Genomic DNA, 139013 nt, shown 5'->3' with positions numbered 1-139013 from the left:
TCTGAAATGCAAGCCTTGTTGATCTCACATTGCAAGGTGATCATCTCCATAAACAATACATTTGAAGAGATTGATTTCCAAGCACTAAGCTTTATGGTTGCAACATAAAACTTCTTCAAAAACACACAAAATGCTGCTACATACCTCCAGTTTTCAGAAGTTGGAGGTCCAACTTTATCCACAAAATAACTCTTGAACGCCTCATCCTCTTCGCTCATTCGGTTAAATGTCAACTCATACTTCAATGCAGCTTCAAACATAAGATATGTGCTATTCCATCTTGTAATAACTTCTAACAGGACATTGGTATTTGCCTTGCATTGTTCCAGAATTGCAAACTCTCTAAACTTGTCAAGTCTTTGTGATGAACTCCTCACATATTTGGCACAATTCCAAATGGCAGCAACCCCACTCTCTAACTCCTTCAAACCATCCTTCACACAAGTTGATAATATGACAAACACATCTTAAATGTAGATACTCTCCATTAAACATTAAGGTTTGATAACTAGTAAGCCTCCTCTTCATATATTGGACAGCCACATCATTTGCGCTAGCATTGTCTACTGTAATGGTAAACACTTTGTTGATCTCCTATTGTCTCAAACATTGCTCAAGTGTTCTCCCAATGTCCTCACCTTTGTGACTAGTAATATTTTAAAAGTTGATGATCCTTTTGTGTAGCACCCAATCGTGGTCCAAAAAATGCACAGTCACCCCTTAAGCTAACTCAACAACATAGCCTTCTCCATGTTGAACCTTTCTAGCACGCCCTTAGCAACTTGCTTCCTGTCCAAGACTGTCCATTGTGGTTCTAACTCATTGCATAAAGTCCTAAATCACTCCTTCTCTACAAACTGAAATGGAAGCTCATCCTTGATAATCATCTCAATACACCTATCATCACACCTTTTCTTGTTCCACCTTCGGTATCCAGTGCCTCCACTCACATTATATCGATTCAGCCTCGCTTGAGTGGGATCACTTTCCTTTGTTTTTTGATAACAAGGGTGCTTCTCACATTTCTTGCTATGATACAACATGGAGCTAGTCTCGTTCTTCTCTGCGAGGCACAACACTGTTTCTTGACAATAGTTGCAGGTGCAATATTTAAGATCAATTTCACCATTTGGAAGTCTGCACCTTGTAAAGTACTTCCACATAAGGCTTTTGTTTGAGGGCTCTTTTCTCTTTCGAAATCGGCTGCCTTCATGAGTCTCTTCATTTGCACTAGATGAAAATGATGGTGCAGTTCGTGGCATATGTGGCAAAGGTGGCAGAGGTGCAGCATATAAACTAGCAGTGGTATTTGCACTTGTACTGGATGTAACTGAAGGTGTTGAACTTGAATAGCCCATAGTACCATCTTGTGACATGAAAGAATCCATAGTCTACAATGTAACAAGAATAAAACATCAATTATAAAGTTCACAAAACAGAAACTGATTTTACAAAGCAACAATGAAAAGTTGAAAACTAAAAAGAGTATTAGAACATCCTAGCTAGCTAGAGTACACAACACATATATTGAAATATACATGTACATTAATAAACAAATAGCTTGATATCAAGCAAACTAGTCTAGTTGCATGAACGACTGTATAAGTTGGTTTCCCACTTGTATAAGTTGATGAACCAGCATATGTTTTAGTTTCCCACTTGTATAAGTAAGATATAATTATAACTTAGTTCAGTTAGTTTTGATGTCATTACAGTAGCCAGCTAAGTGAGTTATTTGTTGGAAAATGGTTGGAAAAAACCATTTAAAACCAAATTTTAATTGATTAATTAAATTAAGTTAAACTTATAATTAATCAAAGATGAACATAGATTTGAATTCTCCATAATGAGGGCTATAAGATCATATGTTTGTTTGTGTAATTTAGTTTGTGGGTGAATAAGAAATTGTCACTCAAAGATGGCTACTTAGAATGAGGGAAATGTATTTGTCCGACATTGGAAAAGAGAAGTGTTTAAAAGACTTTATATAGAATCCATTGTGTATGGATTGTAAAGTGTGTAAGCCCCCTTATACCCTCTCGCGCACGCGCATAGGTGGGGTGCAAATCCTAGGTCACAAGGGAAGCCCGTGCGACCTGCGGACACGAATGCAACACCGAATTGAGGGTCGGAACGCAGATTCTTTTTGCATTTCTGAAAATTCGGTTTTAACTTTTCAAATTCTCTTGACTGTTCAAATTCTTCTTTTGTAACAACTGAGTTATTGTGTTATGGAGAATTATAACATAATTGAAATCAATGTTTGTAACATATGTAACTCATATATGTTATGATATTTTGATTTCTATAACAGCCATCTTATTAATTGCTGATTGCAAATCCTCACAATATAAATAGCCATCATCCTTTCATTGTAAAAATCATTCCATTCGAAACACAATCATCTCCCACTCTCAAAATTCTTAGTTTTTCTCTGGTGATAGAAAGAGGTACCTATCAAGTTCGTTGAGGGTTCTAGTTAGTAGTGCAACTTCCTAGAATAGTTTAGTCATTATATACTAGGAGACAAGCGCCAAGCATCCTTGTACCGGTAGAGGAGGCGTAAACGTCTTAAGGACAGTGTGGTATCACACATGTCTCGACTAGTTCTTCCATCACCAATCGTTCGGTATTTTGGTTGAATTTCTTTTCGTGTTCGTCATTTCTGATTTATAATTATTTATAATTCGGCTTATTAAATTATATATGCAATATATCACTGTTTTTATAACAATCTTAAGACGTTTACTTTGATATTGCTTATATAATTTGTATTCGATATTTATCTACAATTTTTCAAATAGACTTACACCTTGTGTGTGTGTGTTTAGTTTCTAAAATGACTAACGGAGAAAATTCTGGAAATGGTAAGGGACCTTTGGTGCCAATTGTGCCTACTGCTCCCGTTGTACCTGTCTCAGTATCCCATGGGGAAAAACCTGAGAAGTTCAACGGTTTGCATTTCAAGAGGTGGCAACAAAAGATGATGTTTTATCTGACCACTCTGAATCTGGCAAGATTATTGACGGAGAATGCTCCTGAGTTCAAGGAAGATGACCATGGCGATCAAGCAAAGATTGCTGCTGTGAATGCATGGAATAATTCTGACTACTTATATAGGAATTATATCATGAATGGTCTAGCCTACTCATTGTACAATGTGTACATTAGCATGGGAACGGCAAAGGAGCTATGGGAATCCTTGGAGAAAAAATATAAAACCGAGGATGTCGGCGCCAAGAAGTTTATCGTGGGCCGCTTCCTTGAATATAAAATGGTGGATTCCAAAACTGTGATGAGTCAATTCTCTGAGATTCAGCTAATCCTACATGAGATTCACGCTGAAGGAATGCAACTAGGTGAAAGTTTTCAAGTGGCATGTGCTATTGAAAAGTTACCACCTGCTTGGAAGGACTTCAAGAATTATTTGAAGCACAAGCGAAATGAAATGACCATAGAGGATCTAGAGGTTAGACTTCGCATTGAGGAAGACAACCGAGGATCCGAAAAGAAAGCATGGATCAATGATGTCTCTGCCAAGACAAACATGATGGAACATGGTCAAGGTTCAAAAAACAAGAAAGGCAAGTATCATGGGTCCAAGCTGGGGCCGAAAGCAGGCATCTCCAAGAAGCCAAGGTTTGAAGGCAAGTGCTACAACTGTGACAAGACTGGTCACAAGTCTGTCGATTGCAACAAACCAAAGAGGAACAAAAAGAGGGAGGCAAACCTGATTCAAGCCGTCACTCAGGAGGTTGCTGACCTGAACCTCTGTTGTATGATATCAGAGGATAGCATGGAAAAAGTCATTGATTATGATTGGGGACTAAATGACTTAGAGCTTTGGTATGACCAAGCCAAGTTTTTGGATTGATCTGTAGAACATAACTGAAATTATCGAATAAATTGATGTATGTTCTTAAAGTTTTTTTATGAGTATAAAACTCAGTATTGACAAATGTGTTTTGTCTGAAATTGATATATAGCCATGAGTGGTGGATTGTTTAAAATGACAATTGTGAGCCATGGGTGTTTTTCACCTATATGGATGAGTCTTCCTAATTTATGGTAGTGAAGACTATAATATATGTCAATTAACATGCACAAGTGTGAACTTGTGTAGAGACAAAATTGACTAGATCATCTTCTAAAGTGTTGAAAGAAACAATGAACCTCTTGATCTGATTCATGCAGATGTGAGTGATTTAAAATCAACGTTATCTAGAGGGAATAATAAATACTTTATTACCTTCATAGATGATAGCACGAAATATTGCTATGTGTATTTGCTAAAATGCAAAAGTGAAGCCATAGAGAAGTTCATTCTCTATAAAAATGAGGTTGAGAACCAACTCAACAAGAAAATTAAGGCACTAAGAAGTGACCGAGGGGGTGAGTATGAATCGCCATTTGCTGAGATTTGTGCTCAGAATGGAATTATACATCAAATGAATGCTCCATACTCACCACAATCCAATGGTGTAGCAGAACGCAAAAATCATACTCTAAAGGATATGACGAATGCTATGCTACTCAGTTCTAGGATGCCACCCAACATGTGGGGAGACGCGATTCTCACGGCAAATTACCTTTTAAATAAGGTGCCCAAAAGAAAGAAGAGAAAACTCCATATGAGTTATGGAAAGAGAGAAAACCATCCTACAAATACTTAAAAGTTCGGGGATGTTTGGCAAAAGTAGAAATTCATAAACCTAAAAATGTGAAGAATGAGCCTAAAACGGTTGATTGCATCTTTATTGGATATGCACATAACAGTTCGGCTTATCGATTCCAAGTCCACGATTCGAATATTCCTGAAATCCATAAGGATACAATAATGAAATCGAGAAATGCATCTTTCTTTGAAAATGTATTTCCACGGAAGTCTAGAGAGGAATTTAATTCTTCTAAACGGGCACGTGAAGACAACCGAGCTGAAACTGATGATGCTCAGTATCAAGTATCTGAGTTGGGGTCCGAATCTGAGTTTGAGGTTGAACCTAGACGAAGTAAAAGGGCAAGGACCGCAAAGTCCTATGGACCTGACTTCCTGTCATATATGGTTGAAGGTGATCCCCGTACCTTCAAAGAGACAGTTAGCTCTACTGATGGTCCTCTGTGGAAAGAAGCAATCAAAAGTGAGGTTGACTCCATCATGCAAAATCACACTTGGGAATTAGTGGATTTGCCACCTGGGTGTAAGCTTTTGACTTCCAAGTGGATTTTCAAAAAGAAATTAAAAGCTGATGGGTCAATAGACAAGTACAAGGCTAAATAGTCGTTGGATTAATATAGATATAATTTTCAAAAAGAAATTAAAAGCTGATGGGTCAATAAAAATAAATGATAAAGAAAAAAATATTTTTTTATAATAATCTAGATAGTCGTTGGATTAATATAGATATAATTGTCTTCTTACTCAAAGATGACATTTTATTACTATTTTAATTACTGATATGACAAGATTATGTGGTATGTCATATAACATTGTGGCGCCCAATCTAACGTCATATTGTGGCACTAAAACATTTTTCTAAAAAATATGTGTGGCGGCAATTTATTGTTGTTTATCTAAGTATTAAAATTAAGACGTGGAGTTAACTAGAATTAGTATATACCAAAGGAAAATGTTTTAGCGCCACAATATGGCGCCAGATTCGGCGCCACAATTGTATCTGTCATGCCACATAATATTGTCATGTCGGTAATTAAAATAGTCATAAAATGTTATTTTTAAATAAAAATACAATATTATCCATGACACAAGAATTAAAATGGCGCCCTAGCTTCTATTTTTTATTGTTTCATCGTCAATTACATGCCTAATTAGGGTTTAATACTAAGGTCAGCACCCATATCTTTTGGAAAGATCAACTTCAAACTGAAGCAAGCTATGAGGGTCTGAAACTTGGCCGTGAAGCTTTTCATATCCAACAATCAAATGAACCAAGCTGTTCGCATCACCTTTTGGAGTGGCTTCAACAATGAGCCTGAAGCTCTTGTAGTGCTGAAGGAGAGGTCCATCAATGCTTTGAAGGTCACAGAATTCTTATCGTCGTCCACGGCTTCAATTAAGTCTGTTCCTACTGTAGTTTTCCCATCTGTACGTGCAAATTAAATTTCATAAAATTAAGACCAATAATTACAATATGTAATAGGACTGGCATTCGGCCCAAACGGTTCGGTTTACAGTTTTTCAACATGTGAAACTAAAAATTGAACCGACCGGTTAGGTTCAGTCTTTTTCATTTTTTTTTTTCAGTTTTTTTAATTTATGTAAAACAATTTTACCAGTAATTCACTTAAGCACGGGGTAGTACTAATTTCCCAGCTTCACCTCCAACTCAATAACGTTAATACGTAATAGAATATCACAAAGTATAGTAATTAAGAGAATATTTAAATGCTAATAAAGTATATAACCTTACATCAAGATATACATACTTATCAATAACTCAGTATATGCATGAAATAAACAAATCAGTAAATTTGAACGTAAATGTGCAATAAAGTAAATGTACTTTAAATTAAAAATAATTAGACAATATTAGTTAGTAGTCAAAGGATTAGTAGTTATTTCTCTCATAATAAGGAAAGTGTCTGTCCAAAGTAGCAATTGTCCTTCAAATAATAGTGTCAAAGTCCGTCAACTTTCCGTATCGATAACTCAATCAATAAACGTCCAAATTAGGCAAGTGAGGAGTCTATGTTTAAGGATTGTTCGTAAGGAATTCAATAGGATAAGTCATACAGTAGAGTTCAAAGTCATTGAGTCCAAAAGGTTCAAACACAGTAGCGGTGCCGAAACCAATCATTAAGTTATCATCTTAGATGTCTACGTATTCTACTTGTAACAAACATTTCATCATTTTTTCTAAAACTATCCAGATTAAAAGTAGAGGTCATAAACTTTAATTTGATATAAATTTTGTGGAAAATGGTTAAGAAATAGGTGAGATATGAGTTTTTAAAGTCGTGAGTGCTACAAGAGAATTTCAGTGAGTTTAGTAACTCCAACTTTGATTAGCCATAACTTCTCCATTTCAAAACATTTTTTAGTGATATAAAAGCCTAAATTGAAGAATTGTTCATGCAAAATTTAATGCTATTGTAACCGTGTACAAACTTAGATGTTATAAAATACGAAAATATAACTCTTACCAAACCATGGTCTTTTCTATTTTATCTTTAGCTATGCACTTTGATAAATCTTAAAAGACAAATGATTATAAGGATGCAAGATGCACTTACCTTGAAGTTTCATGGGTGAAAGGAATGTTTTGATGTGGATCCAAAGTTGGATTACTTTAGTAAAGAAGGAACTTGTTTAAGAGAAAAAGAGTGAAGACTAGAATTTTAGTTGAGGAACATTGGCTGGTTGAGTTTTCTATTAACTAAAGAAACTTTCGACTTGCATGATTTCTAATTTTGAAGTGTGAAAAAAGCTTGAGGCAACTCACAAATATAATTATGCCAAGAAGGAACACAAAAATTTAATTCTGAACTACCCTTCTTGACTTAAGAGACCAACCAATAATATTGAGTTATGGTCTATCTAGTTAGGGTGGTTATTCACAAAGAAAAGAAAAACAAATAGTGTGATGGGATAAAATATAAAATTCAGCTAGATTCAAAACGTATTGGCATAAGGATTATATATATATACATGTATGGATATAACAAACACATTTATATGTGTTATTCTAAAAAGTAAAAGAATTTCATATATTATTTTCATACGATTTTCAATATATTTGCACTATTTAACACTAATATAATGCATAAAAGATAATACTATAAGTATTAGTCTTAAACTCGATTACAAAGTATCGAGTATACGCAAGAAAGATGAGCTAACGTACTCAAATCGTGGTCTAATATTTACAAAAAGAAATTTCTCTATCTTTGAAAGTATGAACCTTAGTATCATTGGTTTCTAAAGAGAAATATTAGAAAAAAATTGAATTAATTCTCAGTTAATATAACCTTAGAGTACTAAGTAGTAAATACTAAATTTCGGAGTATTACAGTCTACCCACCTTAAAAGAAAATTCGTCCTCGAATTTTACGTACCTTGTTCTATTTGTTATATGAACAAATGCGGGTGTTTCTTTCTCATTTCTGATTCTAATTCCCAAGAAGCCTCATTTTCATCATGTCGATTCCATTGTATCTTCACCATTGGATTTTCCTTAGTACGGAGCTTTCTTACTTCCTTGCCTAATATGCGAACATGTACTTCGTCATATGTGACATTTTCCACTAGTTCTATGGTACTATAGTCTATGACATGAGAATTGTCTGGCTTGTATTCTCGTAACATAAATACATGGAAAATGTTATGCACGTTGGATAAATATTGTGGTAGATCTAGTCGATAGGCTAAATCACCAAATTTTTCTATAATTTGGAAATGTCCAATAAACCACGGTGAGAACTTGGCAATCTTTTTTTTCCAAAACGGACAACGCCTCCATGGGTGAGACTTTCAACAAGACACGATCTCCGACATGAAACTCTACATTCCTCCTATCTCGATCGGCATAGGTCTTTTGTCGACTCTGTGCAGCTTTCAAGCGCTCCTTAATTGAAGCAACGACTTCTGCAAAATGCTTAACTACATCAGGTCTGAGATGAACGGCTTCGCGTACTTCAGCCCAACATATTGGGGTACGGCATGGTCTCCCATAGAGAGCTTCAAAAGGCGCCATCCTTATGCTTGAGTGATAACTTTTGTTGTAAGCAAACTCGATCAAATATAGGTGATCCTCCGAGCTCCCTCCAAAATCCAAAATGTAAGACCTAAGCATATCAACCATCACTTGATTGACTCTTTCAGTTTGTCCATAAGTTTGAGGATGAAGTGCAGTGCTCATGTCTAACTTCGTCTCCATTGCACTTTGTAATCTAACCCAAAATCTTGAGCTGAATCGGGTATCACGATCTGACACTATCGATACAGGAACTCTGTGCAAACGTACTACTTCTCTTAGGTATAGCTTACTTAAGACATCGATGGAATCTGTTACCTTTATTGGTAAGAAATGGCAGATTTTGTAAGGCGATCAACAATGACCCAAATTGCATCGTTGCCTCTTTGCTTCCTTGGCAATCCAGTAACGAAGTCCATCATGATGTGCTCCCACTTCCATTCTGGAATTTTGAGAGGTTGTAATAATCCTCCATTTCGCACGTGCTCTGCCTTCACATGTTGGCATGTAAGACACCTAAAGACATAGTTAGCAATGTCTCTCTTCATGTTGTTCCACTAATAGTTTTTCCGTAGATCTTTATACATCTTTATTCCTCCTGGGTGGATTGTGAATTTTGAACGATGTGCTTCTTGCATTATATCCTGCTTTAATGATGCAACATTTGGCATGCAAAGCCTCCCTGTAAAATGCATCCCTTCTTCTGTATGTGTACTCTAGTCTTCAAGGTGCTTCTCTTTCATTCCCCGAACGTATTCCACTAGCCCTTCATCTTCCCGTTGTGCTTGAATGACTTCGCTTATTATTGAGGTTGCACCACTAAGTTTCCAATAAACATCTCATTGATGTTCGTTGAAGGAGTAAGATTGTACTCAATTAGAGTTCTTAACATGCTCCAATCCTCTCTTATAATTGTAGCTATGTGACTTCGAGGTTTTCGGCTTAAAGTGACAGCCACTGCATTTGCTTTACCGGGATGGTATTGCAATGTGAAGCCATAGTCCTTGATAAGCTCCATCCATCTTCTTTGTCGCATGTTTAAATCCTCTGGGAGAAAATATACTTTAAACTTTTGTAGTCAGAGAATAGATCAAACCGCTCCCCATACAAATAATGTCTCCAAACCTTCAAAGCAAAAACCCCAGGTGCAAACTCAAGATTATGGGTTTGATAGTTCTTCTCATGAACCTTCAATTGTTGAGATGCATAAGCTACCACCTTCCCATTTTCCATGAGAACAGAACCAAGCTCTTGATGTGATGCGTCGCTATATATGACAAAATGAATCCCACTTCTTGGAATGGTAAGGATTGGTGTTGTCGTCAGCCTTTCCTTTAGCTTCTGAAATGCTTGTTCACAGTTGGCATCCCAAATATAGTTCACATTCTTTCGAGTCAACCTTGTCAATGGAAGAACAATTTTTGAAAAGCCTTCAATGAACCTCTGATAATACCCAGTAAAGCCAAGAAAACTGATGATTGCTCGATTACTCGACATCAATATTTAACCCTGTAAGCATCGTTAGTAGTATAAAGCAAGAGGGTATCGTTCACAAACCGGGGATCCAGCCAGGGCTTAGGATCACAATACTTACACGAATTCATAAAGGTTTTAAGGTTTGATATAGATTTTGGATTGAGTCATAAAAACAGTAAATAAAACCTAAACTAATATGTACATGTGATCAACCAACCAACACATTATCAATCACCAAAACATCTCATACAAAGGAAATCGAACCAAGCTCTATGTCTTTCTTCTAGCATCATGCCGAGACCATATATTGAACAACTAAGGTTGGATCATGCAATCTAAGTTCCAAATCAGTAACCTATATGCATAGACACTTAACACATTCAAGTCTTGCCACTCGGCTTCATTGAAATCTAACATGTTCATCTTACCACATAATCCCAAAGCCATGCATATCGAATTCATTAAGTATGTCACCTACTTAACCCCCAATCATGCAATTTCGAAAATCATATAGAAAAGAATAAACATGTTCATAGCATAAGTCTTTAATCCAACAACCTAAATATCATGCTACAATCGTACACATAACACTTAGAAATCAAAATTGATCAAGAACAAGGTTCGGCAGAAACCAAAAACAGAAATTCACAAAACCAAAACAATTTTCGAATCCTCTATATAAATTGAATCAAGTAGCTATTTCATAGACAAAATTGAAACAAGATTACTCTACACAAATCGCAAGCTTCATCCAAGAACAAGAATAAAACCAAAACCGAATTTAAACAAGAGTGAATCATGGTTACACTTTATAAATCAAGCAATCCACAAGTGTAGCCGAGACTTCTATGGATGAAACATTCCTCGCAGGCGTGTTTGAAGGCTATTGATTGGTGGGGAATGATAGGAATCAGTTTTAGGATTTCTTGGAATGGTGAAGGATGAATTCGGCAGAGCTATGGCTTGTGTTTGTGTGTAGGGCTGATGATGATCTGAATGGAGAGGCCGAGCCTCTATATATAGAGGTTTAGGAAGCCTTCTTGCCGTGCCATAAGGAAGTAGAATCCAATTGGGAAGCTGAAATCCTCTTTGTTATGGATTTGATTTATGTACTCCATATCCAACTTGATGTAGGAAACCAAGTCCAATAGGGAGATCACTTAAGGGCTGCACGACAACAATCTTGGTCCAACTAGGAGTAGCTAGGCCGGCCTCCTCTTCTCCTTCTTCAACTCGAATATGATTTCCTTGTTCAACTAGGAATGCATCTCGGCATCTCTACTTCCTTTCCAAATATGATTTGTCTTTCCTGAAAAGAATACGACGATTAAGGAATAGGAAAGAATGAAAATAGGAAAGTAGAGTCCTAGTCGAGTAAGGAATCCTAGCTCAATAAGGATTTCTAACACTTAGCACAATTTCATCATCAAATCATCTAAATTCGGCATAGCTCTACTTAGACATAGAAATGACAAATATGAACCTAAAACAACTAAATAAGAAGTAACAAAGCATAAAAATAGGGCATATATACATTAAGAACGTCACACTTTGTGCTCCTATCAACAACCCCACACTTAGACTTTGCTAGTCCCTTAGCAAACACTAAAAAGGGAAATCAAAACATAAAACGAAAACAAAGCAATTAAAACTAACGATACAACATTCTAATGCCTTCAACATTTTGTCTCAGAGATCTTCAAACTCATAGCATCAAGAATAACACTCAATCGAAATAGATAAGATGAATTCAATGGTTAATAAACACGAGATTTCGTTTAACAAGTAAGACATGGCAGAAACAAAGGTGAAATTAAGCTCGACATGTTCAAAACAAGTTCAAATTCAACTCACAAAGGATATACACTCCAAATCTTTTCTCTCAAGAACATGGCATATGCTTAAAAGCTTTTCACACACAAGAGTTATAAACCTAGTGAAAATCGAAAACCTCACGAAAGATACCAATCATATGCACAAATGAACCCAAACCATATGCTTACTCATGAAACAAACTCCACAACTCAAGAGCTACTCATTTTAAGAATCATGCGGATCTTTAGAAAATGGATAGTTAGGCTCGGCATTGATATATTTTTCAGGGTAAAGGAATCACAAAGGTCATCCTCAAGACTTAGCAGAGCAAAACATCCACCTTATGTCGCCATACTCCATAAAACAAGGGCCAAATCTCATCATGTTGGACCCATTCTTCACTTTAAACATTGTGAAAACGAACAAAGGCTAAAGTATAACATTATTGAGCCTTCAACAAATACATCACAACTCCAAATTCACAAAAACAACATGTATGCCGAGATCATCATTCAATCATTTTTCAATTTTTTTCTTTTCTTAGCCGTGCATCATGAATCTTTTCTTTTCTTTCTCTCACGGCATCAATACATTTTTTTTCCTCTTTTTCATACTCTTTTCACGGCATAACATACATACAATAGCATAACCCCACACTTGAATCAAATCATCACTCCATATTACATCAAGAATCGGCTCTGCCAAGCCTCAAAGACAAGGTAGAGATATAACTATACTAAGCAAGGATATAACATGTTGGTAATGAAAGAAAAGGCTTAACGTAGGCTCAAATGGGTTAACACTAAGGTGTCCCAAGCAGGGCTCAAATAGGGAATACGGCTTTTTGGATTAAGGTGGTGGAAATCCTAAAAAGATCCAACAATACTTTTCAAAATCAGAATATATTATGACATAAAGCTTCGAAAGTTTCACAAAGTAAGTTCTAGCATTCTCTAGTTCATTGCAATTCTATGGCATATGAATTGATCAAAAATAGATATAATGAGGTTATAAAGCCAAGAAACGATAGAATAAACTCTCCAAAGAAAGGCACAAGTATATGGCTCGAAACTCACATAGGTTCCATGAATCAAACAAGTAAAGAACATGCTCATTCTGTACCTAAGTTTCAAAATCCTCATCTACTACATGTTCGTACAAAATCTACACATCAATTAACCATCAAATAAAAATAAGTTCATTTCAACATCGTGATCATCTATCAACCACAAATTCAAAGATCAACTCATCCTAGACAGTCAAAGGCATACCTAGGACTCAAAACAAAAACAACTTAATCGAAAAACAACTCAAAATCGAAAAACAAACTCAAAAATTCAAACTAAAAATCGGAAATCAAAATCAAAACAACAAAATTGAAACACATAGGCATCAAACAATAGAATTCAACGAATGATGTATACCCCACCCCACACTTAAAACTTACATTGCCCTCAATGTACAATATGATAAGCAATGAAATTAAAAAGAGATAAGGGATAAGAAAATGCAAACACTCGTTGATGGCTCCTTCATTGACTTAAGTTTAGAGTCTATAGCCTAGACTTCTTCATTTGCATCCACTAAAAGAATACGACATGGTCATCCTCTTCATCAGAAGATATGATCATGATGTCGCCATTATCCCCCTCATCTTCACTCGAGTCCGAATCCCTACTCTTATAGCTCGAATCAACTTCTTCCTTCAAACTCGGATCTTCTTCTTCCTCTTCCTCATTGACACGGCTGTAAGACTCCCCCTCTTCAATTGTAAGTTCTTTGCTCACTTCCTTAGAGCTAGCACGAATCTCCTCTACAAGTTCCTTTAACTCCCTATGCGATTTTGCCAATTCCAAAATCGATTGTTGCATTTCATTGATCATCTTGTCTCAGTGGTGCTCTGTTCTTGTGGGTGTAGTCTTAACTCTAGCCGATCTACCTTTCCTCTTCATGCCAACTAGAGGCTTCAAATGGTCTCTAGTGTTCCCATACTCCCTAGCTTTCCTTCCATCTAACTCCATACCTTTGAACCGAGAAGTACCACTCACCCTAGAGCATGACGTCGAAACCAAACTATCCCTTCTTTCTCCAAGTACTCCAATATGCATGATCCTATCTCCTACCTCAAGGTTCATGAAGCCTCTTGGTGAAAACGAATCAATGTACTCTTGATAATCCCTTAGCAGACCTTGGTAGAAAGTACTAGTCAACGCATGTTGGTTCATGTCATGGTCTAACGATGCTACTACTTCTTGAAATCTCTTTAAGTACATGTGGTAGGGCTCAGCATCTTCTTGTCTGCATGCTTGAATCATCTCTCTCATCCTTGCTCTTCTTGCCTTGAGCAAGAACTCCTTGAGGAATGTTTCTTTTAGCTCATCCCATGATCGGATGGAATTCTCTGGAATAGAGTGCAACCATTCTCTTGCTTTATCAACTAGAGTGACGGGAAACACCTCAAGATACAATAACTCCAAGTCTCCACGTTCCATGGACTGAATAACCTGTTGCACCTTCGACTCAAAAAGAAATATATGGACATCAGCCTTCTCAATCTTAAACCCTCTAAAGATCGGCATGGTCTTCAAAATTTTGTATGTGACCTCCATACGAGTATGATTATGCCTAGGAGTCGGCAACACAATGCACCTAGGATGAAACGCAGGGCTGTCCCTCTCTGGAAACATGTTGTCTTCACGAAACGCAAACACCTCCATTGAACACTTGAAAATCTTCTTATGAATTGAGTGAACCGAATGTGGTAGTCTTCCTCTCCTTCTTATGAACTTGTGAATTTTCAGAAACAGGATAAACAATTATGTTGAACCGTGCTCTCTATATATAGAGCAATCTCAATCATTTTCCATGAGGTAGAAAGAAACCTACAAGGACATAGAAACCTTCTCCCATTCCTACTTGGTATCCAAGTCCGAATGGGACTTCTCCATTGATAACACACGGCATGGCTTCTCCTACTTCAACTATGATTTCTTTTCACAGCAACTTCCCTTTCCTAACTCACCTAGGAATCCATCTCTCCCTCTACTTTGGAAATCCCAATCCGGATGGAAATCTCCTTCTTGATGACACACGCACGTTTTCCTTGTTCGACTAGGAGTGTCATGGCCACTCCTCTCCTAATCCAACTAGGAATTGATCTTGTCATCACTTTAATCTACTCCATGGATCCACTAAGAATCGGTGGTAGCTTCAACCTATTGGGAAATGTACACAAGCAAGGACATTAGTTAAAACTAATCCACATGAGTTAGAAAACTTACCTTATCATGCACGGCATGATCAATTTGGGACAAGGACACGGCATCCTTGTCATTGGAAGGCACGGCCTTCTTTGATGGTGGTGGCATGAGAGTGTCGAACTCTCTCACTTCTTCTTCGCATAAAAGAATACAAAAATCATACAAGAAATATACAAGGTTTCGTTCAAAAAAGTTTTTACAAAAGTCTTTCAATCGATTTCATGCTTCTACATTCTTAAGTTGTCATTTAAACGATTGAATGATCGATTGATTCTAAGTTGTAAACCAAGGTGGACGTGCGGCCTAAGTATGGATGCCTAGACACAAGTTTGAATCGTTGTTTCAGAAGGCCAGATAGCTAATTCAGAGATAGTGAACATGGTAGGACTCATTTGTTGAACTACGGAGGGCAAGCCCTCTATCGACTCCATCACCGAGATGTATGTCAGTCATTAGTTCTCTGAGATCCAATTTTGGTCCCATGCACCAGGGTAATGAAATAGCGTGCCCCTTACTCAGCTAGAAACAAACTTGAGTGTTAGACAAATCTCCAAGTGTTAATAAAAGCCGCCCTCAACCTCATGCAAAAACTCGGAAGAAAACATGAGGGGTTAAGGCTAATATTAACAAAAGGGACTTTACCTATTCCGTTCGATTTACAACCTACAACAATCATTCACTCAATCATCCAAACAACATCCTAAGATAAAATTATTATATGTTACAAGAAAATAAGATAATAATATACAAATGTACAATATACACAATGAATTCGTAGTAAAAGTTAGGGATCCATCTCTAATGGATCCCCGGCAACGGCGCCATTTGATGATTGCTCGATTACTCGACATTAATATTTAACCCTGTAAGCATCGTTAGTAGTATAAAGCAAGAGGGTATCGTTCACAAACCGGGGATCCAGCCAGGGCTTAGGATCACAATACTTACACGAATTCATAAAGGTTTTAAGGTTTGATATAGATTTTGGATTGAGTCATAAAAACAGTAAATAAAACCTAAACTAATATGTACATGTGATCAACCAACCAACACATAAACAATCACCAAAACATCTCATACAAAGGAAATCGAACCAAGCTCTATGTCTTTCTTCTAGCATCATGCCGAGACCATATATTGAACAACTAAGGTTGGATCATGCAATCTAAGTTCCAAATCAGTAACCTATATGCATAGACACTTAACACATTCAAGTCTTGCCACTCGGCTTCATTGAAATCTAACATGTTCATCTTACCACATAATCCCAAAGCCATGCATATCGAATTCATTAAGTATGTCACCTACTTAACCCCCAATCATGCAATTTCGAAAATCATATAGAAAAGAATAAACATGTTCATAGCATAAGTCTTTAATCCAACAACCTAAATATCATGCTACAATCGTACACATAACACTTAGAAATCAAAATTGATCAAGAACAAGGTTCGGCAGAAACCAAAAACAGAAATTCACAAAACCAAAACAATTTTCGAATCCTCTATATAAATTGAATCAAGTAGCTATTTCATAGACAAAATTGAAACAAGATTACTCTACACAAATCGCAAGCTTCATCCAAGAACAAGAATAAAACCAAAACCGAATTTAAACAAGAGTGAATCATGGTTACACTTTATAAATCAAGCAATCCACAAGTGTAGCCGAGACTTCTATGGATGAAACATTCCTCGCAGGCGTGTTTGAAGGCTATTGATTGGTGGGGAATGATAGGAATCAGTTTTAGGATTTCTTGGAATGGTGAAGGATGAATTCGGCAGAGCTATGGCTTGTGTTTGTGTGTAGGGCTGATGATGATCTGAATGGAGAGGCCGAGCCTCTATATATAGAGGTTTAGGAAGCCTTCTTGCCGTGCCATAAGGAAGTAGAATCCAATTGGGAAGCTGAAATCCTCTTTGTTATGGATTTGATTTATGTACTCCATATCCAACTTGATGTAGGAAACCAAGTCCAATAGGGAGATCACTTAAGGGCTGCACGACAACAATCTTGGTCCAACTAGGAGTAGCTAGGCCGGCCTCCTCTTCTCCTTCTTCAACTCGAATATGATTTCCTTGTTCAACTAGGAATGCATCTCGGCATCTCTACTTCCTTTCCAAATATGATTTGTCTTTCCTGAAAAGAATACGACGATTAAGGAATAGGAAAGAATGAAAATAGGAAAGTAGAGTCCTAGTCGAGTAAGGAATCCTAGCTCAATAAGGATTTCTAACACTTAGCACAATTTCATCATCAAATCATCTAAATTCGGCATAGCTCTACTTAGACATAGAAATGACAAATATGAACCTAAAACAACTAAATAAGAAGTAACAAAGCATAAAAATAGGGCATATATACATTAAGAACGTCACACTTTGTGCTCCTATCAAAAACTTCGTACTTCGGTTAGAGTGGTAGGAGCTTTCTATTCCAACACAGCTTCGATCTTTGCAAGGTCCATTGCTATTCCATTTTGAGAGACAACATGGCCCAAGAATTTCACTTGGTGTTGCCAAAAATCGCACTTCTCAAATTTTGCATATAGTTTGTGTTCTCTCAACACTTGAAAGGTAGTCTCTAAGTATTGTGTGTGTCTGCTTTATTTTTGGAATAAATCAAAATGTCATTGATGAAGACGATAATAAACTTATCCAAAAATGAACTAAAAACTCGATTCATCAAGTCCATGAGTATGGCTGGTGCATTGGTAAACCCAAAGGGCATTACTAACCACTCATATTGTCCATACCATAATTGATCAAATAAATCATCAATTCGCGGAAATGTGATCCATCTTTCTTCTTCACGAACAACACAGGTGCTCCCCAGCTAGAAGAACTACGCCGAATAAATCCAAGATCGAGCAACCCATTGATTTGCTTTTGTAGCTCATTTAATTCCTTCAGTGCCATTCTATAGGGTGTCATAAAAATTGGACTAGCTTCGGGTATTAGGTCAATGTTGAATTCAATTTCTCGGCTTAGTGGTAAATGAGTGATTTTTAGGAAAACATCTTTATAAGAGTTCACCACATGCATTTGGTCTATTGAAGGTTCAGAATTCTTCGATTCAACATTGGCAAGAAATTTAGGAGGAGTTGAATTTCTTGGAAAGCCACAATGGATTTTTCAAATAGGTTGGTCAGGTATGGAAAAAGTGATAGTTTTCCCATAACAATCTATAAGGGAATGATATTTGCTTAACCAATCAAATCCTACAATTATGTCACAACGCCTCAAATTTAAAACTATAAGGTCCTATCAGAAATTCTGTATCTAAACCTGTATAGGACATGATTTGCAAACTTTGGTTAAGATGTCAGATTTTTCTAACAGTATCGAGACCATTAGAAGCTCATCTTGTTCAGTTGGCGTTAAGCCTAATATTGCGACAAATGCAACAGATTTAAATGAATCAGATGCACCAGTATTAAATAATATATGAGCATGAGTATTATATTCTACTAGCATACCTTCCATGTATAGATTAATTCATTGATTAACATACATAGTCACTATGTAGTGCTTATCATCTAGGTTGATACCAGGTTTATTTAGGGAAATATAAACATACATATTATAGGCCGTTACCTAGCATTGACATGTAGTTCCAAATACTCATTACCGAATTGAAAATCACTTCGTAGTGCGTCTACGAATCGATGATCTATAGTGTCAAATTATCATTGTTAGTTAGACAAATCAGCTCTAACTTCTTATCACGAAAGACATCAATTCGAATCAAGCACAAAACTTCAATATGCAACAAATTATAAATGAGAACTTATATTCAACTCTTCTATCTTTGACAAACACATGCGTATACAACATAAATACATAACCCTCCCCGTTCTTGGTCTCTTAAGTCAAGAAGAGTAGTTGAGAGTTGAATTTTTGTGTTCCTTCTTGGCCTATTTATATTTGTGAGCTGCCTCAAGTTTTCTTCACACTTCAAAATCAGAAATCATGCAAGTCTAAAGTTCCCTTAGTTGATAGAAAACTCAACCAGTCAATGTTCCTCAAGCTAAAATTCTAGCATTCACTCTTTCTCTCTTAAACAAGTTCATTCTTTACTATAGTAATCCAACTTTGGATCCACATCAAAACTTTCTTTTCACCCCTAAAACTTCAAGGTAAGTAGATCTTACATCCTTATAATCTTTTGTCTTTTAAGATTTATCAAAGTGCACAGTTAAGGATAAAATGGAAAATACCATGTTTTGGTAAGAGCTATATTTTCGTATTTTATAACATCTGAATTTGTCCAAGGTAATAATAGCATTAAATGCCTCATGAAAAATGCTTTAATTCAGGATTTTGAATCACTCAAAAATGTTTAGAAATTGAGAAGTTATGACTAATCAAAGTTAGAGTTAATAAACTCACTAAAATCTCTTGTAGCACTCACAACTTTAAAAACTCATATCTCACTCATTTCTTAACTATTTTCCACAAACTTTATATCAAATTAAAGTTTAAGACCTCTACTTTTAATCTGGAAAGTTTAAGAAGAAATGATGAAATTTTTGTTACAAGTAGAATACGTAGACATATAAGATAATAACTTGATGATCGGTTTTTGCACTGCTACTGTGTTTGAACTTTTTGGACTCAATAACTTTGAACTGGACTACATGACTTATCATATTGGATTCTTTACAAATAAATCTTTGAACATAGACTCCTCACTTGCCTAATTTGGACGTTTATTGATTGAAGTTTCGATACAGAAAGTTGACGGAATTGAACAATATTATTTAAAGGACAATTGCTACTTTTGACAAAGATTTTCCTTATTATGGGAGAAATGACTACTAACTAATATTGTCTATTTATTTTTAATTTAAAGTACATGTACTTTATTGCACATTTATTTTCAAGTTTATTAACTTGTTTATTTCATGCATATATTGAGTTATTGATAAGTACTTATATTTTGGTGTAAGATTATATATTTTAGTAATGAGTAGATACTTGGGGAATGAGATGAATCTACTAAATAAAATGATGATTTTTCTTCTATTACTATTTCAGCACAGCTTATGCGAGACTCATGTATCTTCGCTAAAATTCAGTATTTCTAAATCCGATGTATTGTAAAATAACTTTGATTTTGTTCCCTAATAAAAGTATTATTCAAACATATATTTATGTCAGTTTTATTGAGGAAATTTTATTGGTTTTAAGGTCACACCTCTAATTCGGGAACCATATTTCCATATAATAGTTGGATTTGGGGGCATGACAATTCAAGACTAGTCTTTGATCATATTGCATTGATTGACATCAGCAACTAATTAAAGTATCATATGAAGAATCTGATCTAAGATCTTTAACCAGTATATACAGTAATCCATATTAACTAATATCACTACTACACATAACATCATCAATGGCGTTTGAAAAACGCCATGGAAACCTTTTAACGGCGTTTGAAAACGCCATCGTCAGGCGCTATAGAAACCGACACCGTCCTTTCACAAAAATTTCACGGCGTTTGGAAAACGCCATAGAATATTTTTAAATGGCGTTTGGCAAACGCCATTGAATCTTTTTTAATGGCGTTTCTAAACACTATAAAATTAATGACGCTTGTCAAACACCTTGAAAAGAAGATTCAATTTAAAAAAAATTATATAATTGATTTTGTAATTATATGCAGAAAATCAAAAATCTCATTGGCAAGAAATTATACGAATCACAATGACAAAATGTCAGTACTATGTACCCAATTGACAATATATCCATCAAAGTAATCTTCTTAACTCTAGAAATTTACAAATATGTAACCTAAATGAAAGAAAAGAAAATAGCTAAGACATCATTGCTTAAGACAATATATCCATGGAGTTGAGCAACAGATGTCTTGAAATTTGGTGGAGATTAGCACCCTCCTATATATACCAAACAGAGAAATATCATATTATAAACAACTTAATTTCATAAACATGTTTTACTAGAGTAATGAAACAATTGTCTAAAAGGTTACCCACCAAGTGCCCAGTTTTCTGGTTTTTTCAATGCTAAGGTTAGTAGCAATTTGTAGCTGCCAAATTGGCAGAATGTTACCTACAAGTTCTACCCTGTAAACAATATATTCAACAAAATAAACCAAGTATAGTTAAATTTACTACTGTAATAAATTTAACTAGTATATAGTAGTAGCTAGTATCTATATTTCCCGCAGCTTTGTGAACGGTCTGTACTAAGCAAAGATGACACAATCTGTACAAAGCAAAGTAAGAACCATGTAAATATATCACATCTAAATATCAGAAATACAAAGGTAGACAATATCATGTTGAAACGTATGCACTAATTGACTATGTCAAATGACTGTTAGACAAGGTTCCTCCGTATATGTTGGTTTCCAATATCATATTGTTGCCGCAGTTATTGAAGAAGAAAATATAAACTCATCTAGAACCTCAGATGATTAAACTAAGTATTCAACATAAGCAACTTCATCCTTAGAATTTGAAATTAGCCAAATATGAAGAGAACAATCATACCTTAAACACAAAATGTTTCTTCTTTACAGATAAAAAAATCACAAAACCCATATTAAATTGACACTTATGCTATCTTAAAATGCCAGAATCTCATTCCAGCATCCAGAATTAATTCATTCACACAAAAGATCCAAACTTTGGCATATGATATATATATATATATATATATATATATATATATATACGGAGCTTTTCAGGTGCGGAGGTCCGTACCTTAAGCTAAGGTACGGATTTTCATTTTTTTATCAACTTTTTGATCGAGTTTTCACATCTCCACCATCCAATATCTAGGTTATAATGTATAGATCATCTCCACAAAATTTCAGCCGATTTCATGATCGTTAAGGTATCAAACTAATCCAAACCAATGGACGTATTGAATTTGCTGAACCTGAACCGTTCATATTTTGAGTAGAAAATCGAAGTTATGAGTAACTTAACGGTGATGGAATCGGGTGAAATTTTGTGGAGATGATCTATACGTTATAGCCTAGATATTGGACGGTGGAGATGTGAAAACTCAATCGAAAAGTTAGTCAAAAATGAAAATCCGTACCTTAGGCTAAGATAAGGGCCTCCTTACTTGAAAAGCCCCGTATATCGGAGCTTTTCAGGTGCGGAGGTCCGTACCTTAAGCTAAGGTACGGATTTTCATTTTTTATCAACTTTTTGATCGCGTTTTCACATCTCCACCGTCCAATATCTAGGTTATAATGTATAGATCATCTCCACAAAATTTCAGCCGATTTCATGATTGTTAAGGTATCAAACTAATCGAAACCAATGGACGTATTGAATTTGCCGAACCTGAACCGTTCATATTTTGAGTAGAAAATCGAAGTTATGAGTAACTTAACGGTGATGGAATCGGGTGAAATTTTGTGGAGATGATCTATACGTTATAGCATAGATATTGGACGGTGGAGATGTGAAAACTCGATCGAAAAGTTAGTCAAAAATGAAAATCCGTACCTTAAGCTAAGATAAGGGCCTCCTTACTTGAAAAGCCCCGTATATATATATATATATACAAAGTTACAAACACATGGAATCAACATGAGCGTTATCATATCAAATATATCTTAAAGTAGAAACAAGTGCTAGTTCTTAGTTGAGAAGACCAAATATAAAATGAAGAAAAGAAACTACTTAAGAAAGGTACCATAATCTGAGATATATTGGTTGCTTTAGTAGAGCTTGCCAATTGGATTCATCTGACTTGCCAACATTACATAAGTTGAAACAGATATACAACACATAAAGAGTGATATGTTCAGCAAAATTTAAATCCTCAAATTGAAACTTCACATTAAGGGCATAGCTCTGACTTTTGTACAAATTCTAGAATCAAAGTGGGTTCGAATTAAGAGTCATACCCTACCTTAATTTCTTATGAGCCCAACTTTTGCATCTATATCCCAAAATAATACAAACGTCGAAAACTGAATTCAAATTCATTACCCAGAAATCTCAAACCAAAAACCCTAAATCCGGAAACAAGCAAAGTCTGAAAACCGAATTCAAATCCATTGATTCATTAAGAGGCTTACAACCATAGAACAGATCTAGACCTCATGAATTACCAAGAGAAATGACACAAGAAGGAACAAGTCATATACCCAGGCAAAGATGATGGAGACGGAGACTAGTAGATCCCGCCGCAACAATAAGCTGCACCGCCCAACATGGCTCAGCTTGGGATAGTGATGGAATTTGGTTGGGAGGAATTGGGGATCGAATTAGGGTTTTGGAGGCTCCCGACGCCACTGGCGTGCTCGACTCTCTCCCGGCATCCATGGTTGACGAGACTTGGATTCTCAACGAGAAAGATAAGGGATTAGGTTCGGCCGCCAATATGAGATCAGGGTGCTTCCGAGATGAGGGTCAGGGCTAAGAGTTGTGGCTGGAGTTAGCTGAGATATATATATATATATATATATATATATATATATATATACATATATATTTGGGGTGAAGAGTTTTCTAAGAGTAAGAGAGTATCGGTAATGGGTTTGAATGGAAACATAATCGCAAAGTGGAATAAAAGTTATTAATTCAATACGTTGCGACGTTTTTAAACGCCATGAACACATACCTATTACATGACGTTTGTCAAACGCCATCAAATAACATTACCACGGTGTTTTACAAATACCATTACAATTTGAGTAATTTGACAGCGTTTGAAAACGCTAGGAACATAACTTTAGAATAAAGACTCCAAAATTCAATGGTGTTTTTGAAAAAAAAAATGTCATCAAATCAACTTTCAATGGCGTTTTTTTAAAAAACGCCATCCCTCAAATGCCATTAAAGGCAATATGTGTAGTAGTGTATGATTCATGTTTTTGTTGATCAGAAGGTATCCGACCTAAAACTTGAATAAAATTTAAAGTAAAGAACAAAAGAAATAAAAAGGATATAAAGTAGATAACTTTCTTATTTCTTTTTCTCTCAGAAGTCAGAATTGTGTTTCAACCGTTCAACATATAAAAGACTGCTTAACAATGAAAACAAGACTATCTATACCAAATCAAAGGTTTTTCTCACTTGATCAATTAAAAATAAGCAAGACAATGTAACTAAAGCTACCTTGAGTCCCTAATCAATTGTCGATTGGCATATCGGGTTTGATTTTGCGAATAACCCCAACACCAACATCCTACACATCATAATCTATTAATCTTTCTTTACAAATCCATTAACACAACAGAATGACCACATGAAATTAATGGGTTCCAAACAATTGGAAGAATCATGGTGAAATAGAAAGATAAATTTTAAGGTGAGATGAATAACAAGGGGTTTGGGGTGACTGGGTGAGGCGTCGGCTTGTCGGCGGCAAAGAGTGAGAGTGGAGAGACTCCAAAGATTGAATTGGGTGGCAAAGAGACATCCGGTGTCGGGTAGTAGATAGCAACGACGTTGGGGAGTAGAACGTGTCGGCATCGTCAGGTAATAGATCTCAGAGGTGGCAGGGAGTAGAGCTCAGCAGCGTTGGTGAGTAGAGCTCAGCATCGAGGTCGGTTTCGGGGAGATAGGGACTGAGAGAATGAGATTATGAAAGTGGGAGGTGACTGCGACTAGCCAGTGTAGGGTTTTTTAGGTTATATATTTTGTACTACACAAAACGACGTCGTATCTCTTTATTTTCAGTTTGTTTGGTCGGTTTAGGGGCTCAACTGAAAACGAACCGAATCAATTTTGTTCTCTCGTTTTTTTTTTGTTCGGTTTTTTTTCAATTTCAGTCCGGTTTTTTTTCAGCTAGATTCTCGATTTTTCGGTTCGGAAATGCCACCCCTAGTACGTAATCAACGTACACAGCTAGTGCGTACATACCCTTACACTCTTACATTATTAGAAGAAGGAATTTTTCTTCATTCAGAAATTCCTCTAATTGAGAAACACTAAATCAAGTAAATAAACTAAACTGAAATTTTGTTGACGTTCGAAGGAAAGGCATGGAGCAAAGGAAAGAAAAGAGCAGAGATAGAGCAGCAATATATCCGAGCTTATTTTTCTAAGTAGATCGAGTTCTGCATGCAGCATGTCTTGCTATTTAAAAACCAATACTGATGAAGGAACACGTTTACAAATTGTGTAGATTTGATATTGATACGCATCTATCTCTGCAGGTCTATAACATTTTCTCTCCTCCATTTTCTCATGTATGATATGAGAATCCATTATTGAATTCTGGCGTTATCTAATGGTAGGTTAATGCATGCTCCACTTGTCCACTATGGCTTTTATCGCCACTATCTGCGTCTCTATTGGTGGTAGGGTTAGGATAGGCGTAAAAAATGTATTAAAAAAACATTCAAATATACTCAACAAAATTATTGTATCACATACAGCTCCGATCCGGAAATAATATGTATTAGAGGGGCGGAACTACGTTGCTCTATGAAGGGGTCCGACCCCTCAACATCTTACCAAATATTAATTACATGTGTTATCTTACTATAGAATAGAAGGGAATTCATGCAATTGACCATATAGGACCCCCCAAGAAATTTATACTGCACCTATAAATGAACAAAACTCAAGTATTAGACAACTATTACCAATAATATACCTGCCAAAATTACAAGAGGATTGATAATTATAAGAATATACCATAACTAATAATATACTTACCATATTTGGTATATTTTTAAAGTTAATTTTCAGTTTGATTGCTACAAATTACTATATTTAAAGTCAAACCCCCCTACATTCTAAATTCTAGTTCCGCCAACCGTAGTATTATGAAACTACTTGGGAGAAACCAAGTAGCGAACTTTCTCGTTCATGAAATAATGTCCCATTTTCATTGTGCACTCTGCGTGGCTTTAGTAAAAATACTAAAAACAATAGGTGATTAGGTGATGGCGTACGTATATATTATACTTAATTGGTTACATTTTCTTTTTCATTGAACAACCAAACTTTCTCTTTTCTATAACTCTGTTTTTTTATTTTGCATTGAAAATGTCAAGAGGTCAAAAATATAAACAGTTCTTAGGGTATGTTTGGTGCAGCTGGGTTTCAGAGAAAAACTGTTTTTTTTAATAAGCTGCTGAAAAACAAAGTGGCTAAGTGTTTGACAAACTGACTTTTTTAGTGCTGTCAGTGGAAAAAACAATGACAATGTGTTTGGTAAACTCAAAACTGACTTATGTTTTTTTATCTATAAATGACTAATTTGGTCATAAACTAAGTTTTAACTTTATTTGAATGGTAATACCTATTAATTTTAATTTTTATCTTTATTATGCTTATATACAATTATCACATAAATATAATTCATTACTAATTATTATGGTGAATTCATAATTTTAAATTATCTTTTTGCAAATAACCATTGAGTTTCATTGACGTCATTACTATAAAATGATACATTAACCAACATTGTGGGCACTCATCAAGTTCTAAGTGATGCTATTTCTTATTCTTTCTATTTCTTGTACACCACCATGAGCATGATGTTATTCTTGTGCATCATCATCCATCTCTATGTCACGTGCCATGTCATCAGGTCTTTCTCCAATACAGACAAAATGTCTATCACGATTTCCATATCTATGTATATAATTATGAAACGTCATAGTTGCAATAACAATATTCACTTGCTTTGGAAATAAATAACCTTGCATATTCCTTAAAACCTTATATTTCTTTTTCTAAACTCCAAATGTACGTTCTATAACGCCTCTAAGAGAATAATGTGCTTGGTTAAATACCTCTTTCTCATTTCTTGGCTCTTGCCTGCGGTATTGTTGAAAATGTTGTTTTGGACCTTTATAAGGTCCCAAAAATCCATTCATTTTTGGTATCCCGAATCTACCACATAATATTTTCATGTTAAAACAACAAAATATTATATGTAAGAAAACACCATTAGAAAATAATATATTTTTAATCAAAGTAAAATAATTTAATAAATTATACCTGGTGGAGGCATTGAAAAATTTATATTGGAATTTCGAATAACTGATAGGAACACCCTTATATCATGAACGGATCCTTCCCAAAGATAGTGCTTACCAGATTCACCTAGACGATCTGTCGATCAAACTTTATTTCTTATGTAGTCCTCAGTGGTTGCAAAGTGCCTATGGAAACAAATATAGATACAATCAATGAGTAAATTTTTTCCGAAGTATAAATATTCAACGAGTGAAACATAGTACATATGCATTCAATAGAGCTTCACTTTTTAGATCATAGCCCATTTCCCCTATCAGTAGCTAGATCTATATCTTGGTTAAGTTGATAAATTTTATCCTCAACATGAACAAACTACAAATATTCTCAGAGACAAAAACAGTAAAAGAACAATGGAGTACATGTATTGAATAATTTGCAGGATAATAGAAAACATAATGAAGATGAGATCCTATAGTATACATATATATATATCTACTCGATCAACTTTGTTTTTAACTCTTTATATTGAAACTCAAACTTATTTTTTCTCTTGGTTGTTCAGTCTCCTTAAAGAGATTAATGTTAATTTATCTATTCATGATCTGTATGAATACCCTATGGAGATTGATAAGCTCAACACTTAATTAAAATAGGTCAATCTTAAAAAACCCACACCCAAATTGACAAAGATCTAATTCATGATTAACGATTTCAACTTTTTCAAAATCAAACCCAAGTTAGAACAGAACGACCGAACCCATATATCACAAAACTGAACTCAATTACCTTTATGAATTAGCAAAGAAGAAGGAATGCGACACAACCAAAAACTGGCAGTTCGTGTAGCCGGAAGAAAGAAATTTGCAACTTCGAGTTTGGTTTAGATTTGCTCGAAGAACTTCTCCATAGAATCTGTATCAAGCTCTTCCTCCAATAACTTCCATCTACACCAACTTTTGCGTTTGTGTTCAATTGTGTGGAGAGAACGGCATAAGAAACAAAGTAGGGTTTATGACTCATTTGTGTAATTCATCCCAAAGAGTGAGGACAATGGCTGATATTTAAAATTTTCATTTAATTATAGTTCTCCTGCTACAGTGCAGAAGCGGTTTGCAGCTTCCAAAAAGAGGGGGGACCTTACTTCTGCTTTTACGAAAAAAAAAGTTGGGACTTTTCTTAGGAAGCTGGGTGGAGATAGAATTACCAAACAGTTTTCTCTCCATTACTTTTAAGCAGGAGAGAAGTCTGATATGTACGTACAATAATCATATGCATTAAGAATCATCCTAGCTACTATGTACCTGCAATGCAACATATACAGCTTTTTGCAATACAATATATATCACTGCCTTTTATCCCGTGCATTATTCAATATTAACTTCCTATTACCCATTAATATAGGGATGAAACTAATATCAATCATCTTGTTATTTATTTTTCTCAACTACAATCTCATATATTTCTCCTTTTATTTTAATTCTATGTTTGTTTTACCATAGTATTCTTCCAACATATTTGTTCCACGGACTAATTTATTTATAACAAAAAAAGGTTTTCAGACTTTTGAAAAATTAGTGAAACTGTTGACACTAAAAGAAATAAGAGCCTTTAATTATAATAGTGGAGATGGAGATTTAAGATCGACTTTTCTTCCTTATCCGCGCGGTGGTCATAATCATCTTTTGAGATAACAAATTTAATGTGCCGTAGTCAAAATTCAATGAGACGAAAAAATGTCTAGCAACGTCAATTTGTTATTTCATCTTCTAGAAATTAATCAAAGTCCATCGCAATTGATTAATATATACGTATAGTCTAAATCTAACCTTCATCCTTGCTTGAACTAACGAATATAAATTGATCAATCCTAACATGCTTCACCATCAATTTGATGCCACCAAATGGATCAAAGAAAGCAGTACTTGATCACAGAAATCATCCTTCTCTGTTTGGTAAACAAGACCATAGCATCGTCACAGTCCGACAAGAAGCACTTTGTGCTAGTTCATGGTTCATGCCATGGAGCTTGGTCATGGTACAAGATCGTAAACCTAATGAGGTCATCTGGTCACAATGTCACTGCTATAGACCTAGCTGCTTCTGGTATTGACCCACAGCAAGCTAATGATCTGCACTCGATTTCCGACTACTTCAAGCCCTTGACGGACTTCATGGAAGCTCTTCCCCGAAATGAACGGGTCATCCTTGTTGGTCATAGTTCTGGAGGATTGGCAATTTCTCAAGCCATGGAGCTGTTTCCGAGTAAGATCTCTCTAGCTGTGTTCGTTGCTGCTTTGATGCCTGGTCCGAACCTCAACATTTCCACTCTTCAACAAGAGGTAATTAGTTACTTCACTATCACGTACTCCAGCCAATTCATTTGTTCTTTTCAGGTGTGTGACACATGTATGAGACTGTGAGACTCTAAAATATAAACTGACATGACCTTATTATCATATACAAACCTTGAGGGACAGTGATCACACTATTAATATGCATGCCACATCATTTACTTTCGATCAATTTAAGTAAGTCTTCTAATTGATATTTGTACTATGTTTTTCTTGATTGCGATTATAAAGTCATTTCGGCGAGCAGATTCTCAATTAGACAACCGATATACATATGATCAAGGCCCAAACAACCCTCCAACAACGTTCATCTTCGGCCCCCTGTTTTCGGCAACTAGCGTCTACCAACGTTCATCTAAGGAGGTAATTAAGTGAAATACTACGATGTTACCATCTTGAAGCTATATATGAAATTTCGACCGTTTAAGTAATTAACAAGCGATCGTCTTATAATTTTTGCAGGATTTAGAATTGGCCACCATGTTAATGAGGCCACTACCTTTGTTTAGTGAAGAAGACATGTCTAAGGAACTAAAGCTATCCAAGGAGAAATACGCGTCAGTCAATCGGGTTTCCATAATAGCCGACGAAGATTTACTTGGAAAGAAAGATTTTCAACTGTGGGTGATTATGAGAAATCGGCCAAATCGTGTGGTAGAAATCAAAGGATCAGATCACATGGTCATGATGTCAAAACCATTGGAGCTTTGGGTGCTACTACAACAACTTGCTATAAATTATTCCTAATTTATTAGTTATATATTATTGTAAAATAAATGGGTATTTCGTTTTACAAGTGAACAAGTTTTTAGAATAAACCCACCTATCATTTAATTCTAATTTTCTCTAAAATAATACTAATTAAGCTTATAAATTGTCTTTATTTTAACAAGAATTACATATTGTCACTATTTTAATCTAATTAGTCAATTATAGTATTTAATTCTCTTTTTAAAGTACCTAATTGTATATTTCTTTTGATTTTTCTTTAACTCATAATTATTACTAAAATTATAGAAATTTTGTTTACAATTTTAATTCAAATTAAGGTAGATAATGAATGCAATACTTATGTTTTGGTAATTTAAATTATTAATTTTAAAGGTAAATTTTTATGTTGAAATTTGAAAATTAGTAAGTTGTTATTTGCAAACACTAAATTTTTTGTATTTATTCATCTCTTTATAACTTAACATAAAGATAGAAGTTAAAATTTTTAACCTAGTTAATAGATACGAAAAAACCTAGTTAATATGTATTTCTTTTAATTTCAACCTAAGGGTTAGAAGCGTTTGTTTAGAAAGTTTACTTCAAGAAAATATAATGATTTAGGGAGATTTTATAAATTTTATACCGCACCTCTTATCGAGGAAAACGCGTATATAAGGAATTTGATTATACCTCTTTATTAGATTTGTAGTGTATATACATACCTATGTTTTCCCTTGAAAAAAAATTATATATATATATATATATATACACTTATGCTTCTCATCCTAAAAAATAATATTATACCTCTTGTCGTGGATTAATATTATAATATATCTAACATGAAGAAAAGAAAATGATATTCAAGAAATGGATAAAAATTTCACAATAAGAATTTCTCATATAACCATCGTTACACTAGCTTCTATTGCTTAAACAAGAACTGTGTAAAACTTTACAAAATTGAATAAATTGATGGAAGAATAACAACAAGTGCTACAACAAACTTGCAAAAATGAATATGTCAGTGATGAGTATATATATATATATTGAAGTTAGTCATATGAATTAAAAAATGAAAATAGTTATAAACGAAATTCATTAATTCCACATTCAAATGAATGTAAAACCTAAGATTAAAGAAATAATCTAATCTAACTTTTTAAATATCAAAAAGGCATATCAGACATTTATAAAAAGAAGAAAAATTAATAATAACAGATTTTGGGTATAGAATGAAAGAAAAATTATGTGTGGATGTATCTTAAAAAGGAGCCTTCAATATTGGGCATATGTCTAATTTTCTCTAAAATAAAAGCTATTGAAATTTTGGGTTCTAATGTGAGTGCAACAACGTAGCACAATTGCAGAAAATTGTTTAATTTGCATATTTAGTTTCTTAAACTTTCTTAAAGTAGCTAGCATCTGGTATCCACACCTTTTGTTCCCCGCTTCAAAGAAAAAACTAGTTTACGTCGTTTCTTAAGAACTAAAGATGAAATTTTTACCGGAAATGATGCAGCGGAGCTAAATGTTAGAATTCACTAACGACAGTCTTAAATCCACAAGACTAGAGTTTATTGAATCCATGAGAAGTTCTGGAATCCACCAGGATAATTGAGAAAACTCAAATGTTTATTGATATAAAAGATGTCCTCATAGAAAGAAAGATGATGCTTATATAGGCATTAATAATCTAAACAAAATCAAAGTCATAATCTAACATTGAAACCTAAAGAATCCAAATTAAAAAAGAAACAGATAAACCTAAATAAAATAGTTCTAAAAGGAAAATATAACTAGCCTAAAAATACTAAATCTCGAATCGGAACAATAAAACGTTTTTATTTGGCTTAAATTTGACGGGACTCGCATTATGCGTCTCAAACGGACATTTTAGCCAAAATCTGCTCAAATCTGATTCACAAATTAATATCTGCAATTTCGTACAAGTAACCCGAAAAGTCCAAATTATCATATTCTTAAATATTCTAGCAGCTAATTGTCTTAGAATGCGCGAATTACCTATCTTCAAATCATTCTTCTTAATTGTTCGCTACTTCTTTACCTTTATATTTTTCTTATTTAATTTACTCCCTCATTGTCCTGACTCCCTCTTTGTCTTGTATCAGTCTCCTCCACTTCGAAAGAACTCGACCTCGAGTTCCTTTAAATAAAGAGCAAGAACATGTAGATAACAAACCCCATAATAAATTAGACAATTAAACCTGTGGCTTGTAGACACGCTCTTCAGAAAACTTTGATGGCACTACCATGAAGCCAACTTCAAAGACGTGTTTGTCAAATGCTTCTTGAACATATTCTTCTTGCATCCCAAAATTACAATGTTGTATAACCTCTTATAAATAATTAAACTGAGGCTGCAAATTTTCTTCAAAAATAATAACCATGTTAACAAATGCAATTTCTTCTTTTACCTCATTATGGATAAATTCTGGTTGAGCTTCTTCCGTTATAATCCACTAACGACATCATTGAATCCTCAAGACTAGAGTTTTTTGAATTCAGGAGAAGTTCTGGAATCCACCAAGATAATTGAGAAAACTCAAAAGTTTATTGATATAAAAGATGTTCATACAAAGAGACATGATGCTTATATATGCATCAATAACCTAAACAAAATCAACGTTATAATCTAACATTGAAACTTAAAGAAACCAAATTATAAAGGAAATAAATGAACCTAAATAAAAGAGTTTAAAAGGAAAATATAACTAGCCTAAAATACGAAATCTCAAATCGGAACAGAAAAAACGTTTTTATTTGGCTTAAATCTGACGGGGCTTACTAAAGTAAGTCTTGTAGATCTCGTCGTTCCCATTCTAGAAAAGTATTATGCATCTCAAATGGACATTCTGGCCAAAATCTGCTCAAATCTGATTTACAAATTAAAATATGCAATTTCGTATGAGCAACCAAAAAATTCTAAATAATCATCTTCTTAAATATTTCAGTAGCTAATTGTCTTAGAACGCGCAAATTACCTATCTTTAAATCATTTTTATTAATTATTCGCCAATTCCTTGCCTTTATATTTTTATGATTTAATTTACCCCCTCCTTGTCGTGTTTAGTATACCACTTGATGCATTGAAACTAATTCGTTAGAATCCACCAACGACAGCCTTGAATCCACAAGATTAGGGTTTCTTGAATCCACGAGAAGTTCTAAAATCCACGAGGATAATTGAGAAAATTCAAAGGTTTATTGATATAAAAGATGTCCTCATACAAAGAAAAATGATGCTTATATAGGCATCAATAACCTAAACAAAATCAAAGTCATAATCTAACATTGAAACCTAAACAATTCAAATTAAAAAAGGAAACAAATAAACCTAAATAAAAGAGTTCTAAAAAGAAAATATAACTAGCCTAAAATACTAAATCTCGAATTGGAACAATAAAACGTCTTTATTTGGCTTCAATCTGACGGGAGTCACTAAAGTGAGTCTTGTAGATCTCCTCGTTCTCATTCCAGAAAATGTATTTTGCGTCTCGAACGAATATTCTGAAGAAAATCTGCTCAAATCAAGGAATAAAAATATCGGTGATTACGAAAATATCGAGGGTCTAAAAAATGGAAATTTTGAGAAAATATCGATCTTGAAAAATAATTGAGGAAATTTATGGAAATTTGAATTAAAACATGAAAATTTTGAATGGAATTTTGAGAGATGTTTCTTTGATCAATTATTTACTATATTTCATAAGAAAATATCGTATAACTATTAATCTATAATGAGTTATAATAATTTGAGATGAAACAGTCGTCGAGAATTCTGAAAAATTGACACTTTAAAGTTTAAATATCTAATTGTTTTATGACTGAGAACCCAACGAAAAAAGCTATGTCATCACACCTTATATACATATGAATATGATACATTGAGCATGAAATTGCATGGGTGATTTATAACAACATATAGGATCTATGAGATATAAAATTTTAAATTCTTAGGACTTTGTACAAAATTTTAATTATTAGAACCTTATACCACACATAGAATATGGATTAAATATTAATTTATAGTTATAGTGAGTTATATTATAAGTTAACATCATACGGTATATACTTTACCATTGAGAATTAACAATAATTTAATTTATTTATTTAATCCATGACCCAATAAGACATGAAAAATAGGATAATGCTCATGAAAGGTGTAACTAAGAATGTAGTGAAATTGAATTTCATTATATAGAAAATTATATTAAAAGGTAAAAAAAAATTATTGGAAATATCGGAAAATATCGGTAGTGAAATTGAATTTAATTATATTAAAATGTACACAAAATTAATTTATTGGAAATATCGAAAATATCGGATGAAATTAATTTGGTATGGCAAAGATATATCCTTACCCGAAAAAAAAACAAAATTATCGCCGAAATATCGACAATAATTTTGATTTTTTAGTATTTCGCTCAAATACGATTCATAAATTAAAATGTGCAATTTCGTACGAGTAACCTGAAAAGTCAAAATAATCATCTTCTTAAACATTATAACAGCTAGTTAACTTAGAACGCGCGAATTAACTATCTTCAAATAATTGTTCGCCGCTTCTTTACCTTTATATTTTTCTAATTTAATTTATCATCTCCTTATTCTTATCCTTATCATGGAATGCAACTTTTTCTATTTTAATTAGAGATTTGTTTTTTACGTGAATTCTTCTAGATAAATAGTCCTACCCGACCGTCCTTATCATGGAATGCAACCAGTTTCTGATGACTTTTTCTATTTTAATTAGAGATTTATTTTTTACGTGAATTCTTCTAGATAAATAGTCCTACCCGACCGTCGACACAGAATACTTTCTCCGGACTACAGGTCAAACCTGTGCTTTTGTCCAATATCAATAATTCAGAAGCTTCCAAGATTCAATTACAGAAATGAACCTCCACGGCTCCACGGTTATCGTAATCGTTGGCTCCTCTTCACTGCTTTCACTGGTCAACTTACGCTATAACATTTCTTGCTATGAACTTAATCACATACATATGCATGATCGAAGAGATATTACGTACTCTATACCCCACTATATTTTTCCCTTATCTTATCAACCTAATCGAACTCGCCAACTAGCAAGTTCTAATTTCTTCGTGGAAATCAATTTGCCTAACAATAATATTAATTGCTTGCAAAGTTAATTATTAATTAAGCAGCTAATTATCTGTGCATGATGTGGCTAAGCAGACCCAAAAGGAATTGAGCAAGTATGTAAGTGTCAATGCATATTGCAAACCAGAAGCTGCTGGCCGGCCGGAACTAGAAGTCGATCTGAACCAAGGTAAATTGGTAATCAAAACCGAAATCCAGACCAATTTACACAGATATGGAATGTTTACCTTTGCTTATATCCCATTTTCTCTATCAACCACAAGAAAATAAAAGAAAAGGCAGTAGACTCTTAATTAACTTCTTTAATATTGTACGTATATAATATATATAATTATTATAATGCTTAATGAAATAATTAACCAATAAACAAACTTCATGAATAATTGGCTCTGGATATTCAGACCAAAGAATGAATTGGGTGTCTTCAGATTGTTCACCGAGCATCAATTGTGCAAGGAGAGCTAATAACATCTTAACATCAGACCAACAAATCGGTTCTGGCACAAAGGAACTGATGAGCAAAATTGCAAAACTGAGTAGAATTCAACCGATTTCGAACTAGAAGGTTTACATAGGAAATAAGCGGGACTGTACATAAACTCATGAGCTCTAGCTAATCTGCTCTCTATACAAAGAATTTTAAGGAAGAAAGCCAACAAAAGGAAGATGAGTGCTGGTATAAGCTGAAGTAGTCGAAAGATTTGGAGGGAAGCTCTGCTGAAGAACCACCTCTACTGCTTCTGCTACGACGATGACGAACTCTATGGCCAGCTTTACGAGCTCCACACACATTTCCAACCTCTGAAGCACCATAGCTACCTAAAGCTGCAAATACACTTTTCACTTTTACGATATATTCTTCTTCGCTCTCTGTTTTCCACATCCCTTGGGAACGAACGTGTATTTATACATCCATATAAACAAGTATAATAATTCAACAGGTCAAGATTAGTCGATATACGTTTACCTTAAACGCGTAGTTATCGAGTGATTACACGTATTATGAGTCTGTCAAACAACTACGTGACGTACGTAGATCGGAATTAATGAAAAAAAGAAGGTAGAAGATTTGATTGAAGATCGGATCGAGATTAATCTGGCTTTTGGAGGGTTGAGGGGGCATTTGCCTCTGCTCGAGCTCTCTCTTTCTGTATCTCTATTATGTTTTATTGTTTCAAGTTTGATTATATATAGCAAATTAAAGTGAACCCACAAGGAAATATCCCCGTTATTAAGGCAAAGAGATTAGGGTTTTGAAGCACATATGGCATTCTTGTGATCTTATCCAATACAGTATCAAACAGCGTTTGAGACGGATGAAAATGACTTGCGCTAGCTAGGTTATGGGCTTATGGCCAATTATGTTACTTTATGAAATTTAAAAATGATATGGGGTCCTATCATGAACGAAAATAATGGTGGATGTAGGTCCGCCCAGTCCGATCAAATCGTTTTTTCTCACAAGAGCATCAAGCAGGTTCCATGAAATATAAGAGCATCATTGACCAAAAAAAAGAAAAGAAATATAAGAGCATCCAACAACCCAAAGCATCTTCGAAGATTATTTTTTAATAATTATTATTGTAACAACTAATTGAAAGTAGCATATTTAATCCTATAGTCATTAAACAAGAAAAGGGTTGATTGATCGACCGTGTATTTCTAAGTGTTGATTTGGATAACCATGCAGTACGATTGCTTATATACATATGCTTTCTCTCGTTGTACGGCGTACACTACGCATTATTGAATGGGGCAGACTGGTAGAGTGTATGATTGATCGACCGTGTATTTCTAACGGTTGATATTTTGAGAATTATTATCAAGTTGAATTGATAAGATTTTCTATTAAAACAAAAACACTAATCAAGATTTCAAGTTCAAACTGTTTGAGGATGAATTACTTATATATTATTGAATGATATGGGGGCCTATATATAGGCATTTACAACACCACAATCCCGTAGGATCCGGAGTCCTAATCTACTACGGAGATGCTAATCTATCTCCTAACAGGAAACCTATTAGGCTAAGACACACACAAGGGTAGAATAGTAATTCTCCCGGAACACTCCCCCTTGTGTCGCATGCCTAGGTTGCATGGCGCACAACGTTGCCTCGGTAAAAACCTTGTCAAGCAAAACAAAAACCTCTTGGGTAAAACAAAAGCTTGATCGTAGGGAAAAAGAGCACAACGCACCAACTACTTAAGGATCTTAACATGTGATGTAGACTCCCCCTGAAGTCTACCAAACTCTAGTGTTCCGATAAACGACGCATGCCAATGCTCTTCACATGTTTCACAAAAGTAGATTTAGGCAAAGACTTGGTGAACAAATCCGCAACATTGGATTCTGAACTCACTTGATTGATCTGAACATTCAAGAACTTCTGTTGTTGAACATTGTAGAAGAACTTAGGCGAAATATGCTTGGTGTTGTCTCCCTTGATGAAACCTAACTTCGTCTGCTCTATGCAAACAGCATTATCTTCATAAATGCACGTAGGTTGATCAGTTGTAGAGACTAATCCACAAGAATCACGAATATGGCGAACAAGTGATCGTAGCCAAACACATTCTTTCACTGCTTCATGGAGAGCGATTATCTCCGCGTGATTCGAAGAAGTAGCAACAAGAGATTGCTTTGTGGATCTCCAAGATATCGCCGTATTCCCAATGGTAAACACATAACCGGTTTGAGAACGAGCCTTGTGAGGGTCAGAGAGGTACCCTGCGTCGGCATAACCAACTAACAAGTTGTTTGGAGTCTTTGCATCGGGGGAAAGAGCTGCACGGGACCGGTGGCTGCTCTCGGCACCGCGCACGGTCTCCACGCCATGGCGGCCGGCGGCGTCGCTGCGGCGTACGGCGGCAAGGCCGGGGTCGGCGACGGCGGTGGTGTGGGGAGATACCGTGGCGGTGTTCTCTCTGCAATAGGGGTAGAACAATCCCATGTCAAGGGAACCTTTCAAGTATCGAAACAAATGCTTGATTCCATTCCAATGACGTAGCGTAGGTGCGGAGCTAAATCTAGCCAATAAGTTCACTGCGAAAGATATGTCCGGTCTAGTGCATTGAGCAAGATACAATAGTGCCCCAATCGCACTAAGGTATGGAACTTCAAGACCAAGAACGTCTTCATCATCCTCTTTAGGACGGAAGGGATCCTTCTTGATATCTAGACTTCGGACGACCATGGGAGTAGACAATGGACTGCATAGATCCATATTTAAACGTCGAAGCATCTTCTGCGTGTAATTTGACTGATGCACTAAGATGCCGTCGGCCCTATGCACAAGCTCAAGGCCGAGACAGAATTTCGTCCTCCCTAGGTCTTTCATCTCAAATTCCGACTTCAGATAAGACACGGTCTCTTCAATCTCATCAAGAGTACCGATTATGTTCATGTCATCAACGTAGACCGCAACGATGACGAATCCGGAATTTGTCTTTCGTATGAACACGCATGGGCATAGTTCATCATTCTTGTAACCCCTTCTCACCAAGTATTGATGCAACCGATTGTACCACATTCTTCCGGATTGCTTTAACCCGTACAACGAACGACGTAATCTGACTGCATGAGCACTCCGTGGTCTGGAGGCACTTGATGGAGGTAAAGGTAGTCCCTCAGGAGCTTTCATGTATATCTCTGCGTCAAGATCCCCATAGAGATAAGCTGTGACCACATCCATAAGCTGCATGTTTAGTCTTTCGGACACTACCAGACTAATAAGGTAGCGGAAGGTAATGATGTCCATAACAGGAGAATAAGTCTCTTCATAGTCAATACCAGGTCGTTGTGAGAATCCTTGTGCCACGAGTCTTGCCTTATAACGCACGATCTCGTTCATCTCATTACGCTTACGAACGAAGACCCATTTATGTCCAACAGGTTTGACATCTCTTGGAGTCAATTCAACCTTTCCGAAGACTTCTCGCTTCGCTAATGAGTCAAGTTCTGCCTGGATTGCTTCCTTCCACTTCGGCCAATCTGCTCTGCGTTCGCATTCAGCTATAGAGCGAGGTTCAACGTCGTCTTCAGATATGATCTCAAGTGCGACGGAATAAGCGAAAACGTCATCAATGCATGTGGTGGCTCGGTTTCGGACCGACTGCTCACTTGTGTAGTTCACTGAGATTTCGTTGTTCTCTGGCATCAAACAAGGTTCCATAGCGTCCCACGGAAACACTTGAGTTGATTCATAGACATAGCTGTAATCAGAGACAACTTCATATGATGGTGATTCATCGTTGATGACGCGCTGTGCCTTAGTCATTCGCTTCTTTCTAGGTTTTGAATCCCTAGAGTTTATCGGTCTTCCCCTTTTTCTTTGAGGAGCCGAGGCCGAAGCTGCTCCATGCTGGGCCATCTCAGCATCGTCGCCATAAGGGGCGCCGGCAACACCACGGCGTACGGTGGTGCCGCCGTCGGCCTCCGTCCCATTGTCAGGGGCGGTGCCAACGTTGCTAGGTCCAGGAGCTTGTCTTCCACGCCCGTATTTCGGGACATCCAACCGTGCCGGTATGTTCGCAGCGGGTATGTTTGATCTCGTCACTTTAGCAATATCTACAAAGCCGTCAGGCACCGAATCCGCGACTTTCTGGAGGTCGATAATGCGTTGCACTTCTAACTCACTTTGAGCAGTGCGGGGATCATAATGAGACATAGTGGGGACACACCACGTCAATTCCTGACGTTCATTTGGAATGATAACATTCCCATCTCCCCCTAACGACGGGAAGCATGTCTCATCAAAGTGACAATCTGCAAATCTTGCAGTAAAGAGATCTCCGGTGGTTGGTTCTAAGTAGCGGACAATCGTTGGGGAATTATAGCCAACATAGATACCTAATCGTCTCTGAGGACCCATTTTAGTACGCAGCGGAGGCGTAATAGGCACATAAACGGCGCAACCAAAGATGCGTAAGTGTGAAATATTGGGTTCGTAACCAGTTACCATCTGGTACGCACTAAACGCTTGGTTAGCCGCGGGTCGGAAACGAATAAGTGTCGCTGCATGCAACACTGCATATCCCCACGCAGAGACCGGCAGGTTAGTACCCATAACCATTGCCCGAGCAACAAGCTGAATACGCTTGATGGTAGCCTCTGCTAGACCGTTCTGTGAATGAACATGAGGAACGGGATGTTCAACTTCGATCCCAATAGACATGCAGTAATCATCAAAAGTTTTGGAGGTGAATTCTCCAGCATTATCCAAACGAATGGATTTGATAGTATAATCGGGGTGGTGAGCCCGAAGTTTGATGATCTCAGCTAATAACTTAGCAAATGCAGCATTCCTTGTGGATAGCAATGCGACGTGTGACCAACGCGTCGATGCATCAACCAATACCATAAAATATCGAAAAGGTCCGCATTCTGGTTTAATAGGTCCACAAATGTCACCTTGGATACGTTGTAAGAATGGAATGTTCTCGGTTGAAGCCTTAGCAAAAGAAGGACTTCCTTGAAATTTAGCAAGAGAACAAGCTTTGCAAAACGAGCGATGGGCATCAGAAATTGCCATGGAGGCATGTGAAAGCACGGGAGGCATCACAAGCTCCTGTGAAGGAGGGGATGCCGCCACCGACGGCATGAAAGCCGTGGAGCTGCCGAGTGAGGCATGCTCGGCCTCACCATGCGGTGCATGGGTCGGCACGGCCTCACCGTGCGGAGCACGGGTGAGGTGATCCTCCAATCGCTTCCGGGACTTGAAAAATGGATGACCATGTGAATTCTTAAGAATTCTAATCATCATATCACGTCCAGGGTGCCCGAGACGGGCATGCCAAAGCATATAAGAGTCCGAATCACAAAAGTTGCGTTCAACCGCATATGATTCAAAGATCCGAATGGAAGTAAGATACAAACCATTCCCAAGACTCTTCATCTTCTCTAAGATGTGGCGATGGCCTGCTTTCTCAGAGGTAACGCAAAGATATTCCTCTCCATTCTCAACATAAGTATCGAGGTGAAAACCATTGGCACGTATGTCCTTAAAACTTAGCAAGGTGCGGGGAGACTTCGGCGCATAAAGAGCGTCTACGACGTTAAGAGTCGTACCATTAGGCAACATGAAAGAAGCAGTGCCTCTTCCTTGAATGATGGATTTCGAGCCAATCATTGTAGTCATCGAAGAAGTCGAAAACACTAGATCCGTGAACAACTGCCTGTGCCGTAGGACAGTGTGGGTGGTTCCGCAATCAGCTAGACATTCGATTTCACCGCGGGACATCTACAAAATGACAATTAAGAGAGTCAGCGACACGGGAACAATTCTATACAATACGCCGTAGGATATTGTAAGAATGGGAATCGGAACGAAGGTCGATCCCATCGAATGTATCACATGGCAATAGTACTACATTCTTCAACTAAAGAGTTGGAAATCATGGTATTGAAGCAGTGAAATACCAAACAGTAAACTAGGGTGGTATAAACCATCCAAAAATGGTGTGGGAACACACACAAAGAGTACCGGTGAGTGCATATAACGGACTTGGAGAAAACCGGAAAAACAAACCGGAAAACCATGTCAAAAGAACTCTAAACCGGGTGAATTTTGGACAAGGAAAACGTGGCAGCAGGGGCTGCTGCAATATGCCGGAGGCATCACGAGAAAACGACGAAAAATCATCGAAAAACTCGGTGGAAAACCGGCGGCACCTATTGCCGGAAAAACCGGCCGGCGGCTGTCGAAACTGGCCGGTATGGAGGCCGGGACTTCAGGTCCGACAGGGGACGTCGGCATGAACCGAGTGGTGGTGCCGAAAACGCCGGGAAATGGCCGGAAGACGGCGAATACGCCGGCAAAACGTGCCGGAAACGCCGGAATAGTAACCGGGGCCGGCCAAGGCAAAACGACGTCGTTTTCGACGTTCCGAGGTTCGTTTTCCGAATTTTAAGTTCCAAATTCACAATGTAGTGCTATTGGGGTCCCATGTAACCCAAAAGCGTCCAATTTAAAAACCACGTGAGTTGCACACGTTGATCATCATGCTAAGTGTCGGATAAATAAAATTCTCAAAGAGATCGTCTTGTAAGCAAGAAGTGAGAAATTTTATTGAATGCCAATCTTTAATACATCACACATAAACTTCTAATTCCAAAATCAAAAGACTATTACAAAGTCAATGAAAATAACAATGGCGGTTGGCCATAACGATACTTGAATCATAAAGCTAAAGAAGCTAAAACGACTAATCAAAGTCGGGAGTATCCATGGTAGCAACCGGAGGCCTAGCTTTAGAAGCAAGGGGCTCGGGTTTCATGGAGATATGGTGAGTCTCGATCTCATGGTCCTCATCCACATGGTTCGATTCGGGTTGTAGAAACTTCTTGTAGGCGGAGTAAGCCTTGATCATCTCTTTGCTAGCGCGACAATCGCGATTAAAGTGCTTAAAGGAGCCACATTTGAAGCATGGAGACTTGCCATTACCGGAAGTGGAGGCATTAGGAGGTGCACGGCCTCCTTGGAGTGTGGGACGGGGACGGCCTCCCCCTGAGGGTCCATGTATTGGACCGAGGCCGAGATCGGCCTTGTTGCCTCCTACCACGAGAGTTGTTATTTTGGTGCTGATATGGAGCGTTCCTTGATTGATTCTTTTGCTTAGGAGCTTTCCCATAGTTAGCCTGTGGCGTAGAAATTCTTTTAGTGCCAACAGGTCTATTGTTGTTGTTGAGGAGAATCTCAGAATGTCTCTCATTCTTAGCTAAGAGTGCCATTAAGTCGGCAAAAGACCGGATATTCCCTTCCTCTACATGAGTGCGGTACGTATGAGCTTGAACTTCATAGTTGATTGGAAACGTGTCCAATGTCTTATTGAGAAGATCTAGGTCGGTCTTAATGACACCAACGGTGCCAAGATCGGATTGCAAGCATAGCATATCCTGATTGAACTCATCCACTCTTTTATAGTCCAATAGACGGATGTTATCCCATCTAATGGTCAATTCAGGAAGAAGCTTATCATGAACGTTGTTGTACCGCAAGCGTAGTTTGTCCCATAATTCTTTAGGATCTTTTACGTTCAAGTATTGCCTCTTGAGAGTTGCATGGATGTGACGTCTCATAAAGATGAGAGTCTGAGTCTTAGCCATAGGTGGGAAATCAGCAGGAGGGTCGGCAAACATGCCTTCAATCCCTCGGCTCTCAAACGCGAGTTCCATGTCGGAAACCCAGCGGTGGTATTCCTTCCCTTCTAGATCAAGAAGGCCAAATTCCGGTCGAGATGGCGATGACATCTACAAAACGAATACGGAATCGATTAGATTCAAGTATAATAGGAATTAGAAGGGGTGACGTATATGGTCACATGAAAAATCGATGCAAGCGGCGATACTCATGATCGCACCCAAAACAGCGGTGCACTCAGGCGACCACACGAAAATCGATTAACTTCCCTTTCAAAACAATCGTGACTCCCCCAGGACCGTCACACAGAAAACATCGACCAAGAGGGGAAACCCATCCCTCTATAGTCTCATCGGCGTTATAAGAAAGGCCGGAATTAAGACAAGAAGAAGGCTAATAGCGCCCGATATAATATATCTATACGTTCAAAAGCGGGAACGTTTATAAAAATTTACCTTGGGAGGTTTGTAGTATACGGGAGTAGCTTCTCTTGAGCGAAGTCCTTGCTTGTGACTTTCACGTCTCTTGCGTGAATATGCGGGAGGAGCAATTTTGAATGCTTTGAGGCGAGCAGCGAGCAGCGAGCGGCGAATGCGGCGAATGCGGCGAACGGCGAGCGGCGAGCGGCGAACGGCGAGCGGCGAATGCGGCGAGCGGCGAGCGGCGAATGCGGAGGAAGCTTTGCGGGGCTACGGGGCTGCAGGGCTGCGGGGCTGCAGGGCTGCAGGGCTGCGGGGCTGCGGGGCTGCGAGGGCAGGGGCTGCGAGGGCAGGAGGTTGCGGCGGCAGCAGGGGGTTGCGGCGACAGCAGGCAGGGGCTGCGGCGGCGGCAGGAAGCTTGCGGCGGCGGAGGAAAGGAAGAAAAATTTCGGAAGGCTCTAAAAGATTCAGGGTTTTTAGGGCTTCGTGCTGATAACGTGTTTGAGGATGAATTACTTATATATTATTGAATGATATGGGGGCCTATATATAGGCATTTACAACACCACAATCCCGTAGGATTCGGAGTCCTAATCTACTACGGAGATGCTAATCTATCTCCTAACAGGAAACCTATTAGGCTAAGACACACACAAGGGTAGAATAGTAATTCTCCCGGAACACAAACAACGTTTTTTTACTTTTTTAAGTTTTAGTACTAAAAATCTCTCATACATCCATTAGCAAATAAATTTTTTTGTCAGAGTTTCTTAGAATTCAAGTAATAGAATGCATGTTGAAAATAGGTTTCAAGACCTGATATTAAGAAAAAAAACATACTTCACTAGATATGATTAACATGGTCAGATAAAGATTAAGAGATCTCAATTTGGAAAGTGGCTACATAAATTTGGAAAGACTTACACATGTCTTCGGGGTCGGTTTTGGTTTATAAGATAACGTCTTTATTTTTCATACTTCCTCAATCTTTCACTAGCTATTTGTTACTCTTGCTTGCTGGGGAACATTCTACCTCCCTCTTATATCCTCCTTTTTGTTCATATAGTGCTCGTTTTCCATTACAGTATCAAACAGGGTTTGAGACATAGATGAAAATGATGTGCATTAGACTATGGACAATTATGTTGCTTTTTGAAATTTAGAAATGATATGGGTCCGGCCATGAACAAATATAATTGCATGGTGGATGTAACTTCAATCCAATTTTTTCCTAGAGGATCAGGATTCATATAGTAAGGGAATCTGATATTGAACAGCCCAAAACATCATTAATAACGATTTATTACAACTCGTTGAAGTTAAGTAGCAAATATAGTCATTATAGAAAAGGGTTCGTCGAATCCATCGTATTTTTTAAGTAGCTATTATTCAATTTTTATATTGTTTTTTCATTAGAAAAGGAAAAATTGTACTGATTGAGCTACCTCTAGGGCCCCAATAATAGAGGAATCAAGTACCAAAGACATGCATACTAGCTTGCTTGAGTTGAGTCGTCCCATATTTGCAATCGCATCCGCCAAAAACAATTGCTCGGCAGACATGCATGCATGGAAAAGTTTGAATTCCTTAAATCTTCCAAAGAGGTCCTTAAAGTCTCTGATAATTGACTTGATTGTCCAAAGTGGGAGGGAATCACTTTTGGAGCAAATGATAAATGAGAGTAGAATAATCATCTTCAATTTAAAAATTAATTTTAGTTTATCACAATAAAGTTTACACTCAAAATCAGTTCACCACTTAAGTTTTTATTTTAATAAGTTCACTCTCTATATTTTCAAATGACATCAAAGAAGAAGAAAAATTCATATTTTATATGGATTATATCGATAATTATGCTACAAGACCTAATTTTAAAGCTTCAATGTTATTGTAAAATTATTAGGAATTTTGTTTTGGTTTTGCATATATGATTTGAAGTTTTCTGTTGATAGCTTTTTTATCGGATTTTAATCAAGAAAATATGAATTTCGTCATTCTTTGATGTTATTTGAAAATATAGGGGGTGAACTAATTAATATAAAAATTTAAGAGGGTGAATTGATTTTTAGTATAAAGTTTAGAGGGGTAAACTAAAATTAATTCTCAATTTAAAGGGTTTGGCTGTTTAAGTCTTCAACAACTAACAACCCATCCTTGAGGGTTACAGATCTTCTTGGTAGTTTGAAGGAATTCAAAGTATCCCCATTTTATAGAGAGGCAAATTTCTTGGCTCACGCAATTGTTAATGTGGAACTTTCTATCCTCTCCCCTACTAGATGGACTGGCGTTCCTCAAGCCAGTTTGGCCTTGCTCATTGAGAGCAAATTAAGCTTTTTGCAACTGGAACAAAAGAGTAATGCTGTTATGTAGGGGTGGGCACGGGACGGGATGGGACGGGACGGATCTCATCCCACGTCCCGTCCCACTCTTTTGAATCGGGATGAGATCGAGACGGGACGAGGGTTTTTAAGAATGCATCACACTCGGGATTAATCCCGGTTAGGATGGGACGGGATCGGGACGGGACGGGACAAATCCCACATTCCTATAAAGTTAAATAAAAACCTATATTTTTACTTTTTCATTAACAAAATATCATTTAATAATGAAATTTTAACAAAAAAAATACATATTATGTTCAAAATATTATAATTTACCATTATTATTTGAATTGATATAATTTTAGAATTATTAATAACATAAATTAGTTTCATTTTGATACAAATATATAAGAATTTTTAAGTTTTCATTAAAGGTGGGACGGGACGGGACGAAGTGGGATAGAAATTATTCGTCCCACGTCCCATCCCACTATTATGAAACGGGACGGGACGAACGTTTTTAGACCTCCGTCCCGTCCCGTCCCTACGAATTTCGGGACGGGATCGGGATTTCCATTTTTTATGCCCACTCCTACTGTTATGGAGATAGACTTTGTGCACCGGATCACAGATCTGAAGAGGACTGACTTGAAGGACCTCATTTAAAACCGTAAAAGTTTTCATAGTGGACGATGTTGGGGCATATTGTTTTGGGCCTACACACCGCTTTTTTTTTTTCAAATTACCCGAACCCGAAGTCCAGAATCTCGAACGTGTAGCCGTTGCAATTTGAATTTGCTGTCATAGCTCCCCGACCCCCTCCTCCACTTTCCACATTGACTAAAACACCCCCGCAATTCAAATCCCAAAACCGCGACTCTCTCTCCATTTCAAATCCAGATCAAATCTCAGCCGTCCCTTTTCCACCCTTCCCCAGTTTCAAAACCCCCAAAACTCAAATCTTCGCAGTTTTTGTGACAACTCAGAAATGCTCAGACCTCAAAACCAAGCTAGACGAAGAAGAAGAACACCACAACCACCACCAACCCACCCAGAAATTCAAGTATAGCACTCCGCCCGCTTCGCGTTTTGTTTCTCAATTCGGCTTTCAGGTTTGTGATTCCGTCTCAAAATTCCAAACCTCTATCTCAATCCTCTTCTTCTTCCTCAAACCCTAATTTCTTATTCAGATTTTGTGGAAATCAGGATGATGAGGGATTTCAAGTTCCTGCGATCGAATTCGGGGAGAAAAGAGGAGGCGGAGAACGTGCCGGTGAACCCTAAGGACTTAACCGCAACGGGCCGGACCAGCTCGGAGTCGTCGGCGCGAGCTCCCTTTAACCCGATCCAAGATCCGGATCAGAATCCCAAGCCGGAGCAGGAGTCGGCGATTCGGAGTAAGGTTGTTGAGAAGACGCCGACTAAAGCTGCTTCCAAGGCCAGGGTTTCCGATCTCCGGACACCGGAGAGGCACGGCGCGGCGGTTTCGGCACGGAAGCGGTTCGGGTGGGCCCAGAGGACCGATTCGGATGAGGATGCGGTGAGTGGCTCTGCTCAAGTGAGTAGAGGAGGTGGAAATGTGAGTTGGACTCCGAGGATAGGGAGGACGATTGGGAAGGGCGGTTCGGAGAGTAATTCGACGCATACTACGCCGACGAAGAGCGTTTCGAAGCCTCCGACGACTGGGATTCGGAGTAAGGTGGATGGAAGTGTTGGCAGTAGAGGTGGGAATGTTGCTGCATTGTACAAAGGGATTCCCATTTCGAGTGGTCCTTGTGCTACGGTGGTGAACTCGGTCCAAGTGCCTCACTTTGACCTCAAGGAGGACTCGTCGTTTTGGATGGAGCACAATGTACAGGTGAGGGGGGAATGACATTTTTGGGTCTGATGGATTGAAGAGGTTTATGTTGTGTGATTTGATGATCAAGTCAAGCTGATGTGTGGATTTTGTTTAGGTACTTATACGTGTGCGTCCTCTGAATAGTATGGAGCGAAGTACACATGGTTACAACAGGTGTTTGAGGCAGGAAAATGCTCAGACAATTACTTGGATTGGGCAACCAGAATCTCGATTCACATTTGATCATGTAGCATGTGAAACAGTTGATCAGGTGCCGGTTGAGAAAAGTTTGTAATGTGATTTCAAATTTTATTTCCTTTGAAATTTTAGGTTTGGTTTGAATTTTTTAGAGTTCTGCAGGATATGCTTTTCAGGAGGGCTGGTCTACCCATGGTAGAAAATTGCTTGTCGGGGTATAACAGCTGTATGTTTGCCTATGGTCAGGTAATATGATTAGGTGGTGTTAACACCAAGTACTGTTTTCAATTTATAGCTTTGAGATTCGGTGAACACCAGGTAATACCTTTATTTTTCGTTTTAATAATGTGATGCAACTTGGTTTTTAAATTTTTAATAAACGAAAGTACTTATAGATACTCCTTTCGGACAATGCAAGCTTTCGTAGATTATCAGAAACAAACACGGCTAAAAAGTGCTTTTTACTTCTTGAATTTCATATGTTGTGGCACTAGATGGAAGCGTAGCTTTATTCGAACCTACCTTGTACAATATTTCAAATCCAGTTTCTCTTTAGAGTACGTCCTTCTAGTGTTAATTTTTTTTTGAGTCTACTATACTACTTATATTAATCATATAGAATAAATGTTCTAACTGATACGACTTAATGCAGGTGTGTATGCAATATCATTTCTCTTGACCGTCAAAACTCAATGAATTTCTCACTGTTTGAGCTTATTGTCATTCTAGTAGCTTTTGTGTCTCCCAATTATTTATACAGTTGCCTCTGATCATGCAGACAGGAAGTGGGAAGACATATACAATGCTTGGGGAGATTGACGATTTAGAAGACAAGCCCAGTCCGCATCGTGGAATGACACCGCGCATCTTTGAGTTCTTATTTGCAAGGATTCAAGTGGTAATCTTTTATCCTTTTTCTAGTTAAATGATAAGGTTGTGCAAGAATGTATACATTTTCACTATAACCTTCTGCATGTACTGCATATATTCAGGAAGAGGAAACTCGGAAGGATGAGAAACTAAAATACAACTGCAAGTGCTCTTTCCTAGAAATTTACAACGAACAAATTACTGATCTACTTGATCCCTCTTCTTCCAATTTGCTTGTAAGTTGATTCTTCTCACAAGTGCCATGAGCTTTGGTTATTTTCTAGGTTTTCTTATTATGTTATTGTTTGTTTTGTTTTAAGCTGCGGGAGGATGTGACAAAGGGTGTTTACGTTGAAAATCTCTCTGAATTTGAAGTTCATACCGTTAGTGATATTTTGAGGCTACTAATCCAGGTTCACACCATTAATCATATTCTTGCCAAGTGTGTGACATGAATCTCTCTATTCTGCGGCATGCATGCCTATCTGAACTAAGTGTAATTTATTGTATGTAGGGTTCTTCAAATCGAAAAGTTGCTGCGACAAACATGAACAGAGAAAGTAGTCGCTCACACAGTGTTTTTACTTGTGTAATTGAGAGCACATGGGAAAAGGATTCAACGACTAACTTCCGCTTTGCTAGATTAAATCTTGTTGATTTGGCTGGTTCAGAAAGGTATGGAATCAATCCCGTCCATGAGTATAACTTCATCATAAATTGTAGAGCTCATCTGTATAACATTAACCCCTTTGTTAATCCGGTTGGGAGGCTGTTTCTGTATGACATTAACCATCTGCCCTTTTACTCGTTGTAGGCAGAAGACTTCTGGTGCTGAGGGTGAGCGGTTGAAGGAAGCAGCTAACATTAATAAATCACTATCCACACTTGGGTATTTTAATATTATTCTTTAAATTACTTTGTTTTCATACAATATTCATGCGTTCTTCTTTAAAGTATGATAATATGTCTTTTGTAGTCATGTCATCATGGTTCTAGTGGATGTGGCACATGGGAAGATAAAACATATACCTTACAGAGACTCTAGGCTAACCTTTCTTTTACAGGTAAAGTGTAATTTAATTTATTCTGCCTTAATTAGTTTTACTTTCTGAGACTTGATTGTAGTTTTGGTACCACATTACTGCAGGATTCACTCGGTGGTAATTCAAAAACAATGATCATTTCAAATGTCAGCCCTTCTGTCGGGTTTGTTTTTCATTGACAATCATTTGGTCAACTGCTTAGATCTCATTTTGAAATTTACACTTAGACGCAGAACTTGAATGGACCTTTTTATCAATTTGACTTATTATCTGTTTGGCTACAGATCTGCAGCTGAAACGATGAACACGCTTAAATTTGCTCAGCGAGCAAAACTTATTCAAAACAATGTAAGCACACAAAAAGCAGTATTAATAAGATGATTGATCTATGGATCATTAATTTACTGAATCAATCTATTTTTTGTTTCAATGAGCAGGCTGTGGTGAATGAAGATTCTACAGGAGATTGCATTGCTCTACAACACCAAATACGACTTCTGAAGGTGGATCTCGTTGTCTATATTACAAATGTATTCATGTATAAAATAATTTATAGTTCATATAAATGGATAATTTCTGGAACAGGAGGAACTCTACATTCTTAAGCATCACCATGTCTCCCGGTCGTTGTCATTTGGTTCCATTGATAGTCAAGTACAGAAATTTGATTCTATAGGAAACATTTGTGACATGGACCTACAATCTGGGGATGATTTTCATGAGAATGAAGCGAAAGGAATTGTGAGATTATCCACCAAACAGGTCTGCTTATTTTTGCTTGAATAAATTTGTGTAGTTTATAATAGCAATGTGAAGAATGTTCTGTTATTGATTAGGAAAGTTCAGTAAGCATATGTCTGTGTCTATGTTTGTTTCTTTTTAGCATTAAACTAAATTTATCTGCTCATTTTAATGACTTAAAAGTCTTGCACTCTGTAGGAATGTTATTTTGGCATTCTCAAACAAAAATGAAAAATCAATTTTGTTCCTGGTAATACAATCTTAACTTATGGCTGATAATCATGGTGAATCAGTTAAAGTCTCTGGAAAAAACACTTGCTGGTGCTCTTCGCCGGGAGAAAATGGCAGAAACCACAATCAAGCAACTTGAAGCTGAAAAAGAGCACTTGAACCTTTTGGTATATTGGGTGCCCTTTATCATTTTTTTCTTAATTGTAATTATTTTTTTGAGTTTTTCCTGTAAACAATGGTATAATGGGCCTTGCTTCTTAGGTTTGTCAAAGAGAGGAAGACACCAGATCCACTAAAATGATGCTTAGGTTTCGGGAGGACAAAATTAAAAAGATGGAGGCACTACTTAGTGGTTCTATCCCCCCCAAGGCTTATTTACTCAATGAGAACAGAGCGCTCTGTGAAGAGATTCAGCTACTTCAGGCTAAACTTGATAAGAATCCTGAAGTCACTCGGTTTGCATATGAGAATATAAGGCTTCTGAACCAACTTAGAAGGTAGTTTCTAATAAACTCAATCAATTTAAGACCAGTTTTGTTTATTAATACCCATCCCTTAATAATAGGCCTGTGGCATTCATAGGTTAGAAGAATATTATGAAGAAGGAGAAAGAGACCTACTGTTGGATGAATTATCAAAACTGCGAGATCAGGTACTTAGACAAAGTATCTTTGGTTCACTTTGTGAGATTATATTTTGGTACAATATAATTGAATAATGATACTTTTCTCTTACAGCTGCTTCAATTTCTTGATGGACCCTCAAAGCAGCAGAGCAATCCAAATATTAGTACGGAACCTCAGGTCGGTACTTCAGTTGGAGTTTTTGGCTCTTTATATTTCATGTTTCAGTATTTCCAGAATACACGGTGATGAATGGAGAAGGAAGATGGATAATATACCTCAAACTTTACAGGAGTCAAATACTGGCCCAATATTTGTTTATGTTTTGTCTGGAAAAAATTTTGTTGCCTAATTATTTATCTTTCATTGAAACAGGAAGCCATGTGCACGGACAAAGAAAATGATCCCCTCAGTCTGAAGGTTGAAGTTAGTCCCATCTTACTCTTCTACACAACATTTGAATAGCCCATTTATTTATTTATTTTCTCATATCCACATGTATGATTTCCATTTGTTTCAGTTAAAAGACACATGTGAAGAGCTAGAAGAATGCAGGCGCAGCTTAAATGCTTGTTTGGAAGATAATGCAAAACTCAGTAGGTTAGAAAATTATCTCATCCTGGTTTTTACAATTTTGGCTGTATTTGGATCACTTGGTTTATTGCTGTTTTCTTATGTAATTTTCTTCCTTCCAAAATATTGCAGAGAAATTGATGATCTGCACATAATGTTGAACACTCTTAGATCTACACCCATTGATCAAGATGGTGATGCGGGTACAAAGGTATATTCGCTTTTAAAATGATTTACCACTTGGTTGGTTTCCTTGACAGTTTGTGCCATGTAATAAGAAAGTGGGAGACAAGATAAAGAGAGAAAATAAATTAATGAAATGAATCCTCTGGGCCTAATTGTATGTTCGTTATGTGTCCAAAAGATTTTGACAACCTCGTTTATTATGCCTTGTGTATGTCTTGCATTAGTCACATACTTTAATTCCTGTGTCCTATGTTAATATTACTTTGACCTACTAAAATATATCCTTTGATCTCAGGTGCACAATGCTATTCACATAAAGGAGATAGAAAGGGTACATGCAGAAGAAGTTTTGAGTTTGCAGCTTGAATTGGACATAGTAAATATCATTTTAAAAGAAGAGAGGACTTCTCAAGATGAAAGAGTATTTTTCTTAAATAGAGATCTTCAGCTAGCAATTGAAGAACTCTCGAGAAAAAACAAAGAACATGATGATGCAAACGTTGAACTGCAGGAGGCTAACTGCATCATTGCAGCTCTTGAGAGTCAGCAAATCATGTCAAACAATGGGATGGAGGATTTGAGGAATAGTAACAGTCGTTATATACAGCTTTTGAGTAAACAGGAGCTTGAACTAAGGGCTCTACGGGAGCAACTTACATCTAAGGAGTTTAAAGACTTATCACCTTTGAGCTGTTCAAACATTCACGACTTTCCGTTACAGGAAAAATTGAAGCGAATGCAAGAATCCCTTGAAGTGGCTAAAAGAATGAATATGTTGTACCAAAGTGATCGTGCATTTCAAGTGTCTAATGAGGAAGAAGTGGAGGAAGTCCGCAGGCAGGCTGAGGCTGAAACTGCTGAGGTGATTGTGTGTATGCAGGAAGAACTTAGCATTCTTCAACAGCAGGTCCAAGATAGCCACTTAAAAGAACTGGAGGTGAACAAAAATGTACAGCTTCTGGAGAATGAACTGAGAATGGTGCAAGCGAAACTGCACAACTTGAATCTAGACAATGAAAGGTTAAGTAAAGAGATTGAGGAGAAAAATGGAGAACTAAGAACATTATCAGAAGAATGGTCATTATTGTCCAGTGATATTGAAGTAGTTCTTTCTGGTGGACATGAGGTGCTTGTTGATGCTTCTGATGAGCTTGACCTAATATCCGACTCATGTTCAGAGAAAAGAATTCGGATTTCTGAACAAGTTGGCAGGGTTGTAGGGATTGCCTTGGAAAAGGAAACTTTGATCGATGAACTGAGAAATTGTTTAGAGGATGCAAATAATAAGAGAAGTGATGTTGAGTGCATGCTGAAGTCTTTGAAAGGAGCGACACTTGCTATCACTGAAGCACACCAGCAGGAGTGTAGTGAAAAAGAAACAGAAATGCTCCTTTTGACATCTCAGTTGAAAACAGAGACATCTACTGTGGAGAAGCTGGAAAATAGAGTGAAGTTGCTTGAAGATCAGATTAATAAAACTTCGGTCTGTGCAACAGTTGCCTTTGTTGTTGTGAATAACTTAGCAGAGATGAATCATAATAATCTTGATGCATTAGAGTGTAATCGTATACGGCTTAAAGAATCAGATGAGTCGATCTCAAAGAAGGTTTCCCTTCTCTGTGATCAGGCCACTGTAATAGCAGAAGCTGAGAATAGAATCCAGTCTCAAACTGAGGAGCTTGCTGAGTGCAAGAGAACTTGTGATAATCTAAGGAAGGAGCTTTTTGAGGAGCAGGAACGTGCTTGCAGCATGGAACATAAACTTGAAGATATTGAAGAAGAAAACATTTTGAAGACAAAAGAGAAATTGGCTGAGCTCAAAACTGGTGTAACCACGCTCAGGTCATGTATGAACCCACATCCGGAGCATCACACAGTCAGTATAAAGAATTCAGAAGTACTTATGAATGCTGAAGGAGACAGCGGAGGACAAGTAAGTTAAATTATTGCTTTCTGATGTCGTGATGTCCACTTATATTTAGGTTGTAGTTTGTAATTGCTATACCTCGTCTGTTGCAGAGAGCTACATGTACTGTGCAAGACAACAATGGAAGTAAACAGTTTGTCAAAGACCCGAGTGCTAATATTTCTGACATTTCTCTTCATGCGGAGAGGAGTATTTGCTACAAACCATGCACAACTCATGAATATATGAAGCCTTCCAAGGATGTGTGTGGTAGAGATGTTACCATTATACTTCTGAGAAAGGAAATAGAAGATGCCCTTGATAGCTTAAAACAGGTGCAGGCTGAGCTGGACAATTTGCGTGAAGAGAACAAAATGATGTGCAAGTCTGAGAAACAGTGTCGGGATAGCATGAAAGTTATTGGCTTGCAGGTTCTTAATCTGCAGTCAACCTTAAACGAAGTAGAAATGCAATCCACTGTGAAGTTGGAAGCTCTCAATCATAGACTACAGGCATTCGAACAAATTGTGCGGGTATCTGGCTCTCATTGGTGTCAAACAAAAGAAGTATGTTTTCAGTTCTTTGTCATGGGTTACATTCTACCCTACCTATGAAAGTTCTTACATTCTACTTAATGAAAGTAGTTTCCTTTTCCTATAGTCTGTGTCTATCAAATGAACAATAACTTCATCCTTCTTAGATGGTAATAGTATTGTAAGATACTACGGTTGATCCTAACCTTTCTCTTATTCATCTTTCCTGGCATAGCTGTAGATATATGAATTTTCTGTTTCTTACTTACTGGTATATTTTGGCATGACACAACTTGTTTTCTCCTCACAGTTGATTGAATTAGTAGATGACGCAAAGTTGATTGCGGCCCAGAAATCTGCTGAAGTTTTTTGCATTCTTGCCAAGTTTGAAGAGGCTCAGCATACTATGAAGGAAGCAGATGTAATGATCAATCAACTGAAGGTATCTAATGAAAAGATGAAGCTTGAAATAGAGAGGCTGAAAAATGTGGAAGCCTCATTGAATAGTGATAGGGATGCATTACTGGATGATGTCCGAAGTTTGCAATCAATCAACGATCTGAGCAGTGGGAAATTGGCACAAGTTGAGGAGTTGCTTGCTTCAGAGTTAATCAAAATGAGAGTTTTAATTGAAGAGTTGGAGAATATGCTTGCAGGAATCCAGGCTGCTTACAAGGAAAACTTCATGCTTGTATCCTCTGATCTCTGCAGCATGAAGTCCTTGCTTGCAGATTCCTCAAAGTTTGTTCATTCATTGCTTGAGGACGTCTGGTCTGACATAATTGTGAAGGATTGTACTGTGTCAGTGCTACACCTCTGTTACATGGGAACTTTTCTGGAAACAGTGACTAGGCTGAATGTGGAGAATGGTCTGCTTCAACGTGGGCTGTGTGAATCTAATATTTTTGTAGCTGATCTGAGGCGACACAATAATAGGTCAAAAATAGAGCTTGAGATGTTCCAGACTCTGAAGGGAAAATTACTGGCTGACATTAAGACCAGTTTTGACCAGGGAAAATTACTGGCTGACATTAAGACCAGTTTTGACCGCATCTCTAGTAAAGAAGAGGAAGCTGGGAAGCTTAATATGAAGGTGACCACTTTTGGGAAACATCTATCAGAACTACAGATTCAAGAGGAGTTGATGCTGCAAAGGTCCAATGATCTGGGATTCCAGCTTAATATTTTACTGAAGGATTTAGACCTAAGTAACTCACATTTTGGCACATCGCTTCTAGAGCAAGAGAAATTGCTCAAAGATAAAGAGGAGGTACTTGAATCTCAAGCTGAGAATCTAATGATGGAGTGGTGTGCTAAGGACATTGAGTCACTTGTCTTGGCATCGGAATTAGAAGAGATGTCCATTCGCAAAGCTGACATGGAGAGAGAGAACATAGTTAGTTCTGTGATGCTGGAAGATTTTAAGAAAGAAGTGATTCTTTTGAATGTTGATTCAATTTTAAAAGAACATTACTTATTGGATGAAGAGGTTGAGGTTGCTTTTTTTCAAAAGAAAGTAGAAAAGGAGAGGGAGGACCTGCTGTTACAGCTGGACCAAAGCAATTTAATTATTGCACGTCTAGATAAGGCAAACAAGGCTCTTGAACAGGACATTCAGTTGTTGAATGATGTTGGTCGTTCGAATGATACTTTGAAAGCCGAACTTGGTGAAGTTAAGAAAACAGAGGTGAGGTTGTTGAACCAGGTTCACGTACTTGAAGCTGAATATCAAAAGCTAAAAGGAGATTTGAACGTCAAGGAAAGGAGTTTAGAAGTATTATCCAGTCAGACTTCTGCCCTTGATAAAAAGAACCAAAGCTTGCAAGATGATATTCACACGTTACACACCTCATCACATGGACTTCAAGATGCATTAAAGAAGAAAGATGCTGAGCTGAGCAGAATGAACTGTTTGAAGATGGCAAATGACACGCTGAAAGTTGAGATTAGGAAGTCTGAGAGAGAGATTGATACACTAAAGCAAGAAAATGTTCTCTTCCGAGAACAACTTAGATCTCTCAAGAATAGTAGGGAGGAAGTCCTGACCATATGGAGTGCGACAGTTCAGAGTTGTGTAGATTCTATGAAAACAGCTGATTCGCTTGGTGAAAGATTGCACAATATTATAAAGGAAGATGGCGCCATGATTTTGGAAAAAATGTCTGATGAAATATATGATACTGTAGACAGAGTCATAGAGCAGTTTGATTGCTGGGAGTGCCATACTGAGGAGCTGGTGTCAGAAAATCTGTCTCTTCAGGCTGAGTTACAGAGGAAGGATGAAGTTCTTAAAGGTTTGTTATTCGATCTCAGCTTGTTGCAGGAATCTGCATCTAAAAATAAAGATCATCAAGATGAAATTAAGGACGTAGTAGCTTCTTTGGAAGCTTTAGAGGATGAGCTTTCTGTAAAATCGTGTGAGCTTGATGAGGCCAATTCTAATATCCAAATGCTTGAAACTCAATTGCAGGAGAAGACAGACTTAATCTCTCGTCTTGAGTTATGTCTATTACAAGAGCATGAGTCTGTGAATATCCTGTCCAGTGAAACTGTGGAGTTAAGAGCTCGTATTGAAGGTCTCTTAGATGCACATAGGTCTGTTGAGAAGGAATTGACAAAGAAGAAGAAGATAATTGAGAGCTTAAAATTGGAAGTCCTAGAAATGAGTAATACTCTTGGGCATATGAATGATTCCAATGAATCCCTGAGGAGCAATCTGAATGAACTTGCTAGTGAGAGGGATCTTCTCCAAATCGAGATGCTAAATTTGAAAGAGAACCTGGAAACAGAACAGGCACGTGCAGATGAATTTGAAGTGATTGCAAATGAAACTCAACAGGTGTGTGCTTTAACGAGCATTTACTTTTACTTACATTTACCACATCTCCTGATTCTATTATGCTGCACTGATTTCAGATAGCCGAGATAAGAAAGACCTACATTGACGACAAAGAGGCAGAGGTAAAGCTCTTGGAGCAGTCTATAGAGGAGCTCGAGCATACTGTCAACGTGCTAGAAAATAAGGTAAATTCCAAGTGCTTTTAAGTGTTATGAATCTTGTTCTAGTTCTCTAAATTATTTATCCTCACATGTATGATGTGTTCCATTTTATTTAGGTTGATATTGTCAAGGAGGAGGCTGAACGACAACGGTTGCATGGAGAAGAGCTTGAATCTGAACTTCATGCTGTAAAACATCAGATGCTGAATGTTGAAAATGCTAATGCTGACATGAGCAGGTTTGTGGATGATCCTCCCATCAATGTACTGATAGACCACTGCTTTAACAAAGGAAAATTAAAATGTTTTTAATTTTACAATATAGACATTTAGACGAGAAGGAGAATAGCATTCAAGAAGTCCAACGGAACGTACAAGTTCTCAAGAGGGATATAGCTGAGAAGGATGCAGAGGTAAAACTCTTTTTCTTATACTATACTAGAATACTCTATTTATGGTGCGAGTCTCCAATGTCGAATTAAACTTTCATGAAATGACATACCCAATTGTATCATGTAATTTAAGTGTTGAAATTTCACTGCTGTTTTTATTCGACAGATTGCCAAAAATAAAGAGCATATCTCTGAGTTAAATTTGCACGCAGAAGCACAGGCTTGTGAATACAAGCACAAGGTATAGTAAAAGATTGCCTTTGTATATTGTTGCAACAATATTTCCTGGCAGTCTGGCTTATATCCAATTACGTACCTCTAAAATCTTGAAATCTTGAAACAGTTCAAGGCATTGGAATTGATGGCTGAAAAAGTCAGACCTGAAGGCCAGTCCACTCATGCCCCAAATTCTGCACCAAACAAGACAGAGAAATTTGCCACAAAGCCTAGAGGCTCTGGTTCCCCATTTAAATGTATTGGATTGGGCTTGGGACAGCAAATAAAATCTGAGAAGGATGAGGAACTTATGTCTGCAAGGACCCACATTGAAGAGCTGGAATCCTTAGCATTATGTCGACAGAAAGAGGTAGGTATACATTGTTCTATGTGGTGGGACATCTGCTACTCTATAAGCACTAGTATATGGCTTAGTGTTACATAATTTTATTATTTCTCCCCTTTTTGGTGCTATGCAGATATTTAGTTTAAATGCCAGATTAGCTTCTACTGAAAGCATGACACATGACGTGATTCGAGATTTACTGGGAGTCAAGATGGATATGACCACTTACGCGGTACATCATATACACCAAACTTTTGTCCTAAACAATAATGCTATTATTGCTTTGGGCAAGGAAATCAGCATGCAATGAATTGTGAAAGGCCTTTACCACAAATGATATTTGTTGGAAACAGAGAAAATAATCTTTTATTGCCATAACTTATTTTTCCGTTTATAAAGTATGCTTATCTCACTGTTTCGCTTTTTTTTGTTATGCTAGTCACTATTGGATAATCAACAAGTGCAGAAGATCACAGAGAAAGCTCGGCTTCATAGTTTTGAATCTAAGGAAATGGTATTCGCTTTTGAAAAATATGAAATTTCATAGGACACTTTTCTTATCTTTTTGGCTGTTGATACATAAACTTATCTATTATTCAGGAGCAGGAGGTAGTTAAGCTGAAAAAACAGCTCAGTGAATTCATTGAGGAACGAAGAGGGTGAGCATGCTTCAAAACTAGCAGTCAAAGTCTATATTTATCTATTATTAACTTTACTATACTACTACTTCCTTTTTTTTCGCCCATATGTCCTAAGTTTTTGTGAGTTTGCATTCCAGATGGCTTGAAGAAATTGAACGAAAGCAGGCTGAAACCATAACAGTTCAAATTGCTTTGGAAAAACTTCGGCTGCGAGATCAATCACACAAAACTGAAAATGAGGTTCTCAAGGTATAGTTTGTTTTGCGGAAATAATATACCTTAATAATGTGCGGATATTATTTCTTTTGATCTCTTAGCTTACTACATTTAATCTTTGTAGATGGATAACGCAAAGCATAAAAAGAAGGTCATGGAACTTGAAGCAGAAGTAGATAAACTGTCTGGGCAGCAAAACATCCAACAACGAATCCATCATCATGCAAAAATCAAGGCAAATTACTACCAATAGAAAATTTTATGCCAATTTAGTCTTTCCGAAAGCACATCATTAAAATATAATTTAATAATTATAATTCCTTTTCTAGTCCATCTAAATAAGCTACATGCTTGTATCTATACAGGATGAAAATCATATGCTAAAAATTCTCAATGAAGAACTTAGCACTAAGCTTCGACGGACAGAGGTTCATCTATCACGTTGCAAGGAAGAGCTTGCTCGCTATCGTGCTTCTGTTGGGAGAAACCCCTATGTTGATTTTGATGAGGAGCAACGATTGAGTAACAAAGTGAAGGTCTGCAATGCATTGTAACTGTATACTGTTTGTGTAACAGATGAACGGAATAAAGTGCAAGTTCCACCCTTTTATTACAATGCCTGACAATATAATTTATCTGCTACAGGAAATTGAGGAAGAGAAGTTGCAGTTAGCACAAAAGTTTTTAGGCCTATGCACTAGTGTTCTGAAGGTATGGTAACGATTATTAACAAGATAATTCACACTCAACAACCAGTGGCTCATGAAGGCTCCAGTTGAAACCAAGAATGATTTATATTCCTTTTGAAATAACTTGCAGGCTGCTGGAATAACAAAACCAATACCCCATATAAATCTTTCCATCGCTGAAGAGGCGCTTGAGCAACTCAAGTCCAAAGTTACTTCATTGGATAGAGAATTGCAGGATCTGAAGGTTAAGGTATGTAAATTGGAATATTTTTGATATTTTTTATCTTGCAGAGTGGAGGTACATAGCTCTGATATGAACACTGTCTTTCCAATTCTTTTTGTTACAGAATAAGATAACCAGTGAAAGACTGCGACTGTCAGAGTTCATGCCCCATGCTTCTCCAGAAAGCTCAAAACCAGACGAGCATTGCCATACTCCAAGAAGAATGTCCCAAGCTCCATATTTTTCTGCTCTAGATCGATGACTATACTCAATGTAAAGAATCATATATCTTGTTAGTTTTCTGCTAACAATTATAAGAAATAACACAATTAAAAGATCTTATTGGGTAAATAAATTCTGCCCAAGCTTCATTACCTGTATATACCTGTTTTGCTGCTGTGTAAATATTAACTCCGAGCATAAGTTAATGTATGTGATTTTCAATGTTGAGTATATTGTTTTAACCGCATGTTCTATGAATTATACTGTTGTATTTTTCTTTTTTATATTTTGTGTTTTACGCTTTCATGCAAGTTGTAACCAAATTTGTAACTGGTAGAGGAAAGCGGACACAGAAGTGTGCCAAAGATAGCATTAAGGTTTTATTATTTCTAACTTCCAAGTCTCAAGACTCGAGTGTCTAGCAATGTTGAAAAGGAAACACTTGGGAGTTCGTTCTTTTTTCTTTTAATTAAAGACGACAACTCTTCATTGAAGAAAAACAAGATTATTGTAAGGAATTAGTTCGGCTGCTATAAAAAGAAAGACTCCTCTTGTTCTAGAGAACAAGCATAAGCTGCCTGTGTATACGCAACTGATTTTTTACCCAATCTATTGATATGCTTCATGTTCCTTGTTGTGCAAGCTTTGCTCCCAGCTTCTATGCAAGAAGCAAACATGGCTGTTCTGGAACTGAATGCTACAGTTTTACTGTAAAAATCAGCCTTACCTTCATTACACAATAATAGTAGTATTCAGGAAGTTAGTAAAATCCCAATGATATTTCCCTAAAGACATTAAGTACCCTTGGAAACATTGCTGAATTACACCTTTCGTTTACACACACTGTCTAATTCCTTTCCACCCTTATGTGTTGTTTTGTCTTTCACCCCTCGGGGTTTTCTGTCTGATTCTCAAGTGTACCAAACCGCCGTAACTCTTTTTCAGGACTTCAACAAAGTACACAGAATCAGACCCAACAAAACAACACACACAAGTTGTAGTCAAAACTCAAAACTCAAAAGCCACCCCTCTTCCTAGTTTCATATTCCTCACAATCCAACTCAATCTTTTTTCAGGGTCTCGTGTAATTTCCAATTGAAGATGAGCTCTGCAACTCTCAGCTCCACTTTTCTCCAAACTGGGTGCCAATGGAAGGTCCAAGTCCTGCATTCTCATTTTTTTTCATGTGAATTGGGAACTTGGGTTTTATGGGTTTGGGGGTTATTCATCATAAAGTTTTGAAATTTATTGTTAAAGTTTTGTGCTTTCAGGGTGGAGTGAAGAGTTTAGAGGGTAGTAAACGAAATGCAGGGAAGGTGTTTGTGAAATGTTCTGTGAGTTCGAAGGCCCAGAAAGCAGAAAAGGAAGTTCGCCTTGGTGTTCTTGGTGCCAGTGGTTACACTGGTTCTGAGGTAAGTCCCCAACTTGGTGTGTTTATATTGGGATAGAGTGGTGAAGTTTTTCCAAGAGAAAAAAGATTGTCTTTGTTCAATGGCCTGCATTGGTCTCTAAGGCTAGAACTGTTATGAGGCTTATGTAATTGATGTTGTTATAAAAAGAAACATGATTTGGGGAAGTGGGAACATGTCGTAAACTACAATATATGCCCAACCTGAATTGCTGTGGTAAAAGAGTGTTCTTATGGATTGAATGCTTTTCTGTACTCCGAAGTTTCGGAGTTTACCTCAAAGCAAAGGATATATGAAAGTTGATTGTGATGATTTCGTTTGCATTTTAAAATAGTTAAAAGTTCTCATTGCCTTGGAATAAACTGAGATGACTTTTTTTTTTCTGATGGAAGATTGTTCGGTTGCTGGCAAATCATCCTCACTTTGGCATTACCTTAATGACTGCTGATAGAAAAGCAGGACAGTCAATTGGATCAGTGTTTCCTCATCTGATTTCTCAAGTAAGAATTCATGTGATTAATGTATTTCCTTTTAGGTTCCATGCTGGAGTATACGCTAAATTATATTGATCAATTGAGGTTGTTCCTGAGTAGTAAATGTCTCTTTCTGTTTCTGTACCCTAGAAACTGGTATCATTGGCGATTTGAATGTAATTTGTTTCATCATGTTTCATATACTTTGAAATTATAACGCTCTACTACTTTCTCAATGTTTCCAGGATCTGCCAAAGATGGTTGCTATCAAGGATGCCGATTTTTCTGATGTGGATGCAGTATTTTGTTGTTTGCCACATGGAACCACACAGGTTGTTTTTCTTTCCTTGGTATCACTTGGTTATTTTCTTCTTTACTGAATCACTTCCTCACCTGTGGAAATGTTTATGCTTGATGTTATTTCTACAGGAGATTATCAAAGGCCTTCCAAAGAGTTTAAAGATTGTTGATCTCTCTGCTGTATGCTTTTAGTAACACTACCTACTTTTATAATAGATTATATGTAATTCGAAGGTTTTATCATTATAAAATATATGTGATGGTTCAGGACTTTCGTTTACAAGATATATCTGAGTATGAAGAATGGTATGGTCAGGCACATAGAGCGCCAGAATTGCAGGTATCAATACTTTATGAATCTACCAAGTCCATTTAGCATCACTTTGGAATAAATTGCTTCCAATACATTCTTAGTTTGTGTAAAATGTATCCTACAAATTTACTTGGATATGGTCATTTTCTTATCTTTAAAAAAAATTCTCTGTTCATGTTTTTTACTCAAGTTTTTTCCTGGAACCAGAAAGAAGCTGTGTATGGTTTGACAGAGATTTTAAGGGAGGAGATTAAAAGTGCGCGTCTAGTGGCGAACCCTGGTTGTTATCCGACTTCTATACAGCTTCCCCTTGTTCCACTGTTTAAGGTGTGCTATTCGTAAGCTCTCTGATATATATGATGAATACCTAAGTTAGCCGGGCGGCAAGGAGTATGAGTTAATTGTAAGTTTCTTATAGTCATTGTTTGTTCTTGAATTTGGCTTCGTGAGTCACTGCAATCATGAAAATGCCATTTTTGAGTCAATGACCTGATGCTGGATTTTTTAAATTTTCCATGGCCCTGACGCATGCTTTATATCTCAACTTAGTTTAATTTCCCATATTAGTCAATCACAACATTTTGGTTTTCTTAATGGAATTTTTTTCTCAGGCTAATCTCATTCTATCTAAAAATATTATTATCGACGCAAAATCTGGTGTTAGTGGAGCAGGTAGGATGGACTAACAGTTTCGTACATTTACATGGCAAAATCTAAAATATATATTGTCTGTCCTGCTTTTGTATAGTAACACTTGCAACCTGGTTAATTGTGCAGGACGTGGTGCAAAGGAAGCAAATTTGTACACTGAAATAGCTGAAGGCCTATATTCTTATGGCATTACCCGTCATCGCCATGGTAACTTTTTTATTTTGATGGAATTTGGATTTTCTACGTCTTGATAGCTATTTGAGCTAACTTGATAATTATGTTCCAGAATTTTAGTAATACTACTGTCTTTGACTAAAAAAAAAATTCAAAAGTACTCACATGCTTGTAACGATTTCCCTAAAGGAACTGCTTTCTTGTGTATCACATTATAATTCAGATACTCTTAAAAATGTGGTAAAATGGAGAAGACACGTAATGAAGTTCTTTTATGCACTAATTTTGTGGACGCTTATAAACCTTATATTGTTTAACGAACAGGTGTTTAGGAACTTTAGTTTGGAATTGATAATGGCCTTTTGTTTGTCCCTTAGGTGACATATCTAGAAATAGAGATCATTTATTTGTTTTGCTCAATTATAAAAAACAGTGACCTGGAATTTATATTTCAAATTCAGTGCCGGAAATTGAACAAGGGCTGTCAGGTGCTGCCAATTCAAAAGTAACCGTTAGTTTTACTCCACATCTAATGCCAATGGTACTTACTGCACCCAGATGCATTCATAGATTGTTTATTTTTCCAATTTTAGTTTTGCTTATAAAGCGCAAAATTAAATTACCTTTTCTTTTAGAGCCGTGGTATGCAATCAACTATTTATGTGGAAATGGCTCCAGGAGTAGAAATTAAGGACTTGCGGCAACAGCTGAGGTTATCATATGAGGTACACTAGTTTCATTATGTTCAGATTGTTTGGTAAGTCTCCAGCTCATGTAATAAGTGGGAAGTAAGTGCGCACTACAGACCTGCACCTATCATGAGTAGTTTAATTTAATAAAGATACGTTTTTTAAAATCTATGCCTTGGAATGAAGCAGCTTTTTTATTTTTTTCATCAAGTCCCCATTGAATATCTCAGGCAACAATAACCTGAATCAGTCAACAATTTTAAGAATTGAAGGAGCTATACCATAGTTGCTCAACTCTCTGCCAGAATTTTGTGTTACTTGGTTATTAGGAGGAACGGGTAAATTAAGTTTTTGGTTGTCACTAAAGTGCTCCTGTATAAACACAAGTATTTAAAAGAAGTTGAATTGTGGAATATTAATTTGTTGATTACTGGATCATGTGAAGGTGATAAATCTCCAGTGGCTCAATCTCCTTGGGAAATGCAGCAGTGACCATAGGAAACATATATTCATGTGTGCATATATAGCCGCATATATATTATCTGGTCCAATGACTGATGTCTTTGATGATGAGAGTAATAATTACGGTTCTACTTTTTCTACTGTTGCAGGATGAAGAATTTGTAGTTTTGTTGGAGGAAGGTGTTGTTCCTCGCACACATAATACCAGAGGATCTAATTATTGTTTCATCAATGTCTTTCCTGATCGAATCCCCGGAAGAGCAATTATTATTTCAGTTGTATGTTTGTGTTCCCCATCCTTGCCTTTTTTAGAATTGCTCATCTCTTCTATGAAAAAACGTAATAATAAAAAAAGGATGAACTTCAGTTGTACACGACTTTCTTTTTTATTGAAAGAAGGGTCAAGAGTCAAGACATTATAAAGTTTATGCATCCATGCAATTGTGCACTGGTGTTTTTGTCTAAGCTTTAAATTGTTGGTGCAGATTGATAATCTTGTCAAGGGAGCTTCAGGTCAGGCTCTACAGAATCTTAATGTGATGATGGGATTCCCAGAAAGCACGGGGCTTCTATATCAGCCATTGTTTCCTTAACATAATCATCACACTTAGTAAGCAGGTTTCTAAACTGAAACTTTTTTTGGTCAATAAACTGAAACTTTCTTTTTGCTTATGTAAACCTAGTTTTCTCCTATATGATTTTCAGATCTGGGACAGCCGGGCTTGTGTCTTATCATTATTATTTGTTTCTGAATGTCGGGTTAATATTTTTCATTGATTGTAATAGTGCTACCGTTATCTAAGCATCTGGGCATTGAAGAAGTGAATTTTCTGATTATCGCGGCAATTAAGGTGGTTAGCAGCTATTTACAGGAGTTGCTTGCCTAATCGTAAAAGTTCAACAACACAAGTTTAGAACCATCCTTTCCCTGTTCCAATTGGAAATTTTGTGTCCCTCTTAGTTTCCATACTGATGATTTGATGGTATGTACTAAATTTTTACAGCACCTAGGATTTGTGATGATGACGATGTCAACTTTCTGGGGGGTGAATATTGTGCTTTAGAAAGTACACTGTTATTGGTGAAGTATTCAATTTTACTAGTTGTGTTTAGATTGGGTGATCTGGATATGGAACTTCAATGCATCCTGAGACTACTTTACCTTTCATGAAAGAGTGCAATTCTTTGTCTAGAACAATGCATAAAAAAACACATCTACTGAACGAGAGTATGGGAAAATCCTTTTTGTTGTCTTGGGATGACGTAAACAATACTAGATCACATAAACAACAGCTTGTATGGGGAGATACCTGAATGTTTGGGTGCAAAGATTGTAAGAGACTGCATTTTCATTATTGGTAACCACAAGAAACTGATCTCTCTTCCAAAATAACAATGGAACAAGGCCTTCAAAAGGTCCTTGAATTGCTTGGTCCGTAAATCCTTATCAGCAATAAAGCCTTCCATTCTCCATACTTCTCAAATGTTAGCAATTTTCATTCAGATTATGTATACTGCGGTGATTTTCTTGCTATAGGCCTGTAGCCAGTAATTTGATTCTTAGTTGAATTTGATCTTCAAAAGTCTGTAGAATAAGTATAAGTTCAAACAACAATTTTTCATCACTGTGAATACCTAGTCATTTTAGGCCTCGGTCGTAACAAGTTTAATGGACATATTTAGTAAGTTGAGGCTCCCAGAAATACATGCACAATCAGTCCCTTAATGCAAAATTGAGATTACACCTCAGAGATATCAACAATTGCAAACCTATATGATTTCGATCGATCCCTGTTATTTCTGCTGAAATTGCAACAAATTTCGGTAAGAACGGATTCTCATCATCGATCATACGTCTTCACTTGCAGGTTACTAAGTTATATACATTGTTAGAGGTGAGCTACGTAGTGTGCTCTAATAGTAATTACAACCCGAATTTTACAACCCTTAGAGGTGTATCGTTATTATATTGTACTCTTGTTGAACATGCAAAACGGATGATAGTTTCAGCTACAAGTTAGGAAAGTTATTGTTGTTCCAATTTCGTCAAAAAAAAAACGTTTCCTTAATTTTTGTCTGTGTTAAATATCTGACCAAGTCACCAAACACGATACTCACTAATTTTGTTCTTTGATTTCCTTACACCACCTATTTTGAGCTAAAACATTTGAGGACTAAGCGCATTCTTCGCACAAATGAGGGAATTAATCCATCAACTTGTATGAATCTATGCTGATAATTCTACCATTATAATTCACAATAACCATTTCATTACTCTATAAATATGAACAATCTCGTATCCTTTTATCATAGCATCAAGTCATCAACCAAAAATGGAATTCACCAAGCTCGTCCTTCTAGCCATCTTCTCCTTCGCCTTATTCTCAATACACACTTCTCCGGCCAAAGCACAAGATCCACTGGCTGATGGCTTCGTCCAAGAACACAACAAGTTCCGTGCAATGGACGGCGTTCCTCCGGTGACATGGAACGAAACCGTCGCAGATTATGCAAGAAACTATGCCAGCTCAAAAAGTGATACTTGTGAAATGGTGCATTCCCAAAACCCACCTTATGGTGAATGCATAGCATGGGGAAGCTTCGACATGATGCCTGAACAGGCGGTGCAGTTGTGGGCGGACGAGAAGAAGGACTACAACTACGACACCAATACATGTGCTCCCGGCAAGGTTTGCGGCCATTATACTCAGGTGGTTTGGGCAACATCCACCCAAATCGGTTGCGCCAAGGTTCGTTGCGGTAATAGTGATGGCACTTTTATCAACTGCAACTATTATCCTCCTGGTAACTATGTGGGCGATAAACCTTACTAGAGATTTCACCTGGAATTAATATAGGAATACCAATTTTCTGAGGAGTTTGGAAAGGGAGGACGCAATTCCCTCCTTCCATAATAATTAATCAATGTCGATTGATTCTGGAGAAAGGTTCGATCAATCTTATGATGATGTCTTGTTAGTTATCATCAATATTTGTTCCCTATACAGTGTATACCAATCGATCAATTCATTATTTACTTTCTTTAGGGCTCCATGAGCTAAAATAAGGTATGTACAAGTTTGTTCTTGCATACTAAACATCGAATTTGATTATCTTAAATTCTTGATTGACTAACAAGAGCTAGGAACATGCATGTATTCCACTACCAGCTAGAACAATTCAACTGGTGAGGCTCAAAATGAGTATCGAGATCACACGGTTATTTCAAAGACTTCTTTTTAGAGTTAGAGACTACTAATCCATGTCGAGATCTTCGAACTATATATATAATCATAAGTTTACTACAAACTATTAAATTTTTGACGCACCAGTTAAAAAGTCTATTTGGTTTGAGCATTTCTACTCATAGCTCCATGAAATAAATCAAATAATGCATCGATCGTAGTGTAGACGTGTGGTATCGTATTCGTATCTCAAGAAAACACCACTAAAAGGCGTGCATACGTTTTTAGTGTGGCGCGTCAACACCAGATTCCAGCTCCATCCTTTATAAAAGGGTTAAACCCTCTCTCAAAAACCAGACCTGTCCGTCTGCCCTGAGAGAGTCTCTGAAAACTCGAAACTCTTATCCAACAATCGAATCATTGTTCGAACCCAAATTCTGATTTAGTTTTTCTTCTGAGTTTCGTGGGAAAGGTCTCGACTTTGGAGGCAAATGACGACTCTTTATCCTTGTCACTTGCTCTCTACTTCGACCCACCTCCAGGTCTCTGCCAAATTGGCCCTTTACAATAAACCTCCCCATTCCATTCATGGGTCGTCCAAGGTCAGCTTCCAACTTGTTTGATTTCATTTCTTCTTTTGAGGGTAGTTATGGTTTTGTTACTGTATTTGAGTTCATGTGTGAAACTTGCATTTGGTTGGTTAATGCGGGTAAATAATTCGATGAATATTTGAATGAGAATGGTGTGGGAGTTTAGAGTTTCTCATGGAATACCAACCTGGGTTTCACTTTCTTGAATGTAGTAGCATTGTCTCTGTTTGTTGGACTCAAGAAAAAGGAAAAACACATAATGTTGGTATTTATTAAGGCTTGATTTATTCTAATGGTGCATCTCAACATAGTATCTTGGTTGAGGCTGGCAAAGCTGATCTAAGTGCAATGGATAAAATGGGAAATGAATATTCTTCAAGTTTAGTTAGTATGACCATTTCAAAGTGGTTATAGCGTGCTTTTGTTGGTGTTGAACTACTTTCAACGCAATTATATTCTGATTTAAAGGATTATCAGGTTTTAGGTCTGCTAAGGGAATAAATTTAGAACTTTCCATCATATAATTTCTGAATTCTCAATTCCTGAGACGATTCACCAGCTCTGCCAACAGGGTCAAAGCTAGTTGTAATGTTGCTTTTGTTGAATGGAGCTGAGGTTGGATTATGATTTAGTTGCTTTCTCTTAATACAAGTTTCTTTGTGTTGTAGAAGGGTTTGGCGCAGTTTAGTCAAGTGCATTCCTTTTGTCCAAGTGTTAAGCCTTCTTATTTGCTTCAGAATTCCCGGTACAGTATCTCCTGTGCTATGAATATGACTGCTGGACAGTCTGATGACCATGGACAGCTAAAATTTGATCAGCTGATTGCTAAATCAAGAAAGTTGTGGGAGAGTTCTCCGCAGCCAGTCAAAATATTCCCTTGGAAAAGAGCAGGGTTCAACTTTATTCAACTCATTGTTGACCTTGTACTAGCGGTTGTAAAGTACTTATGTGTACCTCTGCTAGCAGTTTCCTCCCTCAGTGAGATGTCCTACTGCGCACAGGAAAGGAAGTTGTTTTTTGTTCCTGTACCTGTCATCATTGGAATGGCTGTTGCTGAAGCTCTAAAAGTGGCAGCCTTAAATGTTTCTCCACGTCTGAAGGTAAGGTTGTTTCGCTTTATTACTAGAATGTTATAATTTGGTTAAACCATTTGTTATTGGTCGGATGGGATCCCCTATTATGGAAGATAGATATCACCAAAGTTAGGGTAAGTTATTTAGTTATCTGGTTCTCCTCTATTAATAAATATTCGTAAGAATGTCAATTCAATTGACTGGTCATGACAGCTTTTGTTGGTTCATCTCTTGTCTTGTTATGTCCTTTCTTTTGCTTGTTTGCCAAAATGTATAGTTTGTATATGCTTCTGCATTTCCCTTCTGCAAGAGTAAAGCACTACAATCAGTGCATGTCTCATGAGTTTTTCTCACCCAATTTCATTCTATTCGAACAACTTTTATATGGGGAAAGCTTGTTCCATGTGTAGCTTATCTGTCTTTATCCAATTGTCAGGATGCAGAAGTTCCCTGGCATCTGTTTGTCATGACAATTTTCTTCACGCTGCTCAAATTGCCTGGCCCATATTACCCATTCTGGGGTCGAATAATAATCCCACACATTGCCAATGGCGGTTTGTTATGGTCACTGTGGTTGGCATTTTTGTGGTACAAAAGACCTCGAAAGGGATCGACAGCAGCATCAACACATCAGTCTGAAAGTGGCAGTCAATCTGAACCAAATGAGCTCTAAAATGCTTCATGCAAAATCACACTAGGTAATTTTCAATTTTGCTATTTACATTGTTCTGCTTTCCCTAGTCTGAAGGTTTTCAAACCCTTCTGATCATGTTAAACTTAAATCCTTTAGGGTTCTATCTCAACCACTGATTTTATTTATACATGATTATAATATCCTTGTGTTTCTGTTGTTCAGTTGATATGATTTAGCCATATATGTTACCCCAGTTCATTGTTTTACTCATCCTTTTCTTTTTTGGCAGGTAGTTTCTCCCTTTTGATATGATTTAGGTGTAATGTTGTCCAATGAATTTTTACCATTGATCAAGAGCTGCTCGAAGGCAGCGTCTATTATTTTTAGATCACTGTGTCAAGAATCAAGACTAGAAGTGTTATTACATCATGCATAGATTGTTGTAGCCCTGACTCATCCAGAATACGAGTCTGCTTCCCCTTGGCCTTGAAGCTCTGCCCCATAGGGTACTAGAGAGATGAGCCGAGGAATTCGGATTCATTCACATTCCCATTTTGATATTTAGCCCCTTTGTTCCCTTTTCTTTTCATTAGGGTGCACTCTGTAAACGTAAATGAGATTGTAGTTCTTAGAATATTTGTATTGTTGGATATACATATCGTAATAATAGTAGCGGGAATCTTCATCTTTGTTAATGAATTGCAGCATCATCTAATTAAATTGGAGAGACTAGAGAGTAAAGAGAGATTCCGGGTTTTGTTTTTTGATCATTCGATACATACTAGAAACGTCTCTTGGCGATAGGTAGAGGATCTGAGACCAAAGGGATCGATATGTATTTCAGATAGGAAGAATAACATAGATAGTATCTGACCTTTTCCTTTATATGCATTTTAATATCTCAAGTTTCATAAATATCAAAATGGTGTCTCAAGTTTAGATTTTTATACAGCTTTGGTATCTGAAACAGTTAACTCCATTAACACTGTTAAATATTTTCTTGACGGAGCGTAATGGGCTCATATTTTGAGTTTGATTATTTTGACATTTTGCAGTTAAAATCTACCCTTAGCACTCGAAGGTAAACAATTTTATCTGAAATTATTGAAGTAATTTATACTAGATTAGACTATATTGCAGACTGGAAATTAACTTATAAAGAATTACAAGAAGAAAAAGAAAATTTAAAAAAAAAACTAAAAAGGTTTAGAGCATAGCTTGATAGAAATATTTGAGATTACTGGAATATTATTTTTCAAATCCAGATAGATATCTCCTCTGTCCAAAAAGAAATAAGAATTTTACTTGACTCTTCAAGAGGATCAAAAACCTCTTGATTTTCTGAGCTTCGGTTAGATCTGCCCTAGTTGGTAGTAGAGCCTATTTTGCTTAAAAACAGGTGAAAAACATACTTATGCTACAAAGTTGGTCCCTTTCAGCCAATAAAATAGAATCCAAACTTAAGAGTTATTAATCTTTTTGTACCAAAAAGGGAAGTGATAAGTGACAAGTGTGCTTTCATTCGAGACATATTCAAGAAAGCCAATACTCCATTGAATACATGTGCAGTGTATTAAATACTATATTCGATGAACATATTCATCTCTAGAAAGAGATTGGAGTAGCAGAACTTGATCCATCAAGACCAAATTTGATTGAAATCCTAGATCACATATCTAGAGAGAAAAAGCACAAACAAAGCCAAAGTTTCAAATTAACTCGAGAGGTTTAGCCTTCGAACAGATCAACTCAAGGAGATTAATTCTCGATTAGCTAAGCTTGAAATCAAGCTAGATTACCTCAAAAAGAAACAATATCTTTCAGATATTGAAAAGAAGTTAAGCTAAAACCGAAAATCTCGCTGATAATATTCATCAGCAAGCTGCTGATTTAAAATATATATAGGAAAGCCTGAAGAAGCTTTTATAAACTCTAGTTTCCCGAATATGATGAACCAAAGAGTAGATCTAAAAGTGAGAAAGGAAGATGGTAAAGCTTTAAGTTTTCACCTTCCTACAGAAAAACTCAGCGAAAACGTTGAAGTCATAATTCACCAACAGAATTACAGCATAGCCTACCTCCAAGAGATAGGAAGTAATCATGAAGAACAATTTCACTACTCATTTGAGAGACGCAACTCATTGCTTGAAACTGAGATTGAAGATAAATGGAATCTCGATGAAGAATGAGATGATGAAACTTGCTATAGATTTTAGAATATATTACAAGTTAATGAGTTCGAATGTAGCACCGAATACCAGATTTTTAAATAACCTTGGTGTTACTACATCCATACTCACAAATCCCAAAATAATTCTCAACAAAAACATGTCACAAAAATAGCATGAAGTAATATTCCCAAGGGAATGGAGACTTTCACCTCAAGAAAGACAAGTTCATAGTTCAAATGCTTCTGTTTATGAAGATATGGGAGGAAAAATTAGCCTTCAATTCCATCATAGGTACTCCATTGCTGGATATGATGAGGCTAGTACCTCTGAATTAAGAGCTACAACCTTCCACGAAAACGTTTTTGAGGAAGAAGATTCTAAAAGACCTATAAAAATGTTTTAAAAAGAGGAATTAAAAGATCTTGTGTTGAAGACAAATGAGGATGCTCATGGATACTATGAGTCAACCTTGACAGTAATTGTCTAGAAATGGTATTAATTCCTATAAGCAAAGCTCGATGTGGATAAGCTGGGCAAATAGACTTGCTTAATCCAATAGTCCTTTGGACTTTACCATGCCAATTTATGCTCAGTTTGTGGAGACAAAACATGGCATAGTGAGTAAGCAGAAGAAAGAGCTAGAGCAAATATTCAGAAATTGAGTAGTTGTAATATGAGATATTTTGAGGAATATACGAATGAATTTCAGAATTACTGATGCACATTTGGAGACATAGAAAATGATGATCTCATCAAGAAAACTTCCAGAACCATGGAACGATGCAGCAGTCAAATATGTTGAAGACAAATCCCCTTCCTCAGTTTATGGTTGGTGGAATAGCAGAAAGAGTTAAGGATCTCTTAAGAAAGTAATGCACAAAAAACCTAAAGTCAAGAACTGCTAAGAAACAACTTAGAGGAGTTGAGAATATGTGTCCTAAAATTATGGATATTCCAACTCAGTGGAGTTGCCATATCTCTAAAGACATGAAGCATAAGAGCAAGTTCTCAAGCAATTTCGAGAGCAAATAACGTGGATGAAAGTTCACTTCTAAGAAGTATAGATTTAGGAAGAAATCATCCAAACCAAAATCTTCTGAAGAGAAGAAAGAAAAAAACATCTCCTAAAAAGAGATTTTTCGAGAAGAAAAAACCAAGACAAGATAATTCTTCCAGAGATACTAAAAAGACATGCAGGTGCTAGCTCTACAAAGCTGAAAGTCATTATGCCAACAAATGTCCTAAGAAAGATAAGAGGACTTCTAAGGCATTAATAGTTGAATATGATGAAGCTATAGAATATGCAAACCTAAACGGGTTTGAAATCACCTATTATAATGAAGAGAACGAATCATATATTCTCTTGAATACCCATCAGATAGCGAGACGGAAAATACTTTAGAAGATTCTTCTGAAAAAGAGAAAGATGTAGGATATCGTCCTATAATTCTGTTACAAGTCCAAAATTGTAAACAAGAGGAAAAGAAAGAGCAAACTGATATTATCAGTGTTTTCCGCCCGAAGCCACGAGCTTTCACATGTGACTATTGCAAGTGTAAGGATGATAGTACGGTGCCTATGAATTGCGAAAAGCAAGAGAAACATATTATAAATAATGCTTCATCGCAGAATTGAGAAGAAACAAATGAAAAAAATGAAAATGATGCTCATATCTTTGTTGATCAAGAATATGAAATGTTCTATAAGCAAGAGAAAGAACAAACCTTCAAGCAGAGTTTTGGGAATGATATTGAAAAAAATGAAGTTAGTAACTTCATTAAGTAATTCAATATCAACAGAAGTTCGAGAGTCTTCCTCACAGAATGATGATGAAAGGATAATTAATCATTTTATAGAGATTACTAGTGATTCACCAAAACCATTAAAACAAGCCCAGACGAGTGGATACAACAACTATATAATTGTAGGACTGAAATTTCCCAATTACAAGAAATATCATCTACATGCATTTGTAGATAGTGGATCAACATACGGCCTAACAAAAAAAATGTTATTCCTGAAAAATACTGTGAAAGTTTTGAGAAAGCAGTCACAAGAGTTGGAATGGGAAACAACGAGATATTAATAAATATCTTCGCTAAAAATGTTAAAATTTCCTTCGGAGGAGGAACTTTTATCGTTAAGCGATTTTGGCAGTGTCAAGCTCAAGAAGCTGATATGTTGATAAGAAATTATTTTCTCATTTAACAAACAGTAACTCAAACTCAAGACATACTTGGTTTTGAAAAATATAACAAGTTAAACTGGGAATCCAGACACATGCGGTAAGAATTACCGAAGAAGGATTCACAAAACAGTATCAAAGATCGCAAGCGAAGAGTGGTGATCACAAGCCAAGTTATGAACTGGAAATTCAGCCGGTGCTACTATTGAAAGATCAGCTAAAGGAGCACCAAGAAATAGTAATAGTCGAAACGAGTTCAGAAGACTCGGAAGACTTAGAATTAGAGGAAGATCCTCAAGCTTCTGATAATGAAAGTTCAAGCTCTGATGGAGAAGAGGATTTCATAATGGAACATAACCTTAATGTGTATGCCAACGAGGTTGAACAAAAGAAGGTTTCTACCCTTGCAGAGATTGAGAATTTACTGAAGCCTGTAATCAGTGAAGATGATCAACTGTATTGGGAAAGAGATCCAGTATATTGTGAGCTAAAGATACATGATGCAAACGCTATTTTCCATGTAAAAGCAATTCCTCATTAAAGAGAGCAAGATAGAAAAAATGGAGATCCAGATTCAAAAACTTCTTAAAAAGAAATTAATTAGGTTGTCTAATATACAGTCATCATCATGCTCCAGCTTTCTTTGTAAGAAACCATGCAAACAAGTAAGAGAAAAATGTAGAATAGTGATAGATTATAGAGATGTTAACAAGAAGACCATCAATGATGGTTATTAGATAGCTCAGGTGAGAGTTCTCATCAACAGACTTAAGGGAGCAAGGATTTTCTCCAAATTTGATGCAAAATCAGGATTCTTGCAAGTCAAAATGCATCCTGATTCCATAGCCTTAACTGCTTTTGAAACTCCTCAAGGACACTATGAATAGCTAGTCATATCATTTAGATTAAAACAAGCTCATTTCATTTTTCAACAAAAGATGGATACTATATTCAAGCCTTATGCAGATTTATGCATGGTTTATATAGATGGCATTCTAATTTTTTCAAAGACTATGACTATGAATGAACATTTAAAGTACCTCGAGCAGATTTACAAGCTCATAGTTTAAAAGGGAATCATCCTTGGACAAAAAAATTCATTTTATCAAATTTTGAATAGATTTTCATGGCATACATGTTAAAGATGGAGAAATTCATCTCCTAAATGATATTGTCAAGAAGATTAGTCAGTTTCCAAACAACATCCCATATGCTAAGTCTTTACAGAGATTCTTGGGAGTTGTTAATTTTGCGAGAGATTTTATTCCTCAAGTTAGTGGTCTCACTGCACTTCTTTTTCCCAAAACAAGCTCAAAAAAGTGGTCTTTCACGACAGACGATAGCAATATTGTCACAGAGCTAACGAAGAATCTTCCACCTTTGCAATTACTAGAAGAAGGATATGATAATTTTGCAAACCAATGCAAGTGATTACTATTGGGCAGGAGTTGTCTTAGTTGTTGCCCCAGATACAAGTCATGAGAAGATTTGTAAGATCATGTCGGGAAAGTTTTATTCAGTTGAATTAGACTATTCTACTGGAGACAATGAAGTCATTGCTCTAACAAAATTCATTAAGGATGTCGAGGCATTCTTTGGAAACATGTTTCTGGTCATAATAGATAATAAAAAAGTTAAAAAAAATTAAGAATTATAAACTAACTGATGCAGCTAATAGAGGAAGAGTCCTTAAATGACAGATGTTTTTATCTCAATATGAATATGATGTTGAAATGGTTGCAGGAGACAAAAACTAGTTGCCAGATGCCCTGACCAGAGAAATGACAATGTTTCAAAGAGAATGACGTAATCCTAGGAGTAGAAGACCAGACCCTGAAGAGAAGTTTGAACCATAAGAGAAGACTTTATGGGAAAATACAAGAGCAGACCTGGTTATCAGTATATAGTGTCATATAGTATTGCTGAATTAAGAAGACTAGCTGGAAAACAGAAGCCCAAACCGAAGAGGGATTGGGACAGGCACTCGGATGACAAATCCACATTGAAGGAAGAATATCAGTCGGCAACTTCTGAAGAGGAGAAGAAACTCTTAAATGAGTTCTTGCTGCATCCTAGTAATACAACCACAACTTATCAATACCAAGGTAAATGATTGACTAGCATGTCTCAAACAGCAGACGGTAAAGGCATATCAAGTCTGTTTATGGCTGATGCCTTGCCAAAAGACAGAAGAGTCCCTTTTAAGGCAAGCAAGCTTCCTGAAGTTACATGAACGAAGAGGATTTTACACCAACATTTGAAGATATTCGATAGACCAGTTTTCCGAACTGAAAGGTTATTATCCTTTTAACCAAAAATCATCATAGATAATATTTTGTATGCATTCTGTGATGAGAATGAGTGTCATATGCTTTAACCTCTTGAAGTTTTAACAAAAAAATTGTATGAATCACATAAAAAAGATAAGCAGGTTGCTACTAAAGAATTTCAAGCTCCAAAGGTAATGTTCCTTGAAAATTCTGAGAGTGCCAAACTTCCTATCTTAGCATTAAGAGAAGATGAATTGTATAAATTTCATAATATCTTAGGATATTCTAGGAAGATAAATGCTTTTCAAGAAACCCTATCAGTAATTCATGACTCATATTATGGGAGGTATCTAGTTGATGTTCAAGCAGAATATCCTCAGCAGCACAAACTGTGGCTTGTGGAAAATAGTTTTGTTCACAACCTCTGGACAAAATCAAATAAAGATTTGGAGGGATTTCTCGAGATAATTTATGAAGCTATAAAGCATATCAGACATGACAGATGCATTCTGAGATTAAAATTCGTGTCTACACAAATAAACTACATTTCTCCATACCATTTTGTCAAGTTATCCAGAGTTCAGCAAAGAGGTCTTTTGTCACAAAGAATAGTGGTAAGCCTAATCAAAGCATCCCGTGGATAAAGACCATGACTATTGCCAACATGAGGAAGATAGTTCCAAGAGACCGAAGTTCAAGTCTTCTAGCGAATGGAGACAAAATAATGGTCGCCTGTTATAATCATTTTCCACCAAAGAATAGCGACTACTTTACATCCTTAGGGAGAAAAGAAGTGGATTGCACTTTGGCCACTACCACCTAGCTAGAAAATATAGAAAATGAATAAAAGCATAAAATTCACATCTATGATTCAAATCTTGAATCCGAAATAGAGGATTATGGCTCAAATGCCTCTTACGATTTTGATGATGAGGCACATCTTAACATTATCAACCAGATTGAATGTTATGTGGTTATCGATGCATTAAGCCAAAATACTTTTCTTTTCTGATTGAAGCGTGAATGGTTGCTAACACTAAAAACCATTTAACTTTGCTTTTGCAAAATTAAAGTAGCTTTTGGGGATTCCTCATGTTTGCACTTCCTTTATATCAGTTTTAATTCTTAGTTGGAGTATGATGCCTATATAATGCGCTAAACATTCTCAAAGAAGGCACAATAAAAAAAATTAGAAGAACTTATATCTCAAGTTCTCACCACCTTTCAAAAAGAAGGAGCCAGTCTACTAGTGTTCTAGTATAGTGTGAGTGTATGAGTAAATGTATAATATAGTTTGAGTTTAAGTGAGTGTGCTTATTTGGTGTGAAGTATCTTGTTGTTGTAATCATTTGGTGTGGTGCGATGTGCTTTTTCTACAAGTAAATTTGTATTTATTTTAAGTCATGTGTAAAATTGTTTACCCAAGAGTTGAGGTTTTGGGTTTTAGTCTGTATATATGTTGAAATAAATAAATTCTGTTGTGAGCCCATTATACCATCTATATAAAAAGAAAAGCTAGTAAATTTATTTTTTAGGACATGACTAAGGTAATCTAAGTTTTTTCTATTAGTTTTCACCACATTCTTGGTTAAAGACAACAGTGATCCCGCCAAGGTTAAGTAAGCGTAGCTAGGAGGTCGTTAGGTGAAATTTTTGGCATATTGAATGCTAGTTCTTAATAGAAGGGAGCTTGATAAGTTGTAGAGATACCTAGAGCTACAAAAAAATAGAACTATTGGTAACGGAGTTGTTAGCTTTAGACACCATTCTATTATTAAAGTAGAAATATGAGACACTAATCTGAATTTTTTCAAAGGTTAGACACCAAAGTGCATATTTCTAAAAAGGTGGGACACTATTTTCATCATTTTTCCTTTCAAATAAGGTGGAAGGGAAACGGGACACTGTCCATGATTTTTCAGCAAGTACATTTTTTCCACGACGACATATGATGACCTCATACAAATTTACCGACATATTAAAAACATCTCTAGCATAATTGCTAATTTGAAAATTTCTAACGATTTGTTAAAATTTTATGGAAGTCCAACATAATTGCTAAAAAGGATTGCTAAATATGTTAATTGACTCATTCATTGCTAAGAAATAGCTAAATATTTGCTCCTTACGTCTCAAACTACAATTTGATAAAACATAACATTTAGCAACTTAATATTGCTAGAGTAATATTTAGCAACTTACTAGCTTAATATTGTTAGGGTAAGATTGTCAAACCGATCACTAAATAAATAGAGTAATTAAATAGATATTAGTCATGCTACTGTTATAGATGTTATTAAATTTTTTTGTTTGAGAGATGAACATGTCCACAATCAACCGATCTACCAGAATCCATAGCCATTGAAAGTATCATCTAGTATCTATTGTTTTTTTTAAGCATGTCACAATAATTACATATCTGCACAGGGAAAAATTGGTTTGACATTTTGTTGTTTTCGTATTTTTTTATTTAGTTTGGGGATGATGAGGACATGATTGTGCAAGAGCTAGTTTTTGGTAGCATATTCGGTACTATAGCGCGTCTAGCCGCGCCTGTGCGTCAGCTTGACCTCCCACTGCCAACGGTGCGTCAACAATTTCTCTGTTTACCGGTATGTTTGTAATTCTTCCTTCTGTTGTCGGTTCCTTTCCTCCTCTCAGACCACGGCTGGTTGCGTTACCGATTCTGGCTAGAGTGGCAACAACGCGCTAAAGGGTGAACCTTGAAACATATAAGACTAAGATGTGCCCATTTCTACAGCTCATAGATCATTGTTTTGCTAAAGGTGTTTGCCGCTATGCTCACTCCGAGGAGGAGCTGCGATAGCCGGTTTAGGATATGGGGGATGTGGCATGTGAGGGATTTGACTATGGAAGCAAAATTGATCCTGAGCTAGTAATCTGTAGAAAAACTAATGGAAAGAAATAGAAGTGTAGTATGGATGTATCTAATAAGCGTAATATCCATTAGAGTCGGTAATGCTCGACCACCATAAACAACTATACACTCATAGAGGTGGCTAGTGTTTAATGTGTAATGTACTAAGTTTCCTTGTGTAATTTTTTACATTTATTTGGTGTGTAATTAACTAAGTTTCCCATTATCCAGGTGCTAGGCATTGAGGTCAAAAAAAGAAAAATATATATGTATAGCTACAAAATCTCTCCGTAATCACCATTTTTACCACAATTCAAATATTTCATTGGATTATAATGTTCCTCCTTGTCCATAGGGTAACCATTCTTGTGACCACAAATTTTGCATACTTCATTTAGAACACATGTTGCTCAAGGTGCGCAATAATCACCTCATATTCGTCATCATCCCAATCTAATGAGTAGTCTTCGAAATCATCATGATTGTCTGTAGTGGTTAACTTCTTCTGCATCACATTCTTGTCTAGCACATCAATCGTTGGTTTATGTCTCCAGCATGATACCATGATTAAGTCAATCAAGTACTCTTCACTAACCCATCCCAAGAGGAAAAATCATCCAAATCTGAATCATTTAAAATTTAATCCAAGTTTGACCATAAAACTACTTCAGGTTTAAAAACCCGAAAAAAAAATTAACTAGTAACCTACAATGCACGCGGGCCCGAATAATTTCAAAAGATCAAATCTGGTTCAGTTGGGTGATTAATGAACGTGTATGAAATCCCACGGATTGATTGGGTTGGAGTCATCATGAACGTGATTTTATAATTCATCAAGTGGTACTCTCTTGGGCAAAAGTAGTTCTTTTTTATAAAACGTTTAAAGTCCTTATTAGACATGATGTATTCACCATCTCTGCAATAATTCTTTTGCGATTAATATTGTCTTGAGTTTACTACCAAAGTCTTACTAGACTGAGCACGCCAAATAACTCAATTCCATGATTTGGTTCAACCTTGTTAAAAGATACAAGCTAGATAGAGGTCATGTGCTTTATTGTGATGTTTTTATGATTGAAATGTGATATGACACATATATCAAAGTTTTTGACACAGAATGAACTCGTACAAAATGAATAATTGCCAAAAAGTCAAAATAAGAATAAGTACAAAAAAATCAGCACATCTTCCTCTTTATCGTGAGGAATTATAAAAATTGGTATTTTATATTATTCTTTTTTGAAACATTATGAGTTATTTTGTCCTAAATCTAACTCTCTCTACAATGTGTGCATACAACATAAACTAATAACAAACTTGCAAAAGAAAATTGAAATCTCCTTTGCTTGTACAATATCAGTCATGCTTCAATTATTCCATAGCAGGAGCTTGCTCTTTTTTCTTTGGTATCTTGCAAGCAATTACCCATCAATTTCATACACGTTCATTTTTTTAGGTATAACAAATGATATGATTGCGTAGCATCTAACTGTTGGGATCATTTGACAAAGCCACAAACAAAATTGTGCACAATTCATTAACCAAAAACTTTGGGTTTTTCTATGTGTTGCTCCCACATCCCATCTTTATACTTCATTCTCCTATTTACTTCTTCTTCCCTTCCTTCTTCAGAGCACCCTTCTCCTTAGCATTGACGACCTGCTTTTTCACCAATCTTATTTTCCTCTCTTTACTTATCCCAGGTTTTCTTTTGTATTGCCCTCTCCCTACATCACAAAGTGTCTTACATCCCTCATTCTTCTCAAAGTGATCATTGAATTCTTCTGCTGTGTAAAACTTTTCCAAGCAAAAACAGGTGAACTTTGGTTCCTCTTTCTCCTAAGAAAGTCTTTTTTTTCTTACCTATTGTAGTTAGCTCTCTCTCTCTCTCTCTCTCTCTCTCTCACTCTCTCTCTCTCTCTCTCTAATTAGAGAGCAATTTCAGTAGTCTCTTCTTCATACACGTTCATTAAATATGAGTAGAACATAAGCTTATATATATATATAAACACATAATTTTCGAATTAGAGTTTCATACAAATAGGAAAAAAATATTATTGATATGAGCACACTTATTTTCTTAGCAAATATTTTTATAAGTCTGCAGCAGTTAGAATGTTCCAATGTCTCACCCCAATGACGACTAGCATACATTTTCATTGAAAAACCAATCTAGCATGTTGGATCATTCAGCTCATTCATCATGAATTCCCTTTCATTCATAAGCTCATGAACCCCTTGTTTCAAATAATAAACTACGTAGCAAATAAAAAAAGATAAGCCGAGCAATTCTGATTCATTCATATTCCTGTTTTGATATTTAATCCATTATTTTCTGGTTTTTTTTCATTAGAGTACAGTGCACTTTAAACGAAAACGTGAAGAACCACTTTTCACGAATTTGTGCCCAAGAGAGCACCATGCCACTTGAAGCAATAGAAAGTCACGTTCATAACACCCATAATCCAACTAGTGGACATCTATTGGTCCATTAAACTTGTGGATGAACAAAAATTTACATAGGTAGACACACGTAATAACTCAATTAGAGTTTCATACAAAGGTTAAGAAAAAGAAAAGAAAGATTATTATATGAGAACACACTTATTATCTTAACAAGTGTTCTTCCAAATCGGTGGTGGTTAAAATGTCTCAATGTCTTTTTTCAATGAATAATAACATACTTCGTCTATCAAAACACAATCCACCATACTTTGGATCATTAAGCTCATCCATCATGTTGCCTCCATACATTAGCTTATAAATGGAGAGCCTCGCTAAATGTATATTAATTTAACGAAACCAAAAATAGAACTAAGTTTAATGTGCATACCTTTCAAAACTTTACCCGTGTTAGGTTCCCTAATTGATGCTTTGATCAAATGACATTTGAGAACCTCCACACCTTTGGATAAATCCATGGTCTAAATGATCAACCTGAGTAAATTATAACAAAGGATAATATCATAATATTATAATTAGATCACTTTTTTTTCTTAAACACATTAATGTACCCTTTTAACCTTGTTAAAACAAAGCTTGAACCACTCCCACTTCTAAAGCAGGCATCTTATCCCCAACTCTTAAGGTCTGAAATCTCTATTATAGCAAAATAACAATTAATAATTTGAACCAATTATATGTATCAACAAAACTTGAAACAATTGTATGTATAAAAAAACTTGAACTAATTTTAGATATTTCAAATGCTAAGTATATATTGGGAGATATAGAGCATGTATTTGTATCTTTTCATTGGCGATCCAACCACATATATCGACTTCACTATTATAATTACATTTAAGATCCATCAGAGTAGATAAAAAATATGTATTGGCAGCTATGCAAAGGGTATCAAAAGCACCCTTATTCAATTCATTAGCTTTGACTTTCTCCGTCGCTTTTTGGACATGTTTCACCATCGCCTTGCATCTTTTCATATCTCCACTTAATGTTGAGAACATCTCTTCAAGTGAAATGACAAGTTTATACAGCAGAAGTAATCGGTTCGTATAAGGCCATGTCATCTCCCATGGATGATAACTATATTGAGCCTATCCGCATATAGCTACAATCTTGCTTTCATGTATAATTGGATGTGATTTAAGTTAGCAGAGGTCGAGATGCAGAAGATTACGTGGCCCAAGAGTGTAGAGACTATCAAAATCTGAACACTGGGTTTGATGGTAAATACAGTCTCGGTTGTTATGGGATTATTTGTATCAAAGCATTCTTTTTGAATGAAGGCTAAAAGAATATATATTTTGACCTCAAGTCGCCAGATGTGTTGGTGATGAGAAAAATGGTTGTCCTTCTACTTGCCTTTAACGGTATGACATTGAAGGAATTGCTCAATTTCTTTTATTAACGACTTGTTGTTCCTTCTTATATCCTATGTTTTCATACTTCTTCATCGTCGATGTCCGTCCTCAAGCAGATTCCTGCAAAACCCTAAAGTTTTGTCTCATTGACATGATTTGATGCTATTGAAAAATAATTCAATTTATTTTTCATATCAAGGTGTCATTAAATTGTAATTACATGTTGGAAAGGAAATATAAAATATGTGATTTGACTAAAAATTGATTCCTTCTTAAAACTCGAAATGAAATTATTTACCAAGAATTGGTATTCTATTTTCATCCCCATTGACAAAGACACATTACATAAATTTTCTTTTTAGATTGTATACTTTTTTTTATAAGTTGATGTGTTTAATTGTTAAATTGGTTTTAATGAAAACTTTGAATAAATATTCCATTTTTTTACTCACCAAACACACACAAAAAAAGGTCAAATTTTAGATTTTTTCAATATCTTTAAAACACCCGTTCACTCGCATGGAAATACAAAAACTTATCCCATTACAAATTAGTTTAGAAAAGAATTTCCTTTCCATGTCTTGGTATTCATATCAACCAAACGACACATAATACGAAACTATTTGTGTGCATTTCTTATAGAGAGGTTTTAAATACACACCCTATATCTCTTAATACACATCTCGTTATTATTATTATTTTTTACAGAAATTTGATTTAAGTATGTTAAATGACTATAATAGACATATTATTATAGGAAAAGAAAAAGAAAAATTGATTGACTATTAAGATAATTACATTAATCATTCAGTTAAGGTATGAGTTCTATCTTCTCATATTAGTTATTTTTTAGTACTTGATGAAGTAACTTTAAGCCATTAGGATATACATTTTTGCTTAGCTAGTTCATTGTTTTGCGATTTGGTATTCTCTGTTAGATAGGATTGAGAACTTAATATGGATCATTGAATTACGATAGAAGGCAGTGATCATGTAATCATGCCCTGCTTTATTCTATATGAGCAAGATGAATCTAGAAGAAAATGTGAAGAATTTGAAAAAAAAAAATAAGTTCATACACGATGAATGTTTTTTAGCAGAAAACGTGAAAGATTTGAAAAAAAAAATATAAGTTAAATTATAATTATACTAGATAATAAATAATAAGATATTTCATGATACATTGATAAATGATAATTTTGATACTTTTGGGCGTGTTTAGACAATAATTGACATGAAAATTTGAATTGGTAGTACATTAAGAAATGAGTGTGTATTAAAACTACTCTTTCTTGTAAGAAACTAAAAAAGATTAAAAAACGAAACGGCAGCGTTTTAATGTCCTCACTTCGACAACCTTTTCACCTGCGTAGTAGAATTCCACAACAGCGCGGAGAACCCAAAACGGTGTCGTATTTTAATTTCTTTGCGCCCTATGTAATCTTCCCTCGAGTCTTTTCCTCCCTTCCTTCTCTTTCTTCTCTCTCTCCTCTCAGAGCTCTCTCAGTTTCTCTCTCTTCGAATTCGCCGGCGAGAGAGACGATGACGGAAGAGAAAGATCATCAGCCGGAGACCCCCGCCGGCGACAGTGCGAAGCGGAAGCTGGAAGACCCTGCCGCCATGAGTATCCTACTCGCGAAGCAGAAAGCTCAGGAAATCGCCGCTCGCCTCGTCACCAATGCCGAGTCGAAGCGCCCCCGAGTCGACGACGAGTCGTTCCAGCCCAACCCCGTCTACACTCCTCCGGCCTACCCTGGTTGGTGCTCTTTCACTCCTCCCAATTTCGTTTTCGTTTTTAGGATTTTGATTTCTTGTTTTTACTGTTGCGTTTAAGCTCTGAAGTGAAATTGAAGAGTGGAGGTAGAGAAAATTAGGGTTGACCGTACCTCAAGATTTATGGAGATTTTAGGTCTTCAGAAACAATGCAGCTTAGAAATTTTGAAGCTTTTGATTTTGGGGTTTTAGGCTGTAGTGTTAAAAACTAGGATTTGAATTTAGGGCTCATAAATCTTAAGCCAGCTTCGTGACAACTTGAGATTTTTTTGAAAGAAAAAAGCTTGAGCGTTGAATATGTATTGGTTGGTTATTTACAGTTGCCATTAGTGCAAATAACAACATTCAATAGTGGAATGAAGTATGCGGGCAATTAATAGGGACATGTGCTAAGTATATCGCCGAAGAGGGGATTAGTGTGGTTCTGTGGCTCGATTTTAAGTATGAAATTTTTTGAGTGCTTGACTGCAAGCTCGTTAGGGGTGAACAAAACCCAGTGTGCTTGATTATCTTCAGTAGTATACGTTCAAGTACTTTTACTTCTTTTTTTAATGTAATAGCTAAAATAATGTATCTGATGATTTCTTATAATGCTTTTATGTTTAGATCCTGTCTCAGATGCATTTAGTTACTTGTGTAAATAATTATCTCACTTTTATAAGATTGAACTGCATGGATCCATTTTATAGTCTTTGGTTTCCAAACTAACACGTTAGTTCAGTGTTCACTGCTCAAACAGGCTACGCTTATGGTTCAGGCTCCAGCAAGAAAATAGATATTCCAAATGGAAAGGTATTGCTGCAGCTCCTTCAGACTTATTTCGTGGTTTAATATCCATGTTTCTTTCTGAAATCCAAAACTGTTTCCTGTATTGCCATCTTACAGGTTGGTGTAATTATTGGAAAACAAGGAGAAACAATTAGACAACTACAATTACAGTCAGGGGCAAAAATCCAAATAACCAGGGATTCAGAAGCTAATCCTAATTCTCTAACGAGGGATGTGGAGTTGACTGGTACATCTGAACAGATTAGTAGGGCAGAACAACTTATTAATGATGTAATAGCAGAGGTAAACACGTCATTAAGTTTCTTGATATTTATGCTAAAAAAATGCATTCTTTCGAAGTATGGGTCCTGATGTTTATGTTTCACAGGCAGATGCAGGGGGCTCTGTTCCATCTACAAATCAAGGTTATAACTCAATGCCATCTGGAGGGGAACAGTTTGTCATGAAAGTTCCCAACAATAAGGTAGGAACTTTTCATTCTCCCATTTTCTTATCTTATACTATGTTGAGGCTGATGCTAATGGATAAAGTTGGCGTTCATGATTCAAATAGGTTGCTTTGATAATTGGCAAGGGTGGGGAGACTATTAGGAATATGCAAACCAAGTCAGGAGCTCGTATTCAGGTTGGTTAATTTTTATTGTTTGGGCATTCAAAGACACTATTAGCCTATTAGGACTAGTATGTGTGTGATATTATGAACTGCAGCTTATCTGTTCTTGTATATGCATTGGTTATTAGTCACACATTAATTAAGTACTCTGCCGACCTTATGAAATTATTTCAACAACACTCGGGTCATATTTGCAATGGTGCTACTTTTGATATAACAGGTTTAATAGCTTGCAAAAAATAAATAATAATTCACATGATATACGTTTGCCATCTATTGTTCTGAACAGAGGATTGGAGATATTCTTCCCAATCTATGTAACTGGGACCCAGTTGTTTGGTTAAGTGCCCAATTTACTTTGTTCTGCAACTATGGAAGTCTCAAATCAGGTTCTTTGGAAGCGTACACGTTATTTTGTCTTTCGATGACAATCAAACAAAATCATACTGCCTTACCAATAGAGGACCTTGACTTTGCTGTATAAAAAATTTGTTGCACCAACAATAAATGGACCATTCCTCTTCCATGCATTTTTATAACATGTTCTCAGTTTTTATTTCAATTTTATTTAATGTTTTAACATTATTTTCAGATTGTACCTTTGCACCTTCCTCCTGGTGATATGTCAACTGAGAGATCAGTATATATAAATGGAGGGCAAGAGCAAATTGAGGCAGCCAAAGAATTGGTGAACGAAGTAATCAGTGGGGTGAGTCATCATGGTTACCAATTTTGACCCAACCTTAGTTCCTTTTCTGTTCCTGTTAGCTCAGTAATGATCTTACGGAGATCGTGAAATAAATGGAATCCTTTATGCTTAAAAAAAAATACCTTTGAATCACATAGACAATCTATTGAACGTATTATTGAGATCACAACTCAGCTTTCATCTGGGTTTCTTTTATATTCCATAGTCTGAAACAGTTTGATAGTTGTACTCAAACAGGCAATTGCTGGTACCTTTATTTGCATTCTTCTGGATTAGGAAAAAAGGGGGGTCTTTAGTTTCTTTTTAAGAACTAATTCGAGGGAGAAATGTGCAGTTTTTTTTTTGTTATAACCATTTGTCATTTGGGAATATCCTAAAACAATACTTTCAGGGTCCCTCACCTTCTATGCACCAAGTATTTTATTAAACTTTTCTCGAGGTTCAGTTTGAGGCTTTGAGCTGAAAATATGGTAATTTTCCTTTTAAATGCAAATTAAGTGGTCTATGCAGGAGAAGAATGTACTTTAATTCATTATGGTTTTCAGGAAAACTACTTTGAAATTATCCTTGCAATTAGTATTGTTATGAAATCTTAGAAGATAAAATAAAAGCTGTTTGAAAGGAACTTTGAATTGGTATTTGGCGGCTCATTTTATTCATTCTGTTGAGTTTTAACATTTCCTCTACTTCTAATATGCTTTGATTTGTATTTTTGTATCCCTTATCATTTCTGGATGGTTGCTTACATCTTTGAACACCTTTTTCATCCCTTCCTGCAGAAGCGTTTATTAAATGCATCTGGAACCAATAGCTATATGCAGCAACCATCCTATCCCCCTTCGAGTAATTGGGCCCCACCTGGGCAACCTCCAGTTCAGCAACAGCAGCCTCATTATGGGTACACACAACCCGGAGGATATGGTACACCTCCGGCACCTGCCTCATACTATGGTAACTATCCGGCCCAGGGAGGTGGTTGGGATCAGTCAAACCAGGTTTCCCAAGCACCTCAGGATAGCAGTGGATACAATTATTATGGACAACAACCACCTATGGGGTCAGCTCCCCCAAATCCTGGCTACTACAATCAGGCATCTCAGGGTTATGCTCAGCAGACACCTCAGGGTTACGCTCAGCAGCCGCCCAGTTATGATCAGGGTTACGCCCAGCAGCCCCCTAGTTATGATCAGAGTTACGCGCAGCAGCCCCCTAGTTATGATCAGGGTTACGGTCAGCCGCCGCCGAACTATGGACAAAACATCTCTAGTCAGGTTCCAGAATCTGATCAGCAACAATATGCAGCTTCTGGATATGGGCCACCTGCAGTGTCTTCAAGCCTAGATGGCGGCTCTTCCGCACAAATGACTCAGCCATCTTCTGCATATGCACCTCCTTATGGCCAGCCAACGGATAACCCACAGTCTGGGTATTGGTCTCATCCGAGCAGCACAGGCCAACCACACGCCCAAGCAGGATATTACCAACCAAGTTATGAAGGGCAGCAGCCAGCCGAAGATGCTTCTGCAGCATCTCAGCCATCATCATATGGACAAGGTGGGTATGCTCAGCCAGACCCTTCTGCCAATGGGGAGTCACAGCATCAGCCAGATCAGCAGTCGCAGCCACCTACCAATGGATATGCAGACCAGTCGGCAGCTTCTGAAGCTGAAAGGACTGGTGACAGGAATGTAGAAGGAGATGGATCAGCCCCTCCGACAGAACCTGTTGGTTCTCAAAACTGAAGTCGTCTGAACAAGGATGTCATCTTCTACTTTTGCCCTGTTTTTATTTATTATTATTATTCTTTTGTTGGAATGAATTCTCATTTGCACTCACATTCCTATCATCTGTGTGATTGCATAGCATCATATTCTAGCCTTGAAATATAAGTAGAATATCTTGTGAGACACCCTTGTTGATCTATGTTCATATATGATGATAAGGCATCAACAGTTGAACCATGGACTGAGTTCTCTAGTTTGGTTTCGATTAGTTTTTTCTTATTCTTTTTCCGTAGGTCCATGAAATATTGTAATCGATTGGCCGTGGATGAGATGTGTTTTTGACTTTTGTTCTCCTACATGTTGACAGATAAATTTTGCTTGAATACAATGGCAGATAACTGGTATAGTTGTGTGATGTATTTTGAAACTAACATATGTTTTGGTACACCGTGTGGCGTGTGCTATGCTTGTTGGACATTATAACCTAGTCCCAAAGAAATTACAGAGATTTCAGTAGGCATGTGCCATCTTCGGATTTGGTCAATCTGTACAAGCAAAATTCTCAGAAGTTGAAGGGGAGAATTATGGCTGAATTATCGCTCTCTACGATACTGAGCATTATGCATGAGCCTCTACACTATCTACATACTCTCTTAAAAATAGGTTCAAGGATTTACAACGTACTCTTCTTTATATGTTACTTATCGATCGGCCCTTCAATTTTGCGACCATGAGCCTCTTTCTTCTCTTGTTCAATTTTCTTGTAATTCAATATCATTTTTTATTGCTCAATGTATTTCATTGAAACTTGAAAGACCATTTGGACAATGGTGAGAAGGTTGGTTTAGGGGATGCATTTTTCAGTGAATTCCATTTCTTGTTATTCTATACCTTTCTTCCATCCCTCGGACTCTTCGAGACTTTTTTTGTTTTTTTTTTTATAGAACTCTTCGAGACTTTGGAGTCAATTTTGGGGATGCATTTCCGAAATCTCGAGACCACTAAAATGTTAGGTTGGATAACAGAAACTCTTGGGTTGAAGTTGCATCAGTGCAAATGAACACGAGGTTAAAGTAGGATGCAGGTAGTCCGGGTATATATTCATAATCTGAAACTTGTTTTATATATTTCCTACTACCTATTCCCTATCAATTGTTACTATCCTCAATCAATTGCATAATCTGAAAGTTTAGTTTCTGTTATCTAATTGATAAACTTTTATAGAGAATCCCACCCAAGTTCCGAAGGCACCTGTTAAATGAACTTTCTGAAACGGCAACTTTGGAGTTGAAGGGTTCTTCAAAATGTTCATGGACTGTTCAAGTGAGTCAAATGGAAAGGGATATATATTTACAAGACGGATGGCAGGAATTTGTAACGGATAACTCCTTGGGCGAATTTGAGTTTTTAGTATTTAGGTATGAAAGAGCCATGCATTTCACTATAGAGGTCTTTGACAAGACGCAATGCATGCGAAACAAGTTTCTGGAAAAATCCACCAGGGCTGACGCTAAACGAGGTCGGGGCAGACCCAGAAATTGCAATCATGCAGGTACATGATCAAAATGTTGCCAAATTCACATTACTCTACTGGAAAATACCTCATATCATTACTTATGTTTCTGTTTTGTTTGTATAGTTGCTGGTGAAAACATTCCAAGTTCCCAGTCCACTGAACTGAAAGAGTTTAATGAAGAGGAAGTAGAGGAGGAAGCAGCCACATCGCCCAATTCTGAGTTCCCTTCTTTTACAAGTTTCATGGGGAAACGCTGTTATAATGTGGTAAGCAAGCCAATTTTAAACTTTATAGAAACCATCAACATTTTATACTTAGTTTTGACATTATTATTAATTTATTCATGTTATAAAATCTCGACACAGTTACACCTCCCTGCCTTTTATTACCATGAACTCGAGCTACAGATCCATGTATTCTATACTACTTAGCCTTAATCAATTCTTGCTCTGATGGTTATTGCTTAAAAATATGGGCTTCGAAACATTGCAGGCAGTTCCAGCAGACTTCTGTAGGAAGCATCTTCCTCAGGGAAACTACTACATTGTGCTGATAAATTCGAAGGGAAACAAATGGAATGTGAAAGTCGTCTGTTCTAATACTACAGTTAAACTTTCTAGTGGATGGGCGAAGTTTAGACGTGCTAATCATATCAAGTGCGGAGATACTTGCACATTTGAGCTTGTGGCAAGAAAGACCTTGAAGGTTCACATTACTCGGAAGTGATCAGTATGTTATTCACCATTTTCGAGTTGTTACGACATAGTATTTAAGTGGCTTGCATAACTGTTGGACTGGTTTGTGTGTATATGCTGCTGTGTTTAATTAAGTCGTGTTTTTTTCAAGTACTTTAGATTTGAGTATTTAAATCAAGTGTTTAACAACGATCCCTGGTCTACCTAAAAGCCAAGAAATTGATCATATAGACAATGTTTTCTTTTGCAATATTAATCTCAAATTCTCAGTATGTTATTTATATGGGTGTCGTACGTTATTTTCGAAGAAAATATGTCATAAGTTACATGGACTACCTATAACTGATGCCTTCTGGGTTTTTATATGTATCTGATTGTCTGGTGGCATTAAATCTGAAAGTTCAAACAGAACAAGCTGATTATGATACTTACAGTAACACCACAGTTCGACTATGACTACTCAGTAAAGCACTTTAGTTTTTTACCTGGGCAATTGTTGTGATCATATAGTATTTTCCACTGTGTAATAGAAAATGTTTTTATGGGTTTTCTTTGAGACTACAAGATTAAGCTGAAAAAAAATACTCGCACTGTGGGTGCTACCTGTGTTTACAATTCATCTGAACATCTGTTAACAACCAAGATTTATATATCTCCAAATTTGCATTCTGATCATTGATGTGTGTACTTAATAAAACATCTACTTTCATTTTTGCTCTCAAGAGCTATGGACTCAGCTTTATGAGTGTATTTAGGGTAAAGTCACGTCTTTCTACGTTTGGAGCTAGGTTTCCTGATATCAAAAGGAGATGGAGGTGGATAGATGGAGGGTTATGCATAACCATCTAGAATGTGGAGAAGGACATAAAAACAAAAGTGGAGAAGGACTAGGAATCCAAATATTAAAAGGATAACCACAACGTTACTTCTCCCTTCCTCATCAGAAATGGAATTGGCATAATGCCTCTCCTATAAATAGTTAAATACCAAGGCCTTATTACCTCATAACGCAACAAAATTTATTTATCGATCTCACAATGACGAACCAAAGCGAAGGAACAAACAAGAAGGACTTCAGCACGGCTATTCTGAACCGCAAGAAGGCTCCAAATCGCCTCATTGTCGATGAAGCTAATATGGATGACAACTCCGTTATCCAACTCCACCCGGAGACCATGGAGAAGCTCCAGCTCTTTCGCGGCGACACAGTCTTGATCAAAGGAAAAAAGAGGAGAGACACGATCTGTATTGCCCTTGCTGATGATACCTGTGAAGGTCCAATGATCAGAATGAACAAGGTTGTGAGGAACAATCTTAGGGTTAGGCTCGGTGATGTTGTTTCCATTCACCAATGCGCTGATGTCAAGTATGGAAGCCGTGTCCACGTTCTTCCTATAGATGACACCATTGAAGGGATGACCGGAAATCTATTTGATGTCTACTTGAAGCCTTATTTTCTAGAGTCCTACCGCCCGTTGAGGAGAGGTGATCTTTTCCTAGTCAGAGGAGGAATGAGAAGCGTTGAGTTCAAGGTTATTGAGACTGAACCTGCTGAGTACTGTGTGGTTGCTCCGGACACCGAAATTTTCTGCGAGGGAGAACCTGTTCGAAGGGAGGATGAGGAGAGATTAGATGAAGTTGGATACGATGATGTTGGTGGTGTTAGGAAACAGATGGCTCAGATTCGTGAATTGGTGGAGCTGCCTCTGAGACATCCTCAGCTATTCAAATCGATTGGTGTCAAGCCACCAAAGGGTATTCTTTTATATGGTCCTCCTGGAACCGGCAAGACTCTAATTGCAAGAGCTGTTGCTAATGAAACCGGAGCGTTCTTTTTCTGCATCAATGGACCAGAAATCATGTCCAAGATGGCTGGAGAGAGTGAGAGCAACCTTAGGAAAGCTTTTGAGGAAGCAGAGAAGAATGCGCCATCAATCATATTCATTGATGAGATCGATTCCATTGCTCCCAAGAGAGAGAAGACAAATGGAGAAGTCGAGAGGAGGATTGTTTCGCAGCTCTTGACTCTTATGGATGGACTAAAGTCCCGAGCTCATGTCATTGTTATGGGCGCTACCAATCGTCCAAACAGTATTGACCCGGCTCTTAGAAGGTTTGGAAGATTTGATAGGGAAATAGATATTGGTGTTCCAGATGAAGTAGGGCGTCTTGAGGTTCTCCGCATTCATAGCAAGAACATGAAGCTTGCTGAAGATGTCGATTTAGAACGAGTTGCAAAGGATACTCATGGGTACGTTGGTGCTGATCTAGCTGCCTTAGCTACTGAAGCTGCACTTCAATGCATCCGAGAGAAGATGGATGTGATTGACTTGGAAGATGAGACAATCGATGCAGAGGTACTTAACTCAATGGCAGTAACAAACGAACACTTCCAAACTGCCCTTGGAACAAGCAACCCATCTGCTCTTCGTGAAACAGTTGTTGAAGTTCCCAATGTTACTTGGGATGCAATCGGAGGTCTGGAAAATGTTAAGAGAGAACTTCAAGAGACTGTCCAATATCCTGTTGAGCACCCTGAGAAGTTTGAGAAATTTGGCATGTCACCCTCGAAGGGAGTTCTCTTCTATGGTCCTCCTGGATGCGGTAAAACTCTTCTGGCCAAGGCTATAGCTAATGAGTGTCAGGCTAACTTCATCAGCATCAAGGGACCTGAGTTGCTCACCATGTGGTTTGGAGAGAGTGAGGCCAATGTAAGAGAAATTTTCGACAAGGCTCGTGCATCTGCTCCATGTGTTCTCTTCTTTGATGAGCTCGATTCCATTGCTACTAAAAGAGGTAGTAGTGTAGGTGATTCTGGAGGTGCTGATAGGGTTTTGAACCAACTCCTTACAGAAATGGATGGCGTGAATGCCAAGAAAACTGTGTTCATTATTGGCGCAACCAACAGACCTGACATCATAGACCCTGCACTTCTTCGTCCAGGACGTCTAGATCAGCTCCTTTACATCCCTCTGCCTGATGAGGAATCTCGCCATCAAATATTCAAGGCTTGCTTGAGAAAATCTCCAGTATCCAAGTACGTGGACCTCAAAGCTCTTGCCCGGCACACACAAGGTTTCAGTGGTGCTGACATCACAGAAATATGCCAGCGTGCTTGCAAATATGCCATCAGAGACAATATTGAGAAAGATATCGAGAGGGAGAGGATGAGAAGTGAGAATCCTGATGTTATGGAAGACGATGAGGATGAAGTAGCTGAGATAACTGCTGCTCATTTTGAGGAATCAATGAAGTATGCTCGTAGGAGTGTTAGTGATGCTGATATCCGGAAGTACCAGGCATTTGCAACTACATTGCACCAGGCAAGAGGGTTTGGAAATGACTTCAGGTTCCCCAGTGGTTCAGGGGCTGCTGTTGGATCTGATCCTTTTGCAACTACTGATGCTGGTGAAGCTGAAGACCTTTATGATTAGTGTCTTCTTTTCCTTTGTTGTTTGTCTTTTAAATTTTCATTCTTTCTTTTCAAATATCAATAAATTTCAGACATATAGACATGTTAGAACTTAATTTTAGTAATAGAAAACCTGATAATTCTTACTCCTTGATGACTTCGATTTCTTACATGCATTTTCGTTTCTAATATTTAGTTGTTCTGCAAAACCTCCAATGCAATCTGAAAATTTGGTTTAAGCATGCTTCATCCTCCTGGAACTTCTCAACATTTGATCATGACAGATGAATTCTTTAGTTTTTAATTATTAATGGATAAAACCTTCATTGCTCGAGGTTGGCAACCCATGCTGTATGGTCCAGACTCTTATATGTGAAGTAAATTCATTACACAAATAAATGGCATGGGTGTATATTTTATTTGAAACATCAGTAGATGAACAATAAAATAGCTTACAGTTCAGTTGCATGCTTCTAAAATGGTTTACACAACTATGTTGGATGGTCCATAGAAGAACTAGGCCCTCATATAAATCTGGTATGTATAGTAAATGTATCACATGGACTATGATCTTTTTTTCAAAGTTCTCACGTTTTCTGGTTACTCAAACAAGCAGGTACTTTGAGTGTGTGTGATCCACTGATCATACATATAAAGAAAAAGGTGAGTGTACATGCATTATGGTAAGTTGTCATTTTTCCCAGAAAGGAAACTCTCACACTAAACTTGGATGAAAAGGGTAGTCTAATTTCATCTCTCTGCCCACACACCAATCCCTCTAATATGAACATTTTCAAAGATGCTTTTAAAGTTGATCGAGATAGGTCATTCTTTATATATATATATATATATATATATATATATATATATATATATATATATACATGCCGCTTCAGGTGCGGACGTCCGCACCGTGCGGATTCGCCGATTCCGGCGACGGCAGGCCGCAACGGCACGGCGGACCAGCAAAGACGCACTACCCACCTCCCGGCGATCCCGTCTATGCCGGCCGGAGCTCCATCGGTGGCCCACGGCGGCCGGAATCTGCAAAAATCAAGTTTTTGGGCAGATTCCGGCCGCTGTGGGTCGCCGATTGAGCTCCGACCGACAGACGGGACCGCCGGGAGGTGGGGAGTGCGGCTGTCGTGGTCCGCCCTGCCGTTGTAGCCTGCCTTCGCCGGAATCGGCAAATCCGTACCTTACGGTAAGGTACGGAGGTCCGCACCTGAAAATTCTCCTATATATATTATATAATTTGTTTTTACTTGCTGTGAATTCTCTTCAAATAGGCATCCTTTTTTATTTGAAAACTTTTAGTTTTAGTTGATCTGCATATCTTATTGAGTTTATGGCAATGTTAGCTGTAGTGAAGTTTGATCATATACATGTGCACCCTGCATAAGATAACTCTTTGTCCATGTATCCATATGTGGACTATTACACAGCTACTGCTTGCATATAGCCATGAACCATAATAGTAAGGTTAAGCTGTATGTAATATCAATTAAATGTATTAGGTGCCAGTGGAACCAGTTCAGTAAATGTCCTTCCCTTCTTTTCTTTTCATCATTGAAAGGCACTCAGTGAATTTGACATGCATGTGTAAATGTGAAAACAAGGGATCAGTTTCAAAATCAAATATCAGGAGTGAAAACTCAATATCACACTCTCAAGTTTCAAGCTTCCACTTTGAATCTCCTATCTCAGGTGCTTCTGAGGTAAATGTATTCGATCTAGTTGCATTCTCCATGAGATTGTGTTTCTTGTAATGATTCTTTGTATTGTAGTCGTTCAATGCCTCATAGTATGAAAACCTCATAAATTTGGTATGGAAAAGTCATTCAGATCAGCAGTACGTGCACAAGAACTATGCTTAACTGGTGGAATACAAATGATTTAACTTCATTGTAGCCTTCTTTTCCGTTAATTATCATGAACTTTTGATGCTTAGATGTACTAAAAGTTTTTCAGAAGTTTCGAGTAAATAATTGGTGATTTTCTCTGATGAGCTGGGAATCAAAATTTCGCTTGTTCTGACCGTACTTGTACCTCAGTGTTCTTTGCTGGTGATTAGTTTCCCTCTGTACTGTGAACAGTACTTCTACTTTGTTATTCCTCTGGTCAGATAACTTCTGCACACCAATTAAGCTTGATTCTTGTGCAGAAGTTATCAGCATGGTTGTGGCATTGTTCATGAATTACTTTCTTCTAACATGGAATAAGAAATCCATAAAGCCTAATCAGTCTACCCTCTAAGTCAAGAAGCAATTAAAAAACAGAAAACCATGTGAAATTGAAGAACAAGAAAAACAATATAGAGGAGCTGAATCCTAATGAATTCCCATTCACTTGCCAATATATAGTACTTTCTTGTTCAGAAACTGATTGACATATTGATACAGGTGAAAGATGGTGAGAAAGAATTGTGTCAAGAAAATAAGGCCTTCCTTCTTCAAGGTTATTCTTCATGGTCACTCCACTGAACATCTAGTAAGCATGTTCAATTAAATATTTTCCTGCATTGTCTTGGAATGGATTCTGTTGTCACTTTGCAACCTTTTCGTGAAATTTTTTTGTGTGTCTGCCTAATGTTTTGAGCTCATTTATATTATTTGCAAGATCCTCATACTTTAGTTCTGGTTTCCTGTATGTCCTTGAAGAGGATTCCATCCCAGTTTTTGAAGCATCTCAGAAAGGACCTATCAAGCAAAGCAACTTTGAGCTTGAATATGCGTTCAAAATGGTCATGGAATGTGAAAGTTGCTAAAACAAAGAAAGATGTGTATTTCAAGGATGGGTGGCAGGATTTTCTGAACGATAACTCAGTGGATGAAGGTGACTTCCTAGTGTTCACCTATGAGGGAAACATGCATTTCAGCATAGCATGGTTCGACAGCAGTTGTTGTGAGAGGGACAAGTTTCCTAATGGAACATCCGAAAAATCCACAATTGCTAAGAGGCCTTATGGCAGACAACGCAAATATAACTCAGGTATACGATTAGAGTTTGCTATATATATATACGTACTGGAACTCAAGATCTGTCTGATCTGCTAATGTTCATTTTGCATGTGAAGCTGCAGATAGCAGAGCTAAGAAATCTGTTATATCTTTTACATCCGAGTTTCCATTTTACATAAAAGCTATTAACAAGACTTACTGTGTGGTAAGCAACATTTTACTTCCCATTCACTCTCATTCAATATATAAACTTGTGTATGATTATGTGAACTTCCTGCTGTGCTTTAATGTTTGCTGTTGTTTAAACATTTGAGCTTCTCGCTCTTTCCCTTACATTTCATTGATTGGTTGTCACTCTTGCAGTACTCAATTCCTACAGCCTTCTATAGAGAGCATCTTTCTGCAGGCAACTATACATTTGCTTTCGTCAAGATCTCAGGGGGAAACAAATGGTATAAAGTGAAGCTTGTCCCTTCTTATCAAACAGCCTTCATGTCTGAAGGGTGGGCTGTATTCGCGCGTGATAACCACATCATGGTTGGAGATGTTTGTGCTTTCGAGCTTCTGAAAGAGAACAAACTGGTGGTTCGCGTTCTTCAGAAATGATCTTGTTCAAGCTATTAGCAGCATTTGATCAAGTGATCAGACTTCATTGCTTCTGGACTCATTAGACATATGCTAGTATTATAGTTCCCAGTATTATTGTCATGTTGAACTGCTGTGCATCTATTTAGATTTTTGTTGTATATCTGAGACCCTGTTGCAGGAACTTATGTCGCACTGAATATTTCTTCTCAAGTCAGTTGACTGCAGGGTGTTGTGACTTCTTTGGTTCACCCTCTTTGATTTAGGAGAATAAGTTAATTGCCCTTCACAAATTTCCAGTATATGGCGTTTACAAATTGCACCCTTCTGTTTAAGAAGTTGAGTTTTTCACCCTACCCTCAGAGCTACTACTTTAATGTTGAGATGGTATGGATTATATAGTCATTACACTAAGTATAGAAAGGGTCAGCCAATTATACATTTTCAGCAACAGTAGGTACCACTTGTTACATTACTTGTGAGTTGTGACAAGTACATAAGCAATACATAAATGCCACTAGTAATTAGTGGCAGATCAAAGCATTACAAATGAACAAAAGTAGATCGCTGAAAAAAAGATGAGAAAAGAAAACAGAAACACAAGCCAGGAGGACAGACTCTAAAAACAGGAAAGAAATATTTCCAACCAGAACCCTCCGCTGCCACGGAAGGTTAAAAGCCCTTAGTCCAACCCTATAGCTGCAGCCTTGTGACTGAAAATAATATCAAATTGCATACACTATTTCCCCACTGCTGTCGATGTCAAGGTCGTCAGGATCTGTATCAAGATCCTCCTCCATGTTGTCAATGTCCAGGCTGCCAGCAAGATACTGGTTGAGATTGTTGGTCCCAGCAGCCGGTATTGTAGCCTCAGCAATTATCTGCATGATCTCATCTATGCTTTGCATGGGTTGATCAGGTTCTTCAAACTGGCTGTTCATGGTGTTTTCAACCATGAGATCTGCTGGAAGATTCATTAGAAACCACTCGTGGTTCCTAATTTCAGGAATTGTTATCCTCTGAGGCAGACAACAACATTCAACCAGATTCAAAATTAGAAAATTGCACTGCCCTTCAAACCTATCCAGATTTCAAAGAGCAAGATGATGAAAGCATAAAATAGATATGCATATTATTCTTTTGCATTATTTTAAAACGAGGTAGTTGCATGCAAGAGACACAAAGAGAGGATGACAAGAATAAGTAAACACATGACTTATCTGGAAAGGAAAATAAGTATAATTGCATTTCCATATCTAATTGTTACAAAATCTCAAGAACAAGCAAGCACAACGTAGATTTAACTGGAATTTGAGACTAAAGTATAAGTGCAGGCACATAACTCATATAAAAAGAATGTCACCAACCTTCTCTGGATCCGCCACAAAAATTCTTGAGATCAGATGACGGCACTCTGGAGATATATGAACATAATCGGGAATTGAGTACTGAACACTCGTTATACGCTGCAAAGAAATCCAGTTATCTTAGTCAATCACAGAAGATCTGCCCAGGCTCGATAGTAACAAGGTGCAAGGGCGAAACTACTTGTAAGGTGGAGAATATTACATGTATTGTCTTGCGGAAGTTCTTAGGCTCCCCAGGATCCTCAAATGGGTATGCACCCACCAACATGACATATAAGGTCACCCCACATGACCAGACATCTGCAATCTAAATGGCATATCAAGCACAGAGAAATATCAGCCCAATGTATTCATTCTCTCTTAAATGTTATCAAATAATTATGTCAATGCACCGGTACAAGAAGAATATCCTTTATTCATGACTATATAAATTACATGCAGCAGACTTGTGTTCTGACGCCAATACATTCCATGTCTATGGATTTTAGTTGATGTTTATAGCTTCATATATATTGCTTGAATACAATGATTAACATACATAGAAGCGTGTGTTTATAAAACAATGGAAAACTAATAAATCATTTAAACCCAAATGTTTTACCTTGCCATCATATTCTTTCTTAAGTAACACTTCTGGAGCAATATATGCAGGGGTTCCAACAGTTGATTTTGGTTGCGAATGTAGCACTGAAGACTGAAAAGACACAAAGATTAATTAGATGGATATAAGTATAAACATTACAAACAAAGAAAGTTGAAAAACAGATATAAAATGAAGGGACCCAAGAAAATTTCAGAAAGGAACAGATACTTCAGAATTGTGAAGTATCCACAAGTTAAGGAAATTACAGAACAGGCATATAAGCACTCAAATAGTCATGCTTTTATATGCATGAACAGATTTCTGTTTTGAATTAATTCACCAGAGATCTATCATAATTTATGTAAAAATGAGAGAGGGAGAGAGAGAGAGAGAGAGAGAGAGAGAGAGAGAGAGAGTACCTTTGAATAGCCAAAGTCACATATTTTTAAACGAGGAGCAGGACTTCCATCTAACAATGTGTTCTCCAACTTCAGGTCTCGATGGCACACTTGCTTCATAACGAACATAAAAACATTTCCACTTTGATTTCTAGTATTAACCATGTACTACAGAATTTGAATAAATATGAATGACTTAGTTGCATACCATCGCGTGACAGTAGCTGACTCCTGATATGAGTTGTTGAAAGAAGAAGCGTGCCTGCAACAGAAGTGCTAAATGGCATTACAAATTGGTTTGAGGCACTTTAGAAACAAGATACAAGTTTTGGACAAGTACCTCATCCTCACTGAACCGCCCTGCGTTGCATATCCGCTCAAACAGCTCTCCTCCAGATGCATATTCCATCACAATAGCAAGATGAGTTGGTGTCAATATCACCTACAGTCGAGTACACATTATTGAACTCTGGGAGGACAATGTGTAATCTGATATTAGGATTTAACGAACCTCTTTGAATCGAACAATGTTAGGATGCCTCAATGACCTGTGGTTTATAATTTCTCTCTGTACATTTTCATCAATCTGTTAGAGAAAAAATAATTAGGGTGAAGCAATGCTGAAAGGACACTATCTGAAGCTACTAAGCACAAGAGTGGGACATTACCCTGACAGTAAAATAAAATTTTTAAACTCATCCAGCTTTAGTGAAGACCATCTTGGCTGATCAAATGTCATGTTCAGTAGTATTAAGTTATATCAACACTTCAAAAAAAAAATTCGAGGGACTTACAACCGGATTCAAATTGGTAAAATCCGACCGAGAAAAACTTTTCTATGTTTGATTTCCGATGAGTACAAAAAAACAAAGTCAGACTCTTTAAGAAATTTGAATGATCTGTTCACAATTCTCTAACTATCATCAGGCCAGACCACAGTCAGTTGATAGTGGTGAAACACAAACTAAACCACTAAATGTTGGGTCTTGGTTTTTTCTTAGTTTAGTATTTCAATTTAACAACTATTGCCAAATTTACATAGGATTTTACTTGTTTTAGCCCTAGCTTTTTTTTCTATTCTGAGCACTTTCAATTGCCTGCAGATTTCTTTTAGTGTGATTTACTTATCCTGCTATTTAATTCTATTTCTCCTTGTTTGAACAACCTCCTGTTTCTATTCATTTCAAAGAAAAACTATGCATGATTATAAAAAACAAAATGGCAAACTCCTATACAGTTTAATCTTAAGAATGAAATTTCTTTTATTCTTTTATCCACCATAATTTCACATATTTCCAAATGGTTGATGTTCCATCACCGAATTCATTGCTGAGTTCAGCTTTTTCACCAAAGCATCCCACAAGCACTAACAATGTCCACTAATACAAAACCTCCCTAATACGAATGGTAATAACTAAAAGGAACTCAGAACATAATAACAGAATTTTCTATCCTAAGAAACCACGCTTAACAAGCAAACAGGATCAAGTTCAACATATTCAACAGAAGTCGCAATATTGAACCAAAAGCTTCATATGAACAACAATGGAAAATCTAACTTCCACAGAAGAACTAGCTCAACCTAAGTCTACATTCAAGTTTCTAATATAAACAACTGCTTGTATTTAGAAACTTAGGTTGGTAAATGATCATGAAAAGAAACAATGCCCCCTCATATGAACAACAAAACCAACTTCACTCCAAATCACAAAAAGCAGCACAATGCTATTAAAACAACAAAACCAGCAATTACAACACAAAAGCCTTATTTCCTTAAACAGACATAAACTAAACCAAACCAAAACACACACACACACACACCCCCCCCCCCCCCATTTCAGGCAAAGAACAAGATAGAAAGAAACTAACCTTCTCACCTCTCTCTATGTACTTGACAGCAACAAGCTCCTCAGTCTGCTTGTCCCTCATGAGCCGGGCCACCCCAAAATTACCCGACCCGATATCTTTAACAAGCTCGTACCGATCACTGTCGTGCATAATCGGCATATCCATACCCGGCCCAACTGTCAGCATAGAACGATCCATCTCCAAACTCTATAACTCTATATATAAACACAACAAAAGATCTCAACTATACACAACAACCCAGAAACCCAATTCACTCCCTCCACAAAGCTGCGAGCTTTCCTTTCTCTATTACATTATAGACACCGCTGCTGATGATGACGATGGCCAAGAGAATTGATCAGGCCGGCGGTGACGTGGCGGGAAGTGGACCACTGGATTGATGGGAAAAGGGTGGTTTTGGTTTTGGGTGGGTGGTAGAAGATAGAGACTGAGATGTGTGACGACCCCGTGAAGCTTCCACCCACCTCAAAAATGGTGGGTTTTCTCTTCTTTGATCAAAGATGCAAGCTTTTTGAGTTTTTGCTTTGAAATAATTCTGGGTTTTTTTCTTTCTTTGTTTTTTTTTTTTGGTGATTTGGTTTCAGGGGACTAGTTGCAGAGGGCTTAGGTTAAAGCTCGTGAACTCAACCATCTTAAAGCTTCTCTCTTCCTCTGTTGAGTACTACTTCTAGTTGTGTTCTGTTTCTCTCTCTGAGTTATATTTTGGGGGGTGATAGTTGTCAGGTTGTGATATTTATATTATCCAGTTTGCGACAGATCAATATTGTGTCTCAAATTCAGTGAACTCAGAAATGGGGGCGGGAATTACATGTGTGCCCATGTTGTGTTTGGCTAATGACGAGGTTGTCCGCGTGGGGATAAGCCGATAAGCCTTTGTGTCTGTTTTGGGTTTTGTCTGTTTCCTTTGGATAATGATGGTGGCTTGGGTATGGAGTTTGTTGCAGGAATTGGAAAGAAACAAATCTGAAAGAGAAGGTTCGGGTGTGGTCTGTATATTAAGCACCTTGGAAAAATTGGAGCAGTGGGAAGTGTAGTCTGGTTTGGCCGGTATAAATGGTTAGATTTATTTGGCTAATGTATGTCGGGACTTATAACAAAATGAGTATGATTATTATTAGTTGGACGAATTATGTACCGTCCGCTTCACTTACGAGTTAACATGTTTCCAATATATAACAATATTTTTCATAAATCAGAGTTTAATTTATAATATTTTATCAAAATAGAACAAATCTTGTAACGTCCGCGTCACTTATAAAATATTATATTTTTATTAGATCGACAACAATGAAGATTTAGTGATTTGATTCACCTCTGCCCACTTCATTTCTTTGATGGCACTAGATCAAGAGAAATTCTTTGGTGCGCTGAACGTACCACGTGTTCTGTATTCCTCGAATAATAATGTGACACGTGTTACTCTTCCCCACCTCTTACATTGTCTGTTTCTTCCTCTCTGCTTTTCTTCTTCCTTGTTTCCAGATTAACAACTACTCTCCAATACAGCTGCCTACCAAAATCCCTATGCAATTATGCATCACCAGTTTGATCTTCCTTCTCTCTTCTTCCATGGAGTTTTCTAATCCAACTACAATATAACCCCAATTTCACATCCAATACTTGACCAAAAAAACCCAACAAGAGCAAGATAATCTGATCAAAGTAAAAAGACAGTTCAATCCAGGTGAAGCACAATTTGAGGGTGAAATGACTGGGTCGCACTGAATCCATAGGTCAGTGACCCAAGTCCAACAATGATGATGAAAATTTTATGATTCAATAAGAAAAGAAGTTCGTCTTGATTAAAACCTGAGAGCAAGGTGGGTTTTGGGTCAAGTTAATTTTGACATTCTTTGTAATTTATGTTCCGATGAGGATGATGTTGAATTTGTTGATTCCTTCAGTCACATAGTGAATTATTGGAGAAAAAGAGAGAGAGAAGCTCTCGTTGATCTGAAAAAAAAAAAGAGGAAGAAGAAAGGATTGAAAAATTTCTCAGAAGAAAGGCAGAAACTGCCGAAGTTAAGGTGAGGAAACAATAATACGTGTCGTCATTTTATTCGCGGAATACAGGCCACGTGGTACGTTCAGCGCACCGAAGAATTTCTCCTAGATCAAACACCAAAGTTTGTGATAGACTGACAGTGGTAAAAGTAATCACATAGATAGTATGCTAGCTAGGTGTCACGGACCTAGCCATTCGGCTGCCACACTTGGTCCATGCGGCGCTCCATCCCCATGGAGCCAGCCTTATCCAACGCGGCAATACACTGGTTTCGCCCTGCCTTGGGCTCATCAGGGGATCGGCTCCAGACCCCTACCTGTGTGTAGGGCGGCCAACTCGCCTCTTTGACGTTAAGTCCTCGACTAGCAACAAGCTCTCCGAATTTAACCGGGTCGGCATGCTTGAACCCCTCGGAAGGAGCAGCCATATATCTCCCACACATTGAATCTTGGAGCAAATCCCATATATGCATGAAGTTCTTTCAACCAGTAGCCCACGTTCGACACTCCCAAAATAGGGACGTGACATCCTCCCCCACCAAACTTGGTGTACGTCCTCGTACACAGCATCCTCCCTTGCGGCCCGCGCAACCCTTATGCGCCCGCGATGCCTAGAGCGACGAAAAGGAGTTCCCAAAGATCTTCCACCCAACAATGACTTCGCGCCGGATCTCTCTTGTCCTGGACATTGCCACGGATCTTCTCGTCCGGTCCTCCCCCTGGAGGCGACCCTGCCTACTCGACTCCCCCGCGGAGTCCCCCGTATCTTGGGGACACGGCGACACGTATGAGCGCTTGGCGAACACAACGACAGCGATGTTGAGGTGGCTCTGATACCACTTGTCACGGACCTAGCCATTCGGCTGCCACACTTGGTCCATGCGGCGCTCCATCCCCATGGAGCCAGCCTTATCCAACGCGGCAATACACTGGTTTCGCCCTGCCTTGGGCTCATCAGGGGATCGGCTCCAGACCCCTACCTGTGTGTAGGGCGGCCAACTCGCCTCTTTGACGTTAAGTCCTCGACTAGCAACAAGCTCTCCGAATTTAACCGGGTCGGCATGCTTGAACCCCTCGGAAGGAGCAGCCATATATCTCCCACACATTGAATCTTGGAGCAAATCCCATATATGCATGAAGTTCTTTCAACCAGTAGCCCACGTTCGACACTCCCAAAATAGGGACGTGACATAGGGATCACTTCTTTCTTTTTTTTATACTAAATGATTAAATTATAAATAAATGTCTCTAAGACAACATGTCTCAAAGAGGTCAAAATTAGCAGCTAAGGCTATATTACGAGGTAAATCAACATCTCCCTTCACCCCAACATCATGACAGTGAACAATAATTGTCACGCCATTAGCAATAAAATTAGCTTCTCGAAAAATATGAGTGAAAGAGATACGCTGATAGTCATATATTTATGTGACTTTTATCGTGTTAATTATTCCTTTTACTTATCTATTTTGTAATGTTTTTTTATATTTTAATTAACTTTATTTTTTTAGGTATTTTGAAGTGGAATAAAGAAGAAGAGAGAAGAAAGAGAGAGAAATCCAATTCCTAACTCGAATATTTTGACAAGAAGAGAAAAATATGAAATTCCGGTAATTTTTTGAGCACCACCCATGCATTTTCGGGCTAATTTTATGGAGGAGCAAGGAATGAGCAACACACCATTTTTCCACAACCAACCAAGAGAAAGAGAGGGAGAGGGAAAGAAAAAATAGAGAGAAGAAGAGAAAAGAAATAGGAGAAGACGGACAGGGAGAGCCGAAGCGAAGTCACCTTCAATCTCCTCAAGCTATAACCCACATCTCCTCAAGGTGCTAAAATCTCATTAAGCCTCCACAAGAAAAAGGAAGTTCGGTCTCTTCTCCTTTAATTCATATCTCAAGTATTCTTTGATACTTTTATTCAAGATTATGTGTAACTAAATTCCTTAATAATTAAGTGCAAATCAAAGCTCTAGATATGTCTTCGATTTCAAACTCCAATTGATTTATATAATTTTAGATGAGAATTTCTTCACTGATTGTTCATTGATAATTCTATTGCATGTCTCGTTTGGTCGATATTTTGATGCATGTTTTAGGGTTTTATTATATTGAATATGTATATGACCGACATATCGTTGCATATTCTGTGAGAGATAACAAGTTCTTTGCATGTACTTGTGTGAAGTGATTCCTTAGTAATCTAAGGCTACTGATATTGACCTTAGATTCTTTGTTGTTACTCAAACGTTCTTAGAACTTCATGATTTTAATTATTTTAGTCTAGAGACCGACATTTCATAGATCAATTAATTGAGAATATAGTTAAGTCGATACCGACATTTCGCTTAACATGACAAGTAAGAGAACGTAATACGGTTAATGACCTAACGACATTGGCTTAACTGTGAGAGCATTCATCTATAATTATTGACATTATCTTAGGGTGATTGAAGCATATCTAGTGGTGGAGAGAAATTCCTACCTATTGTTTTTCTCATATTTACATTTATATTTACTTTTTAATATTCTGTTTTTAGCCATACTTCTGTCCTATTTATTTTGGTTCACTAATCAAACCAATTCTGAATACTCTAAATATTTGTGTGGTAGTCTGTCACTGTGTCGAATTAGTGTCTATTTAATTTCGTAATTTTTGGTTGAGTCTAGATTAGCTAATTAATTAGGTTTTCGCTCCTAAGTCGAGTCTGCCAGATTTCTGGTTTACGCGTCTGTTTGTGTTTTTAAGTCTTAGTCATCAATCCTCTGCGGGTAATGATTCATATTTGTCATTTACTACATTGATATAATTGATTTGATAATAGAATATCTTTTGTATGTGCTTTTGCGCCTATCATACGCTCAAAAGATCTTCAAGTTCCTAGTGATATAGTTGATGACAAGAGAATAATCTCCTCCAACACATTTGTAAATGAAGGGTTAAGCTAGATATTGACATGCAAAAATACCAAGGAGATGATGACCAATTGCAACTGCCGCCAATCACCTGACGTAGCCGTGTACAGCTACTAAATACCATACACAACAAGACCACATTTGCTCAAAATGGACAGATCAACTCTCGCTGCCGACAGCAAGCAATGAAGCTCGAAGATAATCGAGCCACCGTCACATTCTCGAAATAAATATCTAATTCGAAATGAAGTAATACTTCTCTCTACCAAATGTAATGATAGTTATGATACATATCGTCAAATCTCAAATTTGTCGTATGCAATTTAGTTTGAGGCTTAAACTACAAATGTTATTCTCAATTCAACTCCACAAAACTACAAAGTCCACTCCTCCTAATCAAAATAGTAATTGCCGACCTCAATTGACTAGTAAGAAATTCAGTGAGCTCGTTTTTCACTATTTATTTGATGTATCACAAGTGAGAAAGATGTTTTTTTTTTTTTGCAATTTAGTGACCGATGTGAACAATGTTTAATTTACATGAGGCATGAATTTTTAATGTGCGGTTTACCTCTATATGAGTTATGAAAGGTCATGTAATGCATTCTTACTTATTACAAATGAATGTTGTATAAGTAGCGGAGCAAGTATTTCTCGAGGCTAAGAAATAAAATCATTTTTTTGATACTTAAGAAAATATATAAAAATAGACCTCTATATAAGAAATAAAATCATGTTAATTTTAAAAATAGACCGTTTCATTAGACAATTGAACTAAGAATTTTGTTCGAATGTCAGAAAAAATTCAAGCTATGTTGTGTTTTGTTCTTGCGAGTGTTCATTATAATTTCTTGTACTTTCATTTTTAAAATTTCTAATGATTGTGTCTTATCAACATGTTGCGTGATAAAAGAGATTCATTAAAATTCTGAAATAGTTTTTCAAGATTTGGATTTTTTTCATGATGCGTGTAGCCTCTATTGAACTCAAGGACTAAAATTTTGGCGAGAACGGAAATATCAATAATCTGAAATTAAAAATTTCGATGGAAATTTCTGAAAAAATTTCGATTTAAAAAATTAAGTAAATTGATAGAAATTTATATAAAAACATGAAAATTTTGAATGAAACTTTGAAAAATATTTATTTGATCAATCATCTACTATATGTCATAAGAAATTATTATATAAATATTATTTTATAGTGAGTTATAGTAATTTGAGGTAAAATAATCGTCGAGCATTATTAAAAATCTACTTTAATATATATATATATATATTTACCCAAAAGGAGGCTAGGTCATCATGCCTTATTTACATATGATACATTAAACATGAAATTACATAAGTGGTTTAGGACCACATAAAAGATATATGAGGTATAAAATTTTCATTATTTTTATCATGTCATTGAGTAAAACCCTGAGTATATTGTGAAGAATAGTCATTAAATGATATTGTCTCTTTATAATTTTGCATATACTGACTTATATGTCAACCATATGGGTCGTGGGTGATTGACTGTGGGTTGTGGTACTAGTAGTTCCCGTTCGAATCAAGCATTTCTCGACTTTGACCATAACCATAGCTTTGTGAAGATTGTGCATCAAATTGTGTCCATATGTTTTCACTTGATTGCATCTCATTAGAGAATAAATATGGCGGATAATGCATGTTGAATTCCCCACATAAGATTCCCCACATAAGAGTAAGGTCCATCATTGCTTCCTCCTATACCAAAATGGTTCGATTCCCCTCGACAACTAGTTTAGTTTTATTTCAATTTTAGGTTAATGTTGAGACATGAAATGCAATATATAATAAAAAGAACCATATATAACAATAAGTTGATGTAGTAGAGTTGACTATAACTTTGTGTTTACAAAAGGATGGATCTGAGGTTCGATTCTCCTAACCAGTAATTTTTTATTTTACTTGAAGTTAGTCTGACACGTGACAATATTATGAAAATATCGGAAAATTTCGAAATTTCTCGATATTTCCCATCAGAAAATTTCCATCAAAAAATAATTTGTATGTAACAAATATATCCATATGCCGAAAAATAGAAATTTTCACATAAATATCGAAATAATTATAGATATTTTAGTTCTTGATTGAACTTATCTAAGTTATCTTATCGAGCTTGGCGTATAATGTAACGTGCACTCGGGTTTTTGTTTTTAATAATACAGTCATATTTTCCCTCTGAAGAAAATCCACTAAGGGTAAAAGTGGAAGGTCGTCACTAATCTCCCTAGTAAAAGTCTGATTTCCAGGTAATTGAAAAACCCAAAACCCTCCTCTCATCCCAAAATACAAACAATCCAGAAATGCTTCTCACCATAGCTCCCGACCTCTCCCTCTCCCTCTCCCTCTCTACTCTCACCCACTCCTCCTCCTCCTCCCCGAACCCCAACTCTTTCCTCTCCCTCCCTCCCCGCCTCCACTTCCCCTCCCGACCCATCACCTCCGCCCTCCTCCCCCGCGCCATCCCCGCTCTCCATCAAGATTCCGATCTCACCAACGTCGCCCAGACCGACGCTTTCGACTTCGCCTCCACCGACCTCAAGCACCTCGCCTCCCCCAAGCTCGAAATCCGTGAGCTCGACGAGCTCCCCGAGCAGTGGCGCCGCTCCAAGCTCGCCTGGCTCTGTAAGGAGCTCCCGTCGCACAAGTCCGGCACCCTTATCCGAATCCTCAACGCCCAGAAGAAATGGATGAGGCAGGAAGACGCCACGTATGTCGCTGCGCACTGTATGCGGATTCGCGAGAACGACGCCGGGTTTCGGGTGAGTGATCAAGTTCAGTTATAAATTGGCTTATTTGAATTACGGCTAGTCGGAGTTAGTTAGTTAGTTAGTTATGGAATTTGTGTGCAGGTGTATAAATGGATGATGCAGCACAATTGGTACAAATTCGACTTCGCTCTTGCTACCAAGCTGGCGGATTACATGGGGAAAGAGAGGAAATTTGCCAAATGTAGGGAGATTTTCGATGATATAATCAAGCAGGGGCGTGTGCCGAGTGAGTCTACATTTCATATATTGATTGTTGCGTATCTTAGTGCTAGTGAGGAAGGGTGTTTGGAAGAAGCGTGCAGTGTGTACAATCGGATGATTCAGCTCGGAGGGTACGGGCCGCGGCTTAGCTTGCACAATTCGCTGTTTAAGGCTATTGTGAGCAAACCGGGGAGCTCTGCCAGGGCGTACATCAAGCAGGCTGAGTTTATATTTCATAATTTGGTTACGACTGGACTTGAGATTCATGAGGATATTTACAGTGGCTTGATTTGGTTGCATAGTTATCAGGATGTTGTTGATATGGAGAGGATGGCGTCGTTGAGGAAGGAGATGCAAGAAGCAGGGATTGAAGAGGGGAAAGAGGTGCTTGTGTCTATATTGAGAGCGTGCTCGAAGCTAGGGGATGTGGAGGAAGCAGAGAACACTTGGCTTAGGCTTCTCGGTCTTGATGCAAGTCTTCCTTCACAAGCATTTATTTACAAAATGGAAGTGTATGCAAAGGCTGGAGAACCCAAGAAATCACTGGCGATATTCAGGGAGATGGAACAGCACTTGGGTTCAGCTAATGTGGCGGCATATCATAAAGTCATAGAGATTGTCTGCAAAGCTAAAGAAGTTGAAATTGCAGAATCCCTCATGGCAGATTTCATCAATACTGGTTTGAAGCCTTCCATGCCAGCTTATATAGATATAATGAACATGTACCTCAACTTGAGCTTATATGAGAAAGTGGAATCAGCCTTCTCCCAGTGCCTTGAGATATGCAGACCCAGCCGAATGGTTTACTGTATATACTTGGATTCTTTGGTGAAAGTCCGTAATCTTGATAAAGCTGATGAGATATTTGAACACATGCAGAGTAATGACGCAATAGGTGTTAATGCACGTTCCTGCAATACAATTTTAAGTGGATACTTGTCTGCCGGAGATGATTTCAAGGCAGAGAAAATATATCGTCTGATGTGTCAGAAGAGATATGATGTTGATCCACCATTGATGGAAATAATAGACTCTATTTTGAGTTTGAGAAAGAAACAGGTTAAGAAACATATACGCATGACGCTGAGCAAAGAGCAGCGAGAGATATTAGTTGGTCTACTGCTGGGTGGTTTGCGGATTGAATCAGATGACGACAGAAAGAATCACATGATCCATTTTGAATTCAGTCAGAATTCCAGCGCACATTTTGTTTTGAGGAGACATATATATGATCAATACCATGAATGGCTCCATCCTTCATGCAAGGCCAGTGACAATACCGAGTACATACCATATAAGTTTTCTAGCATCTCACATTCGTATTTTGGTTATTATGCCGACCAGTTTTGGCCTAATGGCCGCCAAATGATTCCCAAGCTAGTCCACCGATGGCTGTCGCCTTGCGTTCTTGCTTACTGGTATATGTATGGGGGCTACAGGACTGAATTGGGAGACATATTGCTAAAGATAAAGGGAGGTGAGGAAGGTGTTCAGAAGATTGTCAGAACCTTGAAGGCAAGCTCTGTGGAGTGCAAGGTGAAGAGGAAGGGGAGAGTGTTTTGGATAGGTTTCCTGGGAAGTAATGCTGCACTTTTCTGGAAACTAACGGAACCTTACATCCTAGATGACTTGAAACATCTTCTAAAATCTGATGGGGAAAGCTCAGAGAATAGCACAGGTGAAAATGAAAACATCAACTTTGCTAGTGGGTCTGATTCTGATGAGAATGCCTCTGATAACAGTGATAATGATAGGAATTAAACTGTAGTACATCTTTTACTCATTAGTTGGTGTTCAATTCTGCCAGTACAAGGGCTTTCCTTGTCAGATATTGGAGTTGTATACACGAATTTCACAGAGAATAGATGAATCTGGTGTAATGTTGTAATACCACTTCAGCCTATAATTAATCTCTGATTGATGATCCATTTGGTCTATTATGGCTTCATCTTTTCTACAGTGAACTAGTGATTACTAGACCTGTGATTACCTTGTTGGTTGAACATATGGACTCTTAACTGAATACGCACGACTTTTAAATTTTGTTTAGATCTATGACGAAAGTTTGGGAAATGAGTTACTTGGGGATCAGGTTTTCTCTGATAACTTGGGAGCCAGGTATACGCAGATTCTTTCCTGGCTTCCTGATAACTGAGAAAGGCTCATCCACAGACCACAGTAGAGGGTAAAGAACAAGCAGACTTGCAGAGGCAATAACTGAAATTATAACGATATATTCCACCGTATCTTTTTACTTGTTGAACTTTATGCTAGTTGAAATGGGAGCTTCAATCACTTTATCCTTGAGCCAATTAGGGCAGCATGTTAATTGACCCCAAAATTGAAAAGTAAGAACACCTACGATGTTCTAGACGAATAATGCCAGCTGAACTTACATTAGAAGAGCCAATAGGTAAAATAACTACCGCAACATTCTGATTGACCACAAAATGGGAAACTAAGATCATTTATAGAAGTTCTTAACATGTAATTTCATAATTCATCAAATGACATGTATCATGTATGTGTTGTACGGTCGTATAAACCGATACGATACGAGTGGTACATAAAAAGTGGTTCATCTAGCGGGGCAGTACGTATAAATAAAACCCTGCCTCAAATTGCAATTACATGTAGTTTAGGGACATTACTGCAAGCATAGAGAACAACCCAAAACAAGACTAACCTAACCGCAAGGACAAACTCGTCATCTGACGAAAACAAGGTGAAAACTTTGATGGAAATCCACCTGGAAAACATAAAAGTTTGGTGATATACTGATGAGCCAATAAGAACCCTAGTTTATCCTCCCCCCAGTTCCACACCTACTCTTCATTTGATCCAATAATAATGAAATTGAATTCCGATAGAGAAAGTTTGATCCAAAAATAATAATACATACGAATGAATGCCCAGATTTAACATGTGTGGATTTTCTAAGTTTGGATAAGGCAAACCCTAGCTAGTTGGATTGGTGACGTTGCAGTATTCCTATTCGGAGTAAATTAGATTTTGCCTCTTTAATTGGGGCACGCTGCACTTCGCCTTGCTCTTTTGGTTTACAGTTCACCGATTTTGGGGGCCTCTGCCGTACCTTAAAAATTTAGAGCGTACGTCCAAAACACAATCTCATGGGTATAAGTGTCAAATGCAACCAAGGGTTTTCACTTCGATCAGTTCGATGGTTTTAAAGGAAGTCTTTTGGTTGGTTGGAGTTGCCTTGTAAACCTACCCAAAAGAACAACACATTTTCGACCTATTAGCTTGTGTAACAACTCTTACAAGATCTTGGCTAAGTTGTTGGCAAACCGTTTGAAGCCTATCCTCTCTTCTATGATCTCTCCTAACCAGAATGCTTTTGTTCCGGAGCGGTTAATACAAGATAACATCACACTTGCTCATGAGGGTTATCATTATCTCCGGTTGAAGAAGGGTGGGGAGAAAAATGAGTTTGGACTCAAACTTGACATGAATAAGGCTTATGATCGAGTTGAATGGAATTTTCTTGAGGCCACTCTTTTTCGATTTGGTTTTTCTCCGAGTTGGATTAATATGATCATGGCCTGTGTTAAGTCAGTATCTCTAGCTATTGTCCTCAATGGATCACCTGGTAACTTCTTTTATCCTAGCCGAGGTTTGAGACAGGGAGACCCCCTTTCTCCCTATCTTTTCTTGCTAGTTAGTGAAGTTTTATCTCTCTGAATTACTAGGGCTGTGAATGAGAAGTCTATTGTTGGGGTTCACCTATCTAAGACTTGCCCTCCTCTCTCACATCTGTTTTTCGCTGACGATTCCCTCTTTTTCATGAGAGCCACTCTCAGGAATTGTGCGGCAGTGGCTGCTGTGTTTAAAGAGTATTGTTCTGCATCGGGTCAGCTGATTAGCTTGGAAAAGTCTGGTATATACTTTTCTCCTAACACTCCTACTCAAATGCAACATTTGATGTGTTTGCTACTTGGGATCAAAGTGACTGATTGTCCTGGTAGCTATCTGGGACTACCTACGATATGAGGTAGGTCTAAAAATAGTGCCTTAGCTTTTATCAAGGAGCGTCTGAAGGGGAAAATTGAAGGCTGGAAACAGAATTTACTATCCCATGCCGGGAAGGAGGTTTTAATCAAGTCTGTGGCACAAGCTGTCCCTTCCTACCCAATGTCGTGTTTTTGCTTTCCAAAAGGGATATGTGATGATCTTAATTCTGCTTTGGGGGACTTTTGGTGGGGGAAGTCGTGCCCTGGTTTTAAAATACATTGGAAAAGTTGGCAGTTTCTTGGTCTTCCTAAAGACAAAGGTGGAATGGGCTTTCGTGACTTTCATCAGTTCAATCTCACTCTTATTGCTAAACAAGCGTGGAGGTTAACTACGGAGCCTAACTCCTTGTGGGCTAGAGTGATGAAGGGAAGATACTTCCCAAAATGCAGTTTTGCTATGGCTAAAAAAGGTTACAGGGCTTCCTGGGGGTGGTCTAGTTTGCTGGAAGCAAGAGATTTCATATTTTCTAACTCTTATTGGCAGATTGTCTCTGGAAGAAGTGTCAATATTTGGGCTGATAGTTAGATTCCTCCAGAAGCACAGGGTGATGGTCCATCAAAGATAGTGACTATGGCCCATATTCCTAATAATGTGTCTGTGTTGGTTGAAGAGTTAATAGATTGGAATTCAAGAACTTGGGATTTGAGTAGCATTTCTCATCTTATTTCTTCTGAAGTTGAGAGGGGTATTAGGAGGATACAGATTGGGAGGAGGTTTGGGTGTGACATATTTATTTGGCCAGTTACAAAGAATGGTGTATTCACTGTACGCAGTGCTTACCATCATATTCATAAGCCTCATGTGATTAGGAATACAGGGGCTGGCCAATCTCATTCTATCAACAATAAGTGCTGGAAACTCTTATGGAAATTGCCTACTTTTCCTAAAGTCAGACACTTTTTATGGAGGGCTTTATCTTCGGCTATTCCTACTTTCTTAGCATTATTCAAGAGGAAGATAAAAAATTCTCCTATGTGTCCAATGTGTGGCCTGATGGAGGAATCAATGGAACATATACTTTTTCTGTGTCCGTGGGTTGAGACTGTCTGGTTTGGTTCTTCTTTGGGCCTTAGAATTGATAAACAAGCATTCACTACTCTGGACAATTGGTTTCTACAATTCTCTTCAAGTTTCTGTATCAAAAATGATAGAGTTTGGGCACTTACAATGGCTTGCTTCCTGTGTTGGTCAATTTGGAAGGCACGGTGTAACTTCATCTATCAAGCCACACCATTGAACCCGGCAGTGATTATCAAAAAGGCCATGGACACCGCGTCAGATTTCTTTGGAACACAGTGCACTACAATATTTTCCAAGCCCGATCGCTTGCCTGCTACATGGTCTCCTCCCCAAATTGGCGTCGTTGCTGTTAACACTGATGCTTGTTGGGTGGATGACTTCAAGGGAGGATTTGGGGTGATTGCCCGAAACCATCATGGCATATTGGTGGGGGGATTGGCTGGTCCTCTGAGAACCGAATCGGCTCTAATGGCAGAAGCTCTGGCGCTGCTTGCTGGGGTCAAGATGGCAATGGATCTGAACTTGAAAGTAGTTGACTTTAGATCAGACTCTAAAATGGTGATCAGTGAGCTTCAATCCCCTCTCACTTCCCCTTGCAGGATATGGCGGATCGCTGTTATTATTGATGAGATAAGATGGCGATCTGAGTACTTCGATCATGTCAACTGGACTTGGTCTCCCCGAGAAGCTAATTGCGCTGCCCATGCAGCTGCACAGCTTGGTAATAAGATGTTGGGCTCCCACAACTGGTTGGAGACTCCCCCACCATCCCTCACTCTGGTTCTCAGAAACGATGGCTTACCTTGTCCTCATGTTGCTTGATTATTTGCTGGAGAGTTTCTTCTTCAGTACCTCTTTTTGTATCGTGTCTGTTCTTCTTCCTCTTGCCCTGTGTATTGAGATTAGAGCAGCTCGTTTTTCTTTGTTGTAGCTGGATCTCATCAGTTGATGGGTTGTTGAGCTCTGCCTGTTTTATGAAGTTTTCTCATTAACCAAAAAAAAAAAAACCTACCCAAAAGAGAAAACACAAACCACCCGAATCTGCTTTTACCCTCGGTGTTCATTCTGTTTTGGGTAAAGAAAATGCAAAAAAATGTGTACAGAGTCGAGGGAGCTTGAAAATATGGTTCATTTGGTTAATGATTCTAACAATCTCTTCAAAAGTTAGTTTTAAAATTTAATTTTATTCTATCATCCAAAAACTCACATATAGCTCTAAGTTTGTTTACAGTATTAGAAGGCTTTTTTCACCTGTTAAAATGGATACACCTTAAAAGAGAAAAACTTGAGAATTAAAATTAAAGTGACGAGAGTTAAAAAAAGTTAAATTTTTTAGCACCATACACAATCAATATAAACCTTTTAGTCTAAAAGTGCATGAGGTTAAAGGAAAAAAAAAAGACACCACATTATATATGATAAAGGCGGAGGCCTGAAGGGGTTTTTCGATTAAGAGAGACCGATAAGGGTCTGCTTACAAGGATTTTGAGTATGTTTAATTCTATCTTTAATGATAATTTTAATCATTCAAAATAACTGCACAATTCGTTTAGATGTTAAACGATATAAGTTACAAAAACACAAATTCATTTCAATAATTCCACTAAAAAAAACATAGAGTTCGATCCTCAAGTGCCCAACAAATGAATTGAGTAAGTTCATCAGTTGATGAGTCTAAACACAAATAACTAGGGGTGGGCATAAAAAACGGAAATCTCGATCCCGTCCCGAAATTCATAGGGACGAGATGGGACGGAGGTCTAAAAACGTTCGTCCCGTGCCGTTTTATAATAGTGGGATGAGACGTGAGACGAATAATTTATATCCCGCTTCGTCCCGTCCCGTCTCGTCCCATCTTTAATGAAAACTCAAAAATTCTTATATATTTGTATCAAAATAAAACTAATTTATGTTCTTAATAACTCCAAGATTATATCAACTCAAATAATAATAGTAAATTATATTTTTTTAACATAATATGCATTTTTTTTGTTAAAATTTCATTATTGAATGTTACTTTATTATGAAAAATTATATTAACTTCATAGGAATGTGAGATTTGTCCTGTTCCAATCTCGTCCTAACCGGGATTAATTCCGAGTGGAATGCATTCTTAAAAACCTTCGTCCCGTCCCGATCTCATCCCGATTCAAAAGAGTGAGATGAGACGTAGGATGAGCCCGTCCAATCTCATCGTGCCCATCCCTACAAATAACATAATAAATGGATTCGCGTCAGTTGAAATGACGAGTCTATTTTATATTTTTATCAATGAAAATTGGTTGAGTAACCCATTCCAGAAATACCCTCCACCCGTCTACACGCCACGCCTCTCTCTCTCTCTCACATTACCGTTTTGGGTTCTCATCTTCTTCTTCCACATTTCTCCTCCTCTCTTTCTCTCTTCACAGCCTTCACTTGCATGAGACGCCATTCTCTCTTTCCCTCTCAACTCTAAACATACCACCGCCGGAAACCCACCCCCGCCCCAAAAACCATGGTATCCGAATCGGACCTCCTCACCCGGCTCCGCGAAATCCTCAGCGCCTCCGACCTCGACACCGCCACCGCCGGCAGCGTCCGCCGCGAGCTCGAGAAGCATTTCGGCGCCGATCTCTCCGACCGGAAAGCCTTTATCCGAGACCAAATCGACATTTACCTCGAGAGCCAGGTCGTCGCCAATCCCCCGGAAGCAGAAGAAGACGTGGCGGAAGAGGAGGAGGAGGAGGCCGGCGAAGGGTCCGAGAATGCGGAGCAAAACGACGACGTTAAAGCCGAAGATGATGTTGAGGAAGAAGAGGAACCGGTAGGCAAAGCTAGAAGGAAAAAAGCGTGAGTCTTTATTAATTTTGGTATTTAATTTTGATTTTAATTAATTGCATTGAGGTTTCTGTAATTTGGGTTTTTGGTTGCTGGGAAAATGAGTTAGTGGGTGTGAAAGAAAGTTGTCAAGAAATGAACCTTTTTTTTTGGTTTGGGGATTTATTGGGTCCCGCGTAATTTGAACTGCCCCATCTTTTCTTGTTTGTTCATTTATTTATTTTTGGAAAGAAGAAAGGTAGTCTTAGTAATCAGTTGGAGTAATTGTAATCAGAGAGCTGGTCCTGAGCATAGAAGGGTCAGTGCGAAACTTAAAATGGGCTTTATATAGAAATAACTATAAAAAACGGTATGTAATCGTCATCGAATCAACTCATATAGTAACAACTCAAACATCACATATAACTCAAACATCAATTTGCCTATGAACTTCTTGAGAATTTTTGCCAAATTTCAAGAATTTAACTATTACTAAACCTTACCAAGGGATAACATAACAGTCATTGCAATATTATTTTCTAAATATGAATCTTCTTGCATTTTGTGCAGCAAAATCATCTATCAACCTTTCATAATCAAAATTTTCCAGAAAGCTACTTTTAATTGAAATTAAAGCTAATGAATTCAATCTTTCTTGTGTCATGGTTGATCTCAAGTAAGTTTTCAACAATTTGAACTTTGAAAAACTCCTCTTGTATTTGCGTTGGTTAAAGGTAGAGGTTAGGGCTTAGGGATCACAAATAACAAATATGTTGGTTAAACAAAAAAAAGGAAGGTTGAGTTTTGAATCCAAGACGTGTGTGCCGCTAAGAAAACCACCATGCTAAGTTGTCAATTGAACTGGAGTACATTATATGTATAATTGGTTTGATAATTTAATTAGTAGTAGTTTTTTTTAATATTAGAACAATCTAGCTTCGGGGGCCTTGCCAGAGCGCGGGGCCTTGTGCGACCGCACCACCGGCACTCCCCCATGGCCGGCCTTGATTGCAACAAGGGCATTTGATATAGGCTGAGGATTTCTATTAAATGGTTAGTTTTAATGGATATGAGTGGTCTCTTAATAGCCTGCTGAAGTGTGTTCACTGTTTCACTTGTTTCTGTAAAGAGGGAGACTTCAGCATTTGCTTCTGAAATATGTATGTGAAACGAGTATATGACCCTGCATAATAATCTACTTTCCATGTCTCAATATGTCGAAACTTGGTGCGGCTGTGTGCACACTACTATCTGTCTGTCTTGTGTTCTCATTCTGGTAAATTTTGGAGCATAATTTTGTAAACAGTGTATTTTTAGGCCTAAATGGGAGTGAATGAGAAGCCACTGGGTTGAAGAGACACTTGGTGAAGTTTAATCTAGAGAATAAATTGGAGAGGACACTTGTTAGTTCAGATTCTTTAGCTTCCCTTAATGAAATCCATGGTCAGCTCCCTTTAGTATCAGTGACATTGTTTATAGAGATAGGACCCTTAAAGTCCAACCTGAACATTTGTAATGAGTTTTGCTCGATTGTGCTCTTGCTTGTATATCACAAATGTGCTGACACAAGTGCTTTTTTACTATTTGAATTATTCATTAAATCATTATAGAAATGGATTGAAACCTCCTATTATGATGGACAAGTTAAAGATGTTGTGCTTGATGCACAAGGATGGTAATACACTGACAATGTTTATCTGCAACACCAACAAACCTTCCCTCCTATTTCTTGAAGACACATGCATATATATTGGGAAAGCCTTCATGATGGTATCTGCATTCATCTTTAAGCTGATGGTCAGTTTGTGGAGTTTGTCAGAAAGAAAAAAAAAAAAAAAGAAGAAGAAGAAGTGATAATCTGTTAGAAAACAACAAACACACTTTTAGATTTTCAATGAAATAATGTTTCACACCTTTTTTTTTTTAGCTACTTCTGTTATCTGATTTTCCTAGTTTGGGTGTTATCTTTCAATCCATCAGATCTAGTATGATCGCAATTTTCTATTGATTTACATCACAATCAACTTGCAACTACATGATATCAGTTGTTCTTGATTAGAAATAAGATATGGGTGATATAAATATTTGACGCAATCTAAGATATTGGTATCTAAGAGTTTTATAATCATCAATAGACCCAAGAAGGTGGACAAAGGAGGTGCAAAACGAGGTGGCTTTAAAACAGTGTACAGCCTGTCTCCACAACTCCAAGTAGTTGTTGGAGAGCCGGAAATGGCCAGACCAGAGGTACGGTCTATTTAAGTTCTTGAAATCTTCTAATTATTGTTGTGTATCTTTGTTTGTGGCTGAGGTTCTGGAACAACGATGTGATACTTGGTCGCTCCTTCGGTTTCAGGTAGTGAAGAAAATTTGGGCTTATATCCGGGAAAAGGATTTGCAGGACCCAAAGAATAGGCGGAACATAATATGTGATGATGCACTGCATGCCGTGTTTCGTGTCAAGTCTATTGATATGTTTAAAATGAATAAAGTCCTATCCAAGCATATATGGCCGCTTAACAGAGATGATGGTAAGTCCAGCATTCTCTACCCTGACATTCTCGTGACCTCTAAATGTGATTCAAGTACTTTGTCTATAGTGTAAATTGTAAACTTATCCTTAGTTTCTTTGGTATCTTGAACAATTGCATATTCTGCTCACGCATGTGTCGGCACTAGGTATAGTTTTCTTCTGGTACCTTAAATGTGACTGTATTTTCCTTGGAGTTTCATTGTTGGTCTTAGCTGAATCATGATTCATGAATATGGATATAAGTGTGTGCATACTTATTATTTTATTTTAACTTGGCATGCATTTCAATGCATCTAAATTTCTAGGTGTATTCAGCTTTAAAAAGGGAAAAAATCTATTTATAGATACACTTTTCTCCTACTATTACCCATTAAGGACATATCATCTCACACCTTCTATTCATTAGCTTAAGACTCGTTTTATGTTAGATATTTACTAAAAATCAGCTTATGACACTTCACTTCTATTCATCTTTTCTTTTTTGGATCATATCCATTTCAGTTGTACATCTGAAATATTGTAATTTTATTCAATAAACAGAAAGTATAATCAAACTTCTGTTTTTTTTCTGTTCTCTCTTCCAGCACATTCCATGCATTTTTGAAACTTGGTGAAAGGGTTGTCATGGTATTTACTTGGCAAGCAGTCCCTTTCTCCCAAAACTTATGTCCTATTCCTGTATCTGTTTCAGAACAGAATCCGTCCGTTATTTATTGGAAATTTGCTTTTTGGGGTTTCAGTAATGTAGAAGTCAATATCATGCTTCCCTGTTACTTAGATTCACAGGTTGATTATTATGTTGACTTTATGCTACCAAACACATTTTCCGTATTCATATTTGGCTGAGGTCATAATTTTTATTTGATTTTGCTGGATTGCTGGTCAAAATGTATGAAAAATCTAAACTATTAAGTAACTACACTGGCAATAAATGTCAAGCACAGTATTTTTGCTAATCATTAGGATAGTTTGTTTTCTTTCTTTGTCTTCTAAAGTTATTTCAGAGAACAGGCAGTTTAGCACGAGTAATTTTCAATGTTCCTTCTTTTTTTCTTGTTGCCCTTTTTATATTTTCTTTGGAACATGATTTATGTTTCTGTTGTAGGTTATGATGAATTACATAGTTGGGATATGATACCGTACTTTGTTGCCTCATAAACTTATTATTGGGTTTCCAGCCCATGTGTTTTTCCTAAGATGGTTTCTTAGAGTATGGTGTTCCGGTAAGGATAAGGAATCCTTATTGATGATGGTTTACTTGTAGAAGGAGGAGGCTTTATAGCCTACCACTATTAGGAATAGGATTCCTATTTGGTGAGGAAACATGTTTGTCCTTATGACTATATAAGGAGGGGTTATGCTCTAGGTTTAGGCATCACAGAGACAAAGAGCATAGTGTGTTCCATTCTCGGTTAGAGGGTGAGAGAGCGCAGAGAGGAGAAAGATAGGAAGAGAAGAGAGTCCTTGTTTTCTTAGTCTTTCTTGTGTACCCATTATTAATATAGTGGAAGTGTGTTTCTGTCCGGTGGATGTAGGCAAAGCTATTTGCTGAACCACCTTAAATCTGTGTTCTTGTGTTCTTTTCTTTGTGGTTGTTTCTCTTGGTTTGCTGTGCTTGTTCTGTTTCTCTGACTAACTTGTTGACCGATTCACTACAAGTGGTATCAGAGCCTGGTTGAAGGTTGGGTTCGGCTGAATCGGTATTGTCAGAATGGATGATGATATGAAAGGCACAATGATCAAACTCACCCACAAGAATTGGGTGACGTGGAAGCCAAGAATGGAGGATATCCTGTATTGTAGGGATATGCATGAGGCCATAGAGGGTGTGGCTGTAAAGCCAACCAATATGACTGATGAGAAGTGGCGAAAGTTGCACCGGAAAGCAGTTGGTACGATAAGGCAATGGGTTGATGATAGCGTCTTTCACCATGTGTCGAAAGAAACTGATGCGGAAGAACTCTGGAAGATATTGGAGTCCCTCTTTGAGAAGAAGACCGCTGCGAAGAAAGCATTCCTTATCAAAGAGATGGTCAACATGAAGTTTGATGACGATACTAGTGTGGCTGTGCACTTAAACAATTTCCAGAATGTGACCAACCAGTTGTCGACAATGGGTATGAAGGTTGATGATGAGCTACTCGCATTGCTGCTGCTAGGAACTTTGCCGGATAGTTGGGAAACTTTCGTGGTGACCTTGAGTAATTCTGCGTCTAATGGTGTATTGTCTATGAATACCGTTAAGGATAACATGCTTAACGAAGAACAAAGAAGAAAAAGTGTTGGCACAGACAATGAGCACGCAAGAGCCCTTTATGTGAAGGGTAAAGGCAAGAATTCAGGTCAAAGGTTTAGTGGTGATTGTCACTATTGTGGCGAGAAGGGCCACATGAAGCGGATGTGTCGAAAGTGGAAACAAAACAAAAAGAAAAGCAAGTACCAAGATGAAGATAATGGTTATTCTGCTTGTGTTTCGGATGAGCTTCTTACTTTACAAGAATGTTTATATATGGGTGACAAGGGTCATGATTGGTTCGTGGATACGGGTGCAAGTTGTCATGTTAGTTCCAACTTGGAGCTCTTTTCTACATACAAGGCAGATGACTTTGAGATGTTAAAGATGGGCAATACAAGCTACTCCAAGATTTCGAGAATAGGAGATATTTGCATCGAGTCTAATCTGGGTTACCATATGACATTGAAGGATGTGAGACACGTTCCGGATCTACGTGTCAACATACTCTCTGCAAGTGCTCTTGACAGGCAAGGTTTTCACCAGTTTATTGGTGATGGGAAGTGGAAGCTGACGAATCGATCGTTGGACGTTGCTAGTGGAGAGTTTTGTCGTTCCTTGTACAAGACACATAGCTTGGTGTATAAAGATGACTTGAGTGCAATGAGTGATACTTCTTCGGACATACGGCGTCATGGTGACGGCCATATAAGGAAGAAAGGCATTCTGGAAAAGTGGTCCCAAATGTCCTTTTCCAATGAGTTTTCTGACCAGGGTGAAGATGGTCAAGAGTTGTTCCACCAACAGGGACATGGTGATGAGTTGTTCGATCAGGGGGAGCCTGATCAGGGGGAGCTGCATGCTCCAACCACATAGTTCTGCATCAAGTCAGCTTGGGCGGACTCTCAGTGATGGAGTCGCGCCGGTGTACCTCCCTCATGGTCTGGAGGGGGAGATTGTTGGGTTTCCAGCCCATGTGTTTTTCCTAAGATGGTTTCTTAGAGTATGGTGTTCCGGTAAGGATAGGGAATCCTTATTGATGATGGTTTACTTGTAGAAGGAGGAGGCTTTATAGCCTACCACTATTAGGAATAGGATTCCTATTTGGTGAGGAAACATGTTTGTCCTTATGACTATATAAGGAGGGGTTATGCTCTAGGTTTAGGCATCACAGAGACAAAGAGCATAGTGTGTTCCATTCTCGGTTAGAGGGTGAGAGAGGGCAGAGAGGAGAAAGATAGGAAGAGAAGAGAGTCTTTGTTTTCTTAGTCTTTCTTGTGTACCCATTATTAATATAGTGGAAGTGTGTTTCTGTCCGGTGGATGTAGGCAAAGCTATTTGCTGAACCACCTTAAATCTGTGTTCTTGTGTTCTTTTCTTTGTTGTTGTTTCTCTTGGTTTGCTGTGCTTGTTCTGTTTCTCTGACTAACTTGTTGACCGATTCACTACAAGACTTATCCTGTTCTGTATATTCATTACCGTGGGTTATTTAATATTTGTTTTTCATTCCCCTAATTACCATGAGGCTTCAAAATCGAATCTTTCATGTATTTAGTGTTATTTTGATTCCTGTAAACTTTAATGCTCTTACCGTTCACCTTGTATATTGTCACACTGATTTTGCATACCTATTAAATTTAAGAGTTTGACAACATAAAATGATTACACCTCAGAACCTGTAAAGAAAACGAAGAAAGTGGAAGAGAGTGATCACTCTATCTCTGAAGGAGATGCAAGTAATGTAGACGAGCAAGAGGCTGAAGACGAAGAAGAAGTAGTGAAAGAAAAAGGCAGTAATCGAAAACAGACCAAGAAACGAAGGTTAGTTTGAATATCATTATGTCCTGTCCTGACTGGTGATGTTTCTTGCGTTTGACCTTCTTGCTGTGTGTTATATACTTCTATGTTTTTATAAGACGGGTGAATCATTTAGTCTTTGATTTGGAAAACCTAGGGATTTGATTACAAATTAGTCTTTATTGATTCAGTGAATGACATTCAAAATGTAAGTAGGATTCAAACAAAAAATTTAGTATCATGTTATTAACTTGCTCAGGAGATTACACTTGTAGAGTCGTACTTAAATTTGAGTAGTATATGGATCAAGTTTCATATTGTTTACTTGCTCAAGTGAAGCACAATTTTTTTTCTGGTGCTTCTATAATGGATATGTGTGGGTCACATTAGATAGGAAACCATTCTATTATCATATGATAATTAATGTCTATAGGATTAGTTTACCATGGTTTGTAGTTGACTGATCGTTATTCTGTCTCATGTATTATCTTATGAAGTAGGTCTGCTAAAGTTGATAAAGAAGTCAAGAAAAGGGGAGGTGGCTTTACCAAATTATCGAGCCTTTCTCCAGAACTTCAAAAAGTCACCGGAGTGTCAGAATTGGCGAGAACAGAGGTATTGCATTATATTTGAATAGTTTTCTTGGGAGAGGAATATCACAGATGGAAAAGTGCAACCGCTTGACGTATAATATGACAACTCATTCCGGTTTCAACCTGTTCTTTTCTTACTTAGGTTGTCAAGAAGCTTTGGAATTATATCCGGGAGAACAATATGCAAGATCCAAATAATAAGAAAGTCATCATATGTGATGAGCTATTCCGCAACCTTTTTGAAGTTGATTCTATTGATATGTTTCAAATGAACAAAGCTCTGTCCAAGCACATATGGCCATTAAACCAGGAAGGTATCTATTAGAAACCAGTATTTTTAGTTCATGGGAAAAGTCCAAGTTTAAATAGTTGCTTCTATTTTATTTTTTTGTGTGATTGTCTGGTATAGATTGTTCAGCAATAGCAGTTTAATTCTAGTTCCTAGTGTGTCCTGACTATCAGTGAGTGCAGGGCACTTTAACAATAGGTCATTACAGATCATATTCAAGAAGATTAGAAAGTTCAAGTCTGAACTTTTGTTTATTCAATATAGATCCAGCAGATTGGCTTGAAAATGGAAGTGACGATGCTGATACTGTAGACTGAGTTTAGCATTCCTGAACAATGTATTTGGTGGTTATTCTATGGAGGGGAAGGAATAACTTAGTATTGTGGTTGCTGTAGACCATGTGGTGGATGGAACCTCACAAGAATGTTCCCATAGATTTTTACCTACATACACCCACATCCATTTGTCTGTATGGGTTGCTCTCAGAGTCTCAGATAGTTTACATGTCAATCAGATTTTTTACCTGCTCATTGAAGTGCGTACTTTGCTATATGTTATGAGTTATAACGTCCGTATTATTAAATTTACTTGAGTAGTAAATTGTTTCCCTGGTAATGCAGCAGCTCTAGACAACGATTCACAAACAGAGAAGCAATCTGGACATGAGCAAGAAGGTATGATAGATGACTTTTTGTCTTGAGATTATAAAATTGTGCTTACGTGGTGCTAGCTTAACCTATGCACATAAGATAGCAAGAAATTGACCGAGGTTTTTCAGTTATGTTTATGTTAGTAACATGGTATTAGTATCGTTTTCAACATTCAGATTCGGATGAAGCTGACCATGACGAAAAGCGGCAGAAGAAAGAGATTGAAAATACATAGAACAAATTGATTTGAAGGTATGACAATGTGGTTCTTGGGTTAATGTCTACACTTTCATGAGATCTTGCTATGTGGTGATATAAATCTTTTTTCTCTTACTTCAACTTTGACCTTTAATGCTTTATATATGAAAATCTCAGTTGATAACCATATGAACCTCCACTCCACAATTATTCGGGTTGTGGAAATTGACAGTTTCATCACCAGTTTCTTATTTTCTCTTGAGTTCATTGATGCCAGAAGACGAGCCCATTTTTCCTGTTATCTATTTCTTGATAAGTAAGCCGGTAATGGATAATCTTGAGCCACTACGGCTTGGAATCCAGTTAGAAGTTAATCTTGAGCTAAAGCTCAATGAGTCATATTACTCGTCATTTCATCTTGTTCCCGGTCCATTTTCTTCTCAAAACCAAACTGTAAGCTGGCGTAATCATATGTGGACATGGTCGTACCAGTAAACTCTCCTGGATAGTTGTATTAATGTTTTACATATGATCTTTCTTGCTTAATTTTTCTTTTTGTAATCTTGACCCGGTTTTTATTGCCGTTTCTTTTCCCTGAAGGATCCATGAGGTAAGAAGAGAATGAGAATCATTTGTGATGGGGTGCTAAGAACCTTCTGAGGTTGATTCGTTCATTGGCCTCTCACTCTCAAAGCTTTTAACTGCTTCTGACAGCTTAGTTTATCAAATACAGTACAGAATGATGCCGAGTTGTACATACTGTGAGCCAAAAGTGAGAGGGCATTTTTGGACAACTCATTATCTCAGTAGCTTTGTAATCTGTGTTCTGAATATCTTTCAAAAAATGGAAATATAAATTTTGATAAACTCTGCAGCTCTCATTTGCTCTAGTTTTGAACTCAGTTTTTCGGTGTCATTATCTTGTTTAATCTTGCTCAAGGTTTTCTCAGTAGCCCTCATTCCTGGACATCTTTTGTAACCAGTTACATAATTTTTTTTTATTTTTTCTGTCGTAGCATATTCCTTGGGATAAGCATGAGACAACTGCATTGAATCCAGGTGAGGTTATCCAATCTTTGTGCAGGCAAATGAAAAACATCACCTTGACTTGAGAGCAATGTGAAAGGCATGATAATGATGATATGTTTGTCATTGACTTGATGATATTAAGCTTGCGTATCACATTGATTAGTTATAGAAATTTCGACGTCTGCAGGTGAAAAGATTTGTGAAGCATCCGAATCTTTCAGTGATCTTCTAGTAAACAGAAATGAAAGTACATAACATTGCACACGAACACAGTACATACAGTACTAAGCACTATGTTGTGATTATCCCATCGAATAGTTCACATATTGGACACCCATGATGCTATGTTATTATTTCTGATGACACAAGTACAGAGTGAAGGAAGACGAGTACAACATATATAAGACTTACGAACTACAACAAACAAAAGTATGACTGTGTAAGCTGATGGTGGTGAGTAAAGAAGGCCCCTTCTGGACCCAAATTGCCGTTCAGGTAGTGTACTTTGTGAGACTTCATTGAGTCTCACATGATTGGGGTCGGATACAGTCGGAATTCGACTACTTTTTGGCCGATGGATTTTGATTGAGGTCTTCTAGCACTGAGCTACATCGATTTAGATTGCGACACAACTCAAGCATCACGTAGCTAAGGCAATGCATTGAGGAGAGGAAGAGGAGAGTGAGAAGGGGAAAATGGGTTGTCTTCACATGTCCAAACGCTTGCAAGAAATCACCAGTTATGTTTCCGGGCAATACGATTTCATGTTATCTATGTGCTTAGTGATATATTTGCATGTAACGAAATAAAACAATATGATAATCGACTTCAAACATGATCTAGCTCAAAGTCATAAGCATTGATAGTTTGATACCATGACTATTTTAGTGCCGTGGAGAATAGTGAAAGGCAGATTTTAGGTATGGACCAGATTTGATACGTTAATAGAAAGGGGGGGGGGGGATGTGATTTTTCAGAAAAGAAGGGACGAAAGTGGGAACAGAAGCAAAACTGGAATTTATGAAAACGACAAAATAGAGAATCTGGAGGTGGGGATGGCCCGCCATTTATTCTGGGTGAGGAATTGTTATAAGCACCGCCGCTCGTATGCGGCGATCCGATTCCGACCCATCACCTCTCGCCACCTTGGATCCGGGATCCCTCCGCCCAACCGACACCGGCCATTGGTCCTTTCTCTCTTGGTTGGTCACCGCCGTACCGCGTACAACCATCACCGTAAACGCAAAGCTTTTCTTTCCTTTCAAGATAAGTCTCCGTCTCCATCTTAGTTTTGAGTTTTGACCCTAAGAATACAAATACCAAATGAGATATGCTGATCAATACTAATCGTTATTATATATTGAACTCTGAGCATGTTAGAATTTTTACAAGTATTACAGTACCTGTGAAGACTAGCAAAAGAAGTTTTAGACTTTCTACACTGATTTCTACTGTTTACAGTGTACCTATACGTATGATACATGCTCGCAGTTTAGCATGCATAAGTTCTCATCTTTAATGAAATTTTGAAATGGTAACTAACTAACTACCTATATTAATTTGTAAGATATGCATCAGTGAAAACATGACTTGCTTGTGTGTTTTTTTTTTTTTTTTTTCGGATGGAACTTGTTTACAAGGGCCCTTAAACCCATCAAACAGTAAGATTGAAGTTGAAAATATAATTAAAAACTTGAACACCCATATACATCTGAGTTTTAATCAAACTCAACACGAAGTTGAAATATATGTTGATCAAATCAATCGTCTTGTGAGAAATATCTTTTGTGGGGATTTATATATTGTGTTCCAGCACTTGATTAGTTTGCAAGGAAAGTGGAGCATGCATGAAATAACTAAAGCAACTTTTAGAATAGTGATTGTTGCAGGCACAGTAGGGTTTGTGTGATTGAATGTATTGAAAAGGAAAAGCATGAATCAGTAGGATTCGTGGTCGAAACTCCAAACTGATCGATGATCCTCATGCCAGCAAGCCGAACCAAGGTATGCACTGTGTGTGACTGTGTGAGCATGAACACGATGAATTGATGACTTTGACATTGTCTATCTAGTTGATCCATCATGTTCAATCGTCATGCGCATCATCCAACTGATCGATAGATCAACTGGTTAATTAAACAGACCATATATATTTAGGGCTCAGTTTAATTTATTATGCAGCTAAATTCGATTTCGGAACTGATAACTCAGTACGTAGCTAATTAGTAGTCAAAAATATCGCGATCAATTACTCGATTTGAGATGTTCTCGAGTTCGGATCTACTCTCTCCGAGTATCATCGTTTGATGTCTGATATATCGTGTTACACGCGCTCTAATAAAGAAATGGCCGGAAGATTCTATATATCATATAGTAGACTCTGATTAATGTATTAGGCAGCAGTAATTTGTAAAGTGATGTGTGCTAAACATATCAAAGGTTGCACATCTGAAATTTAGATGCATGCTATATATTGTTAGTGATGAGTGTTGACTGGAATTTAAGAAAGTGATAATATCAATTCTCCAGTGATACATGATATGATCAATTCTCCAGTTATTTTTTATTTATCTTCACAAACAGACGAGTGCATATCAACTTAATTAGAGTGTTAATAACACCTGTTTAACTCTTTGTATTTTGTACATCATTAAAAGTTGCAGTTCTGATTTCTTAATTGAACCAAATAGAATCCTAACAAATACATACAACCACATAGGCACATAGCTAACAGATAGCTTTTCCCTTAATTTCACTCTCTTGAGTCGAAATTCAAAGTGTGAGATCTATACGAAAAGGGTAAGGAGAAAAAAAGAGAGGATGATGTCATGATGATAATGATGTAGTCGGAGAGGAAATGACTGATCTGCTCGCTCGATCAACCAAGAAGAGGGCCCACTAAGTGGAATCCTAGCAAGAACAGCAGTGATAATGCCATTCGATCAACAACTCCCTCCAAAAGTCGACAAGATCGACATAAAAAACCAACACGACAAAACCAGCTTAGCCTCACAGAAGAAAACTCGATCTGTACGTAAAAACTTGGACGTCTGCATTATATAAAATAAAGATTCCAATATTATCTTTGAGATGCAAGAGGGGACCAAATTAAATGTGGAAATGGGTTGAAATAGAAGTGATGAAGAGATATGGAGCCAAGGAAATTAGATACCCCGATGCGAAGGTCTCGCAGAAATGCCATGAAAATTAGCTTGTCATCACGTGAAGGATGCTCTTAGGGTTTTGGGGGTGATAAGGATGGTGTGCGTCTTCTTTGGAAGCCATTGGCGTTTTGATTATAGAAAGAATATAAGGTATCTTGTTGTTTGTTCTCTTGATTGACGATCCAAGTTGCTTTGTATGTATCTTTGAAAGTGAGGGGGGCAATGGCTAATGCAATGCACGGAATCTTGCAATAATTTTGAGCTACACACATTTCGCAAGGTGCATGGTTTTCTTAAATGTAGGATAGTAATACAAAATGCGTATAAGATGTGGATATTTGGATGAAAAAGACACCCAATTAATGATAAGATGTCAAGAGATCGAAATTTGTATTTGATATGTGATATAAATCACCTCACACAACAACTATAAATTTCCACTTATTGTAGACATACGTGATCGATCAAATCAATAACAAATTATATCAGTTCGTTTTGTTCCGTCTGCGTAGAATTTCCGGTTACATTTCCTTAAAATTCTCATTTATTCAGATATCAAACAAGGGTACGTAGTTCTATTATCTGTGTTTACACGTACACATATATGTACGAGTTACTGATCTACTATACAAATATGAGTATATATTTTATATATTTGATGTTAACTATTCTAAATTATGTGGTAATTAGTATGTTGGTCTTAATTAAATTAGGTAAATAAGGTAATGATCTGCCTACCTATCTATGTATGATCAAATGCACAATATCCTGTACCAATAGATTCAACATGTCAAATTTGTCAACAAGGAAACTCGATGGCTTTGCTAAAAACGTGCCTCTTCTAGATTCAACAAACACAATGCACGTACGTAAACCTTCGGGAGCAATTGAATAATTAAACACAACTAATTCTTCAAATAATTAGCTAGCTAGGCCACCTCTTTTTTACTGTAGATCTTAGTTGGCTGCAGGTCAATTAAGTTAAACTCAAAATTAGTGATCATTGATTTGTTATTGCAAGCTGCCATTGTTTTGATACGATACGTAGAAGCCACAAAGTTGAATGAAAATTAACATTTGAGGGTCATTTCTCATCTCAAGAGTCAGATTGTCGAGCACGTACATTCTACCATATATAAAGGGCACCATTTCCATTGCACTTCACCTCTTGGGTGAACCTAAGAGTTATCTCGATTTCTTGTAGTGCCACACTTTGTAAATCATGCATGCACCAAAAAAAACAACAGCTGAAAGAAAGCAGTATTTTGGAATGAACAAACACTAATCTAAAACGAATCTAAAATTAACGAAAACACTACTTGCGTCTACTTTCTGTTAATTTATGCATTCACTGGCTAAAACTTGCAATACTATATGATTATATGAAGTTTCTTAATTTCGTTGATGGCAATGGGTGAAAGTCATGCATATATTTAATTTGGTGAGGTCGACAAGTACGACATATTTGGGTGGTACAGATGATGCCATTTCTTGGATTCCAGAGAGTGCCAACCTTTCAATAAGAATATGAGGGATTTTGGAATCGATCATATGCAAGGTCCTTCTTCATACCACAAATTCGTTGGCCATTTCAAGAGGGTCAAGCCAAGCCACCTCTCAATTTCTTCATATTTCTGTATTATAATCGATGCTGAAGTCGAAGCTTTGTTTATCTTTTTCTTGAATTGATCAAAGACCTGCCTTCAGTTCCCTGCCATCATTACTTCCATTACAAGTAGGATTGGGAGAATCTTATGCCTCTTTGACCCATCATAATGTATTCGAGCACACAAATAGGTTGGACAACAAACATTGTAATTGTTTACATTAAGCTAATGACTTTGTTTCCTTTGTGAACAAGCTTGAAGGATTGAGGCTTTCTATAGGGGCAATGTCATTTCTATGTAGTTCATTCACCTTACATACCAAGAGTTACCAAAGAATAAATATTATCATCATAAAAGTAATACTACTACCACTTATGATTTATGAAATACCATAAAAGCAAATATTCTAGATCAACGTCAATTTATGTATTTTCTATGAATACTATCTAATCGAAGCCGTGACCTGACATATGTTTAAATTTTATTTTTCCATATCACATTATTTAAGTTTTGTTTTTCTTAACTCTTTCATGGGAATAGCTCCTAGCTGCTCCGGTTTCCACGGAGTGACTTCGAAGGTCCGAACTGATTAGGGTTTTGGACGGCAGTGGCGGCCGCTTCCGTTTTGGGTGGGAGGTCGCACGAGTAGGTCTGAGGATTGGGGTCATCTGCGATTCCGATGGTTCAACGACACAGCTCTCAGATTCAGTTTGGGGTCCTCTGTGATTGGTGGCTAAAGCTTAGGTTGGTCGGCAAAGCAAAGGAGGCGGCGTCGTAACCTTATTTTCAGATCTCGGCTTGGATTGAGATCGGCTCTTCTCTCGATGCTTCTTCTACCTTCAGTTGTAGCGGTGGCGGCGCTCTCTTGGGTTTCGTCCTATGTAGCACCGACACTTCAAAGGCTGAAGTGTCAGAGTGTCCGACACTGCCCGACACGCCACGTGGCGTGTCAGAAAATGTTGACTTTTTTGACACGGCCCGACACATTGACCGACATGCCACCTACTGTTTTTGGCACGCCACATCAGCATTTTGAATTTTTTTCTTTTTAAAAAAAAAAACCTAAGCCAGAAGCCTTAACACTCAGTTTTCACCTCGTAACTTTCCTTCTGTTTTGCTTCAAAGCAGAGAACGACGTAAAAAAAACCCTTATATGTGGTTTTTGTGGTGGGAATTGAAGTGTGTCTCTATGGAATTCAAGAACCCAAGAAAGATTTGGCTGCTAAGAATCTACTAAATGTGAAGAAGAAGAACATTAATATATATATATATTTTTACACATTAATATATATTAAATTATGTATAAATTTCCGTGTCGACGCCGTGTCGGGATCTAGGTTTTTAAGATTTACCGTGTCGCGTGTGTCGGTGTCGGTGCTACATAGGTTTCGTCAAGTTACCCTCGGTGCAGACTATGTAGGGCTTGGTTGTTTTGCAATAGCTAGATTGCTATCATGGCGGAGGGGCGGGGGCGGCCGCCAGAAGGGTGATGGGTTGCGTCATGATCCCATTATCAGGGCCAACCTAGTCTAGGTTCAGGTGCAGGAGATACGAAAGGGTTGGGCTGGGCCATTAGGTCCAATGTTGGTCCAACTTTTTCTATTTTATGTCTTTGCTTGGGCTAGTTTGGCATTGCGACTCCAATAAGTTAGTCATGCTAACAAGGCCTATTCGGTTACTATGTGCAACATAGAGATGTTAGTTTCTAGTTTACTAGTTTTATTAAGAGTTAATCATTTCGCAGATTCTTAATTATCGTTGCTTTCGATTAAGGAATACGAGTTTGTTTATGTTTCGTACATTACATTTTCTATTATATGAAAATTTGTCGTTTTAAAAAAAAATTATTTTTCTTTTATACAACAACTCACTCAAAAGTCTCATTTTGTGCAAACTTTGATATGTATCTCATCCCCTAAAGAAAGAAAAAAAAAAGGAAGATATTTAACTAAGGGAAGCTTTCCCTAAAAGATAAGCTTTATGGGTGAACACTAAAACCTATCAAGAGCTTCCAAATGAGTTAAAGAAATGAGGGGATGTAACAGAAACTTAAGGAATGGAATAGACACAAAGATTCTTTGATTACAAGCATCCGACAAAGACTAATGGAGATGCGAGAAATTGGAGCCGGATCCAATCCAAACTTTCTTTGTTTAAAAGCTTAAAAAACAAACAATGCAATTGATTTTGGTGGAGCAGAACAGAGAATATATAATAGAGATAGATTCTTCATTTCTATGGACTCTGGAAAAGAATTGGGAATCTAATGGCTGTAACAGTCTGTCTGTTTTTGCTTCTTCTTTTTTTTTTTGGGTCTGACTGTCTTTTTTTGCTTGAAAGGGGCATCTTCTTCCCTCCTCTTTCATTCAAGATTAGCCATATATAATATCTATATACTCCAACTGAAATCTCTGGCAATGTCGGAATCGGCCCCAACAAATATCCCGAGATTCCTTATCACCAAGTTCATGTTTAGCCACCTTTGCTGAATTGATAGGTCCTTAAAAAATGCATCATATGTTCTATAGTCTCTTTGTCAAGACCCTCTAATAATTACATTGAATTGGAAGCAATTGAGAATCTGTAGATATGTTTTGATTTTTCAGCACACTTTACTGCATGCTGATATCTAGACGGCGTTGATGCGTTCAGACTTCAGACACAATGAACGAAGGAAGGAAAGAAAGAAAGGCATGCATATATAGTCGTCGGATACGGTAGCGTCAAGCCTTCTGCACTTGCGCGGATGGGGCTTTTGGCAGACCATGATTTGATATTCCGCTCCACTCTCGGGTGGTTAAATTAGGGCTTACTTGTTGGCCAAGGGGTCAAGGGGTTCAATCTCTTTGAAAGCATGGAATTTTCTATCCCACTCATTAATATTTTAATGATATTCAAAATATTCAAACTAGTGTATTACGGTCTAAATATGAGAAGACCCATAACAGGAGAGTATATATATGAGAATGCTCAGAACGAGAGAAATATATAAGAAATCCAAATTCAGGTAACCAATTGGAAACGCAACTGAAAATGAACCCGCTCTGATATCATATTAAACGATGACAATTGTGACTACTAGATCGATTGTACCCATATCGACTTCACAAATGTTCGTTTTTATCACAATAGACATAAAACAATTGGGTATTATCCACCAATTTATAAGTTGTATTTTATATTAAGGGTGTCTTTCATTTTAGTTTTAGGATTGGAATAAATCAAGATTTAGGCTTGGTTGTGTTTGGCGTCTTCCTTAACGTCGTTTAGTTTTGGTATTAGTTTGACTTATGGATTAGTTTAATCTACCTTAATTTTCTAAATTTTCTAAATTTCCCTGGCAAGTCATGTTGGTGAAGATATACTTTTTTTTTTTGGTCTGAGTGAAGATATACTTACCTATTACATTAATAGTATGAGGCCTCATTCTGTCAAAAAAAAATTTGTTTCACCACTTTCTTGGCTGATGCTAAGGTAATATCCATTACGTCAAGTAAGTGAAAAATCTTGCCAACTTTTATGGTGTGTATTAGATCATTTTCACGTACTCTACTATTTCTGGTGTGTGTTAGGTGGCCTTTTTGGAGAAGTCATGAGTCAAGGACAAGTAAAATTGAGAAGAAATGGAAGAATCAGTGTGGAAATGATTTGTAAGTCCATGTCCCCTTTGTTATTAAGTTAAAAAGTATTCAACAATTGATTCCCGATAATGAGGTAAGACCGGCACTCATTCAGAGTCTTTCATGTGTTAGCGAGTAAGCGCAAATATATTCATATATTTTTGCTCAAAATATTGTAATTTCTTTATATATTAGTGAATTTTACTGTGTAAAGTGTAAACATTTCCTCCATTTCAAACAAGTAAACTTGATTGAAGGTAAACTCAAAAACCTTAATGGTGGCTCGTACACTTCAAACCCCAACATAAGAGGTCTTCGTTGTTGCTAGCGCCAATGCAGCCCCCGTGATAAAAATTTGCTGGGTCGGAAGCTGATAGTAGTTTCTGTCCACTTCCATCGGCGCGAGGCAGCAACACCAACCTCTATCAGCTACCAAATGCTCAATCACTACTTTGCTATATAGCAAGCTCATTCTATCATATACATGTATATCGAAAACCTTAATGTTAAATAGCGACAAGCGTGACCCATAGACCAATTGTACTGATATTATCCAAACTTAGCCACCTCACAGGTGTTGGGTTTTAATCACAAAAGGCATCGGTACAATTGGTTATTATCCACCCACTTATAATCTCTATTTCATTTGTCACTTCTTAGATGTGGGATCTCTCTTCTCTAACACGCTCCCTCACGTGCAACATAGTTTTAGGTCTACACATGACATATTAACATCTCACACTGAGATGAAATAAACAAAGATCAGTAACCAACGACACTTGGTGACTATCCAATCGGAAAACCCTTCGATGACATGATAATGACACCCATCATGGGTCCATGACAAAGTGGCACCCAACTCGAGCCCACGACAAATTGGAGGCGCGACTGGATAGAGACCCCCTCTGATAACATGTTAAACAGCGACAAGCGTGACCCATGGACCAACTGTACCGATATTGTCCCAACTTAGTCACCTCACATGTGTTGAGTTTTAATCACAAAAGGCCTCGGTACAATTGGTTATTATCCACTCACTTATAATCTCTATTTTATTTGTCACTTCTTAAATGTGAGATATCTCTTCTCTAACACTTAAAACATGGTAAAGGAGAGTGACCGCAATGGCTAGTTGACGAGCCCCAACAGATTAGTCTGTAATCTTGAAATTTTTTTAAGATGATCAGGCCAATAATAAAAGAAGACATATCGAAAAGAAAATCTTAATTATCACTTAATCACCAAAAATGACGACCCTTTCGAGTCAATACTCTATCGATCACTTTATCCTCGACATCGATCACGACCGAAATCTTGATTCAGTCTAACAGACCCATAACCTCAGGCTTCACCATCGCAAAACATTGGTATACTATACACCACTACCTAAGTAGTACGGACACGGACACAAGTGTCCGTATTGGACACGATTACGTAGACACGACATATATTAATTGTTTTGGACACGGACACGTGGTGGACACGTTAATTAAATATTATTTTAATATATATAAATTTGAAAGTATTTAGAATTTTAGATGTATATATATATGTCAAAATGTGCATTAAAATGATGAAAACATAACTTGTTAGAATGACTAAGGACTTGATAAATACCTTAGATAACTAAGGTTCGAATCCCACCACAAGGATTCTTATTTTTATCACGAGTTTCTCTCATTATATATATATATATATAAAAAGTGTGCATAAATATAACAAAAACTGAATTTGTTGGAATGGTTGAGGAGTTGTTGAGTGTCTTGGATGACCAAGGTTCGAATCTCATCACAAGCACTTTCATTTTTATTATGAATTGGTGCGTGTCCGGACCGTGTCTAAAATCAGTTCGCGTGTCCGAGCGTGTCCGTTAGGGGTGGACTCGGTTCTAACGGTTCGGTTTAAGAGCACTAACCGAAAACCGAAACCGAGGTCTCGATTTTGTATTTCTCAAAACCGAAACCGAAAAAAATATCTATTAACCACGGTTTCGGTTAACCTATAATTTGGTTCGGTTTGGTTCGGTTTCGGTTAATAACCTATCATTTGTAATAACTTTTCACACTTGACTTAAAACAAAAGTTAAAATCAAAATAAAGTAGTAAGCTACAAGTTTAGTACTTCAAATTAGTAAATAAGTAAACTAGATTGCAATAAGTTAGAAACAACAAATAAAATCAACAAAGTTACGATAGAGTATTAACCAAACGTAATATTTAATGAGTTAAAGACTGTGAGCAATTAAATTAGACATTTCGAGGCCATTATCATGTAAAATCATGTATATCGTA

The 139013-nt window shown here is 37.3% G+C and overlaps 13 protein-coding genes across 24 annotated transcripts; 11 read left to right on the top strand and 2 right to left on the bottom strand.

Annotated features, from left to right (window-relative positions):
* Positions 1-29092: 29092 nt before the first annotated feature.
* LOC126784557 (methyl jasmonate esterase 1-like) lies at positions 29093-30304 on the top strand. Its single transcript, XM_050510019.1, has 3 exons — positions 29093-29530; positions 29774-29905; positions 30005-30304. The coding sequence occupies exons 1-3, from the start codon at positions 29093-29095 to the stop codon at positions 30287-30289; spliced, it is 855 nt and encodes a 284-aa protein (XP_050365976.1). The 3' UTR covers positions 30290-30304.
* Positions 30305-35910: 5606 nt separating this feature from the next.
* Positions 35911-36550, bottom strand: LOC126783782 (uncharacterized). The gene is made up of 2 exons (XM_050509313.1): positions 36366-36550; positions 35911-36223 (listed from the first exon to the last, which is right to left on the bottom strand). The coding sequence occupies exon 2, from the start codon at positions 36209-36211 to the stop codon at positions 36038-36040; it is 174 nt and encodes a 57-aa protein (XP_050365270.1). The 5' UTR covers positions 36212-36223; positions 36366-36550; the 3' UTR covers positions 35911-36037.
* Positions 36551-47186: 10636 nt separating this feature from the next.
* On the top strand, positions 47187-61183 carry LOC126781985 (kinesin-like protein KIN-12D). 2 transcript variants are annotated; one of them, XM_050507123.1, is made up of 38 exons: positions 47187-47392; positions 47487-48138; positions 48236-48391; positions 48481-48564; positions 49097-49216; positions 49311-49424; positions 49509-49601; positions 49703-49863; positions 50003-50077; positions 50165-50252; positions 50336-50394; positions 50516-50579; positions 50669-50734; positions 50817-50993; positions 51266-51370; positions 51465-51700; positions 51786-51855; positions 51941-52006; positions 52202-52246; positions 52347-52426; positions 52532-52610; positions 52881-54518; positions 54605-55057; positions 55335-57863; positions 57941-58048; positions 58141-58262; positions 58349-58436; positions 58582-58656; positions 58759-59001; positions 59111-59209; positions 59417-59491; positions 59578-59636; positions 59756-59867; positions 59959-60069; positions 60200-60370; positions 60480-60545; positions 60654-60773; positions 60871-61183. In XM_050507123.1, exons 2-38 carry the CDS (start codon positions 47488-47490, stop codon positions 61006-61008), a joined length of 8796 nt encoding a protein of 2931 aa, XP_050363080.1. In that variant the 5' UTR covers positions 47187-47392; position 47487; the 3' UTR covers positions 61009-61183. The 2 variants fall into 2 exon arrangements, with proteins under 2 accessions (XP_050363080.1, XP_050363081.1); XM_050507124.1 differs by having other exon boundaries at positions 47471-48138.
* Positions 61184-61982: 799 nt separating this feature from the next.
* Positions 61983-66801, top strand: LOC126782125 (probable N-acetyl-gamma-glutamyl-phosphate reductase, chloroplastic). 4 transcript variants are annotated; one of them, XM_050507296.1, is made up of 14 exons: positions 61983-62123; positions 62240-62380; positions 62770-62877; positions 63096-63182; positions 63280-63330; positions 63419-63490; positions 63671-63790; positions 64075-64135; positions 64241-64321; positions 64750-64829; positions 64924-65013; positions 65589-65717; positions 65925-66049; positions 66226-66801. In XM_050507296.1, exons 1-13 carry the CDS (start codon positions 62070-62072, stop codon positions 66030-66032), a joined length of 1182 nt encoding a protein of 393 aa, XP_050363253.1. In that variant the 5' UTR covers positions 61983-62069; the 3' UTR covers positions 66033-66049; positions 66226-66801. The 4 variants fall into 4 exon arrangements, with proteins under 4 accessions (XP_050363253.1, XP_050363251.1, XP_050363254.1 ...); XM_050507294.1 differs by having other exon boundaries at positions 66145-66801; XM_050507297.1 differs by having other exon boundaries at positions 65925-66057.
* Positions 66802-67772: 971 nt separating this feature from the next.
* Positions 67773-68273, top strand: LOC126784640 (pathogenesis-related protein 1-like). Its single transcript, XM_050510118.1, has one exon. It carries the CDS (start codon positions 67773-67775, stop codon positions 68271-68273), a length of 501 nt encoding a protein of 166 aa, XP_050366075.1.
* A 728-nt stretch (positions 68274-69001) lies between these two features.
* LOC126784444 (uncharacterized) lies at positions 69002-71593 on the top strand. Of its 4 annotated transcripts, none has more exons than XM_050509908.1 (4): positions 69002-69226; positions 69952-70314; positions 70724-70985; positions 71211-71593. In XM_050509908.1, exons 1-3 carry the CDS (start codon positions 69116-69118, stop codon positions 70958-70960), a joined length of 711 nt encoding a protein of 236 aa, XP_050365865.1. In that variant the 5' UTR covers positions 69002-69115; the 3' UTR covers positions 70961-70985; positions 71211-71593. The 4 variants fall into 4 exon arrangements, with proteins under 4 accessions (XP_050365865.1, XP_050365864.1, XP_050365863.1 ...); XM_050509907.1 differs by having other exon boundaries at positions 69886-70314; XM_050509906.1 differs by having other exon boundaries at positions 69883-70314; positions 71215-71593.
* A 14132-nt stretch (positions 71594-85725) lies between these two features.
* On the top strand, positions 85726-90257 carry LOC126782258 (uncharacterized). The gene is made up of 7 exons (XM_050507474.1): positions 85726-86002; positions 86741-86811; positions 86905-87090; positions 87176-87271; positions 87361-87432; positions 88013-88129; positions 88909-90257. The coding sequence occupies exons 1-7, from the start codon at positions 85789-85791 to the stop codon at positions 89869-89871; spliced, it is 1719 nt and encodes a 572-aa protein (XP_050363431.1). The 5' UTR covers positions 85726-85788; the 3' UTR covers positions 89872-90257.
* A 2844-nt stretch (positions 90258-93101) lies between these two features.
* LOC126784219 (cell division cycle protein 48 homolog) lies at positions 93102-95498 on the top strand. The gene has a single exon (XM_050509704.1). It carries the CDS (start codon positions 93102-93104, stop codon positions 95496-95498), a length of 2397 nt encoding a protein of 798 aa, XP_050365661.1.
* A 2626-nt stretch (positions 95499-98124) lies between these two features.
* On the top strand, positions 98125-99042 carry LOC126783822 (B3 domain-containing protein Os01g0723500-like). Its single transcript, XM_050509356.1, has 3 exons — positions 98125-98467; positions 98553-98641; positions 98800-99042. Exons 1-3 carry the CDS (start codon positions 98125-98127, stop codon positions 99040-99042), a joined length of 675 nt encoding a protein of 224 aa, XP_050365313.1.
* Positions 99043-99436: 394 nt separating this feature from the next.
* On the bottom strand, positions 99437-103952 carry LOC126805529 (serine/threonine-protein kinase SRK2E). Of its 2 annotated transcripts, none has more exons than XM_050532314.1 (9): positions 103239-103952; positions 101881-101955; positions 101710-101811; positions 101578-101631; positions 101391-101483; positions 100990-101082; positions 100591-100695; positions 100389-100487; positions 99437-100040 (listed from the first exon to the last, which is right to left on the bottom strand). In XM_050532314.1, exons 1-9 carry the CDS (start codon positions 103413-103415, stop codon positions 99747-99749), a joined length of 1092 nt encoding a protein of 363 aa, XP_050388271.1. In that variant the 5' UTR covers positions 103416-103952; the 3' UTR covers positions 99437-99746. The 2 variants fall into 2 exon arrangements, with proteins under 2 accessions (XP_050388271.1, XP_050388272.1); XM_050532315.1 differs by having other exon boundaries at positions 101881-101937.
* Positions 103953-110483: 6531 nt separating this feature from the next.
* Positions 110484-113101, top strand: LOC126783045 (pentatricopeptide repeat-containing protein At2g15820, chloroplastic). The gene is made up of 2 exons (XM_050508426.1): positions 110484-110948; positions 111039-113101. Exons 1-2 carry the CDS (start codon positions 110490-110492, stop codon positions 112917-112919), a joined length of 2340 nt encoding a protein of 779 aa, XP_050364383.1. The 5' UTR covers positions 110484-110489; the 3' UTR covers positions 112920-113101.
* A 2659-nt stretch (positions 113102-115760) lies between these two features.
* On the top strand, positions 115761-117032 carry LOC126783821 (uncharacterized). The gene has a single exon (XM_050509355.1). It carries the CDS (start codon positions 115761-115763, stop codon positions 117030-117032), a length of 1272 nt encoding a protein of 423 aa, XP_050365312.1.
* A 1562-nt stretch (positions 117033-118594) lies between these two features.
* Positions 118595-128169, top strand: LOC126783139 (upstream activation factor subunit spp27-like). Of its 4 annotated transcripts, XM_050508545.1 has the most exons (10): positions 118595-119042; positions 121145-121256; positions 121366-121540; positions 125449-125596; positions 126070-126187; positions 126308-126479; positions 127075-127128; positions 127281-127356; positions 127903-127912; positions 127997-128169. In XM_050508545.1, exons 1-8 carry the CDS (start codon positions 118708-118710, stop codon positions 127337-127339), a joined length of 1173 nt encoding a protein of 390 aa, XP_050364502.1. In that variant the 5' UTR covers positions 118595-118707; the 3' UTR covers positions 127340-127356; positions 127903-127912; positions 127997-128169. The 4 variants fall into 4 exon arrangements, with proteins under 4 accessions (XP_050364502.1, XP_050364504.1, XP_050364503.1 ...); XM_050508547.1 differs by having other exon boundaries at positions 127078-127128; positions 127903-128169; XM_050508546.1 differs by having other exon boundaries at positions 118596-119042; positions 126073-126187; positions 127903-128169.
* Positions 128170-139013: the final 10844 nt, after the last annotated feature.

This window comes from Argentina anserina, chromosome 2, assembly GCF_933775445.1.
Source record: "Argentina anserina chromosome 2, drPotAnse1.1, whole genome shotgun sequence".
NCBI lineage: Eukaryota > Viridiplantae > Streptophyta > Magnoliopsida > Rosales > Rosaceae > Argentina > Argentina anserina.
This window is presented reverse-complemented; position numbering and strand designations above follow the sequence as displayed.

Excerpts from the sequence above, each read along its gene's own strand:
- LOC126784557 (XM_050510019.1), top strand. The coding sequence starts at position 29,093 with ATGGATCAAAGAAAGCAGTACTTGATCACAGAAATCATCCTTCTCTGT. Across the intron at positions 29,531-29,773 it reads TTTCCACTCTTCAACAAGAG|TCATTTCGGCGAGCAGATTC; the intron begins GTAATTAGTTAC and ends GCGATTATAAAG. Across the intron at positions 29,906-30,004 it reads ACCAACGTTCATCTAAGGAG|GATTTAGAATTGGCCACCAT; the intron begins GTAATTAAGTGA and ends TAATTTTTGCAG.
- LOC126783782 (XM_050509313.1), bottom strand. The coding sequence starts at position 36,211 with ATGGTGCTTCAGAGGTTGGAAATGTGTGTGGAGCTCGTAAAGCTGGCC.
- LOC126781985 (XM_050507123.1), top strand. The coding sequence starts at position 47,488 with ATGATGAGGGATTTCAAGTTCCTGCGATCGAATTCGGGGAGAAAAGAG. Across the intron at positions 50,735-50,816 it reads ACCAAATACGACTTCTGAAG|GAGGAACTCTACATTCTTAA; the intron begins GTGGATCTCGTT and ends TTTCTGGAACAG. Across the intron at positions 51,701-51,785 it reads CTTCTGAACCAACTTAGAAG|GTTAGAAGAATATTATGAAG; the intron begins GTAGTTTCTAAT and ends TGGCATTCATAG.
- LOC126782125 (XM_050507296.1), top strand. The coding sequence starts at position 62,070 with ATGAGCTCTGCAACTCTCAGCTCCACTTTTCTCCAAACTGGGTGCCAA. Across the intron at positions 62,381-62,769 it reads GTGGTTACACTGGTTCTGAG|ATTGTTCGGTTGCTGGCAAA; the intron begins GTAAGTCCCCAA and ends TTCTGATGGAAG. Across the intron at positions 63,183-63,279 it reads TGCCACATGGAACCACACAG|GAGATTATCAAAGGCCTTCC; the intron begins GTTGTTTTTCTT and ends TTATTTCTACAG.
- LOC126784640 (XM_050510118.1), top strand. The coding sequence starts at position 67,773 with ATGGAATTCACCAAGCTCGTCCTTCTAGCCATCTTCTCCTTCGCCTTA.
- LOC126784444 (XM_050509906.1), top strand. The coding sequence starts at position 69,116 with ATGACGACTCTTTATCCTTGTCACTTGCTCTCTACTTCGACCCACCTC. Across the intron at positions 69,227-69,882 it reads CCATTCATGGGTCGTCCAAG|AAGGGTTTGGCGCAGTTTAG; the intron begins GTCAGCTTCCAA and ends TTTGTGTTGTAG. Across the intron at positions 70,315-70,723 it reads ATGTTTCTCCACGTCTGAAG|GATGCAGAAGTTCCCTGGCA; the intron begins GTAAGGTTGTTT and ends TCCAATTGTCAG.
- LOC126782258 (XM_050507474.1), top strand. The coding sequence starts at position 85,789 with ATGACGGAAGAGAAAGATCATCAGCCGGAGACCCCCGCCGGCGACAGT. Across the intron at positions 86,003-86,740 it reads CACTCCTCCGGCCTACCCTG|TGTTCACTGCTCAAACAGGC; the intron begins GTTGGTGCTCTT and ends ACGTTAGTTCAG. Across the intron at positions 87,433-88,012 it reads AGTCAGGAGCTCGTATTCAG|ATTGTACCTTTGCACCTTCC; the intron begins GTTGGTTAATTT and ends CATTATTTTCAG.
- LOC126784219 (XM_050509704.1), top strand. The coding sequence starts at position 93,102 with ATGACGAACCAAAGCGAAGGAACAAACAAGAAGGACTTCAGCACGGCT.
- LOC126783822 (XM_050509356.1), top strand. The coding sequence starts at position 98,125 with ATGTCCTTGAAGAGGATTCCATCCCAGTTTTTGAAGCATCTCAGAAAG. Across the intron at positions 98,468-98,552 it reads ACAACGCAAATATAACTCAG|CTGCAGATAGCAGAGCTAAG; the intron begins GTATACGATTAG and ends TTGCATGTGAAG. Across the intron at positions 98,642-98,799 it reads TTAACAAGACTTACTGTGTG|TACTCAATTCCTACAGCCTT; the intron begins GTAAGCAACATT and ends TCACTCTTGCAG.
- LOC126805529 (XM_050532314.1), bottom strand. The coding sequence starts at position 103,415 with ATGGATCGTTCTATGCTGACAGTTGGGCCGGGTATGGATATGCCGATT. Across the intron at positions 101,632-101,709 it reads GGCGGTTCAGTGAGGATGAG|GCACGCTTCTTCTTTCAACA; the intron begins GTACTTGTCCAA and ends CTTCTGTTGCAG. Across the intron at positions 101,083-101,390 it reads GTGACTTTGGCTATTCAAAG|TCTTCAGTGCTACATTCGCA; the intron begins GTACTCTCTCTC and ends GTGTCTTTTCAG.
- LOC126783045 (XM_050508426.1), top strand. The coding sequence starts at position 110,490 with ATGCTTCTCACCATAGCTCCCGACCTCTCCCTCTCCCTCTCCCTCTCT. Across the intron at positions 110,949-111,038 it reads AGAACGACGCCGGGTTTCGG|GTGTATAAATGGATGATGCA; the intron begins GTGAGTGATCAA and ends ATTTGTGTGCAG.
- LOC126783821 (XM_050509355.1), top strand. The coding sequence starts at position 115,761 with ATGGCCCATATTCCTAATAATGTGTCTGTGTTGGTTGAAGAGTTAATA.
- LOC126783139 (XM_050508545.1), top strand. The coding sequence starts at position 118,708 with ATGGTATCCGAATCGGACCTCCTCACCCGGCTCCGCGAAATCCTCAGC. Across the intron at positions 125,597-126,069 it reads AAACAGACCAAGAAACGAAG|TAGGTCTGCTAAAGTTGATA; the intron begins GTTAGTTTGAAT and ends TATCTTATGAAG. Across the intron at positions 126,480-127,074 it reads ATGGCCATTAAACCAGGAAG|CAGCTCTAGACAACGATTCA; the intron begins GTATCTATTAGA and ends CTGGTAATGCAG.